The following is a 117,459-nucleotide window of genomic DNA, read 5'->3' as shown; positions in this document are numbered from 1 at the left end:
GAGTGCCACTGTTTTGTCTGTTCGTAATTTCCCTGAAGTGAGAGGTGTGTGCTTTTAAATTAAGGCACAATGAAATATACCTGGAATGATGCAGGATTAAGTCCAAATGGAGCTTAAACACATGACAAATTATGACAATAACACTTAAAAAAAACATATTCACACAGAATAAGACTACATTATCGCTCGTGCAAAATGTCCACCCCTCCATTAGCTGTCACTGCTTTATCTTTTCAGGGTCTCAGGAGCTGGAGCTGATCCCATCTGATATTCACACCTAAGCGTAGTTTAGAGTTAACCTACGCCTATGCCTTTGTGCTGTGGGAGGAAGCCGGGGGAACCCACGCTGACACAGGGAGAACAAGCCCCACAGAAGGGCCGTGCAGCCCGGTAATCAAACCCGGATCTCTTTTTTGTCGTAGTGCACTAACGACAGCGATAGATACATCTACATCTACAGCACCGTGCGGCCCTCTCGCATTTCATGTCACAATAAGAATATTCAAACTTTTTTTTCATATATAAAAATGCTCTAAATCAGTGTCTGTATCTTGAAAGAATGAGAAAGGTCATAGCACCAGAACAAAATAAGATGATTTCTCGAAAATTCTTCAAAATTGTCAGTTTCAAATATTCATTCTCCTACATTGGTAGGGTTTTATTTGTATTTATTTGTTTTATTTGCATATCAATACAACACTTCCAGACTCAAACAAATTGTTTTAGAAGCTGATTATGTGGCACGTAAGAGAAATTTAAAGCAGAATTTTAAAAGAAAAATACAAATTCAAAGTCTCCCTCTAAAGATTACTTAAGTACCTCAGTAAATGTACTTGACTACTTTCCAATACTTGCAATAACTGTTGTCTTAATGCTTCATGTACTTTTTCTCAGAAATTGTGTGAAGCAATAATGGTTAAATACACACAATCTAAATTGACTACGTAGATTCATAGTCTCCCTGTAACTCAGCAAAGTTCACTCATATCATCACTAAGGTGAGAGGATTTATGCCACTGATTTTCATGCCACTGAACAGTGTTTCTGTTATGCACACAAGTTTAATGGTTTGTACAAAAGAACACATCAATGTTTTGACAGCTAATTGATTTATTAACATGTTTTCTATGTACACAATGCACACACACACATACACGCATGACCCAACACCTTTAATGTCAGTCTCTCCGTTTACAGGTTCAGCCAGGGATCAACAGCTTGGTCTGCAGAGTTACAGTTTTATAAAGCAAATGGTGACCAAGGAGGGTCACAGCAGTGTCTGTCTGCATAACTTTAGACCTCTTGGAACAAATAAAAGCTCTATTTCCCTGTTAGCGTATATGGTTCGATAGAAAAGCCTCCGATACAGTATTCTGTGAATTAAAAACCAACAGAATTTTTTAAGAAGGTAAATGGGAACATGTTATGTTCGGGAATCAGAAGAACTTTAATATTGGCTGTACAAACAAGGCTTGAAATATACATATAAATTACATAATAAAAACAAACATCCGATGCAAACATGTTACTGCCAACGTCAAGCACCATCAATCATCAACTTCATATTCAAGGCAGAGAGGCACTTCATGGTGTACAGTAATCACATTACTATGGTACATAATCCTACTGCAAAGCTGTGACTGTCTATTTACAGATGTGACATACAGTGTTTTCTATATAACAATAACTGTTTTAGCATGTATCATGAAACAAAACTAATAGATTTCACCCTCTGCAATCAAACAACCGATTCCCAGTTTCCCAGTTACAATATATAAAACCACAGTCCACAGAATAAACAAGTGCTACAAGGAGCGTTTTCTAACATCAGTTCATCATCTACAAATTAACTTTGACTCTTTTGCCACGAAACAAACGAAACCACTGTGGCGAGGATTTTCTTTTGGTCATTGATGAAGAAAAAAACTTATTGGACGTGATTTTATCATCAGTCTGTCATGGCTTCAGCTCTCTTTGCACAAGAAGATAACAACCATTTTGTAAATGTAGAAAGAAAAGTGAATGTTATGTACTTTATACCGAGGATTACAAAGTGCAGTTTGTGCCGGAAATGCAGCAGTTTGCCTGTGAAATCTGACGCAGTGTAAAAGTCAGAAGAGGCCGCCAGTGCCATCGATGTGGCAAGTGTGTGATGGTAATTGTTTGTTGATAGCTGATGTTAAAATGAAAAACACTGCATTGTTAAAATGTAAAAAAAAAAAAAAAAAGAAGGCGGCTTTTTTCGTTCTGTATGCCATCCCTTGTTTCAAACTCAGAGACTATTAAGTTCCTGTTCACATAAGAAATATGTTCATTCAGATATGCTTTCCATAAAGTGGGATCAGTGAGACAGACAACAATAACGTCAACTTTTCTCAGGCGCAGGTCTATTTTCAGGGCAATTTTTGTGGCTTCAGTTGGCAGAGACACACAGGAACAGACCCCGCCAAAATTGTAAAGCACCTTTCATGTTTGTAGGTTTTTCCATAGGCATAGGTTTGATACACTTTTTTTCATGACGATCCTCGCAATCTCTCTAAGAACAGACCTGGGGCTTCCAGGCAAAAAAACAGTTTTACATATTTTAACCTTAAATGTCTCCATTGCAGGCGTCGTTCCTCGGGAGGAACCGGTTGGAAATTCCTGCAGTAGTCAAACATAATAGATGCCACGTGGGATTTCGGCAAAAGTACATGAGGAACTCTTATTTTCACGAGACTCAAAAGAGTTGTGCTCACTCCACTGAATCATTTACAATGTTCAAACACTTGAACAGTTAACTCTTGCCTCACAGAAAGCTGTCCTCAGTGCCAACGAAGGAGAACCCATTGAATGCGTTGTTGGCGCTGCTGCTGCTGGCGTTGAGCTCCGGGCTCCGACTCACCGAGTTAGGAACCATTTCTCTGGTGAACTCTGGATCAATATGTTGAGTGTCAGCTGGGCCTCTCTGAAAGATGAAACAATCTATGGAACTGAGAGAGCAATGACTAGGTGTCCTCATATATGCAAGTAATGGATGACACTCACCACATTGGGGTTGTAAGGAGGAGTGATTCTCTTGTTGTAAAGGTCGTCCCAGTTGATTGCAGAGAAAAAGCTGTGGTTCTTTATTTCTAACTGTAAATAAAACAGAGAAAAGTTATACACGTGCATTTTGATATACTTTATTATTATTATTATGTGCAGAAAAGGTCCAAACCCCTTTAAAGATATCTCATACTGTAAGAGGCTAATTTCCCAAAATGAGAATAAGCCTAGTCCTTGACTAAAGCAACATTTAATGGCACTGTCCTTTGATCCTCCCTTGTCGAAGACTAGCCTTATTTCTTGTCTGGGAAACCACCTGTTTTTATGTTTAGCAATGGTTGAAAAATAGACTCACAAAGTCGGCGATGGCCCCGAGGCGTCTGTGCTGGTCTTTCTGCAGAAGACCCACCAGCAGAGAGCAGACGGCGTCAGACTTCCCCGGAGGAAGTGGCAGCGGCTTGTGAAGGATCCCGTCATACATTTCACCGACGTCACGGCTGTAGAAAGGAGGCTGAAGTGGAGGGATGGGTACAAACATCTTTAGTAGAAACAATAGATTATATATTATAAGGAGAATGAGTTGTAAAAATTCCTATACAAGTACATAAATGCAAAATAGACATATTCTTTATGTGTAAACAAGAGTCCACTAATTTCATGGCAATCCATCCAATAGTTGTTGAGACATTTCAGTCTCGACCAAGGTGGTGGCCTAACCGACTAGCAGGCCTTACAAATCAGCCACACACAAACTCCCATACCAGACTGTAGATCATCTCATAGGTCACTGCTCCAAGACACCACCAGTCCACTGTCCTGTCATACGCTTCCTTACGAAGGATCTCTGGTGCCAAATACTGTAGAGAACCAGATAGAAAGAGAGTGCATGGACAAATCATCTTTCTACAACGTTTTGTAGAGGCTGAAAGGCAACAATTGTTAGTCAGTAAAAAAAAAAAAAGAACGTAATATTGATGTCAATGTTGAGTTTTCAGTTGGAATAAAAAACCTAATCATGTATGATATGCAGTTGTATAACAGATAAGACATTGCATGTCCTTTTCCTGTTTATATTCTATACTCACTTCTGGAGTCCCACAGAAAGTTGAGGTGGTGCCTTCAGGCTCTACACCTTCTTTGCACAGCCCAAAATCTGTCAGCACCACGTGACCCTGAACACAACAATAAATAATGTAACGCAATAAAGACATATAGTTGGAGTTTTAAAAAAACAAACAAATGGACTCACCTGAGAGTCTAAGAGAATATTTTCTGGCTTCAGATCTCTGCAACAGATGAGAATAAAAGGATTATTACGATTGATCATTTGTGAATTGACCGTTTTGTGTTTGGGCGTAATAGATCATGATTCGGGCCAACTCTTATACGGGTATTGTAATAAATGTTCTGACCTGTAAACAATGTTGAGAGAGTGAAGATAGCCGATGGCGCTGGCTACCTCGGCTGCGTAGAACCTTGCTCTGGGCTCGGAGAAACACCTCTCTCTTTGCAGGTGGAAGAACAGCTACAGAAGAAGAGAGAAAGGTGAGCATGGAGAGGTCAAAATGACAATAAGTTGTTTCAGGAGGACATAGAATTGAGGGATGAAGAGTCGGGCAAAGTGGCAGAATGAAACATGAGAAATCCAGGTCAGTATGGGGAGATATTATTTTACAAAACATTAGAATCTGGTGTGACACGCTCGATCATCCGCACAAAAGCACAGCAAAGTTTCTTGTTGGAAAACATTTCTGCTGGCTGCACACCAACGAGCTGCGTCTGATCGTATTTGATGTGTGCAAATAAAGGATTACTTATTTGGACATTGTTATAGTGCAGCCTGCTGGGGCCAGCTGAACAACAAGGAAAGAAAATGTACAGGAATAAGATGACATGATGCTAAACCAGGTCTCACAATGTGGACTTTTTGACACTAATTCCCATAAAAACAACCGTTGCAAGTTAAATAAACAAAATACGAGTCATAGTTGGCTCAGGAATTCATTTTAGAAGACATAAGATGTTATGTGTAGTATTTTTACATATTAAAGCAATAGTTCAATATTTTCGGAAATATTGAAATTGATACCACTCTCATGTCTGTAGATTGAATATGAAGCTACAGCTAGCGGCTTGTTAGCCTATCTTAGCATAAAGACTGGAAGCAGGGGGTAACAGCTAGCCTGGCTCTGTCCCACAGACTGTATACAGCTCTGTCCGTAAATCAGTGATACAGTCAGTGGTACAATTATACAAATTAGTCCGTAAGTGAGAATATGAGGAGCATCTTTCTGATGACAATAGTACTGCCATAATAATAATGCCTCTTAAAATAAATATCCTGTTGCCTCCTTTCTGTCAAGATGTTGATCTATGTGCAGCCAAAGCCCTTTCTGTCACAAACCATGAAATCTGACTATACGCAACACAAACACACATGCACACACAAACAAATGATAAAGTCTACAAGGTGTTGACAATGGCCTTTCTGATAGTTTTCTACCGTTTGAAAAATGAATATGGTGACTGACTGGTACTAACATTCAGCTCAGTTCAGCACACCATTTGTAACTGTATGTCATAAAATAGTCATTTAAACGCCAGGCTTCAGATAACGGCAGGGGGCATGATCGACACGGAAATATAAAGGCCTGCCATAAAACTATGGCCAGGGGAAAAATAAGTGTGGATAAACTCCTGGTGCCTGTTTACATTTCTACCGCTTTAATCCAATAAATTAAACAATATACTGGTAATCATGTTATTTTTATTCCACTTTGATGTTCTGGGTTCAGCTTCTCATCTAAAGTATTATTGCCTCCTGGCATTTCAGTCCCTGTGGGTGTGTCTGTGTGTCAGCCAACAGGAACATACGTAAGTTTTGATGAGAACCGTTACAAGAAGTGTTGAGCTTGCACTAACAGTGTAATCTTTCAAGCGGGAACAAGGTTTTGTACTAAAATAAGACCTATTATACTAAACAAAGGGACATATTCTCTGCTGTTGAGGTAAATAAAGGCCCCGATTCTTATTTGAGGAAATATGGGTATCACGTTTTTTTCACTATTTATTAAAGACACATACCTCTCCCCCATTCACATAGTCGAGGACAAAGTAGAGCTTCTCCGGAGTCTGGAAAGAGTAGTGGAGCCGAACCAGAAAGGGATGTTTCAGACTCTTCAGCAGCACATTTCTCTCTGCCATAATGTTCTTTTGCTAAAGATAGAAGACATCACAGTGAGACAGTGATGACTACATGAAATTAAAATGCCAAACAAACACCAATCATACAGAAAACACATTTTCCTAAATATTACCAGTGTACTCAAGTGTATTTGTTGTGGGGTACAGTTCAATAGGCCTTATTCACAGAAGGAAACGCACAGGTGTAAATAATGAATCTAATGATTGAGCTAATCCTGAGCTAATCCTTTATTAGTCCCTCAGTGGGGAAATTACAGGATTACAGCAGCACTGCTCACAAGTGAATAAAGAATAATAAAAATGTTATCAGTAACACCTGGACTTTTTTAACCACGACAAAGCAACATGTCTGCTGTGTAGTATTTTAGCTGTTCATTAGAATGATGCAGTAGATATAGTCAGTTGTTTGATCATCTGAAGTTGAGATATTGTATTTCTTGCTTTATTCCTTGCTTCTTCAAAGTACATTTTTCCATATCCCTTTCAGTGTAAATTAACACATTAAAATGTTCTACAGAAAATGTTTCATATAATAATTTGATCACATTTGGCAAGTCGTGTTGTTCACACAACAATGTGGAGTTTCCACACTACATGAAAGTGTTTTGCACAATTTATGTCCAATAATGTTTTTGTTTTTTATTTTTTTTAATTCAGAGTTTGGATGTGTAATAATTGTCTCGATGCTGTTTCAGATTCTCTTCCCGTCTGATGAAAACACTGAATCTTTGTTATTGACGGAAAGGTCACCATATTCATCAGCTTTCCAGGACTTGGACGGCAGATGATTCAATTTGAATTCCAGAAAGTTTACAGAGAGACGAAGGGAGAAGAAAAAAACAGACCAATCACTTCCACTTCAGCAGAAGCAAACAAATGTTTGATCAGACATCGGCGTCGTGTTGTCAGACCAGAACAAAGATGTGGCTCACTTTATTTTCTGGGAGTTGTAAAGTCTGCTCTTTGTACAGAACAAGCTGTAGATTAGATAAGATCGAGATCATGTTGCTGGGTACTGTTTACTAATGACTCTCACACTCACTCACTCACTCTCACTCACACACTCACTCACTCTCACTCTCACACACACACACACACACACACACACACACACACACACACACACACACACACACACACACACACACACTTTCCTCTTGGCTCATGGAGCTATTTTCCATCTTTATCTACTTTAGCCTGGCACATTGGAGTACTGTGTAATTCAAAATACATTTATATATTTTGACTTCCTGGTCGTAATCTCTAAAACTCATGTCTGCTTCATCACTTCAGACATAATATATGTATTTCATAGTTGGTACATTTGTATCTGTTCATATGCTTCAAGGCAACTTTGCATTATTGATTTGAATTAAAAAACGAAGTGCCTCTGAAAACATAAAACTCTCCTTTATCAGTTTTAAGTGAGGTTTGGTTCGTGTTTGTGTAGAGGCTGGGTTCATGAAGGAAAGGAAATTATAAAGCCAGCAAGGGTCAGCTGGAGCAGAGCCCACCTCTTTTTTCTTGAGGATGACTTTCTTCTGCAGAACTTTGACGGCGTAGAATTTGTTGTCGGCTTTGAGCTTGGCGAGCAGGACCTGCATGAAGGTTTGTTTGTCAGTGGTTTGTTTCGTAAACAGGGCCGCGCCATCATCTCGACGCGCCGCTGTCACCACATCACATCAAGTCCCTCTGAGAACTCAACACAGATATGTGATCTGTGGAAACAGATGATACTGAGAAATCTGAGAAGTGTGTCGATACAAGGTCTGACATTGACCCGCGGCCAACCAAAGCATTATTAACAGTACTTTTTATGTAGAAATGCAATCCTGCCGACAAAGGAGAGCGATCACAGAGTTTAGGACATAAGGAATATACCTTTTATGAAACACGTCTGACTGGATGATGTCCAGGTTAACCTTAAGAGGCCTCAGTGGACTCGGAAGTAAATGATTCATGAAGCAGGCAGTACATTTTGATCAGACAGCAGTCAGCAGGTAGACTGCAAAGCCCGCCACAGCTCACTACTTCTCTCTGTCCTCTGTCTAAAAGGGTCAGCTGCTGCTAATTGAGAGAACCACTGAGGGTGACTTTTAATCTATATGCCCATCAATTCATTCCTGCAATAGAGTCTATCATTGTTAACGTCAGCTGGTGTCACAGAGACCTAGTCTAGTTCAAACCACTTTCCCTGCTGGTGAATATGTGACCTGAATGAGTTGCAGGAAACTGCTGAAAGAAAAACACAAGATATTTATTAAATAATAAAGAGATAGATAGATAAGTAATTGTTCCAGTGTTACCTTTCCAAAGGTCCCTTTGCCAATGACGGCCAAGAAGTCAAAGTCAGTGGGCTTGGCACTGAAACAAGGCCGAGAGTAGTCTATTAAATGGTGGACAGAATTACATAATACCCTCTGAGATACTGTCTTTGTAATAGTTTACAAATGGTAGAAAAGCAACCAGCAACAAAAAGTACTTAGTTCAAATTGACTATTCTCTTAACAGTGTCCTCTCATTATATTCTGAAAATCTCTGGTTTCCTAGACCATGGAAAATACACTTTTAGCAAAGACAATGCAAGTTTATTTGCACTGGGTTAGTGGCTGTATATCTTGTGTGTGAATATAAAGACATGTTGGTTAGTGAGAGTAGAGCTACTGACTGAGGGTTTGCTGAAGGTCCCAGGTTGACATCATCATGAGGAGAGGAGGATGGGGACCGCGACTGGAGGACAAAAATCCCCCACAAAAAAGTCAACAACAATTAAACTGCATTAATTTAAAAACAGTTGCTTTCAATCACTCGCATCGTTCACCATCAGCATCCCTTAAACTATCTTCTCCTGTCCCTTGAGCATTCAGCCTTTAAATAGAAACACGAGGATCTGAGTCACATTTCTGCTTATTGAATGACCGCTGTGTAATTACAGAACATCTGATGAAAAGGTCCCACTGTTAGAAATCTTCCGTTTGATATATCTAATGCATTGAGGCATTTGTGTTGGGCGTTGGAGATTTTCTTGACATGACAAGAAATCGTGTTGTGTACACTGAAACACAAAGAACCACATTCAGCCCTAAATCTCCTGAATCTATCGCTAATACAAATTAGCATTTACTAAATTAAATGTTTACTAAAGATCCATTTCTTGAAAATAGAGTTAAAACTGCATTGACTGCAGGCAGAACCCCTGTCACACAAAATAAGGCAAAAAAGCATCATGCAAACATAATTACACTCACGTTACAGTGTGCCATGGCAATTATCTATTCCACTCCCACTGGTCCAGCATCGGTGTCTGACAGACCTGTGAGAGGAGATGTTGAGGGTCCTGAGGTCAGCAACTGTGCAGGATGCAACTGATGTGGTGGCTTTATGTCTACAGCCTTTTGTCATTTCACAGATAAGATTTGTTCTCACAAGCCTGGGCTCAGTGTGTGTGTGTGTGTGTGTGTGTGTGTGTGTGTGTGTGTGTGTGTGTGTGTGTGTGTGTGTGTGTGTGTGTGTGTGTGTGTGTGTGTGTGTGTGTGTGTGTGTGTGTGCTAATAGAACTGCTGACCTCAGTGTGACAACCTAAGGATCCAGATGAGCTGGTAGTTCTGGTTTGTAGGAACAAGATGCTAGAACAACGGAAACACAATGAAGGACATTGAGTATATATTCTCAATGTGTGTGTGTGTGTGTGTGTGTGTGTGTGTGTGTGTTTAGGTACTGTATCAGGTGACATGTTTACATGGAAAACATTGTTGTGTCATTCTCATATCTGACAAAGGTCACACACACACAAATGAAACAAATGTCCCCATCATTTCAGTTTTTTTCTCCTTCAGGAGCTTCCGGACAGTTTATCTATTTATAGCCGTTATCTATTTCAAGACGAGAGGAGCCAACATTTGACATTTAAGCTTTTCCAAAAAAAAAAGAAATAAGTTTAGATTTTATTTTCTGGCGTTATATATAAACTTGTGACGTTCAAACCTTTTGAGGCGAAACACTACTACATTAAATCTACAGTAACTCATAATTCTAATAATTCTATCACCAAATTAGCTGTCTATTTGACTGCTTGAAGCAACTACCTGGAGAACTTCATTTCAAAATAGCAGATTAAAAAACAAGCATCTTTAGTTTTAAAGAGTCCCATTTTGGACCGAACCCTTCATTGCTCAAGTCGAAAGCTGTGCTTTGACAATTTATTTCCCACATTGTAAATTCATTATTGCTAACTTCTTTCTGTTCCCTAAGAAAAGACTCCGTTACTGAAGGCATCTCAGTCTGCAGGTGCAGTTATATTATTTGACATTGGCCCTGATACCAAGCTGTACCCACGTTTATGTTAATTTAGATGAAGTAACACGTGATTGAAATACTGAATAGGAAACAGGGCAAAGCTGGACTTGATTTACGTGTAATTCAGTTAAAAGCGTGAATACAATATGCAATAAAGACATAGGCAAAGCCTGCTCAGCTTTTCTTTTGCAGTTTGAATAAGTGGCTTTTTAAAAATAATTAAAATCCACCTCTTGAATTGACTTGATTCGTCATTAATAAATACAGCACAGAGGGAAATATATCTGCAGGTTAAGATGATCATGCAAGTAAGGCGACCTGAATAACAACAGTCAAGGATTTGTTTGATTGTATTATGTGTTCATTCCTCAGCAGGTAGGAGACTTTGAACCACCAAATCAACTCCGATAACCTGCCACAGTGCATCAGATAAACCCCCACACACTCTCCCTTTGACTTTTTCAGGTATATTAAATATATATATATATATATATATATATATATATATATATATATATATTATAATAATATTAAATATAAATTCACCATTTAGTTAGCTATAGAGCCAATATTATTCATTTTCATTTAAGAAGACATAAGTAACTTATAAAAGTTGGTGATCTGAATATGCTCAGCTTCAAAGAGCAATGAAATGAAGTTGACAGCCTAAACTAGTGCTCATAAACCACCGGAGATCAATATCTTGAGGTCCTTATAAACTAAAGTATTTCAGATATCATGCATGTTATATGATTATATTAGCAGCAGTCTACTACTATTAGCAGCTCTATAAGTGTACTAGCTAGTTGATTGTCTTAACGAAAACAATACAATGCGGATTAGGAGAAAAGTAAGAAACGACACATATCCTGTCATATGTTTTATGCCCCAAAAATAGAAAATAATCGATGTACTTTACGAACAAACAGGCACTCTACCGATAATCTGGGTGATCAGCGTGGAATCTGTAACGTAACAGCTTGCTCACCTGTATGCAGAGGATGAGAAGGTCAGTGCTCTGCTCGGGAGTCTCAAAAGCTGACAGAGCTGCAGGAGGCTCGACACGGCGGAAGCTGATCTGAGGTCAGTTGTTTTTATTGTTTACGCTCATGAAGGAAAGTCGTGATTCAAGAGAGTGAATCATTGACGAAAAGTTTCAGTTTTAAAATAATGCGGGGCAAGGCTTCAAAACGTGTGTACGTGCGCGTGCGCGTGCGGGCGTGTCATAAAAAGGAGAGGGTTGTCTGTCCAGACTTCATTAAGAATTGTAGTTCCGGACTCTGATCTTCATTTTCAAAATAAGACAAGAAGAATACTTCAGCCTTTTTTTCTTCTTTTTTTTTTGCCGTTTATCTATAATTTAGTAATACAGTTTGCAGAAAGCTATTTTTGGATGAATTGCATATCTTTCGTCCACTAGGATGATTCCGAAATATGCATGCTACTGTATTATTACTGCTAATATCTATCGGACTTTACGATAGCATTAATTTGCTCAGCACTATATTACAGACATTGTCCAATATTTTGTGCAACATGACTACTATGTATGTAAGATTTAGATGAGACACATTTCTCATGAATCTTACATTTGTGCATTTAGTACGAAGTTGGAGACAGGTGACGATTAGCCTAGCTTAGGATAAAGGACTGTCAACCCGGGCGTTAACAGCTAGAAGCTAGTCTACCTCTCAAAAATAACCACTTATAAACTTTTGCACAAACTTCCAATGAAGAAACAATAAGCAAGTCCCATTTTGGAATGAAGGGAGACCTTTAAAACATTTAATCATTTTCCACTCTCACAAAGGAGCATACTTTTATTTTGAAAGCAAGAGAGCAAGAGTGTCTCTGGTCCTTAACATCCTCCCTCCAAAGAATATAGAAATGAGACACCTGCCACACTGTCTTGCGTGACACATTTACTGCCCAACCATAACTTCAGTATGTTGCTGTCTAGCTGCAGCAGCAAGTTATCAGCCTGTGTTCTGGCCTCTGCAGCAGTGTAAGAAGATAAGGCGGAAGGGCGTGAAAGAAGTTGTCACCACCACAGCCAACTGTTGACGAGAATATGGATTGTCAATAAGGGGATGTGATGTAAGCAAAGTGAGTTTATAGTCAACAGCACCACGCACACACAACACAAGCACAGGAAGTGTGTGTGTGTGTGTGTGTGTGTGTGTGTGTGTGTGTGTGTGTGTGTGTGTGTGTGAGTGAGTGAGTGAGTGAGTGAGTGAGTGAGTGAGTGAGTGAGTGATCCCTCAAAAAAGAAAAAAAAAGGCAGCGAGTTTAATCAGACAAGACAGCTTTGGATGTTTATTAATTCATATGGATTGAATGACATTTTATGACCCAAGATTATCTTGACACACACACACGTTCACGCACACACACATGTTCATGTTCACACGCACGCGCACGCACGCACACACCCCACCAGAGAGACACACAAAGAGCCCTTAAAACACTTCATCTCACAATATCAAATCCGTACAGTGTTCTTTTTTTTTTTAACCAATTCTGACATATAATGTAAACATTTTGCAGAACACACTTTGAATGTTGTTTCCATCACATTTAAACTGCGGAGAGCTCCATTGTCTTGCTACCAAATCCAAGTTTATTGAGCCAAACGTGAATTTTTGCACTCTCTAGTGACCAAGTGTGGCAACATCATTGTGTAAAATCCATTTGGGTTTCACAGTTGTGCTAAAAGTGTCCTTTTCATCTCCTAAGAATTGCAAAAAATAATCATTTCAGATCTTTGCATAAAGATATAAAAACACTGTTTCTGTTCTCAGACTCAGATTCCATATAAGAGGGAAACATTTTAAATTACAGCTCCTGCATCACATGAGTTATCACATTAATGGTAAAATGAAGAGAATTTAAACACAAATGACTGAATACTTCAGGATGAAATTGAGCAAATTGTTTCAACTTGCTCATCTGACACAAATATAAAGTTGTTCCCAACAGTCTTAACAACACAGCGTATTTATTTTATTTTCATCATGTTGTATCACAGAACAGTCTGATAACATAAAGGAGCTGTAACATTAAGTGTTACCAAATATAGTACTTCTGTCTCAACTTCTTTTATTGCACAAAACGTGAGGCTTGTAGGAGCCTCACTAACCAGCCTTGTCTACTGCATTTAATTCCTCTTTTGGCCACATTTCCCCCAAAACCTTTTGAATTATACTATTCCCACTCAGGCTTCTGATGCACACATTACAACTCAGCATTAAAAACAGGTGGTTGGAAATACTAAGCAAACCGTAGACTGGCAGATCGTAACAGATGTGAAACATTGCCAGTGAGGTTTGAACTGTAAAGACTCCTGATGTTCCACCTCACATTCATCACCCTGCTTCTGTCCACCTCCACAGCAATTTGTCCATCATCTTTAAGACATTACTCCCCCAAAAATATCTGTATTACCTTATTTCCCTTCTTCTTCCAACTCTGATCGGACCTCACTAAACCCCCCACCCCTTCCCTCCCCCTCTCTGATGGGTAAAAGACACCAAACACATGAAACAAGGAGTCAGGGCCTTTTCCCTGCAACAGAATGAATTTGGCACATGATGATCGACGGCCGGACGCCACAGGTCAGGTGAGGGTGAGATCACTTGAGTACCTCGTCTGTGCTCTTGAACATGAGAATGGCATTGGAGATCTTGAGGGCGGGGCCAAGCTTGATGCTCATGATCTTCACAATGTCGGTCTGGGTCAGCAGCAGGAAGGCCTCCCCGTCAATCATCTGGGGAGACGCAGACAAAACAGTGGTGATGCAACTGGCCGTGACGGGCAAAGAAATAAGCAGTGAAAATATTCTAAATACAACGTCCACTTAAACGTATTTACCACGTACAACCCCACTTAAAAAAAGATGTACTATCCATTCAACAGACTGTGCAGTGTGCAGTGTAACATCACAGTAAATACCGCAAAGGACTGTTCACACTTAGAAATGTGCAAAGCAAATGCGCATTAACTTAATATTTCATTGACATACACTTGGTGGACTCACCTCTTCTCTGAAGAGACGAGCCTGTTCTTCACAGCCGATTAAATTCTGGACAAACATGAAGACCTGTGGTACAGATACAACCAATTTTAAATAATCAAAGCAGACACAGAGAGAAAAAGAGAGAGAGAGAAAAAGAGAGAGAGAGAGAGAGAGAGAGAGAGAGAGAATACATTAATATGTAGGTGAGGGATACGGTTCGCTTACCTCTTCCACGCTCCATGCTGCCACCTGGCTGGCGTGAATGCCCTGAACGCCGGGCAGCAGCTTACAGTGCTGCTCCCAGCACAGAGAGAGAGTCCTGTCTGTCTGGCTGCTCAGAGCTGACATGAATAGTGACGGATACACGCCTTCTGAGGACATGTCTGAGGTTAAACATACACAGGAAGATATGTTGATTTATGATCACATGGACAAATATTTCTGATTGAAACTGCAGACACGTTGTATTTCCCGGCAGATATTTTGACACATCTTAAGTGGTGCCATCATTAAAGGAGCAGTGTATATGATTGAGTGGCATCTAGTTGTGCGGTTTATCTAACTGAATATCTCTCTGCTCACCCCTCCCTTTCCAGGCATGTGTCGGAGAACTACAGCGGCCTCCAAGTAACGTAAAAATGGGAAAGGTTCTCTCTAGAGTCTGCGTTCGGTTGGTCCATTCTGGACTACTGTAGAAACATGGCGGTGAAACATGGCGGAAATTGTGAAAAGAACCTGCACTGTGTGTGGATCTAAACGCCTCATTCGAAGGTAACGGAGACACAATGAGTCCAAGTTTCAGGTGATTATACTGTAATTAAAAACATAGTTATGAATGATATTATATTAAAATTCTGCCAATAAATCCTGCTTAATGTTCCAAACATTAACACCCCTGAAGCTATAAAATGCTCTCATCAAAGCTTTATGTATCATGCATTTAGAAAACTCACTCTGGTAGTCTCTCTGCTGGTTCTTCCTGTATTTGGGAGGACGGCCAATCCTGAAAACAGAGGAAAAGATCAATGTGAGACAAAGGCAAACATGCATGCATATGCAGGCCAACACACACACACGCACACGCACACACGCACACACACACACACACACACACACACACACACACACACACACACCTGCCACGGAAATGTGTCTTCTTGGTCCTCTGGCCAAAGAAGAGGGTCCTCTTGCACTCTGAGTCTGACAGCTCGGCCTTCAGCCGGCCTTGGTTACGCTCAGCCAATGGGCAGCCGGATATGCAGTGATGGGCAGTGAAACGGCCGGTCACATGGCCTGAACCGTCACAACCAGGAGTTGGACACTTCCTGTTTCAAAGACACAGCCCCGTGGTGCACTTTAAGAAGACGCATGACTTTAAAAGGTTTTGATGTCAGGTATTGATGTGCATCTTGACTAGTTAACCTGGTGAATGAAGAGTAGATTTCAGCTGACCTGTTGTGGAAGCTGTACTTGTTGGCTCTGGGGTGGTTGATGGGTTTACAGGGAACTGAGGATGGGTAGGGGGACTGGCCTGAGGTCGGAGGCTCCCTCACGCCTACAGCCATTACAATACAGACAGATGAACCGTCACACATAGTACTGGAAGGTTATGCCTATTGCTAACGAGTGGTGTAAATACCAAGAGGCTTTTTTAACAGCAGATAGCAAAACCCAGTGTTACTAATAACATTAATGATGGCTCTGTTCTATTCAAGCATGCACAATATGAGGACTCTGAAACTGAAGCAGTGAAATGAAATTCAGCCACTGTTAACTGTATTGTTTGGGCATTTTTTCAATTATGACAAATCAAAATGTCAACATATATAGAAAATAGCTCAGAAAAACTTAGAAAATGAATGCATGAAAAAAAATGGTGAATCAATAAAAAAAAGTAAGAACAATTATTTTTGCTAGGATTTAATGCTATGTAACAATAATAACTTTGATTTGAAATTTGAAGAAAATCAACTTCCAGTTTTGACCGAAGTGCTGGTGGCTACCATGTGGCTGCTGTGCTTTGGTGTCCCGTGGCGGAACTTTGAGTGGGTGACTGGTCGCCTCACACCAGCCTGCTGGGTGGATGTCAGGGTGATCCGAGTCCATCCACTCATCGTAGACATGACTCCAGCCGTCATAATGGACCTGAAGGCGGAATAGAAATATATGATACTGTACACATGCACACACACACTTACAATGCGCACACTCACAATGGGTTCAGGATTGGTTAGAAAGACGTACAGTACATTACAGTATTAGTACATGTAAGCTCTTATTCCAGAACCATTAGCCCAAGGCCACAGCTCACAAGTACACGTAATCAAAGCTGTAATGGACCTGAGGGGGTCTGGGAAACATTTTAAACAAAATTACACACATACATGAACCTAAGACATTTAGTACTTAAGTGTTCATGAAATATAAGCTGACAACACACAAACAGAGCATTACCTTAATGCGATGAATTTCCACTTCCTCCACTGTAGCCACTCGGATCAAACCAGGACTTCTCTTGTCCACAGCCTCCAGTTTCATCTGAGGCTGGAAACTGTGGGCCGCACGCTGGAGACAGAGCAGACAGAGGCAACTTGAATAACGCTGTAACTTGTATGTTCGGCTCGACAACCAAACATGTTGAATGTACTTTCCATAAAGTTTTGGATTTACTTGCACCAAACATCAGTTCTACTATTTAACTTGGGGCCTTTTATGCCTTTTATTTGAGATTTTACAGAAGAAAGATCAGTACATACATTATCATCTGTTATATAAACAGCTGGACTGTGCCTAATTTACTTATTACTGCAGCCCTCTTCAAAGATCCGTCAGCTGTAATGACATTCATGATATACTGTAAGTAACTGATTTGACTGTAACAATGTAACCATGCCTCTCATTATTTGTAATTACTCAGACATTTACAATCAATCAAACTTTACGTATTCATTTTCAGTCTCTTAACTCTGGCTTTGCCATCACTGTCATTGCCTTTTTCTGCCTGCCCATATCACAGCTCCACACACTAGTAATCATTTCATATCATACTGTGAATTAGATCAGAAACAGAACACAGATTCTCCCCTGAACTGTGTTTGTCAGATATCATTACCGGGAACATTATTCAATTCTTTGTTCTCACCACTTTAAAGGCGTCAGCGGCCACCGCCCTGGATCCGGTCTCCTCCAAGTAGTGGGACCAGGAGAACCGGGCCTGATCTGGGTAATCTGGTGCAGCAAAACATAAATTCAACCAAAATCAGTCAGTGAATACAAACATAAAATCTCCTGCCCTCCATATTCAATTTATTTTCTTCAGGATTATGTTAAAGGCCATGCTCTAAAAGTATATTTCAAAAAGGAAGGGAAAAATGTGGGACTAAGTGGGCAGAGATGTTTTTAAAGTTAATGACCCATGATAGGACTATGAACATGATTCAATCAATGATTAACATTGAACACACTTTTCACCTTGGGGTGGTGTTAGGGGGAGGTTCCTCTCCTGGCACCAACCAATAGGGTGAATGTACGGACTGCTGGAATCACACCTGCATTGTTTGACAAACAACAACGTCCAGCAGTTAGGTAGTTTCATTGTAAGAAAAGGAGCTGTTCTCGAGCTGTTCACCTTGATGCTGGAACAGCTTTCACTGCAGATTTATACTGATGTTTGTTTGGTGCTTAGTACGAACACTGAATCAAATAACTGCATTAATTTGATGAAAACCCCAGAGAGAGTTATCACTTAAATGTAAAGCTCTACTGTGCTTGTTAACCTCTTTTAGTTCATTGTTTGGGGTTCATGACGCCTTAACTGGTTCAGCCGCAGCACCGTTACTAACCCAGTTTCCAGCACCAGCAAGAAAGAAAGAATCCCATATTTTTCATCGGAGTTGGTTAATAAGAGCTAAAAGGAGAGTAAATATTAAACATTCATTAGGTGAGCAAAAGCACAACTTCACAATAAATGTTACTATGTCTCCAGTATTTTAGCCATATATTATCTCTATGGTGATATATGTCATGGGGCAGTTTGTTTGTGAGTGGTTCTTCCCCTTAGTGGCCGTGTTTAGATTAACATAGCCTTACTACACCTGTAGTTTGGTTCATTTGGTCGGGACTACATGGTACACTGTTTTTTTTTTTTTTTTTTACAAATGAGCCAAATCTGTAAACATGAAGTTAAACAGATTGAAAGATTGGACATTTCAATCTGCATTGCTCCTTCAGCAATGTCATAGAATATAACAGGCCTAAGTTTCTCCACAACTGTGCAGAAAAAATATTTCTGCAAGATTTTTGATTCAGTCAATTCCCAAAGCCTGTACATCCCCAATGTTTTTGAGGCTCACCAGTAGTCGTATGTGTCATCCCAGTTGTCAAAATGAACCAGGAAGCGCTCGTCCACCACGTCAGTGACAGTTGCTACACAGATGAGGGAGGGGTTCATACGGTCGACGGCCTCCAGCTTCATTCCTATCTCAAAACTGCCCTTCACATCGATCTACACAGAAAGCAGAAATATTAGAAATGACCTGGCAAGTGCACTCGAGGAAGTAGAGACATACAGAGCTGCGGGCTAGCTGATAAATGGTGTGCCAATTGTACTGTTGGACTGTTTCTAAATCAGTTTATGAATTCACCAATCAATAAAACACTAATACAGTTTGATGTATTGCCAGGGCTCTCAAGTTTTTAAGACAGGTAAGCGTGACATCTCTCTCTTTCTCCCCCCGGACGGAGGCACGGCCGGGGGGGGGGGAGGCATGGCCGAGATTACATTTCACCCAGATACAACAGATACGTTTTTCTGATTGGCTATTCGTGTCGCCCATCTCTTTTTATTGATTGGCTGGGGATTCGGGGGAGACGTGCTTGATTCCTCCATGGTGAGGGCAGCGCGACCAGGTCATGTTTGCGCGCTGCGGCACATTAAATAGCCTAGAGGGTTTTTCAGCGTGAGAAATACGATGTGTGGCGGGAGGGCGTGACTTAAGACCGAAATGCGTGACAGTCACGCTCAATGCGTGACACTTGAGAGCCCTGTATTGCCGCTTGGACATTAGCTTAAACATTAGCTTGCAGAAGCAAGTCAACATCAACCCAAACAAGCATAAAGCTTTTTGGTGTCCTTGCGTTAAATATTATTATTAATATATATATATATATATATATATATATATATATATATATATCTATATATATATAGATATATATATATATATATATATATATATATATATATATATATATATATATATATATATATATATATATATATATAACCAGACAGGACAACAGGCCTCACTTTTGGTCTTGTGAAGTGAAAATGTTTTCCGAATGAGATAGAAGCCGCACATTGTTTTTATTATAACTGCTTCTCGTTGGAGTTGGAGTTTCCCCAACACCAAACCATTCACCTCATCCATTGGTACTTGTAGATAATACAACTACCGTATATTATATAGTGGCAGTTACCCTCCCAGGACTGGCAAAGACTTCTTTGGACGCTACTTGTGCTTTCGTCATTCTCAGGTAGTTGGTCCAGGTAAACTCCTCCTCTTTACAGCCTGCAGGAAAAACAGAGATACAGAGAGAAGGTTAAACTGATTCATATTTGATAAAACATCCCGCCATTTAAAGGAATAGTGTGACGTTTTGGGAAATACGCCACTTTGCTTTCTTGCAGGGAGCTTAGCATGAAGGAAACAGGTGGAAACATCGAGCCTGGCTCTCAAGGGCAACACTATCAACTGACCAGCACATTGAACATTCACAAATCAACACTTTTTATCTTGTTTGTTTAATGCATACAAAAACTTGGCTCATTGACTTCCTGGAGTGTCGTCATCAACATGAGGTTGCCAAGCAATCAGCGGAGACTCCATAATTTTAGTGCAAGTTAATCAGTGAGTTTTAGAGGTGCCAGTAGCTGGACTCCCCTGCACATCCCTTCATACCTCATATTTAAATACATATGTCACTTTCACATTACACTTGTTTAAAGTACTGTCATCTCTTTGTCTGTGCACTTTATTTACATTTTAGATTATATTGTAAATGTAATTGTGAATGCTCCTATTTCTTGCACTGTGTTTATTGTTTAAATGTTATGCACTACCCGCCAAGACAAATTCCTTGTATGTAAAAACATACGTGGCAATAAATGGTTCTGATTCTAATTCTGATTCTGATTCTGTTAACTACAGGACAGGGTAAGTGAACATGAAAGAGTGTGTTTGATTCTATTTGCCCTTTGGTCTTTCAGCATGTCCAGAGTGCTCTGACCTCTCACCTTTGGGAGTGTGCAGTTTGTGTCCTGTGCTCTCACACCAGCCTGCAGGATGGATGTCAGGGGAGTTGGCATTCACCCAGAAGTCGTGGCAATCAGAGTAGCCGTCAAAATGAAGCCGCAGCCGGTAACCACAGACCTGGAGGATGACATGACACATTAGATAGACAAAAGCCGGCCTGAGAAGACGACACCGGGGTGAACTCCTCCTGCATGCAAAGCAGCCTGCAGGTGAATGATGATTTCAATCCTAACTAATCAGGGCCCAATTTCTCGTACCTGGCTAAACAAAGTCAAGCAAATGTCCTAATCTCCATCTTAAATTAGCGAGATGATTGACATCAGGCTATCTGGGTTTCTTCACGGCTGATCCGCGCTGAAACGTCTCGTTAATTCTAGCCAGACGTCAGTCATCTGGATAAATGCGCGCGCCCGCTCCTCTTCAGAAGGGATAATAATGGAGCACTGACACCACGATGTTCTAACAGTACAATGCCAAATAAACTCAGAGGAACCTCTTTTTATTTCTCTACTGAGAAGCAGGAGATGATCATGAAGGCATATGAGGAAGTCAATACCGTAGTCATTCACAGCAAACGCGTTGCGAATATTCCAGCGTTTTTGCAACGTTGTTTCCGTGAACGCAACTTTAACACCTGCCCCGCTGCGAGACATAAGCGTCGCAAATATATCAGACAAGTTAAATACGTCAGTGCTGGGAAAATGTATCGGCTAATTTGAAGTGCTTCATCACCCAAATCAATCAGATTATATTTACGAATAAATATATACTTATGAGGATATATGTGTTGTCTGCACGTATGAATCATGTACTATATATGTGTATATACATGTACGTGTAGATTACCATATAACTAGGAGTTTGAATATGTGTATGGGCGGATCAGTATGTATGTATTATTCATAATCAGAAATTCAATCAATTGAAGCAGTGAAAATAAATTATGTGTGATTCTCTGTATTCTCATCACGATCACCTTAATCATATTCTACAATAATGATATGCATGGTGTACTAATAGCACTGTCATATCATTATGAGTGCCTTCAACACATCCATAAGTTTCTTAAGAGCTAAATAAACTTAAGAACAGCGGCATGCAGCGGCTGATAGTCTGTGTCCGAGACGGGCGATCGGCTGCGCCTGTGGTGATCAATGTCCACGGCTCGAGAAGCTCTCGTAAATAAATTATTTCTTGCCGGCAAAATCTATATCGCCGCGTACAGGAAGTCATGATGATGTAAAGGATGGATCCTGGCGATCTGGAAGAACTCTCTCCCTATAAAACTAATATAACTAATATCGCTCCTTCATCAATGAGGAAGGGAGCTGCCTTTTTTGTCCGTGGGAGTGTCCAGCTTATCCAGTGAAGTTCAGTAAGCCTGCCCGGGAGCAGGTTTAAATTTTTGGATGTGTTGCTATGGTGATTAATCTAAGCTTGCTTCGAGAAACCGAGAAAGCCTGACCTACGTCATCTTATCCTGACAATTAGCCCGCTAACTCAGTAAGCCACGTACGAGAAACAGGGCCGAGCCTGGCCATTAAGATCCTTTGACCGTGTTAATGGACGTCTGGCTCACCTCGGCCACAGTGAGGACAAAGTACATGGACGGATGCTGCGGGTCGATGCCTTCCAGCTTCATCCCCTGCTTAAAACCGCTCTTCACTGTTGGCACTCTCTGGGTCTGGACACATTGGGTACAAAGGCAAATATTTCAGTACAGACCACAGAGATTCAAACTAAATGAAGTGAAAACATAGAATGGAGGGTAATTGGATCAAGGCAACAAACAAATAAGAAATACAGAGGACGGCAAACACAGCAAATGGACAGTTTATCATTCTCATATTACTTACAATGTTGAAGCAGAACGTATCTTCAAGACAAAGCTTGCGTTGCCACAATGTTTATATTGTTAAAGAAATAAATCACGTTTAAATGAAGCTGTAACAGAATAATAATATTAATGTGCACCCTTTGGCTGCATACATCATTTTCTTCCAGGTAAATTTACATTCCTTTTTTTGACTCGGGGCGATAGATTTGTCCCTGTGCTATAGGAAGAGCTGCAGTGGTCATAAAGAAAGTAGTAATACATCATGGGTGCCCTGGGTGATCCTGTGTGTAACAGGGCTGTAGCTGAGCCTGAAACTGCAGTCTGATTATTCCACTCAAACGTACCTCTTGGAAAAGCTTGATGGGCGCAGCAACCGATTTGGTTTCCTCCAGATACTGAGCCCACGTCCACTGTTCTGTCTTACTGTCTCCAGCTTCACCAAATATACAAATCAAATAATTAGTTGACTCATTTATACAAGGAGCAGCTAGTGTTTGAAGAGCTGTAATCTTGCAAACAAATAGGGAGGGATACATATTTAATAAAAAAAATGTAAAAAAGTACTCAAAGGTCAGTGAAGGGCAATCTAAAAGGTATTGAGAACATACAGGGCTGGATGAGATCATTACTTGACACTACAATAAAACACAATTCAATGCATGTTCAATGCTGTATGGAATTACATTATATTGTCAGGGATATGTTATTATGACTTGAAGGGAGGAAAACAGGCAAATAAGCAAAGTGCAAAAAAGGATGAAAGATGATATAACAGACAAATTAAAGATTAGTCCAACCTCCTCTGATGTGTCTGCCGTCTGCTTTAGATTCATCCATTTTCTCATCCTAAAATACATGTAATAGAAATAACGCAAGAGCTAAGAGTAGAAATAAAGTATAGTCCCTGAACTAGAGCAAACAAACACGTCACTTTAAATACTTTCAGTAAAGTAACACCATATTAATGCTCCTCTGTCTAAATTCATCAGATATGAGAACATCTACAGTGGCTTGCAAAAGTATTCATACCCCTTGAACGTTTCCACATTTTGTCACATTACACGCCACAAACATAAATATATTTTATTGGAATTTTATGTGAAAGACCAACACAAAGTGTCACACAATTGTGAAGTACAAAGAAAATTATACATGATTTAAAAATTTTCTCACAAATAAAAAACTGAAAAGTGCAGTGTGCAAACTTATTCAGCCCCCAATTATTCAGCAACCAATTGCCTTCAGAAGTTGCCTGATGACTGCTGAATGATTGAATGTTGACCGAATGACTAAATATAGTCCACCTGTGTGAAATCTAATCTCAGTACAAATACAGCTGTTCTGTGACGGCCTCAGAGGTTTGTTAAGAGAATATTGGGGAGCAAACAGGACCATGAAGTCCAAGGAACACACCAGACAGGTCAGAGATAAAGTTGTGGAGAAGTTTAAAGCAGGGTTAGGCTATAAAAAGATTTCCCAAGCTTTGAACATGTCATGGAGCACTGTTCAATCCATTATCCGGAAATGGAAAGAGTATGGCACAACTGCAAACGTACCAAGACACGGCCATCCACCTAAACTTACAGGCCGAACAAGGAGAACACTGAAGAGATGCAGCCAAGAGGCCCATGGTGACTCTGGACGAACTGCAGAGATTCACAGCTCAGGTGGGGGAATCTGTCCACAGGACAACTATTGGGCGTGCACTCCACAAATCTGGCCTTTATGGAAGAGTGGCAAGAAGAAAGCCATTGTTAAAAGAAAACCAGAAGAAGTCCCCGTTTGCAGTTTGCCAGAAGCCATATGGGGGACACAGCAAACATGTGGAAGAAGGTGCTCTGGTCAGATGAGACCAAAATTGAACTTTTTGGCCTAAATGCAAAACGTTATGTGTGGCGGAAACCTAACACTGCACATCACCCTGAACACACCATCCCCACTGTCAAACATGGTGGTGGTAGCATGATGCTCTGGGGGTGCTTCTCTTGAGCAGGGACAGGGAAGTTGGTCAGAGTTGATGGGACGATGAATGGAGCCAAACACAGGGCAATCTTGGAAGAAAACCTGTTGGAGTCTGCAAAAGACTTGAGACTGGGGCGGAGGTTCACCTTCCAGCAGGACAACGACCCTAAACATAAAGCCAGGGCTACAATGGAATGGTTTAAAACAAAACATATTCATGTGTTAGAATGGCCCAGTCAAAGTCCAGACCTAAATCCCATCGAGAATCTGTGGCAAGATCTGAAAACCGACGTTCACAAACGTTCTCCATCTAATCTGACTTTGACCTTGAGTTGTTTTGCACAGAAGAATGGGCAAAAATCTCAGTCTCTAGATGTGCAAAGCTGGTAGAGACAAACCCCAAAAGACTTGCAGCTGTAATTGCAGCAAAAGGCGGTTCCACAAAGTATTGACTCAGGGGGGCTGAATAATTTTGCACACTGCACTTTTCAGTTTTTTATTTGTGAATTTTTTTTAAAAACATGTATAATTTTCTTTGTACTTGTGTTGGTCTTTCACATAAAATTCCAATAAAATATATTTATGTTTGTGGCGTGTAATGAGACAAAATGTGGAAACGTTCAAGGGGTATGAATACTTTTGCAAGCCACTGTATATTTTTATCAGGAGGTTAAATGTAAATAACAATGCCGTCCCACCGTGCCTTCGATGTCAGAGTCTTCCTCAGAGGGACTCAGGTATTCCTTCCTCTTCCTCTTCCTCATGGGCTTCAGGTGATCTGGGTTAAGGGAGGAGACCCTCCCGCCTGCTGGCACCTTCTCCACCCCAACCATCCTCCTGAGGTGCCAAGAGGACAGATACAGTGTTCCTCAAGTCGAAACACATCACCAGACTGTCCTCTCTTTCCTTATTTTCTATTATCACGGTATTTACTTCCGCCTTGTACTCTCCACTGCAGGATTGGTTTTGTTGTACTTTACAGTTTCGCTGTAGCTTATTTGATGGCGTTTTTAAAAGAAATACTCCATCAATAAAAAAAACAAAAAAACACACTATGCTGTTATCCTCACTGCTTTTGTCACGTATTAATCAAATACTTTTTCATATTTTTACATTCAAATTACCATAATAAAAACACATTTTGTTATTTGCCTTTAAAAGTGTCCTGGATTTTCACATGTATATATTACGTAATTAACTTTGGACAACAAGATGAAATTGCAAAAGCCCGTTTTAACCCTAGAACACGAACGTCGGGTGATTTTCACCCGAACGATTGTTGTTACGTTATTTTCATTGTGTTGCTTTTGTCTGAGTTGCGTGGGTCTTTCTGTAGCTTCATGCTGCTCACAGACGTTAGTGAAGGTGGTCTTCCTGCTCCGATCACTGTTTTTTTCTACAGGCACCTGTTCGGTTGATTTTCACCCGACGTTAGTGATAGTGTGACTATTTTTTCCGGATGGGTTTTAACATTGACTTTTAACATTAATTAACTTTTCCTTCACCGAACAAAACTCACATGTCCAAGGAACATGTGGACCAAATAACAAGTTCATAGCTCCTATATTTATATTTTTACTCATGTTTTATTGACGATTCCCTAATTTTTCACCGGATTTTGAGTCTTTTTTCAGGGTCTTCCTGTGATACCTGTTTATTGTTTTATGAGAAGTTCTATAGGGTAAAATAAAAGAATACTTCAACTTGCCTTGTATTGTTGTATTTTAATATATTTAGATGAGAAGTATATTTTATCAAGTACATTATATCGGATGAAATTCAACCGACGTTAGTGATAGTTTGACTATTTTTAACGTTAGTGTTCTAGGGTTAATGATAAAAAGTATCAGTATTACTGACCCTGTATTATTAGGTACCAAATGTTGCGTTATCGCCCGCCTCTAGCATGTGCGAGCATCAACGGAGAAGCAGCTGTTACCAACATACTTGTCAGTGATGGGCTCTCTGCGCAGCTCCTCTTTGTAGGTCCTCTGAGCTCTGGCATCATAGGTTTGCTGTCCCAGTCCAACGAGGACTTCAGGTTTGACCGGCAACAACCTCTCTGGCTCCGCTACTGCAGCTCTTACGGAGCCGACAGCAGCCGACACGTCTGACATGCAGGAGACAAGAGAAGTCATGAAGAGCCTACAGGTTTAAGACTGATAACACAGGTTAACATTTCAAATCTAAAATACTAAAACAATTCAAATACTCTGCTAATCTCTTGTCTTTCTAAATTATTTTGTATTTCCTTTTCTGAATTCATGTGGGGGTTGTTACTGCACTAATACGCGTATTATCCTTTGTGAATAGTATTTCCACTACTTATTGATTACTTTTAACCCTTTTCCAGCTGGATTTTGATTGTTCTCAACATGTGAGTGATGCCTGCTTGCAGCTGCTCTCTCTTCATTTGTCAAGAGTGCTCTGCTTCAGCTGATGCAAGTATTGCTCAAGTGATCATTGAAAGGGATTTGCTGTGAAATATTTAGAGTAGAAGTGCAGCCATATATAGAAAGTAACAGTCGTTAACTAGCGTGACCTGCAACGCCAGGAAATAAAAGCTGAATTTGTATTTCTATCATGCAAAAGTCATCTAAAACCAAAGCAAATAGTTACTTCAAGGTATCTAATTTAAGTAAGTGCAGTACTTTGTGTTCAGATCCTGACATTTATACAACACCGTTATGTTACCACGACTCTACCTGGCTTGTCTGCTGGAGCGCTTTCTGCGCTTGCGGATCTCCCAGAAGTCCCGGCTGCTGGTTCAGTGATGCTGCTGGTGGTCCCTGGGGTGATCAGTGTGCTCAACGTTCCTACATCACTCACACAGAACTGCAACACACACACATGCACGCACACACACACACACACACACACACACACACACACACACACACACACACACACACACACACAAATGTATCCATCTGTTTAAATGTGTCTTGATGGGTGTGGTGGAAACTTTATCATAAATGCTTTATTCTTAAATGTGTAGCTGAACTCTGAAAGCAGAGTTCAGTTCATCTTGACCCAGTCTGAACTGTGCCATCCGGGTGGAACAATAACAGGTGGATCTCTGTAGGTGTTTAGGATTCTTTTTGTTTTCTCCTTTTCTCTCTCTCACTCTTGACTCTCAGGGCCGCAGCCAAACAACATCCTCCAGACAGGCAGCAAGGCTTGTCTGGTGGGACGGAGGACGCTGCGAGGAGGAGCAGGGGGGAAAGGGCAAACATTTCAATAATAATTGTTGATGTATAAAACTCATGTTGAACTATTTTTTGGTGTCAGACCTCCGAACCATCTGTGGTGACGAGCTCTGTCCATTCAATTGAATTATTCCAAGTTTCTGTTAATTTCCATTACAATGGGCAAAATCATTTTGTCCATTCAACCCTTTTTCCTCCACAAAACTATTTAACAGACAATTTCAAAAGAATGTTTGTTTCCATGTTGCCAACCTGTTACTGCGAACTCCTTTATGCTAAACCACTGCAGTGAGTTTCAGTGTGTTCTGGTCGTTGTCATTCACTTAATAACTTACAGCTAAATAAATATGAATATTTGTTAATGATTTAGGATTTTGGTGAGACACTATTCTTCATTGTTAATGTGGCAAAATGCTTCCCTGAACAACTGAAAATAGAATGAATGTATGATAGAATTATAACCTGCGTCTCGAGAGCATCTTGATATTCATACATTTCTGCATCTCACTACTGCATTTTATTTCTTAAACTGCACTGCAACTTTTATATATTTTTTTGCTTTTTTACTGTTTTTTTATGAATGTTCTTAATTGTTTTAAAATCTTGTTTTCTTCTGCATTATGTTTTGATGCTTTTACTGGTTTTATGTGAAGCACTTTGAATCACCTTGTTGTTGAAATGTGCTATACAAATAAACTTGCCTTGCCTTAATTGCTTTTATACAAAAAGTTAAAAGTTGTCTGACTAAAATCTGGTCAACTGTCCAGTAAGTACACTGACTGGATCGTCAAAATCCACAACAATGCTTTAATTGTTGTCATTGGAGTTGGCTCTTTTGCTTTTATATGACAGATGTAAGTTGAGATAGAAAAGAAGAAATTATCCCACATTTAAACCAGACAGGTACTGAGTATTTTCATCGTGTCTGTATTAAATTCACATCGTAGCACAGGCGGATAAACAATTAGCAGCCGTTTCAATTTACCTTGAGGTTGCTGCTGGGCAGGATGGCCAGCCCCTCCTTCCACTCGAGGACGTGGACAATGCTACAAGCCCCGCCCACCTGTGCGGTCAGGGTGGGTGTGGCTGTTTCGTTGGCCCTGCCTCCTTTACCTGGGTCTCCTATGGCAACAGCTGGAGTCACCTCCAGCTTTTGATGAGTGGCAGCAGGAGCTGAGGAGAGAGATGCGTTCAAATTCATTCAACTTCCTGCCTGAGCTCACCCACAAGCAGCTGTGGGACAATAGCAAAATGTCATGTCACGATTATCCTGGCCATATAATTGTAATTCGTGATATTACCAACAATATTATTAGCATCATATAAAGTCAATAAACAATCATTTAAAAGAGTCCTATGGTTGGCTGTGGCTCAGGAGTTTGAGCGGGTTGTCCACTAATCAGAAGATCAGCTCTTTCAGTCCTCAGTGTCACTGGGCAAGATACTGAACCTCACATTGCTCCGGGAGACAAATGCAAGTCCATTTAAATTTAGCTTTGCTCTGAAATAAAATCGTCAGACATCGTATAGTTTCAAAAAATAATCAAAATCAATGCACCAGATACTGGAAACTCAAAATACCGTCTTTTACACTCCATGCTTTCTTAAATCTGGTGCCTATATTCCCTACAATGCAACTCACTCAACTGCCAACAGTTCGGCCAAATTACGATGTGTTATGCTAGTAGCGGCTAATTTAGGCTAGAGCACGAGGAGCAGAGAGGTCTGGTAAACTCACTTGCTTCTCTCTGACATTCCCGGATTTCATTCTCTTTTATTTTCAAACTTTTAGTCTTCATCCCCAACCCGAGGCTGACTCCAGTGACATCACTTGAGACCCCAGGTCCCGCTTTAAACCTCAAAAGACTTTATACAACTTTTCTTTCACAAGGGCCGTAGCACCCAAGACCCGTGGGCCAACTTTGATGTGTAAAGCTGACGAGTCCCCCTTTAAAGGGCCAGTGGGATTAGATGGCATTTAGCAGTGAGGTTGCAGATTCTTCCTTCCACTCACTTTCCAAACCTCGAGAAGAACATTCAGGGGTCTTTAACATATAACATGAGAGGCCCTCTGTGGAGTCAGTGTTTGGTTTCTACTTCCTGGGCTACTGTAGCAACATGGTGGGGCAACTAGACAAGCTGCTTGAAGGAGGACCGACTCCCTACATGAGAACGGTCTGATGCTCTCTGTATGTCTCCCACGTCACTACACAATATACCTGATGAGACGGTAGCTTGTACGCGTATCTCTGAGTTAAAGGAAGGTCTCTGTGAATGTGACCACACTGTGTGCCCCCCTATCATACCCGTGCGCACCTGGTAGGAGGAACGCCGTGGTGGTGTGGGCTTGGGGCCGAGCCTTCTTGGCCACACCATCACTGCCACAGATGAGGACGGCCTCGCTCGGGGACGAGGAGCAAGGGTCCAAAGGGGGGCGATCAGGTTCTTTGGGGAGAGTCTCCATGTTCACTTTGGCACTCATAACGGCGTCCCTGTCCTTTACTCCGGAGCACTGGAGAGAAAAGAGTATGAGGCACAGTACAAAGCAATGCTCTCAACCGAAGAACACGGTAACAGGTTTATGGCACATGAAGGTGAACTTTTTGTGGAATTATTTCTTATTAAATTATATATAACACATATATTTATATTATAAATATATTTGTATACAGAGTGTACACACACACACAGACACAACTGACTTGGCTAAAAGGTTATCGGTCGTCTGTCCTGTCACCTGCAAAATTTGGTTGTTATTGTTTGATTCTTCACATTTTCTTGTAGTTATCATTAGTTATCCAGTTATAATTCATTACAACGGTATTAATACAATGCACATTGATAAGAACAGATTTAAAAATAAGTAAAGACCTGAGTCCACTTTGGTGCATTTCTCAACATTTAAAATGATATCAGATTTTAGATATGACTATAAAGCCTCTGCTGATAGGGACTTCCCCCTCCAAAAATGGCTCTGAGAAACATGGATTAAGATTAATCAAATGTAAACTATTTTAAGGATGCCATTTACAGAGTGATGGCAGAGGCTTCCTCCGTCAAAAGCCATGACCCCGTGTGACTTTCTAACAGCCATCCATTAAGCTACATCCAATAAAAAGGCAATAATGGTGACAGCAACATTTACGCACAAGCTGAAGTACACACACTAAAAAAAAATACATTTCAGTTAAAATGGCGGAGGCAAACACATCCAGGAGACAGAAGAGGAAAAAAAAAAGAATAAAAGCAGTGTCTGAAACCCTGTGAAAATGTAATTTAGTGAAAAATGAACCATGTCACCCATTCCAGCTGCATCTCAAATGAATGAGCAACGTTTTCTCTTCACAACACCGTTAAGCGTGTTAGATACGTTAGTAAAACTGCTTATTTAAAAGTATTTAACTCGATAGGTTAATGAGGCGCGTGATACCTCAAATATACATTTTAAAACGGAAAGCAATTGTGGTTGATTACATCCTAAACGGCAAACCGCTTTGCCTCAAAACACATATTTACACCGGTCCCTCTAAAACGTCTGTGGCTAAAAGACGTTCTGATCTGACACAATAACGGGAATAATTATGAACGTGAAATAAATGTGGTTTCAGATCAATTCGGAACTGAAATTTGGCTTACCAGCTATTATCTCCTGCGGCTCCGGGGCTCTGACTGCGCATGCGCGAGCCCCCAGTACAGTCACCGCTCGTTGACTACAATGCAACGCCAAAAAAAGACTTCGAGCGCAAGCGGAGCGGTGTCGAGATGTGAGAATAATGTAGTGGACTGCCGATTAGTCGGGAGACTGGAGCTCGGTCGCTTTTATTTCACTTTTTTTTTTTTAAAACACAGATCTGCCACATTCATCCTGTTCATTTAGCCACAAAGAGCAGCCCTGCCGTGAAAGAGCATTTATTATATAATTAGCAGGATATAGGTCATGTCGATACTGCAGACAAGGGTTCTGTGATGCCGACAGGAAACAAAAATCACACGGCGGGATCATTTTATTAAGATCTTTAATTGAACATACAATAAAAAAAAAAAGGGACAATAATCCGTTAGATCTCATTTGCACGGGAAAAAAAAAACTGTTCCACAAGATGGAGAGTGGGGGGGTGCATTCACCAAGTCTTATGTTTGAAATAAACCCACAAACACACACGCTGCAGAGATGTCAACTGTGTACCTTTAAGTACAAAAACTCCAGTACTCGCTGCACACTTCAAATAAGCAGAGGCATGACAAACCCTGTGTTCCCTGGATTCAACTTGCAGAAAAAGGGATGCAATACAGATTGAAAATTACTTTCAGGGCTGCAATCAAAACAAATATGAGAAAATGGGTCATTGCAATCGAGCCTTGGAGTTCTAAGCAAACAAGAAATAAAATCCAGAAAGGAAAAGGATCTTCCACACATTACCTGCTCAAGATTACAAAAAACCTAAGTCTGTAGCAACAAAAGGAAGAAATATTTTTTTTGATGCCAACACATGGTTTATGTACAAGAGGTTAAAAGGAGATCACAGTTCCCCTAATGAAAGTTGTTCAAATATGACATACAAACCCTTATTCTTTAGTAAATATGCAGCTCTGCAGTATAAGTACTTGCATCCCAGCTGTGCATTTTGGAGTACCACAAAGATCAGCCAATTCCATGAGAAAGCAATTATTGAGACCGCGGCTCAAAAAAGGGGGAAACTGCTCCAACGCTCCAGCCGAGCGCTACTTTTCTCCTACAACCACACAGTTGAATGAACGTGAAAACGTAACGGTTGCATCAAACTGTTTGATGGACAGAAATGGACTAGGAGCACTTGCTAGCACAATGCTAGGAAGGTTTTTTTTCTCTGATCTACAAATCAAACAATGCCGGTTACAACTGAGACTCATGTCTAAAATTATGAAAGTAAAATAAAAACTATTTTCACGAGGCTATAAATCAGTTTGACGAGAGACTAAACCTACAGTTTACCGATCAAGTTTAAGTTACTGTGACAGAGTGACTTGAACGATCGCAAATTAAAGCGCTAAAGGTTTCAAGACCAGCTTCTTTTGACTATATTTCAGTTTTTTCTATATAATTGAGAAAATGTTTTGTTTATTTCTTCTTGTTTTTTTAGAGGCAAACGATACAGAAATCTAAATTACTGTGGTGCTTCCTCTAATAAAACAGAATCTAAAACATGTTTAAGACAAGTTGAAGGAGAAAAGTAGACAAGCCAGGAAGCATAAGCCAGTACGACGACATTGCTCACTATGTACAGCAGAGGGATCGAGCTTGACACAGAGAAATGCCTCTTCTTAATTCCACTAATCCTGAGACGCCGATCTAGACCTTGAGCGAGATTTCGAGCGGGAGGCTGAACGTTTCTCCCTGGACTTGGATCGGTGGTCATCCTCGTGAGGGGATGGGGAGCGGGGGGGAGATTTGGTGAGACTCGCCTCCTTCCCGTTGGCCATCGGGGACGCTGAATGACTGCGGGACTTGTCGCCACATATCTCCTTGGAACGACTGCGAGTAATGCGCTCCGACTTCACCTTCGAATTACTCTTTGAACGGGACTTTGATTTCCGGTCAGCTGAACGAGACCGGGATTTGCGGGAGCCTGAACGGGACTTTGATTTGCGGGAGCGAGAACGGGACCTGCGGTTACGAGATTTGCTTTCTCCCGACTTGGAGCGAGACTTTCTTCCCGATCTGGAGCGGGAATGGCGACGTCTCTTGTTGCTCGGGGAACGAGACCTGTAGGGGATTAAAAACGCAAATCCTTTACACGACTGTGCCATTTAACAATATTAATTAATTTCCGGCATAAGATCCAATACATAACCTCCATTTCTGACTTATCTATGACAATATTTCAAGTTGAACTCCGATCTGTATATTCATTTTTTTAAGATTAGACGCATTCTCACCTGGAGTGGGATCCGGAGCGGCTCCTCGAGCTCCTGCGGCTCCTGCTACGGGAGCGGCGGCGACTACGAGACCTAAAGATCACAGCACAAAGTCAAAAACCTACAGCCAATTTCTGTGCAAGATATCAGTGCTACATGTTTGTTTGGAGGGGGGTCAGGGGTATCTTCGACAAAAAGTCTGAAGCGTCAAACAGCGTGTTTGGCGTTCCCACCTGGAGCGGCTGCCGGAGTAAGACCTTCGCTTGCGAGATTGCTCCGCCACAAGACGAATCTTCCGTCCGTTAATATCTGTACCATCCAGCTTGTCAATGGCCCTCTTCAGGTCCGACTCGGAACGAAACTCGATCACACCCTCATTTGTGCGTTCCTTGTGGGCATCTGCGTAAGTCACCTCTCCTGCCTGACGCATGAAGTCCTGTGGGACATTAAAAAACAACATTAAAAGAGGAAAAACAACCAAATATGCAGGCAATCTGCCTGAGCAGTCATGGTGTAAAACATCTCAACATTTCCCCACAGTTAACCGAACCAAGGTTAGTATTTGAATGTGTACCTTGAGGTCTTGCCAACTGCAGCGGCTGGACAAGTTCTCCACGATGAGACGGTACTCCGTACGGACTGGAGGTCCATACTTATCCCTGCCAGTGTGGCTCCGGCTGCTATAACCGCTACCTTTTAAAAACAACAGCAAATGAAAGTTAGAAATGGCCGAGACACGTGAACTACTGGCCCAGATGATCAAATGAACACAAGGCAGTGACCTGCCAGATAAAAGTCCAAGGGTGTATACATTTGAATTTAATAATGACAGGGGTCCCTCTGATCCCATTTTCAAACACAGAGGGTCAGATAATTGATCTATAGGCCACTACGCGGGCTCTTTGTATCGTTTGTATTGTTCAGCATTTTGATGTTGTTCTCTACTGCAAAGAACACCACTGCATCTGTTTCCGGCAATACAAAGCCTGTCTTACTCCGGTACATCAAACTGTGATGGTTTAGCCGCATAAACAAATGAACAGTGATGTTCTTTCAAGACGAACCCTGTAACACAAACAGAAAGGAGGTATCCACATAGGTTGCGGTCAAGGACACTGTTTGGTCTAATTGATAAAGAACGATATAACACATACTCCAATCTTTTGGCATTTTACCGGATGTCGGTCTGAAATTTTGTTTTCCAGTTCTCTCACTTACAACACTTCTTGTGTTTGTAAGTTCTTTACTTGAGCCGCCCACTTATGTTTGTTGTCAACATAAAAACCAATGGCAATCCTCACCATCACCCCTGGTCTATTGGCAAAAGGCTGTTGTCATCATGGCTTCCGGTTAGGTCAGCCAAGGATCAAGGGGGGGCAAAGGTCACACACACATTGTAAGGTGAAAGCCAAGGCCAAACGGGACAGGCAGTCATCTTAGCCAGTCATCTTTAGCCTCAATGGACTCTCAGCCTCAGCCCGCAACTGGACTCTTTCAAATTGAAACATCAAGGACTTTTGTTAATGTTGAATATAAAAATATATACCAAAGTTAAAAAATACACATTTCACATGAAAATGTTCTTGTTATAATGATAATGCTAGATTTAGGTTTGTAGTGATAATTTGCGATTAGCTTTCTTCTGTGGTGCAAACAACAAAATGGAATATCTAGGCCTTAAAAACATGGCAATCTAGCAATTATCATCCAAGAGATCTTTGCAATCTGTGTTAGGAAAACAAGCTATTTTGGCTAAAGCCAACTCTAAAGCCTGAGTTCTGCTATTGGAGGTTTCTGACTTGCATATTATTGCTCCGCCCCGATAATGAACTACAGACCATTCAACAGTGGCCCGTGATCACAAGGGAGGAGCAAAAACCAGCAGGTCGCCAACCCTTGATGGCAGGAAATTAGATTTGTTCAGCAGAATGCGGCCAAACACGCAAAACAAAGTTTAGCTGTGTGCTCAAGAAGAAGAATAAAGTTTGTGAGTGCAAGAAGGATATAAATCAGGAACGTCTCCATGTGGACATAAAATTAAACGAGTATAGTGCCAAATAATGTTACAGCAGCTCTCAAAAACTAGCATGCAATCTGAGCCATATTAAATATGTAGTCTTGTAACACTATCATAGGATGGTTGGGATTATAAACCGTGGCACCTGAAATAGTCAACGTGTAAATTTGTGCTGCAAGTACGAAACAACATAACGTCTCTGTGCAGTCCACATCGACACCTCGCCCCAGGGGGAAGGGGAAGAGAGGGTATCTCATAACAGACTGCACTTACTGCGCCCACCGCCCGAGTTGCGCCCACCGTCCGAGTTGCGCCCACCGTAGCCATCTCGATCTCTCCGCGGCCCGCGAGCATTTTCTACGATCACCCGCTCCCCGCACAGCTCCTTCCCGTTCAGCTCGTACACAGCGTCGTCAGCGTCCCGGTTGTCCTCGAACTCCACAAACCCGTAGCTGGAACGGAAAGACAGTTTAAGATACACACGTAAATGTAACAACAGCTGCGGCGGCTCAAATTATGTCCCCCTTTCGACACGCCATGTGTCCGTCTCCAGTGCTCAGTTTAGCTGGGCCCGCTAGCTCCGCGATGAAACCAACACAAAGACGCCATGTTGGCCACGCGAGCGAGATTAAAGTTGAGGAATTAAACAAAAGAACATAAAAACAAATTCTCGGGGTTTAAGTTTACAAGCCAACCGGCCTGCGGAGACGAACATATATTTAAGGGGTAAATTGGTTAAAAAGCACAACGTGCTTCTGAACCAGCACCGACGTCGTTCACGTTAACGGTTACGTTAACGCTCGCGAGGCAACTGTAGCTAACCCGCGATCGCATTTCCGTCAAATACTCACCCGTTCTTCAAATCTACTTCCATGAGCTTTCCATATCCACTGAAAAACCGCTGAATGTCCTTTTCGCGGACATTATAGCTTAGTCGTCCGATATAAACACGAGGCATGACTTCTCGACTGTTTCTCTGCGGCTCGTTACCGAGTTGAACAACGTCTTCAGAAAGCCGTGAGCGCTGCCTGCCTCGGCTTTTTCTTCTTCTCCTTCTTGGTCGTGGTCTGCTTCTTCTTCGTTGGTGTTTACTCGAAAGCCGGAAAACCAGTTTAGAGGCAAATTGCCGCCACCAACTGGACTGTTGTGTGCAACAAGACACGCAAGAGACAATGGGCAATGACTGCTGTTCCCCAAGAGACTTGACAATTCAAAGTAATGTGTTGGGCTTTTTATAATGGCTGAAGAGGGCGATTTATTTTGATACGATTTTTTACATTGAAGTTGTATTTGTTTGACTGTTTCTGGTTGGCTACAGTTTTTCCAGTTTGTTGCTTTCCTATTTGTTATAATCTATGGTTTACGATTTACGGTTTACGATTTATTTCAGAGGAGTGAAGTTCATAGATTATATAAAGATTTATTCAGTCAATGGTGCTACTGTTTTTTCCCTTATTTTCCAGCCAACCCTCCTCCAAGAACCATCAACATTTGTATATGTATATATCATTATAGCATCCTAATGTATGTTCTTGCTATAGCAATGCTTAATTCTGAGTGATTGTGACCAAAATATCCACCTGCTCATTTTCCTCACCAACATGCAAGACTTCTTGAATGTTGGTGCTAGAAGGTTTTAGGTGAAACATTAGTTACAATTATTTTTCTTTTTTTAATCAATTGTATTATATAGAAGTATATATTAGTAATACAATGTTGCCTATATATAATCGTTGGGATTGATATATGGTCTGAGTTGGTCTAACAAACTACTCGTCTTAGTATTTGTCTTAGGTTAATACATGAGATTGTATATTCTCAGTGCTTTGCATTTACGATCTGATCCAGCAAAGTCTCAAGAACAACCTAAAGCCTTTACACATTATGAAAGCATTTATAACCAACTTTAAATGCTGATTATTTTGTTAAAAATAAGACAACTCTCAGCTATAAATACATCGCTTGCAAGTAATACTTTTTGGCCTCGAAGTAAAAGCAGCAACGTGGCAACCATGTCAACCAAGGAGCCAACCAGCTGCTGGGTAATCAATCACTGACTATGAAGAGCAAACCATCTCTGGTCCCCATGGTTACATTTTTACAGCAACTTATTTTTGTATTGAATATTTAACTAATTAAAGGGCACACTGTACAAACCAAATTGTGGGAACATGGATGTAAACAAAGAAAGAGCGCAGTGCTGGAGAGCGAGAGAGTAGAACGTTTTATTTTTGTAAAAACCAGGTTTTAAAATGCTTCCAGCCAGTCAGACTTATCCACATCCTTCTCAAACATCAACAGAACCAATATCATGTAGGAAGCAGTATCACTGAACTGAAACACCTCACATCTTGGCTAGTTTGTGGTGTAAATTTGTTGAAACCACAGTTGAAAATAAAGACCCGTTAGAGGAGGTTAGAGGCGTCAGCTCAGAGGCTGTGTTCAGGGGGAAGCTTTTGGGCGTTTGTGACTGGCATGAGCTTGAGAAAGCTGCTCTTCTTGACAAAATTCATTTAGTTACATTTTCACAACAGATCTCAAATGGTGGATAAAACGTGTTGATCTTAACTGCTGAAGTCAAAAGGAAGCAATAATGAAGTACAAAATTGCTCATCAATGCCACTTACAAACGCACTATTATTTTATATGTCCGTCTCACAACCAACCTCTCAGTCTTCAATGAGATGTGATCTCCACCCACAGACATCAAAATGAGGTCTGTGTTGGGGCTGCCACAGAGTAGTAGTAGTGACAAATTTCCCTCCATGTACTCCAGCCCGGTGATTTTTATTTCTATCCTTGAAAAGCTGGAGCAGAAAATTCTTAACTTAAACTGCAATTTTGGCTGGTTGTACGGATAAAGCCATTCATTATCCAAATAACTTTTCATCTCTTGTGCATGTTAAGGGGGAGAGGAAAGAATGAAGAAGCAGTATCAAATCGGGAATCTGGCAGGAATCACAGCAAAACAAAAACAACCAAGGAGGTGGAGGCAGCCAGACAACAAATCAATTGCATCCAATCGTGTATATGGTACATCATCATCTGTTAACAGTGCCTGAAACCAATCGGTCAGCTTTAGATACTCTCTCACTCCCTGCCTTGTCAGGCCACGACACAACTTAACAGCAAAACCCTCCCGCAGTTCGATCCAGAGAGTCCTTTTAGCGAATCAGAGGGGCATCCGACCCCAGCCCCGGCTCCTCTGAGGGGAAAGGGGGAGCCGAGAGAGGGGGAGGGGAGCCCCGTTTCGGTGGTCTTTAGTTGGCTTTAGCTCGCAGCTGCGCCCTCTTGCCCGTCACAGCCTGGAAGCCGGTCTTGATGCTGGCGACGGAGCAGCGGGAGTGGCACGTTTCACACTGCAGGAAATAGAGGCGAGTGTCTTTCTGCAGGATGGTCTCTGGGGAGCGGCAGGTGTGACACGTCACGTATTCCTCTGTGGGATTGAGGAGAGAGTTATGAGCGGCGCAGTACTCACAGGAGTTATCTTAATGATCGTGGTGGTGAAGCACACGGTGTGGACTGGCATGATGGAAACAGAGGTGACTAAAAGACTACTGATTTAGCATTGCACGCCTAGAACACTGTAAATTGTTTTCCATTTCAAAACAAATTAAATCTTATATCTTCTTTCATATATTCTGTTTGTATCCATTTCTGTTTTGGGGACTTCCATCTCTCAGAGAACAAAGCATAGGCTACATTTACATTATAAATGGATTTTAGTATTCAATCCATAGACTAAAGCTGAATACAGACATTGAGCTGAATTTCTTTTAGTCAAATCGGATTAGTATTCATTATAATGTGCTACTTACTGATATATCTTCTCAAGACATTTTCTATTTGTTTCTGTTGAAATCTGCCTTTGATCACAAGCTGGTTATTTCCATCTATGGAACCACTGTGAACATAAAAAAACAAACACAGATTAGACTTTCATAACAACCAATGTTTCATTTCATTTGAGGAACTAAAGCTAAACCTAGAATTTACACAAAATCAATTACTGTGTATCCATGAATTGTGATGAATGTACCTTGTTCCCAGCTCGGCCAACAGGAAAGCGAGGAGATGTTTAGGCTGACGATGCAACCTGTGAGGAAGTACATGAAAGGTCAGTTTGTCGTCATCGCTTTAAAAATGTTGCATTGGTGCCAACTGGGCTTGACGGTAACGATTTGAGAGATGTACACATGTCTGCAAAGGGGGGGGGGGGGGCGGGGCTCACAGTTTGCAGATGTCTGTGAAGTTGACAAAGGAGGTTTTCTTGGTTCCCACTCGGACCACCTGAGGAGGCTTCATCACAAACTTCCTCTTCTCTCCAGCCACCATATCCGGATTCTTCTCTCTCATTATGTTGAAGACTCGGTTCAGGAGCTGAGACATGGAAGGAGCAAAAAGTTATGCTTTAAGAAGGAGAGGAGAGTGTCAGAATTCCAGAAATATAAATAAAGTATTGATCATGCAACATGGAAATAAGTCCAATGTCATGAAGTCAGGAGTTAATAGTATTATCCCTGTGATTTTTAAGAGGATTTATGGACGTTTAGTCATAACCTAAAAGACACTCTTGTACCGAGGATAGTATGTTCCAGTTCCTAGAAACATGGATGGTAAGAATTGAGAAACCTTCCTCATTTGAGGCTACACTCTTTGATGCATATAGAACAAGGAAGTGATTTTGAGTGGATGAATAGACTTTTCATCTGTATCACAGCATTTAAAACTTAGTTTTTCCAATTTCCCTGAACACAAACAAGCTGTCCTTCCTCATGTCAAATTGATTGTATAATGATATGGAAATAACATGGCTGTGGGTGTGTGTTGACAGCGGTCCTACCTCATCATAAGTGTAGTCTCTTTCAGTACCGGACCAGGTTGGTCCTGTCATGGAGCTGAATGAGATTCCATCATTGTTCTTCCCCTCATCATCCTCCAAAGCTGTAAAACAAAACTATGATGAAACGCGTGCTTTCCATTAGTTCTCCGCTTCAAACATGACTTTACATGACTTATTCTCACGGTCATCCATCTCCAGCAATTCTCCCTCATCAAAGTCCACTTTTTTTGACTTCTTCTTTTTGGTAGGAAGCATCAGGTCCAGGTTGTCGTCCTCCAGCACCTCCGGTTGCTCACCCTCAATTTTCAGCTCCTAATTCGGATCAACAAGAGGCGAGATTCAGCGAGGAGACGAGTAGTGACGATGTGGTTCAGAAGAGAAAGGAGAGGGCTGGGAAGACAACAGTTGAAGTGGAACAAGAAGTGCTCATGTCGAATGATCAGAAAGAGAGAGGATGGACACAAACAGAAATAAGCAGACTACAAGGGATTAGGAGAAATAAATGAAAACTGGTTGTGGGTTCAAAGCGACTGACCTTTAATCCCTCCTCAACATCATTTTCAAAAACTTTCTTGGGCTTCTTCTTCTTTTTCTTCTGGTTGAAGAAGTTCAAGTCGTTCAGATCATCAGACGGTTCTAGAGAAGACAAGACAAACTTACTGCAGGCTGGTGGTTCAATACGATGAGACACCCCCCATGAAGAATAAACACAGACACCGGGTCATCTCTCCCTTTTTTTGTTCTAACCTTTCTTCCTGACTTCATCCTCATCTAGATCCAGCTCCTTGTCGTCTCCAGTCTCCGGTTCCACTTCCTTCACCTCCACCTCTTTAGCCTCTTCTCCTCCCACACCCTCTCCGCCTTCCTCATCCAGCATGAAGGGCTTCTTCTTCTTCTTCTTCTTCTTGGTCATGTTGGGATCAAAAATCATCTGAAGGAGAGGAAGAGAGAGAAAAGTTTAAAACCGTTTACAAAAGCTTCTGACTTCATCCTATTGCTCAACTCATTGTATCGTTTCTCAGATTATTGATATTCATGTTTTGTCAGATGTTAAATGTATTGCAACATTAAAACCAGCTGTAACCATTGGGGTTTTTCAGTGTGACAATGTGAGACAGAAAAATACCAGATTAGGCCGAGGGGAAGGATAACTTCTCTGCAGATTCTATTATTTTCCTGCGATTTGAGATTTACAGGTTTGTCATCATGGTTATTTTTATGAATGAAAGTTATCTGTTAAAAATAAATGAGAGATAAGTGCTGTCACATATTTTGAGGCCTGATATAAAACGACCGTCCAGCTATGATTGAAGTGTGCCGTAATAGATACTAGAGGACATTAATTGAAAACTCAATTTACCTAAAAATGAATCGGTAACTTGTATTTCTGTTTATTTCCCATTTAGCACAAATGATAAAACTACCTGGTGACAGACTCAAAGGGGACTTTTTATTTTATTTTATTTGAATGATCTAATATATTTAGGTTTTGGACAGTTTGTCAGATAAAACAAGAAACCTAAAGATGTCAATTTAAAAATCTTTTCACCATTTCCTGTCATTAAACAGATTACTGGTTGTGATCGAGACGATGCCCCACGTAATATTGAGCTAATCTTCCTCCTCATCTGAACGACGATTTGTATCTCATTAAACTGATGCCATGTTCTTAAATACTGCAAAGTGAATTGTTGCAGCTGGATGACTGGGCTGGTTTACCGTCGTCATCATCGGATGAACGTGTTAATGGCCATTTATCTATTTTCTCAAAACCAACGGACGTCTCAAATTGCATTCAGAGCATTTTATTGATTAGAGCCCGTCAGAAGAAGAAAAGGGCATTTGGTGATAATTCATTTTGAGAATGTTGTCCATCTTAATTCTGACGGTTTGTGCCGGTCACGACTCTCCCTCGGAGCTCCCGTTAACGGTTGAGCCCGGTAACAGCAGCTTTTTGTTCCCGATAACTGCCCGTCAGCGCCGCAGCTTAACAGATAGCTAGCTAGTTACCGGCCGAGCTAGCGCTAGCTACCTAGCTCCAACCCTTCAGTTGGAGAACCCAGCAGCCGTGAACAGGGCGGATCGATGAAACACGGTGAGAACTAATAATGTGCGATGTGTAGTGAATCGTGGCTCAGTGGTGGGACGCTGCGGGACATTCCCGTGACGTTTTCTCCGGTCGAGCTAGCTTGGCTGCTCGACTGCAGCCATGTGAGAGCTGGTGCGGCCAGGAAGGGGAGCAGCAGTTCCGAGGCCCAAAATCATCTTCAGCACCGATCCGGCCCGGTAGTTTACGTATTTTCAACAAACAAGTCTCCACGCCAACGCGGAGTAAACAGCAGACAATCCGAGGTGACTTACCTCGTCTCCTGACATGTTTGCGGTCTGAAAAGAGACTGAAACCTGGTTTATGTGTGTCTCTCGAACAGTGCCACAATGCTGCGCCGAAAATGTCTTGCATCAGCGTCGGATCCGCAGTACGCAGGCGTGAACTCCCCAAATCCTGACGTCATTACCTCGCGACGTCGCGTTACATTCGGGTATTCAAGAAGAGCAGAATTGGAAAAACTATGTGTTGCTAAATAAAATGTCTAGCATTAATTGTGAAGCACTTTGTGACTTGGTTTTGAAAAGCACCATATAAATAAAGTCTTTAGTCATTATTATTGATGTTATGTATGTATGTATTAGCTGTATATTCATGATCATTACATTTATTCTGCTCTTCCCTCTAAATAGTCATAATATTCAGTAAACCTGAACAGCCAGTTTATTCCTGTTAGCATGCAAGTATAAATAGAACTGGCAGGAAAACATGTGAACAGTTAACATTGCATGCAACTAAAATGTCACTGTTTTTTTAATAGTTAATTGAATATTCTTGGCTGTTGAGCAGCTGGTGGGACATCACCTCCGGCTATGGAATACAGCAATGGATTATGATGTTCTGACATATTATAAATGACAATACTACTATAAAAGAATTGAAAACCTTTAATGATTTTGCAAATAATATTCTCATCTGGATAAATAAAACATAGAAATGCAAACATGCTTGTCCATACATCCTTGTGTTATGTATTTTTTCTATGTAAAAAAATGTACATAATGACTTTGAAAAACTAAAGTAATTAACTTTTTGAACTCCAAAATGTTGTAGATTGAGTATAATCTAATCTTTTACAAACCATCATCTCCATCAAGATGCAGTTAATAAGGTGTGACAATAGTTTATTATTATTTTTTTCAACATTATACAATTTGAAACAAAAACCTTTAAGAGAAGAACCTAGACAGACAGAGCAGGATGAAAATGTTTAACATCTCTCTTTCGAGCCGTGTCTTGTGATCTGTATTGGGATTTATCCATTGTTGCATGCTTCATTCAACTGCAATACAACCTCAGTGATGGCAGAAATACAGTATATAAAAAGAGACACATTTGGGATATTTACACCAAATAACAAGAACCACTGGTGAGAACGCCTTTGAGGGAGGGAGAAGTCGCTGAAATGGCGACAGGAGGCAAAGAGGTGGGAAAGGACAAAGCACGTAGCTGTAAACAAAAGAGGTTCGCACACAGCTCATAGCTTCTTCATCCAGCTCATGCTCAGCTGTTCTCCTATTTTCCACAGCATTAACAAAAAACAAAAGAGAGCAAAGGAGTGTTATTTTTGTCAAGAAAGGAAAAAAAAAAACATCCAGCCAGTTTAACGCCACAAAACACAGGTAAATATGTAAGTCAGAAACAGATAATTGAGGATCTACGTAAATTCTCCTGTCATCCAGTAATGTTAGCAACGCCATGCAGCCTGAAACACTAATCTGACAACCACTCCTTTATCGCTCCACAGAGCTCCTAAGCTTACACCTCTGTATGAACTATGTGGCCGATGACATAGCCCTGCCCAGTACAATGACCATTAAGTGCTAGTATTGTGTTAAAATCCAGGGTAAAAATATTAGGTGACTTTGCCAAAGTACAGTGATAGAGCTTCAATATAAAAGCCCCTGACTGGCTCGTTTGCTAAGCGCCCAGGGATCTCTGTATTTGTGAAAGGGGACGGGAAAATAAAGTCTACAGCATATTTGCCTGCGAGTGTTACATAAAGTCAGTTCTCCTCAGACACACAAAAATATACTCATACACAACATCCTATCGGTCCATTCATTCCCCATTGCTCCTTCCTCTCCCCTCTCTGATACAGGTATGATGTGGCAGACGCTGCGTCTACATGGCTTCCATCGCCCAGCGCTGCAGGTCCTCCATGTCGTCCTCGTCTTCTTCTTTCTTGGCTTTGGGGTGAAAGAATAGACATAGCAGTTGTAAGAGATGTTAATCAATGAATGGGTATGGTTGTGCTTCCAGGCCTCATCTTGAACCAGGATAAACCTCCACCTCAAACTTGGACTTTAACAGTGGAGCCTGAAGCAAACGTTCGACAATTTAGAAAATATGATTATTTGCCTTCTGGTTAAGAGTTAGATGAGAGGATGACGGATGTCCGCACTAGGGATGCAGGATGCCGATAACAAGGGAAATTAGATTGTCTTAATTGGTCTGATATTTAAGACCGATAATGTGGTGAATGACAAGCACTTACCTCAGTTCTGTTTTGGGATGTATGGGGGTGAGCTACACACACACACACATTCACAGACACACATTCACTTTATAGCTGTTCGGAGCTCATTAGTTGAGTGGAGAATTGTTATGAACAAGCTAAAAACTAATTGTAGGTAACAGTTGAGTCTAACTAGCTAAGTGTCCCAAAATGTGTTAGATTCTCGTAGACTTGAGGCTGAGACCAAGCAGCCCTTCGTCTCTACCAGCAGCACCCATCTGCAGAAAGTGTTTTCACATCAGCAGCAGCAGGAGGAGGAAGAGGATGAATGATGCCACAGGTGTGTCAGCCAGTTTAATGTGAAAGACCTGAAGCCGTTCTAAACGGTGGAGTGCATTACTTTTAGGTAACCATTTATTAGTCCAACCGCATGTTAAGTAAGTTATACCAATGTTTTTTTGGACTATAAATAGTCCATATATTGAAAAATCACAAAAAAAAGTTTATAATACATTCATTTATATGGTTATTCAAGGGCTGGTGAGAGCACTCTAAACATCGGTGGGTGTATTCGAAAAATAAACTCGTCAAGCTAAAAGTATAAACTGTATATCTCTACAGATATCACATATCTGTCTGGTGCTGACTCAGGTAGCTGGATCAGGTATCAGTGACAATGGGCTGATCTGGTATCAGATGTCAATGTTTTAATAAATTACAATGTGGTTATGTGTTGGACTATTTCTTGGCCTTGAAGAATAATTTAACGGAGTCTCCACTGGTTACCTGACAACTACAAAGCCGAGAAATATCGCCACGTCCCTAAAACGGCATAAGCCACAAAACGCTTAACCATATTTCCCAAAATGTCAGCTATTCCTTTGACAAAAAAGAAAGAAAAAGATGCTGCCATATATGTAGAATATTATACATATAATATAACATAATATTTCTATAGATTTTACCGACAGGCTCACAGAGTTGTTGCATCAGTTTGTCAAAAGGCTCTTACCAGGTCTGGAAGGTAATGACGAAGAAGGCACGTTGGGAAGGGGAACGTTCTCTGGTCCCCCGATCTCCAGCAGGTTTTTGTCCAGCTCCTCCTGTTCCAGCTCATCCAGCTCTGCCAGCAGCTCATCCTGGATGAAGATAGCAAACAACACTAAAGTTGAGAATAGTCACAAACCAATTCATGCAAAACCCAAAAGATATTCATCCGAGTAAATCGATGCAGTTAAAATTGAAAATATTTTTTATTTTTACAAAATTAGTCTGGTGTGGTATAATCTGGTCCTGATCTGGTGCGTCTGTTCACTTGGTGAGTTTAACGTCTCGCTGAGAGTTTAATCTAAATACTTCCAGTCATTTGACTGAGAATTTGAGAGAAAGCGTCTTCACTCTTTCTGCCATATCGTCCCCAAATTACTCAATACCATCAATTGTGGTGAAGTTGGTCTATGAATAAGACCATTCAAAAATAAGGAAGCCTTAATGCCCAAGTCATGAATCAAGAAACACAAAGAGGTCAAAAAAACTGCTTAACCTGCAGCAAACTGGGCAACATTTTGGCGATAATACTGAACTTTGTGGTTAACCCTGTGTTATCATCAGCCCATCGCTTACTACGTCAAAGACAGAGAAAATCCATCTTATATCTATCAGAAACTAATATCTGGAAAGCGCTGCACACCTCGTCAAACTCCTCTCCAAAGCCGACAGGTTTAGAGATGGCGTCTGAGATTTCCTGTGCCAGCTCCTGTTGCTCTGTAATGTCCTGCATTAGGTCGTCCACCTTGTCAATGTCCCTGAAACAACAAGCAGAGGATGAGTCACGTGTGAGTAAAACAGAATGCACTATCGCACCTTTTAGCCAAGCCTTGTAGACCTACACATACTGACAAGTTGGCAGAGTAAGAAGTATAATTTTAGCTGGGAAATGTGTATCAACGTTTTTATTTTATATATATGTATATATATATATATATATATATATATATATATATATATATATATTCAAACAGTCCGGTGCTAATGGGTTTGGATTCAATTCAATTCAGTTTATTTTATATAGCCCAACATCCCAAATACAAGTTTGTCTCGGAGGGCTTTACAATATGTACACATGACATCCCTGTCCCGGGACCTCACATCGGATCAGGAAAAACTCCCCCAATAAAGATAGTAAAAACCCTTTCACAGGGAAAAAAGGGGAAGAAACAAGGTATTACTGCATTTAGCTCAAATCCTTTTTGTTCCAAACTAAATATATTCCTCATAATCTTTCTTTTGATTTAAAACAGACTGCCTATTGTTTCTCGCCCTGTGGACGCATAGGCAATCAAGAAGCAGCATATATAAAAAGACGTCACATCTGTCCAATTCATAAATAGAATGGTCATGAACTTTATCAGTGACTGGGTGCTCGCTCTTACATGTTTTCATGGGCCGACTTCATGGCCTTGGCAGCGAAGCCCATGTTCTTTAGCACTTCAGTGTTGGTGTTGGCGTTCTCCAGAGCCTCTCTCTGGAACTCGATGGTCGACAGCGTGCCGTCGATCTGGGTGAGCTGCTTCTCATACCGCTTCTTTCTTTTCAAAGCCTGCAGGGCCGCTGAGGAGAGAAAGACGGGAGTCAGGGTGATTAGATTGTCCCAGAAATAGATTGATTGTGTTTAGTGATGGGAGGAAAACAAATCTGTGAATCACAGGGATTGTTTGGTCCTGTAACAGGAATGAGAGCTGGAAAAAGTGGTTCAACATTTGCACATCCTGTGAAATGACAGTGAGTGGAATCATGAATAAAATGCTGACTCAGTAATCTACCCTGTTAGTGACTCTTAGGTCAACAAGGAGAAATATTATATGTAGCTTGTGACTGGCACTGACGAGATGGAAAGTAGAAATGGTTCAGCCACAGTAGTCACATGACCACAGCCACAGATGAGCTGTAGTGAAGCTATAAGACAGTGTCAAGACTAAAACTGGGTTTATTTATTCTATAAACCTTTGTGGAGGAAATAATGAAGGTAAAGTCAATGTATAAAGTATTCAAGCAAGGTAAAGAACAAAGCTGTTGTATACTGAGTGCAGTGTAACACCAAGGAGTCTGCAACTTCTTTATCAACCTTCTAAAATTATGATTTTATATCCTTTTGTTGCAATAACAAAATCATATTTTTTGTCCCACTGCGCATAAATCAATAAATTAGTCTGCCCATCAGTTTTTTCTCCTCTTTCTCCAGTACTTGGTGAAAAAAAAAAACAGCATATCTCAACTTCTACTCGTCGGGTTGTCATGAGATTTGTTTTGGATACATTTTACCCATGGTTTATTCGCTTCAATGATAAGATATCAGATAGCTGGAGACTGCTGACCGAGGTACAAACACGCCCACCTCTCTGACAGCAATATCGCGTCCCTTTTAACGCGAGCAGCTCTAACGCTCAACCCTTGTCCCGACACACTGAGGTCAACATCCTCCTGTCAGTCTGTCTGCAGCCCAACCGCTGCACCGCGCGCCACACCTTTGAGATGTGTTTTTAAATGGCCACCGATCAACCAGACGGAAAGACCTGATTACCACAGAGATGTGGGTGTGTGGGGAAAGACGAGGCTGGTGTTTCCGCAGTGATCATCAGTCGTGAGACGATTAAATCTCTCACACGAGCGACCTAATGTCCACAGGACAACGATGGGGAGGGGGGGGGGGGGGGGGGCGGTGAGGCTGCCAACAGTTGTGACAGATGGGGAAACTTAGCTAACTTAGCTAACGTACTGGCTCAGGGCTGTTGACCAGGCAATGCGATGTTAAAATGAAGAAACTGTTATAAAATAAGTCCCGAGATCTCACCTCTTTTGTTTTTCGTGCCGTTTTTTTTGGCAATTTGCAGCTCCTGCTCGATCTTTTTCTCTAGAAATTCCTGTTTCTTCGTTAGCATCTCCTCCGTCTCTCGGAGTTTTTGGATAGCCTCCTGTGGGCTCGGTCCCTTTCCCCCTTTTCCTCCTCCTCCTCCGAATATCTTGGCAAACAGCGACATGTCCGGGGTGTTACAATAAGTATATATACAAAAATAAAACAAATCAGCGAAAACACCCGAGGAAATCAAGCGTAGCTACCTCGCTGCTAGGCTACACTGACACTTCGCCCGAGCCTGAACGCTGGAAGGATTGTTGACGTTTTCCTACTTCCTGGATAGGGCCCGATGACGTCATGTTGCCCGATGAGGAGAGGGCGATATTCGTTGGATTGAACAACTGAATAACTTTCTTGTTGCCGTAGACTATATACCACCATTACTGTGTCGCTTGACCTTATTATGTTTTTCGTTTTTTTTTTGTACTCACTTATTTGAACATGCGCTCTACTTTCTCTGGACTGGGCCGTTTATTTTGCTGGTATTTTCATTCTCAGGGTTGTGCTTCGTCTCATTCAATGAAAAGCTTCAATTCATTCTGCAGGTGCACTGCCCTGCTGCTGGGACACCGGCGAACCTTGGCCGCACCTAAACCGATGACGCCACGACAGGTGTATAAGGCTTGGTTTCTACAGAGATGCTTCTGTACCTGGGTTCATTTCTCGGCTGATTTCACTAAATTGGTAAAACTTCCTAAACTTCAGCCACTTTTATATGCGTGAATGACATTTTGTAAACTTACATTTTAGGTTTAGTTTGCCCAAACCGTAAAACATATGAGGCTATTTACCGCCATATAAATATAAACTATTTTACTGATCATCAGCTTCATCGTCACTGACAGTTAGGTGAGCAGATGTGCCAATTCCTTAAAGCCCCCCTCCATTAAAAAACAAAGTTATTATATACGTCACGTGGATATTTGAGCTCCACTTAGGACGTATGTGCAGCGTTTCGAACTTGAAGGTCGTCTTCATCAATTTGTCAGACGGGATTTGTGAAGTCATAACTAGTTTGAAAGCAGATCGTGGTTCAATATTCAATATGCACGTGTGTGATGTGGAAGCACTGATAATATAGTTCTACACTTCAAAACTACACTGAAGAAGAACATCGTGTGTCATTCAAACGTATCAAATGAAGTGTTTGCATAGTCACGAATACTAGATTTTTTAAGTTATGTAGGAGCAAGTGTAGGCCACTCCCACTTTGTAATGGAGCCGGCTACATTTAAGGAGTGTGTAGTCTCAAAGCCCCTGATTACGATGAGAAGACATTATATAAGTGATCTGTATGAGTAAAATCAGTGGAGTTTAATACATAAAGAGCAGTTTAAAACTGTAAATAAACTTGCTTCTACTTTTTTTTCTTAAGATATCGAATGACCCCTTAATAAGAAACAGTGCTTCGGCACTATCAGACTTGTTTTGCAGCTTCACACACACCTTACAATCTAATTATAATCTAAAGTAAATTGGGGGGGGGGGAAGGTCAACTTTTCAAAGAAGCAGACATTTGGGGGTTTATGCATTTTAATTCATTATGATGCTACATCATCCATGGTGGTTGAATAATTATTACCTTTCTTTACTACAGTATGTTAATAACTTTGCCAGTTATCTTTTTAAGTATTTGTATATACATACAAAAGAGTATCCAATTACTGAGTGAATACATTGTTGTGTGACTATCTTTGCATGTGTGGTCTGAAGCACTGATGCCTTTTCTTTCTCTTTAATGTAGTGTGTATTCACAGGTCAGTCCTCCTCCCAACCGCCCACATTCCCACTTCTCTGCTCCTCGAGTTCCCTCAGGCAACGGAAAATACAGATATTTATTCTTTTTTTCTTAAACAACCTGCTAAGATGGTCATGTGACAGCCCGAGATAATACAGCTGTGTTGTCTCAGTTATCTCACAACCACCAGAGCCCAACATAAAACAAAAGGATAATCGAAAAGAAAAGGAGAGAGAGAAACAAACAAACAAACACACACACACACACAGACACACAGACAAACCAGACTCAAGATGGTCCCTTTTGCGAAAACAGTATTTTTTGTTTTTGAATATAACTTCAACACTCAAATCATAATAATAATAAATCCAGGTAATTTCATGCAGACTGCAAAGTGTACACTTGAATATAGTGCATTTGAATATTATAAACAGAAGCATCTGACTACATGAATATATAAGGAAGAAAATAAAATGCTGTAATACACTCAAGGACGCATATACAATACTTTAAGCAAAATTAACACTGTGGCCAAAGCTGTTACATACTGTATGTTATATATTGAAAGTGACCGTTGGAAAACATTGTTTTTGCATGACAAGTGAACTGTTTGGGGGGGGAGGGGGGGTAAGGTGTTTAGGGGAGTTAAGTCATTTTGGTGCCTCTCTCAACCAGAGGACGCAATCATCTAGAACATTTAAGTTTTAACTGGGAAGCTCTGACGTCTTGAACTAAATTATAGCTTCGCTTTTTCTTTTAAACTAGATCACCATGCAGCATACATTCTTTATCTTAAAGGTTTTCAAATGGCAAAAAAAAAAGAAATATCATGTTTTAATCTGATTTTCAACAAAGACCCCCATTTTTTCTGTTATGTGCAGTAAATCTGTTCAGATGAAAGTTTAGTTTTCAAACCACCCCTCTTCCGTCATTCTAAAACAGCCTGTGATTTCACCATTTAAGATCTCCTCACATAAAAACATCCACAAACAAACAGTCACATCAGCTCTCCTGCAGGAGGCAAAATCAATACACACACACGGCTTCTACTGGCTCACTTTTACCAGATACCGTTCAGAAAACGATACATATATTTCACTTGTGTTCGCCTCTTTTTGTAGATTATCAGTAATAAATGGAAGAGATTATCAGAAAAGAAGTGTTAGGTCTTTCTTATAGACAATGTGAGTGATGAACTTGAAGAATCAACAAAAGACTTTCGACATTCAGCCAGCGTTAAGCCACTTCCACACACCACTAACTGTTACCTGTGCAAGTTGCGGAAGATCATTTAGGAAGGAGGGAGGGATGGACGGAAAGAACAGATCAGAGGTGGTGATTATTTCACACAAAAAAGGACAAAGGCAAGACCTGTGACAAAAACCCTCACACTCGTGGTTTAACTTGGGATCGCCTTGCTTCATTCTCTTTTTACACATTAAATTATTTTCCATCCAGACAAAGTGTTGCCTTGAATGTAAAAAAGAAAAGAGAACCCAACATAAACCCAGAAGACATCCCCGTTGCCGTCATTGACACGTGTCCTCCCGAGCACGCCGTCCGCCACTGTGCTCTGTCTGTCCGAGTCTCTACAGGGCCAGCTTGCCAATGATGACTCCAATGACAAAGAAGAGAATGCAGAGTGCCAGGATGCGGGTGCTTAGGCCTTCGTCCCTCATGGCCGAGGTAGCCATGGCGGAGGAGGAAGAGTGAGGAGAGCCCATCGAGGTCACCTTTCTCTTCCGCAGCCCGTCGTCCTCCTGCGTTCAAGAGTGCAGTGTCAAGAGACAGTCAAACCAGCTCAGCACACACAAGCACACTCATATATACGTTGCAAGCAGGTAGGACACTGCCGTCTTAAAGTGCTGTCAGAAATGTCCAACCACAAGCCAAATACACAAATCCCGAACATAAGTACAACGTTGTTGCCTAAATTGAATGAGGACACAAGCCTCTAGATTAAAATACAGAAAAGCTTTAATGCAAAGACATGATTGTTACAGCAAAGCATGCGACTTCTGAAGCGGATTACTTTGACAACAATATCCGGATATGCAAGTTTTCGCGTGGCATTTTTAACAGCATATAGCTACTCTCCGTGCAAAGGTACAGCAGAGAAGAGTCTTTGGACTGAAGCTCTGCCAAATGCAAGAAAAGGTTATTCGTTTTTTATTTAATAATTTAGAGACCGCTGGACTTACAAGACTGAAAGGAAATGCAAACATATTGCCTCTTTGTTTTTGTGCGTCTCACCCTGATCTGTTTGTTTTCTTCCCGTAGCCTGTGCACCTCCATCTGCAGCCGCTTGCACTCCTCCATGATCTTCTTCACCTCCCCGTCATCCAGCGAGGCACTGGCTGACTTGGGCAGTGTAGAGAGCTCAGTCTTAACAGAGGAGGGAGAGGAATACACATTTTGCTCGGCTTCACTCTCATGCTGTGGAGAGAGTGAGGGTGGGAGAGGGTGATAGGCAGGAAGAGGATGAAGAGACGTGCAGAGAGAAGTGGTAGAGAGTGAAATGAAAGGACAAATAAATCATAAATGAATAAATAAGCATGTAATGGGTGATACAGATATGTTGTTGCTGATGAGTAAGAGTGGAAGAAAACACTGTGCAAAAGGGGAAAAATTAAACTAAGGAAAAATGTAATGTGAATGTTTCAATCTGATATGATTCATGTTGATCTAAATGTGGCTATCATAAATCTGCATACATTTAAATTAGTGAAATACACGAGTTAACCTGAGAACATTGGACTTTTGTGCATCTACACATGACACTTAATGACTGAATGTTTATCAAAATTACCACTAACCCAAAAAGGTAGACTTACAGTTTTGTCATTTTCTAGAGGCATCTCAAATGCACATCTCAACTTTGAATCCATCAGCTCTTCAGGCTTTGCTTCCTTCCACTGTGGGAAAGAACATTGAGAAGAGAGATAAACAGGAAGAAAATGAAGAGATGGTTCATACTGGGATTCTTTAGCTTTAGCATCAGTTCATCTAATTATAAAGGCATTACTTCACAGGAAAAAATATATAAATATAGCAACAAGAATATAATCCCAAATCATATTTTATGCTCTGGTACTCACAACTCCTTCCATGTCAGTCATGCCGTATGGAGCAAGCATGGACTGCACCATGAATTTGTGTTTACTCTTTTCATTGGGATCGTAGTCAAACGGCTGTAGCATAACTGTGGATCAAAACAATAACAGAATGAATGGAGAGTAGAACATTAGGGAAAGAGTAACGTCCTTTATTAGCCTATAAAAACTATTACACACCCTGTAAATGAAAAGACGTCAGTCAGGTTTATGATTTAGGTTACACTGTGACCTGCCTAGATGATAATTTATTTGATCATTTAGTCATTGAAGAGTACAATGATTCTGCTCAATAAGAAGTTAGAAATTCAGTCTATCAGTTTGATTTTCATAATAGTCATACAAACGATAGAGGTATGGGACCATTTTCATCAGTTTGTGCAGAGTGTATTTACCGAGCGACTGCAAAGATGTTACAGATATGCCTCCTGATGAATTCTCAACATTTCTAACCTCAAGTAGCAGACTGATGTATCAGTACAATCACTGATAGAACTGAGGTTGGAAGATTCTTGTTGGTACTGACTGGTAGCTTGATAAAACAATAACGCTGTCTTGCTATAGCCCATATTCAAGATTTTTATACTTTGGTAAGTGTTGAGTGAACTTATCAATAAATGCCTCCTTCTGCTCCTTCTGCTCGGCCAGAGTGATCTTTTTCCTCAGACAACAAATACCTAGACATATAATCTGAAGGCAAATACAGACCTTCACAATATTAAAGCACTAAGTCCAAAATATATATATCTGATTGCATGAGTATTGTCTAAGTATCTAAAGGAGATGTGGGGGTTTTGACCGGGCTTTTTACTTGTGTTGCCAGACGATGCAAACAATTTTACAAACCAGAAACATTGATGGAGTTTCCAGCGTCAATGATGCCACTGTTTGGGCGCACACAGTATCTGCGAGGCGCGGTTGTCTTGACTTTGAAACACACATTTCTATCCGTGGGGTTGGTGAGCTTCAGAGTGGCAGTGACGACATCTGTAAAGGGGCCTAAGGAAGACACAGAGAAACAGGACAGTGACTCAAGGGTGTGTGAATTTACACTTGTATTCACTAGTATGTTTTTTGTTGTTGTCATTAAAGTTTAGTTAAGAATCAAAACTGAGTGGGGATGTAAGATAAAGTACAGACACATATTGTTTGCCTGCAGAGTTGAATGTATAAGTAGTGTTTGTGAGGGGCTCCAAATAACTGGTCGTAAACATTGTACATTAAACATTTAAACAGTGGAAAGAGTAGCAAAGTGTGCAAGCTTTTATTTCACTATTCATGCCCCGCCCTCAGCCAAAACCGGGACACTGTAGGAAAACACTGTTAATGTTGTTGCTTGTATAGCATGTAGATCACCCTCACATGTTCATGTTTAATGGAACATTCAACCTTTTTGAAAACTGAGCCTTGTTTTTTAGAAATGTGTTTTGTAAGTAACCTCACTGTGGTTACTCACCTCCCTTTCTGCTCTAAGCAGATACATAGAGCATCAGTTACTGAGTGGGCGTGTGCATATTATTCTTGGGTTATCTTTGCTTTCAAAGCTCTGCAATAGTCAACCAGTGAACAAGCCGCTCCTGACTTAACCCATCACTTTAGGCCATCATCTGACCCATTTCTACAGCAATATCACACACACACACACACACACACACACACACACACACACACACACACACACACACACACACACACCCAAAAAGGCAATAATCTCAGAATGTAGCCATTATCCCTGGCACACCAGCTAAGTCTGTATTTTCACAATCTTTCTGCTTGTATACAGAAAAGCTGGAAAGGAATGTAGGTTGCACAGTGAAAGTAAACTGGTAAATCTCCCAAGCACAGCTCGCTAGATTAGAATCCCGTGAACTAAGCATGGTAATGAGGCTAAGAAATTACATCCTGCTCGCAGAAATTGCTAGAATGGTCCCCGCTTGGTGTTCGTTACAACATCGAGAGGGAGGCGTCTGTCAAATTAATTACGTTAGATTTCGTCACGGTGTTTTACAAGCCATCCAAACATTCAAAAAAGAAAACAAGCATTTGGAGCAAACCAGTGTCTGTGAATGAGAGCGGTGGGCCTGCCCTGACGCTGCAATGACAGCGAGCAGTTTGACTCGCTAGCTAGGTTAGCTGAATGCTACCTAGCTATGTTAGCTGAATGCTACCTAGCTAGGTAGCGTCGTCGCACACAGAAACAGCGTCGCCTCACAGTCAGCTCACACACCGCGTAGACTACCGTCAGCTACGGCCGTCCCTCTAATTCAATAACAGCAACAAGAAATAACGACACGTTTGTAAAACGTTAACTGGCCGACGCAGGAATAGACACGTCGGCTGTCAGTAACGGCTCCTTGGTGAACACCCGGCCCGGCCCTCCGGTTCGGCGTGAACGTTACCTCTGAATTTGAGTTCATGTTGCGGCTCAAGCCCCAGGACCTGTTCGGGTCTGGCCATGTCCCAGAGCTTCTTCCTGTCGTGACGGCGAGGACAGCGATAATTGACCGCAGGTAACGGTGGGCCGAGGGGGTGAAGCAGCTGGCTCCCGGTCGTCCACAGTGTATCTACGGGAGGGAAGGAGGACACGGTTACTAATCACAAACGCAGCACCGCTCGGACCGACTGACCGACCGACTGAGTGCCACCGACAGCTGCTGGGCGCTAACTGCTAGTGCTAACTCTGCTAGCAGCGGAGGGTGAGACGGGAAGGAAGGAGGATGACGACGTCACGCGAGGGGCGGTGCTGGGGCGACATGTCACATGGTTGCTTGGCCGTTGCAAAAACAAACTATCACACCTTGAGATGTCGTAAATAAACGCCATTAAAAAATACAGTTTCTATGCTAACCATTTTTTATTTTGTTTATTCTAAAATGTTATTTTGTTAATTCAAACAAAATAAAAAAGATATAAAAGGACATGACCTTAATATCAGCTAACGCCTTGTTATGGACATCTACAGTACCATGACTTCCTCATACTAATCCCTTTATATACATATATATATATACACACATATACATTTATATATCCCCTTTACAGTTTGCTTGTGTTAGGATTTTATCCCTCATATTTCTAACTTCGTATTTTCATGCCATCATATAACACAATTAACTATCAACAGAGTTGAACTACAGACAGACTGTAACTATTAGGATTTAGTTTTATTCTCGTCAGACCAGGCATCAGGTCCCCAACAGTTGAGTCACAAACTTAAGTGTGATCAAACATTTAGTGTAAGAGACAGGCTAACAATCCTAAGGCCCCATATGAATCGTGAAAGAACTGAATCAATAGTCTACAAACGTGCCGTCTTAATTCAGTTTCAGCTGTTGGGAGTTGCATTTTTATTACACTCCGAGGCAGAAGTCGTGATTCATAGTTAATTCCACAATTCCCAGAATCATACTACCTTTGTCCTTTTCCCTGAACAAAATTACTTCAGTTTCTTTTCCTGGTACAACATTCCTGGGAGAACCTAAAACCAGTTATAGATTTTGCCTTACAGCCAACAATGTTTTTTTGTTATGCCTTTGGTACTATACCTCACAAGTTATTTGAATTCCATACTGGCTGCATAGCTGACCCTTAATGTATTTAATACATCAACATCATATGTCAGGTACGACTGTTTATCTTCCAGGTCACAGTTCACCGTTTCCAACTTTGAGTTTACTTTTACAAATAGTTTATTTTCTGTCTCAAACCCCATTGTACTTCTTTTGGAAAACTAATGTAAATTAGGAGTTGGTTGCTAATTTATTTGCATGTACTCCTGTATACTTAAAGCAACAATTCTCAATAAAAGTCAAATGCATCAGTCATGTTCCACTTACCTCCTCATTAAGTTGGTAGACCCATCAAACAGAGTGATCCGTACATCAAGCTCAATTACTGGTTGCATAACAATCATTTTACAGCTCAAAAACCATCAAATAGAACATCTAACAATGTTGTATTTATTAATTCACATTGTGGCTATAAAACACTTGGACTTTTGGATAAAACTGATATTGGATACTTGTGTATATCCTCCATGTATCAAGCATAGTTGGTCACAAAACATTTCCTTGGGGGTGAAGGAAGTTTTGTCTTCCATTTGCAGAATAAAATATATGAAAAGTTAAATGTAACACTTTGTGAGTGAACAAACTCGCTTTGTGTATTTGGTGGTGTGACGTTAACACAGGGATTAGTTGAATAACTGCCAAAATTTGGGGTAAAATTATTACTCTCAACAGTTTCATTTCTTACTGGCAAAAACATTTAAAAAAAGTATAATAATAAATACACAGACAGAGGGAAAAGTATTGAACACGCTGACTGAAATGTATTCAATACTTGGTACAAAAGCCTTTGTTGGTAACGACGGCTTCAAGACGGGTCCTGTATGAGAAACTAGTCTCATGCATTGCTCAGATGTGATTTTGGGAAATTCTTCCACACAAACTTTAATAAATCTTGAAGCTTCCATGGGCCTCTTGTATGAACTCTGATCTTTAGCTCTTTCCATAGATTTTCTATTGGATTTCAACCTTATTGTTGTAAACGTACTGATTTCTAAAACTTCTGAACACTTCAGTGACAACTGTTGGGGCTATAATCTGGAAGTGGAAAGAACATAATTTCCCCGTAAACCAGCAACGACCAGGTGACCCTCGCAAGATTTCTAACTGAGGAGTGAAAATAATTATCAGAAAAGTTGTCTAAGAGCCAATAACCACTTGTGGAGAGCTTCAGAAAGACCTGGAATTAGCAGGTAAAATTGTTTCAAAGAAAACAATAAGTAATGCATCAACCACTGTGGCCTGTATCCACGCTCACCACCAAGACTCCACTGCTGAAGAAAAAGCAAGTTGAAGCTGGTTTAAAGTTTGCTGCACAACATTTAGACAAGCCTGTGGAATACTGGGAGAATATAGTCTGGTCAGATGAGAGCACCATGGAACTCTTTGGATGCCATACTACACCATATTTGGAGGGCAAATGGCACTGCACATCAACCCAAAAACACCAGACCAGCAGTGAAGTTTGCAGGTGGGAGCATCATGGAGGTGGGGCTGTTGTTCAGCAGACAACCCTGGCAAGCTTGCTATCATTGAAGGAAGGATGAATGGAATAATGTACCGAGACATTCTTAATAAAAATCTGCTGCCATCTACCAGGATGCTGAAGATGAAACAAGGTTGGACATCTCAGCAAGACAATGAGCCCAAACACATGGCCAAAGGTAACTCTGAGAAGGAAAATAAAGCTACCGACTTGAATCCAAGCGAAAACCTATGGAAAGAGCTAAAGATCAGAGTTCATACAAGAGGCCCACGGACGCGTCAAGATTTGAAGATTGTGAGGAAAAATGAGCCAAAATCACATCCAAGCAATGCATGCGACTACTTTCTCCACACAGGAGTCTTGAACCAACAAAGACTTTTGTACCAAGTATTAAATAAATTTCAGTCAGCGTGTTCAATACTTCCCCCACCATGTCATTGCATTTTATTACACATAACTTAATTTCTGAACTTATATTTTGGTTTTATTTGTATACATGGATTACTTGTGTTGTAACACGCATCTGGTGAACATTTCATGTCAATAGAACCTTTAGAAATCTATTTACTGAGAAAACTGGTGACGCACTCAATACTTATTTTACCCGCCACACCTTGCAAAGATGCTCACAACTCACACTTTTATCGGGGGCAACTTCGTTATTTAATTTTCAACCTGAATTACCACATCGTTGAGCTTCAAAACCAAAAGGCCGTCCTGTCAGAAACTGGGTTTAGCAATCTTCATGGTCGTCCCAATACATATTCTGCAAATCTGAAGAGGAAATGACTGGAAAACGAACAGGAAACTTCACTTCCTCTAGCGTGGATTTACAACAACACTTCGGGCTGATAAAAATGTAGTGACAAGGTTCATGTGCGAAAGTAGAGAGTAATGTGGCCTGTTTCTGTGAGTGTGTTTACATACTTCATCAGACCTGTTGCTGTCTGCACCAAAAAAAAACAATCTTTATTTCTTAGAGCTTCGGTTCAGAAAGTAGAGACCCATATTTGTTGTACACATTAAATGAGGACCAGGGCTCTGAAAGAAGAGAGATGCTAATACTGTACAGGCCGCCTCTGCAGTGCATCAAAAATTAACTGAAATGGAATTCTTTTTTTGTCATTTTCTTCTGGCCTTTTTTTTTTTTTTTTGCAAAAGAATACAATTTGTGTAGAAACAAGCAATATTTTGCATCTGTCATCTCCTCTTTAACCCATCAGAATGTCCTTCGCAGATGTCAACTGAAAGACAACAAAAGAAACCTGAACACAACTTCAGTTGAAAGCATTTAAGTTATAGCAATACGCACACTATCAAGTGTACAATTTGTCAAGGTTCATTTGATTCTAATAAAATACTTTTTTTAAAACCCATATACATTTCATATATTTATCTTTTTGGGGTATATGGATTCAAAAATAGACATTTAAATCATAAAGAGAGAATGGGAGGGTATGGGAGAGAAAAAGAAAAAACTACAAAAGCTACGAATGGTTGTCCTCCATCACCGAGGAGAGATAGAGAGAGAGAGAGAGAGAGAGAGAGAGATAAAGAGCGAGAGGGATAAAGAAAGAGAGAAAGAGGAGAGGGAGGGTGGGAGTTAGGAGGGGATTGGCCAAGCTATACAGCGCAAGTATGACACCCACTTTAGCTCATTACACACGTACAGTCGTGATCAAGGCACAGGGATCTTCTAAAAGTCTTTTTTTTTCTCAATAAAGTTGTACAAAATAATACATTTTACAGTCTGTACAAGAATAATAGTTCAGCAGTAATGTAAAGACGGACATACAAAGGAGCAAGAGGTCAGGGAGGAAGATGGTGAGAAGAAGAAAGATGGAAGGAAGGCAGGGGGAGGGGATGGCAGGGCGGTGCGAGCAGGCTGTTTGACCACACGAGTATAAAAATAACAGAAAAACAAAAAAACATTAGTGTCTCGTTTGTTGTAGTCATATTCATTTTTTTTTTTTTTTTTTTTAATATTTCAGAATCCTTATATTTTGTTTTCTCTTCAAAAGAGCACTGCCAGGAAGGTAGAAGTGCAAATGGAAAGGTGGTGGTCAGGAAGAGGGGGAGTGAAGGAGGAAAAAAAGAAAAAGGAGAGAGAGTAAAGATAAAGAAAGAGAGCACACAGGGCACAATGGCACAAAGTCTACACAGACAAAAACAGCTGTGGACAGTAAAACAGGGTCAATCATGACAAGATGAGAGCTCTCTTTAACTTATATGGTACTGTACTGTAGAAGGATGCTTTCTGCCCTCCGTCAGTTAAGCTCCATAAAAGTTGATATTTTTTTGTGTGTTTCTTTTTGTTTTTAACTCAATGTTTCCTCCTCACATTTTGCTCCACTACCAGCAAGACAAAGTCAGGCGGCCAAACAGATGTGTGGCGAAGTCGAGGGACCGTCATTGTCATCTGTCAATTGTGTCTAGACTCCATCAGGGATTCACATCGGAGTTGGCGCTGTCCCGTTCCTGTAAACCTCCGCCCCCCGCCTCTGCGGCCCAACTGATCCCAACACACCCCAGGTCCGTTTAGTCTGTGGTAACGCTGCTCCTCGGGGCTCAGCGGCGCAGTCGCTCAGTCCGTTTAATCTCTAAGCACTGCGCCGGGAAAGAAAAAAATAATAATAATCAGCCGACGGCTCAACCAGCACTGATCAGTTCATATCCGGAACCAACCGGTTGTGCAGTCCAGTTAAAAGCAGGTGTGATACATTTCTTTGTGCGAGCAGATCCTGTGGTTGAAATTATGTGTGTAAGCGATAGGAAGGATTGGTGTTCACGATTTGAGTCAAGTTCTGAGCACAGTGCTTTAGTTTTTTTCTTCGATACATTTTTCAGCTGATCTGTTACGTTCGTTCTCTATTCGCAATAATTCAACGGTTATCCATTTTCCGAATTGCACTGAAGTAGTCGCTCGCTCAGTTTTCATTCCGACCTCAACAAGAGGGAACTCACGTTCTCAACCGTGGCTCAAACCCTCCGCACTGCAGTACAAACTGTCCGGACTGGGCCGATCTGCGTCTCTAGAAATGTGAGGGGAACGTGTGTGTGGGGACGATATATGATGTTGAGCGCTGTGGAGCTGGGAGTATGGCTGAAGGTGGAGATCAGAGTCCGTTCATGTGTTAACCCCTAAAAGCCTTCCATCAAACTAGCTCAGTCTACTGCAGATGGGGAGCTTGCATCAGGGGAAGTTCTGGGTTGAGGGTGTGTTTAAGTGTGTGTGTATGTTTTGGCCCCCCCCCCCCCCGTTCCTTCACAAGAGCTCACACACTTCTGTGGAAGAGGGGAGTTCAGAGACTCAGGTTTTTTTTTTTTCCATAGTCCAGTTCATGTGTTTTTGGCCGAATACTTTTCTTCTTCTTTTTATCTCCCATCACAACAGCTCGTACTGTCGCAGGTGCATCCGCTGAATGATGTCTCGACAGTCGTTGAAGACACGGCGGATGTTTTCTGTGTCGACGGCGCAGGTGAAGTGGGGGTAACAGTAGTGCCTCCCGTCCCCGCTCGCTGTGCTGATCCTCTGGAGACGGAGAAAGGAAAAGTGAGAAACTATTTCTATATGTACATTACAACCAATTGACAACCATTGACTGTTGAGACAATTGACAGACAGAGTTGATGCAAAGCAAACACATTCATGCCATATTCAGCCAATAAAATTATTCTATATTTGTTTGTCAACACATTTTGACAAACAGCTGGGCAATGTTGCTTTAAGCAAACGGAGCATTTGTCTGGGATTATTTTCCGCTGCGGATTGATACACATTTGGTGCTCCAGTGAGTATTTACAGCAGGAGATCCGTGTATGTGGGATACACTTAAATTTGAAAAACAATGGATGTGCATGGCAGAGAAAAATAAGCAAACAAACAATATGTGTTAGTGTGATCTGTTTATGGTTGGGATTTGTTATCAATAAGAAAAAAATCGACACAAAATCAAACCTGTGCCTATAAGATAATCTTTTATTGGTCCCGCAGTGGGGCAATTTACGGGAGCTTACCAGGAATTCATCTCTTATGAAGTACTTTGCCCTTGTAACACGTGGATCTTCTCCAGGCTCTGGGGTCGCTGGAAGAGGAGGGAGAGGCGAATTAAACCACATTTCCTATGATATGCACTCTTTTCATGTGGAGAATATGAATCATACAACAACCAGGATGGCGTTTCTGGGCTTTCATTGGTAATCAGGAATACATTATGATGTCACTAATTATGTAACAAGTTGAGGAACTAAGTTATATTCCACGTCATTGTAAAAATCCTTGACATACAGGTGCAGTTTGGTCTGGTCACCCTACTTTACAAACAACAAGATGATTTCCTAAAATGAAGAAGCAGTTTCCAAAGGAGATATTTACAAGTTGAAAAGTGCCAGCTGTATTTGCGCAGCTACTAATATAGACAGTGTTGCTGAGAGGTGGAGACAAATGCTCACCATCGTCAGGTGTGGTGTAGCGAGCAAATTCAGGAAAGTATTCCTCGATTTTGGACTTCCCTGCCAGCACCTTCTCTGCTAACAGGTCCTGTTTGTTGAGGAACAAGATGACAGAAATGGTCCGCAGCCACCTGAGGAGAGCAAAACACCATGAATCAACATCACACATTGAACAATAAAACTGGGTCCGAGCATGATCAGAGGCACAAAAATAAATAAATAAGTTAGTCAGTGTATATCTGCAGATGACATTAGATACTTCCTTGAAAATACTGGCTGGATCCCAACTACAGAACAAATTGTCGTTTCCTGTAAAGACTTAATGGTTCCGAAGATTTCCACAAGTGAAACTGCAACATAACGGACGTAATACATTTGAAACGTTTGGGCTCAGTGCTGGGAAAAAATACCTTTTAACCAGGGGCATTAAACTCAGTGATCGTGTCACGCTGCCAAAGATCTTGGTATCTTTTACAGGCTTCACATTTCCAGTGACGATCGAGCTGGAATGACCGACAGGGATCACAATGTCCTCTAATATGTTCCTTTATGTGGGAAATCTGATTTAAAAAAGATGTGTATACTATGGTTATAACTAATCTATGAAATAACCTCTTACATGCTGAGAGATTACGAGTAGCGTTTGGTTTGTATCGGCTTATTAACTGTCCCTGACCCATATCAGTTTACTACACTTTAACCCCTTTACTAGTGATATTAAATGAAGTTTTAAAGAGGCGAATCACACCCACAGTGAGCTTCCACTGCAAAAGGTAAAACACTGGTCCATTTTACCGTGACAATGCTATCACAGTATTTATTGTTAGCAGGTATTTAGCTGGTGCGTTTGGCTCCCATTCATTGTTTTGTGGCCAGTTTCCTGTTAATTATTATCAGACTCGCTCAACAATGCCTGAGACCATTTGAAACCATCGCTCTCGAGTTGAACCACAAACCTTTGAAGACAAAAAAAGCTGGCAAGTGAGTTTCCTGTAGCAGCTGAATCAAACATGCTAACCAATGTAACAGTCTAACCTGCGTGTGAACGTCAGTCAACCTGCTTATGCTACCATGTGACTTGGTGGTGCGTTCACACAACATGACTGAGAGCAGTCTAGTCCGACTCTCATCCATAAACTACCATTGGAAGGTTAATATGATCCTGAACATAGAGCGTAGCCCTTTCAGATGACAGTCTAGTTCAATCTAGGTTAAAGGACGATAGGACAATGTTGAAATAACTTTCCAGGTCAGCACAAGATTTTCCATTTTTGACATTTTTCTCTCATTTTCAATGTAGTTTTACTGACTGGAGAAATATAATTATAATATCCGTGTCTCTTCACCTGTTGTTCCAGATGTTCTTGAAGAGGTTGAGGGCCTCCTGTAAACGGTTGGTCTGATTGTCCTCTCTGATCACCATGTTGTAACTGCTACTGGCCACCACGAAGATGATGGCCGTCACATCTGAGGACAAGAGAGGGACAGAAATAAATCAGACACCGGGACAGAAAAAGACACGAGCTGAGTGAAGTGAGTGGAAGCAAAAAAATAAACACAAGTTACCGTTAAAGCACTGAATCCATTTCCTGCGTTCGTCTCTTTGACCGCCAACGTCAAACATACTGTGTAAAACAAGAGACATTGGTGCTAACGGGTCAAATACTGCCATCATGTGGAGGAACTGTAACTTAGAATTTCATCCTCATGAGTCATTTGCACATGATTATTACTAAAGCTATGTAGGACATTGTAATATATAATGTTATTTCACTGCCCTGTCCTTTAAGTGTTTTTACTCACTGGAAATTCACTTTGTCCACTTGGAATCTTGTCTCAAAGATGCCTGAAGTCAGAACTCTGCAACGCAGCAAATCCTGGTAAAAAAAACAAAAACAGAAAATGTAACAAAAAGGTTCTTAAGATCATAAAGATATTCTGCAGGATTTGTAATGATTACACAGCAAATGGGGAACAAGTTATTTTGTAAGCTGGGTGAAAACTCAGAAACTGGGACTGAAGATGTTTATATATTTCCTGCCCCTACTACTACACCTGTATAATGCAACTTGGGTTAAAAGACTACATAAGATCTATCTTTGATGGGTGAGAAAAATATGTCAAATTAAAAAGTGAAAACAACAATGTAAAGAAGCTACGCTGCTCTACTTCAGGTCAAAAATGGAACCAGAAAGCGCACCACTAGACACAACACTGTTATCAGGGATGTCAAACTGTAACAGACAGTTTATTAATGACCGATATAAGACTTTTAAACTTTCTTCCTTTTGAAATACCTCTGTGGGAAAATAATATATACACACATATTTAAGTGTAGAATATATAAACTTTGTGAGATTCACGCACCTGATCTGTTGGAGTGTAGTCACTCCGTTTCACAATGTCAATCTTGTCTAGAAAGCTGAGGAGAAAGAGGAAAAACAACTGTAAAAACACTGATATGGGGATAGTATTACTGAAGACTTGTACAGATGTACTCAGGCACCACAATCAGTATCAAACCACTAAAAGAACAGTTTAAACTCCAAACATGACGGGAGCACTTTTCTGCAGCGAGCATCATCTCTTTAACAGTCGGTTCCACCATTTAAAATTTAAAAAAATAAAGTTAAAGGTTATATAGATAGTTCACTCATAAATCTCAGCTGGCATATTATATGAAGTACAACAGTTGTTTTCAACGTGGCACAGAAAGGCCCTTCAACACAACGTTCGGACAATGTGACCGAGACTTTGCATTGAAACCAACATAAATGACATTGTGTTTGGATTGTTGGGTGACCTTCAAGAGAGGCATCCTCCCTGCTCATTCAATACAGGGAAAACACTATAACACTCATCCAGCATGTCAAAATGCATCAGCTCGTGTGCCAGAATAGAATACACAAACCTACAGGTGATCAGGAGGGAAGTAAAATCAATAAATCATGCTCATTTGAAGTTTTAAGTCTGCCATGCAAAAGACAAAATCCAAGCTCTTCTACACAAGCTAAGTCGAAAAACTTCATGTGTGTGCCACTAATATTACTTTCATGCGTTTTTTCATGTGTTTTATTGCAGCTATTAAGTGGTTGATGGTCGGCCACCTGCAGCATCTGCCATGATTTCAAATCTCATGGAAAGCACTAAATATCATGTGGACGGGCATTCCCAAGAAACCCTTCAGGATCACACAAACATCTTCACTTTCAAAAAGGACTTCTGAACTTCATATGATCCATCAATATAAAATACAACCGATCGGAAATCTACAGGGACGATGGATTATACAAAGCTGGTGAATTGCTACAATGGGCTTTGATCGGTTCAACCGACACCGTGCAGTGTTCGACAGACAAAACGTTTGTAAACAGTCCAAACTCCAGACACGACCAAAACATTGAAGCGTGATCATCCCTAATTGTGGTAACCCCTTTTCAAACCCTGTCAAAAGGATAAAATACAAATTGTCAGTGAAAGATGGACTCTCCAACTTAAGCACTATTTCCAAATGCACTGTTTAATGTCCTTAAAAACTTCACAGACTGGTCAAAATAATCTTGACTTGTGCAATGTAACGTCATCTCATCAAATACAAATATAATTCCAATAATATAGCGCCTGGGTCTTAAAGTTTAAATGGTTTCATGAAGCTATGGACTTGGGTTAAGTTTCCCAGTGCTGTTTTTTAAGCGTCACAGGTAAACTAGGGCACAGGGAAAGGAAATTAACATGCCATCTAACAAAAGGGCGAGAATCTCAGGAAATCTGTGAGATTACTGAAAAACAAAGTGAAAACTCAATGAGAGAGAGAGAAAGATGCCTCTAAAGAAGTGCACGTGAAAGGTGAGATGAGCGTGAATGTGAAAGGAGGGAAGACAGACAGAGAGGAGGAGGAGGAGGACAGAATGAAAGCGTAGTGCCGTCTGTGACATTACAGAGCAGATTTCTAAAATAGCTCCCCAGCGCCCTGGCCTCCAACACGGTTACCAAGGAGACCCAACCGCAGGCACTATTAATAGTCTATCAGCTCCCAATCTAGTGCGTCTGGACTGGATCCAGAGAGAAGACAGACAGACAGTTTGAGAAAAGGAAGACTTGGGAGAAAAAGAAAGCAAGAAAAGGATGAGCTTGAGTTTTTTCTTTTATGCCTGATGTGTGAGCGAGAGAAGGGAGGGAACAAAAGACTGGACTGTACCATCTCAACCACATGAGGGGGAGAGTTTCTCAACATGTAAACTTGAAAAAACACCAACATAAAGTGCCAAACATTTTTATTCACCGATTTACAGTTAATTTAACAGATTTACTAGTAAAAAGCTGTTCAGGCTGCAGGCTCGCAGTCCACAGCTGAGCAGCGACGGGATCCTCCACACACATCACCCCCTCTGCTCCTTTAAACATAGTCTGATCTGCAGATGACTCAGCCTCGGCCATGTTTGCTCCCAAACACTGCAAACTGCTGCTGTTCCATGAAAACTATTCCACCATCATCAAGTGTTTTTACTTGCCTTTGAAATGAGAACTAGACCGTCAACTCAAAGCTCTGAGGTGCCCTTGTGCAATGAAACACCCATTGAATCATTTAGACTTTGACAATGAGAACGGTTATGTTTTGGAGATTACACAGGGTGACAGATGCTTAAGCAGAGGTGACTGCAAGTAAGAAATCCTGAAGACAGGTGGCAGCGTTGGGCTGAGACAATCACAGCGAACAACATACCGTCAACTACACATATTTGAAACTGGATCTGACATTAATTAAGTCTGAGATGTTGAATATGTACATCAATACAGAAACAATTTAGTGGCTGCTTCACATAATAGAGCTGCTCGGCTTTGAGCATTTTCTGAGATTTCTCTACGCTTCCACTGATAAAAACGTAAAAAAAAAATATATATCGACTGATGCAAACTGGCTTGAGTAAAATAATGGTAGAACAAGCAGGGATGTTGCTAATGTTTCTCCAGTGAACAAGCTGACTTGAATTAATTTCCACTGTAAAATAACATAATAACATTTGCTCGGTACACATGGAGGCCCGAGTCCCATCTCTGATGTTACCTAATGGGCACAACGCTTGTGGTGGTGTCCTGTAGCTGCCACTAGATGTTACTGAAGAGCACTTTTGACTGTACAGGAACTGTGTACTTCTAAGAAGGTATTTTGTGAGATACACAAAACATTACTGTAAAGCTGTCTAAAGCTTACGTCAGGCAAGTTTGTGGTATCCCATCCAATCTGTATAACGACTTCTCCTTTTGATTACGTTGCATCGGGAGGAGAGAAGAAGAACACGTTTATTGCAGTAACGGCAATAACAACTAGCACAGAAACTGTCAAATGTTTTATACTGGAGGCTCACCACCGAGCCTGAAATGAAATAAATCAGTCTGATTGATAGAGCACATCGCAGTCGCTTTGTTCACAGTAATCCATGGTACTGTGTACCTAAAACTGGTACCTCAGTATAGAGATCACGTTAGCATGTAGCGGCTACTTACTATTGTGCACAGTCGATCAGCTGGTACTCATTGGATCTCTCGAAGCATGCCCTGACCCCCTCATCCTGCCACAGTGTCTTGGCATGGTCGTAAAACTCCTGAGGAGGAAACAGAAATACATGAGTGACAGGACGCGTAACATTCATTGTTGCTGCTGAACAGGATAAAGCTTTTGCAAGCTGACATCTGATGCACTGGTCAAAAACACTCGGTTTCATCTCATGGCAATGTTCAATTTCATAGTTTAGATTAAATAGGGTCAACTAACCGACATACTGCATCATTTACTGAGCATCTTACACTGAATACGACAGCTCGAAGAAAGAAAGGAGGACGGGCTTGTGTGTCTGTGGGCACCGGGCGCAAAGGCCTTTCTGTTGACACCACATATAGTGTACGTTGTGCCTAGGAGATGCCCGTGTACATGTCTGTAGAGGTAAATAGTGGTGGAGGGTGACACACACCCCACTATATTAGTGGTGTAACAGACCACTGTTGATCCGTGATCGGTACGGTTCCCCCCTCGCGGTTTTGCACGCTTGTGAACTGCCGATTAATACAGTGTGTGCCACATAATGTCATTAGCACCACAGAATTCATAGGAGACATTTTTACAATAGAAATAAAAAAGGGAGCTCTTGTACATATTTAGTGTAGTGGTGCCAAAACCTTTACTTCCTTTGTCATTTACGCAGGCGCAAGTGTTTGGTCTGAATATGAGCTTGGTCTTAAACTATAGTACAAAACTAGAAAAAAGCAAAGCCGATACAGATATAGTGCAGGCCAACTAGAAGGACTCAGCAGTGGGTGCTGCATGTGTACAGCTGATGCGCCCACAAACTCAGGTCTCAGGAATTCAGGTCAAACACAGGAAACTCTTTTTGTTTCAGCGTGGGAATACACAGACGCCCGTCTGTCTTGCTCGTATACACACATTTATGTCAATTATGTACAACTATAATGAAATAGATCAATTAGCTATGTGTGATGATTTTTTTCCTGCTATCCCATGTTTAGTAATGCAGAAAAGACAACCAGATAAATTAACAGTGTCACAGTCCCCTCCACACACACAAACAACTCAGTGTTGTGAAGTCACGCGCTGGGTCATACACTCTGGTTTGCCTTAGGTTCGATTTTCTGGTTTAACCTTGCAAAGATGCTCACATCCCCATCACAACCACCAGACCAATACACGCCAAGTCTCTCACACACACACAGTGTGTGTCGAGGGACTAAATTTAAGAAGAAAAAAAAACAAAAAAAACAACAGACAATAAATTATATTTACCTCCACATGAATCTGAGTTTCTAAAGTAGATCAAAAAGCAGGTTAGACTTTCGCCATCCGGTTTTGAAACTTTGAAACTATGGCATGTTAGTCAAACAAGTCAACCAACCAAACAAGAAAACCCAAATAACAACCGAAAACAAGTGATTGCTTCCCAACAGCTTAGTGGAATTCCTGGGGACGCAGGATGATTTCAGGGTTAAAGAGAGCGTCCCGCAGAGGAAAACTCACAGATTGTAGCAGCCGTAGTGTTGCAGAGTAGGATGTTACCCTGCGATCTGCTTACTTACTATGAATCAATTAGGATAGAAAGCCACTATGTAGGTAAATAAATCTGGTGAAGATGGTGACTTCACCGTACATGCACTGCCCTCTACCTCGTCTTTATCCCCGTGGATATACATGTGATCATTATCTTCCATAAGTAACATTTATTCACTTTTCTTGAAGACATTTCTTTCCTGCTATATTTTTCTATCGTTTATGAAGAGTGAAGTGAAAATGAACGTCAATTATAACCATCCACTGTAAAGCAAAACTGTGTAACACGTATTTATGTAAAAGGTCTAATTTCCCTCCCTTTCCCCTTTTGCTTTGTGATCATTAATAACATCTCAAATACTTGAAACTAACAATCATTTCCATTTGATTAATTTCGTATTAATTATTTTCCCCAATTCATCGCAAAGTCTATAAAATGTGTTGTTGTTATAATCCCCCACAGCCTGAGGTGACATCTTCACATTCTTTGGTTTTATTTCTCTCGGCTCCGTCATTCGCTCGCATGGCTTTTCCTACCATAGCTATGCTGATGACACCCAACTGATCCTCTCGTTTCCACAATCGGAAACACAGGTAGCAGCACGAATCTCTGCCTGTCTGACAGACATCTCTCAGTGGATGATGTCCCCATTGACATCAGGACAGCAGAAAGTCTCTACATCTTCCGTCGCAAACTAAAAACACATCTTTTTTGACTATACCTTGAAAAAGGAAGGTAGCACCGTAGTAGCACTTAAATGGCACTTACTGATAGCACTTTGTAGTTTAACTTTGTTGAAGAAATTGTACTTTCTTGATTCTTGTTATTTTGAGTTTGTACTCATGGTTGAATGCACTTATTGTAAGTCGCTTTGGATAAAAGAGTCAGCTAAATGAAATGTAATTTCAGTAACACAAAGAAAAGCATCAAGTTATCTCATTTCAGAAGCTGAAAACTTGAAAACAATAGTTAACAATTAATGTTCTGATGATTAACTAATCAGTTAATCAAATCCTTGTTTGGCTCAGTTGCTTCACACGACCACTCACTTTGTGTCTTTAATTGCAACGTTAACGACCCGTTAAGCAAGAGAAATCTTGTTCCTTGAATGTAAAAATAAAATAAAAAAAATGTAATTGTGCAGTTTTTCCATGACAGCAAACTCATCATGTGTTTATAAACAGAGTGTTCTTTTATAAATCAGTCATGCTATTCGCTCTCCCTCCTTGCTTCCTCTCCCTCTTCCACATACGAGATGAGACTCCATCAATCCCCACAAGGAGGTCAGAACACGGCATCGGTTTAAAAACAGAACCGCTGGTGCTGGAAAGCAACAAGTGTCTTGCTCAAGGACACTCTGGCAGGGCTCATTTGAGGGCTCTGGTTTGGTCAGACCGTCTGCTGAAGGTCTTCGTCGTCCGTGACGGTTTGGAAAGACACAAGAGGCGCTTTTGCTGCCCGAGATTCCTCCATACTCACAATCATACATTAAATGCAAGCATTTCCGCTAATTAGGTCATTACGCCGATGAATGCATTAATTAGCAGACTAGTCAAGAATACTCGTCTTCCCATAACTCATGGACGCTATTAACATGAACTCTGTGCCCTCGAAGCACTGAAGGACAAGGCCAGTGTTTTTATGCGTTTGAGCTCATTTACTACAAATCACAACATGACATTACTGCCGACCACAGCAAGAGAGCTTTCCAGACTTCTGAATATGCAACATTTTGGGGCAATGATTGTTTACACTCAGTTTGGATTGATTCACACTTGGTTCACACTGTTGATGTAAAATACGATGTTGATATAAAATACGGTTTATGATAAACGGGCTGAACATTTAAAAACACTGATATGGTTGTTCAACAAACTGCAGCATCATCAGGAAAACATGTTTTTATTTATCTCTAATTAATAAGCAAATATGTCTATGGACTTAAAAACATGTATTGCACAAGTTAATATAATTAAGTTAATTTTTAAGATGTCATCATTCACTGGGCGGACAGATAACGCGATGGAAACATAATGGACATGTGCAGAGTACCGTGGTGGCAAGAGGTTAAAAGTAAATGTATTCCCGTTGCTAAAAAATATATTCATACTAGACTTGAGTGAAGTGAAAAGTGAATTAAGCCTCGTCCCGCAGGTGGCTGTGGATAAACATTGAGACTCCCAGACTTCCAGGTTTAGTCTCTTAGCTCAGACAATTAGTAATGTCCCACTGAGAATATTAAACTCAAAGACTTTAACCATCAGGTGATTAGTAAACACCAGTGTTCGCTACCTGTGTCAAGGGATTATCACCTGGGACTATTTATACCAACAGATACTGAAAGACAAACTGCTGGAGATACCGGCACCTGTTGATAAGGGAGTATATCAGCCACAACTGTACTTCAGCTACTAGCCCACTTTTTTTTTGGGGGGGGGGGGGAGAGACAACAACAATGGGTGCACCTGAAATGTTCATTTAAAAACTTTGAATTTCGTATCGCAAAGCTACATGCATGAACGACTACAGTCAGCACCGTAAATACAACTATAACTACATGGTAGTTCCAATTCCAACAGTTTAACCATAGGCCACATAATAAACAATACGGTTTTATTTTTGCTGTTTGACATCCACACGTGCATGTGTGTGTGTGTGTGTGTGTGTGTACTACTCACAGAGGGAAACTCAAAGTCCTTCTGGTTGACGAGGTTGAGCACGTATTCGATCCTGTACTGACTCTGTGGGCACGCCAACTGCACCGGTGGTGCCAGGGTGCTCATAGCTGTTACTATGGTCTGTCACAAACAAAGTACATTTAATTTAGTACAGCTGAAAGAAAAACGGAAGATGGAAAGGAGCATGTAGTGCTGCTTTGGTGTTTTAGACACTTACCTCAATAGCCTCTTTAATATTATTCTTGATGTCTTGAATTTTCTGCTTCTTCTCTCTGAAACAAAGTAATTTTAGGGATTATTGATGTACAGCAGTAACACAGAGTTAGGAGTGACAGACAGACAGACAGGTACATTGCTATCCACTGCCCATCACAGCCAGACTTACAACCCACTGTGGATCATGATGCACGTTTAGTCTATGTCCCCTGATACAGAGAAACTAAAGCACTATTACAGGGGTGCCACGGTATTTTACTTAAATGGAGTTTGGGGAGCACCCTTAACATGTATTTTTATTTATTTTTTTAAACACAGCTCCTATGCAGACAGTTTCATGTAGAAAGTGTTCACACATGACAGAAAACTCCAGTTATCACAGACATTATTTGAATGAGATAAAACGTTTGTGAAAATTGCTGTTTGAATATAGAAAGAAAACGGACATAATGGGATGAAACTTTAGAAGCCCAGAATAAATTACAATACATGATATGTATGCCGTTGATTGTCAGTTGAATAGAGGGGATCCTGCAGTTGGTCAGAGCCGTTTATCACCAGCCATCATACATGGTGTGCTCTTGTTTTGGTCAAACAAGGGTTTAGTGAGCAAGTATTGTTTTAGTGAAGTCCAAAAAAAAAGGCGTTCCAAGTTACAGTAACATGTTGCACTTCAGTGAGCTGCAGTGGGATTGTTTTTGATCTGAGAAGGGTAAACAGACCTTCATTGGCATGCGTGCTGGAGAAATTATGTCTGTCTGCTGTGAAGGATCGCTGTTTGTACAAGACATTTGGACTCTCTGTGACAGACGTGTTTGTATTAAAAGGCAACCAGAGAGCAAGTGAGTCTATCTTTCACCTTGAGCCTGCCAGGACAACAGTGCATTGTGTTTACAATAGTTCTATGTCAGTGACAAAGGGCAAGATGGGCCTCTTTGGTCTGTGCCAGTTTTTGTTTTTTCACAAGGGACTCTGCTGCACTCGACCAAATTCATGCAATGTTTAACAATTTCTTTACACCAGTGCGATTCTCATTCATTAGTTTGACTCATCAATTTGGTTACTGAAAACCGAGGCTGCACGATTACTTCACAATGCCATCTAACAGGTCGACTCTATTGGGGGGGAGCAGCATTGCTCTAACAGTCCAGGTTGGAGCGGCATGTTTGCATCAGAGTGTTCAGATTTTAAGTTGTTTCTTACTCGCTCACGAACGCATCCACATATGTTTAGCAGGCTGCAGATTGTCCACACAGAGGAGATTTTCATGGCCGGACCATAGAAGGAAAGCAGTCGTAGGAGCAGTTTAGACCCGTCAATATCGCCACCTCCAGTCAAAGACGCTCAAGTAGCGCAGACTCTTCGTGAAGCTTACAACAAGCGTTGCTAACGTGGGACAGACTGGATTCGGTCACACCAACTCAAAATACACACAAAATCATGTACAAATGCATAAACAGGCACACACACACTTTCCTTGACAAAGTTACTATGTTGCTGTAATAGTACTAATTACATTTCTGTCACAATGTTTACTCTAGAGCAGATGCAACAATAACATCAACAAAAAAACAAGACATGATTATATTTATTAATTACTAGCCATTATACTTTTGACAAGAAAGGAATACCTAAAAAAAAAAAAAAAAAATCCACAATGTGTTCCAGATCAGAATTTGGTACAGAAAGGCTCGAGTCAGACTAAAGTGAGTGGTCACAGTCTCACTAAAATAATTGTACTGTACGCATTAGACTTATTCTGAAGTTGTGTAACGCTCATTGACACATGTTAACAGAAAGAGAGTGAAAAGAGGGCAAGACAGAGATTATTGGGTTAGGAGGAAAATTGAGAAGGCCTTGTTTACTTTTTCAACCTGATAGTCATTAAATATCACATGGTTGTGTGTCTGTGTGTGTGCACTCTCCAATCATGAGTATGACTGCATGCTTGTGTGTGGTGAGAGAGCCGTGACAAACTGCTTTATTGATGGTGTCTGGTGAAAGTACATGAAGGTGAATGAATGCAGATGACAGGGATTGAATTTAATATCACTGTGAATACAATTCAGTGCGTCATGAAATGGATTAGTCTGCAAAATATTATGATGAATTAAATTGTGTTCGCATAAACAATAAACACATTGATAAATGTATCAAATTATATTTTCAGTTAACCAATTGATCATTTAGTCTCTACAATGTGGAGAAAAAGTTGTGAAAATAATGCCCATCTCAGGATTAAAGATGAAAATAAATGAAAGGCAATTAATTTACAATGATATTATGTTTGTGTTATTTTATTTAACAATAATAAAATTGAAAAATTTAGAGAAGCTGGAACCAACAAATGTTAAACTAAAAGGGCAAATATGAAAACTGGCTTGAAAGGTAAAGCGATCACATAAAATCTATACTTGATAATAATACTGGACAAACCCAGAGAATTATCACCAGGTTCTTAATTTCCCCGCAGCTTTGTTGAGCGTTTAGCATCTTTCAGCTGATTGTTTTGGTTTTACGGTACATCTTGTTTATTTTTTACCGTTTTGGAGTTTATCTGAGCTTTTTCCAGCCATAAATAAAAAAGTCCCATGCACACACAGCTCCCAGCCCTTAATGTTGTCCACTTAAAAGCTCCAGTGATGAGGCTGGCAGTTACAGGCCTCGTCTCAGGGCAGCTCAGTCATAGTTGAGAAGAATAGAGAAAGGTGAGGCAGTCAGTCATTCATTCTTCAAATCGAGCCAGCACTTGGAACCAGCAGCCTCCCGGTCACAAGCCAATTGCTCTGAACTTTAGGTTACCACAACACTCAATCCATTCACCCAAACTCTTTCAGTCCGACACCAGTAAATGCATGTTCTGCCTTAGGATCCAGGTTTAACAGAACATGTTTCTATGCTCGTCTTATGGAGACTGATGTTTTGGTTTTAAGAAGATTTTTCAAAAACACACTTAAAAAAGGACAACATCTGACACATACACATGGAGCAACATACAGTATATGGAAGTTTACTACGTATGAAGAAACAAAAGCAGCCATATATGGCTTGGCAAACAAAAACAACCAGATAACCCAAACAATGTCACAGATCTAAGTGGAAGTGATGACACCGCATGTGTTTTTGTGTCTCGTTAACGAGGACTCCCTTCCACCTATGCATGTATTGACAAATTGATATATTGCTCAGTGTTGTCTAATCATGCAAAGATGCAAACACCCCATCACAAGATTGCAGGAAAAAGTAGGACAACAGAATTGTAATCTTTTGTACTTGAGTTGTGTGACAAATTAAGGAAATGTATATCCACAAAAGTAGGAGAGAGAGTCTACTTCGGGCAATAAGGGGAAGAAGCTGGGTGTCTTCAAAAAAAGAATTCCTCTGTAAACACTGTATTTTTGGTTTGTAGCACAGATTTTCCTGACAGGTACAGACATGATATTCTGTTCTACTTTAAGCTTAATATCTATTTCCTCCTTACTGAGGTTAGACAGAATTGACTTGGTCAGAAGAATTGCATGTGTATTGACCTTTTGTAGAGCTGCTAGCCCGCTAACAGCCGCTGGATTAGCTCAATAGTGACTTTCGGTCAAAACAATCAACTGTCTGTCATCTCTGCCGGCCGACATTGACACAGCATATTAAATACACAACTTCAACACTCCAGGATTGAGTTTTCCTCTTCAGGGTCAAACTTCCATTTCTGCACTGCTGTTTGACGAGGCTAACCCACCGTCTTTTACTAATTACGAGCACTGGTTATGCGTCAACACAGGTCTTTCTCTGGTGGGAAAATACTTGGTCATATTATTGAAAACTAAATTGATATCATAATGACTGACAAGTATGGTTTGATTTTTTTTTTTTAAAGCAGCCATATAAACCTTAAGACTGAATCCATTTCAAATTCCTGTGAAGTCCACACTTCATACCAGCATTTTAAAGGCTCCTCCAAAAAAGGTGGCCATCAGTATAATGCAATCTATTGCATGCTGGCCAATATGGATTAATATTGCAACCGACTTTGGATACTTCCTCATGTTCGGCTACTTTAGAATCAAGACTTGACTCATATCAAACTCACTCTGCATTGAAGCCGTTGACATGAAGGATCCTCATCTGTTTCACTATGGTGCTCTTTCCTGACTCTCCAGCTCCTGTGAGACAGAAATGAAAGAAGAAATATTAGGAATCTGTTGACATGTAAAACAAGACCACACACACACACACACAGTTAAGATATAGACCATACACATTTGTCTAAAATGTCACTTGACAATATGTGAACAGTAGTCCCATTTACCATATTTGGATGCAAGCACTTGTAGCTCACTAAAAGTTTTTTTCAGAAGCTGTTTCGGCTAAAAAAAAAAAAAAAAAAAAAAAACACTCTGCCCAAACAGGACATTTTCAATGAACAAACAGCAGATTTCACACATGTCTGACATTATTTGGCAAAACCGGGAGCAGAGGCAAGGACAGTGCCGCATGGTCACGGCTGAAATAATAACTGGAATATTTCCACTTGATACTGTGATCACAATCACAAGATTGAGACCTGATGATGACTGCCTTTAGACTTTTCCATGAAAAGTGGGTTTAAATATATATCCCTTCAAAAGCATGTGAAGAATAAAAAGAGCTCATCATAAGTCTTTATGTCCTGTGAGCAACATGTGATCACTGTAATTGTCCGTGGTATTTGCAGTCAACAAACAGTAAATTGCAAAAATTATGAATGTTGCTGAAAAGGCATTATGAAAGACAAGCTAGTTTAGCATTGCTAGCTGCCGGTCTAAGGATGGCCTGCACTTGTGTGAGAAAGAAACTTGCAGCTCTTGTTCTGTAACGCAACGCCTGCAGTATGTTCAGCTGCATGAGGACGAGCAGCTTAAAGATCAACAAGTTGCAGCTCACACGGCCCCGATGCCTTTCCCGCCTCAGACCTGAAATGTTGTTTTCCTCCAGTCAACGGTCGCCTCTTCTTTTATCTCCTTATCTTTACAATTCAAGGTTAGATTAACAATGACTCAAAACTTTCACTGAAATCAAAAACATTGAATTATTTGAGCAAGGGATCTAAATAAGTTGTACCGTTTATGTATAGTAAAAAACAAAAAGTAGTATGTGAGGTTTAAAAATGCACCCATCTGCCATTACACCAATCCGAACAAGCTATTCAAGCCAATATTTAGTCTTTTTCTTAAAATTGAAGATAGTGAGGTTTATGATTTATTTTACAAACATTATTGTTTTTCTTATTGTTCTCCATGCTTATAAACTATTCTACTGTTTAAATCTCTCATAGGTACTGTATGCATCACCAGTCCAGGGACTACAAATGGAAAATGGCCACTTGGCTCTCTGATGCATTTACAGCCATGTTTATTAAATGTACAGTGTCACTATCTGTTAAATTAAGCAATAAATAAAATACATTTCTTTCATTTCCATTTAAGACAATATTGGCCATGTTTAGCTATTAAATAAATAATTTAAACAGTTCGGCTTCAACGTGCGACTAAGGTTCCACACAGACGAGCTGGGACGAGATCTCGGTGACTTTAGTATTGGTAAATGCATGTACCAACACCTTTTTCCAACAACCCTGTGAAAACAGGATTATAGCTGAGAATATTCTTCCAATATTAAGATTTGATATGAAGACGTAGGAGTGAGATTTCAGAAAAGAGACTCCATTTTTGGTTAAATTTGACCTTTCTTGGAAAAATGGACACCAATCAGTACAACTATGCTGTTTGGTAAAAGCAAAGAGAATTTCCAAATAACAGCCATCTATTAACAATCTTATTGTCAGGCATCTTGACTGACAATAAGACAACGGTTTGCAACAGTTTATTTTTAAATGGCCGACGCTTCCCACCTACCAGACACATTTGTGGTTGTCTGGCACATTATCAGACCAGTCAGAGGAGTCTGGGACTCAGGCCTTTTGGTGGCTCAGCAAGCTACAGCACATACCATAAACTCAAAACATCATGCTCTCAAAGCTAAGTGATGACCTCATGTCAATGATGTCAGCGCTCTTCTTCTTCTCCCACCTCGCTGTCTTTTCCCGCACTACAAGATGAAGAAGTAATGCTACCGCATCTTGCAAAAATACCTATAGCACCTACATAATACCGATAGTGACACGATATAGTGAAGAACAATAGTGGAGCTTGTCCCTCTTGTTTTCGAGGAGAAACCATTTTGGGTTGCATTTTTATTCATTTTAAAAAAAATCTAAAAACACAAAACTCAATCGAGTGCGGTATTGAACCGAAATCTTTTTGAGTACCAGAAGTGTGTCGATAGAACAAAGCATTAAAAAGAGTAAACACAATAGTTGGTCTTCAATGCTTTGTCAGATTATTTGTCTCTATATTGATAGAACCTCAAAGTATTTGAAAGGCTAAATCTATGATCTGGAAGTATCTTAAAAGATACTTCCAGATTTAGCATTTCAAATACTTTTTTATATCAGTGCAAAGTTGTTGTCCAGCTGTTTGTTAAGACAGCTTTAAACATTGATGAATTTGAGAAGTTTAGCTGGATTACAGCAAACCATCGGCAGATGTAAAACTTTCAAAAAGCTGGAAGATTGGTGCATCCAACCGGCTACTGAAAGTTTAAAAACACATCAGTAAAGTTTTTTTTTAAAACTGCATAAATAACCTAAATTAAAAGTCCAAAACTGTGTGTATTTCTCTCCCATCATGATACAGACTAGGTACAGACGTCAGGGAGGATACTATTATCTACCAGTACTCTCAATATAGTTTATTTCACAAGAGAAGTTATGAAACATCATCATTAGGACACGCAGCTTGTGGATCTGGTCCGTGCTGAAGGATCTATAACCTTAATGACAAAATTCCCTGAACATATCTGATTAATTTGTCTTTTCTGAACCAGGAGACATGGAAACACATATCAAGTTACCACTGAAGCTGACACATGTAAACAGTGCAATACGTCAGATAAAAGTAATAAACTCTGATCAACTCAAATTTGCGTGAACATTTTTACATTTACAGCCAGTTAAATTACAATTTAACAACCATTTGCAGAACTTTGTGCGGACAGGATGCTTTGCTTTAGGGCGATATTGTGTTAGAATCACACTGTCAATTAAACTACTTGCAATGATTTTACAAAAACAAGGTCACTTGTATTGCTCATAAAAAGTTTCGATGAGTGTGATTGAGTAAAAAAATATATATGTTTAAAAGATGGAAACCAGTATATGGCTTTTGGGGAAAATAATTAAACCTGAAGGTCGTCATATCTTCAGTATATAGACTGTAGTATGTACAGATGTTACTTTGTCAAGATGGGCCTTACAATAACTGCTAGCTCTCAATACACCACATACTTTGTGCCATCACTCCTTTTGGAGGAGTCACTCTTTGAAGTGAAGCAAACTTTACGAACATGAGCCAGAAATGTATTAACACTTGAATTAGGTGATCTTTGTAATCCAATAACCAGTGTAGTTCTAGTTACAATTTTGATGAGCAACATAATCCAATGATCAACAAGGTGGACAGACACACTATAAGGTTTGCTCTGCAAATAGATGGCCACAATGTGTGTGTGCCAACTGCAATTAACTTGCAGATTGACGCCACAGCAACTGATCACGTTGTGGTTTTAGACAATTCCGATTGCTACGTTCTCAATGGTTAGAATATAGATTGCGCTACATATCTGTTCCCAACATGGATACTAACAAAGCATTCAGTTGTTTTCAGCTGCACCAGGTTTGAATTGAGTGACTCGTTTGTGCTTCATTTGCCATGTTAACACGTCATTCAAACAGAATCCCAAATAGCAGCCTGCAGGTCCACAGGTCTGTGATAAAGTCAACCCGGTAGATGATATAAATGAAAGACGACTAACTTTACGGCAGCCATCTTTGTTTTGGTTGTGATGTGGGTCCTGTCCTTCTGCTTACCTTTAAGTCACCACAACTTCCTCCCCAACATAAAATACAGGCGTGCCGGACAATACGCACCCTCGCTGGCATCTCGGTAATCAAATATTATGATTTTGACAAAGAACACCACGGCTTCTCAGAAGCGGTAAAGCCTGCTGCGAATGGACATATGAGGAGGGAGCAGAAAGGAGCATGGCAGACACTCTTACTTGTCTCTTAAGTAACCCAGCCCACCTGCAGTTCACTTTCTGACACACAATCACATGTTCATTCTCATACGTGTCCACTGCTACATTGGGTAGGTTTTCTCATCAGACACTGTGCTACACTCTGTAGCTGGCAGGTATTGTTAAACTAGTGTTAGTTTTACATTTTCAGACCGACATGCAAAACCAATAATGAACTGCACAGCATGCCATGTAGTCCTAGACTCATACAGCTGATGATATATGTTCTGTTTAACATGTATATATATAAATGACAATGAACTCAAGAGTGAGTATTGATGCAAGTAGTTGTTTCTCCCATGACAGCAGTTCACCCTACTTACTATAATTATATATATATATATATATATATATATATATATATATATATATATATATATATTCACACACACACACACACACACACACACACACACACACACACACACACACATTAACCTATTGACTGGGCCTCAGCATGTTTTGTTGCTGGTAATGGTAGACTGCTAATTTGACAGCAACATGCTGAAAACCCGGCACAGAGCTGCATTTTTTAGCCTTATGCAATGGCAAAGTCACACTGTTGACAATGTTTCCCAAAACAACATCCCAGAAGGTTATGCAGGGAGGCGGGAGGCCTCAAACTGTGCAGACAGAGAGCTTGCCTGTAAAGCAGCGAGCATAGAGAACAAAATGACAATCCAACTCACCTAAAAGTAGTAGTCTGTGTGTCGCTCTGTATATCTGTTTGTCTTTCTGGAGCTGCTTTTCTATCTTTTTGTTTGCTTCTCTTTGTGCCTTCTCCTCATTTCTCTGGTCTTCAGTCTTACTGTTGCCCAAACAACCCATCTTCCCGCAAGAAAAAAAAGGGGGTCCAGGGGAGGAGGAGGTGGAAGAAGAAGTGGAGGTGGAGGGGGTTTATGTAGAAAGACAACTAAATAAATAAACTAAACTAGTTCCCTCGTTTGACATGCGGATTTTGGTAGCAATGCCACCCACATGTAGCCCGTGTAGCGTCCCCGGCCTGCTCCAGACCCCGTCCGCGGTGCAGCACTGGAGAAATTATGTGTCCATAACGCGTATTCTGCTGTCAGAGAAAGAGCAGGATACCGTGGCTGACGACACCGAGGCCGCCTTCTCAGTTAGCTGAATCCTGCTCGAGCTGTTCCTCCTTCACGTGCACTGTAGTTTTTTTGGGTGTGTGTGTTTCGTTTCCCACCCCTCCCCACTCCGTCAACTGTGTCACGTTAACAATTGTAATCCACAACGTGCGTTAACACACCAAAAAATCCGGCTTTCACCTCAAACGGAGGCAGAATAAACAGCCTAATTTGCATCTCCGTAAAGCCCGGGTCTTGCGTCTCACTGCCGCCCGTGACAAGGAGCCGAACTCGGCTTGTCCGAAAACCTCTCCCGTGCTGCGGCGCGGCTCCTTTCCGCGTCTTCGTTCATGATAAACATTTCCAAAAGGCGTGCACTTATTCTCTCTTTCTATTTCTCCGTCTCCCCGGCGGCTGTCTTGGTCGGGAGGGCGGTTAGGTAGGGGGGGGCCAGTAAGACAAGGAGGAAGGAAAACAATATTAACACCCCGACGAGCTACATGTGTGATATTCTCCGCGCTTCCGTCGTCATCCTCCGGCTCCGTTTCATTCGTTGCATCAAATCAACCCCAAACTGCTCCAAACTCACTGCGGTTGTCTTTTCGGCCGGATGCCCCACCACCTCCAACTCCGAAACGATCCAATACCCCCACGATTTGTCCTCCTTATTTGCGATGGCTGTGTTTCTCCTCCAAAAGGGCCTTCTCGCTCTCCGTCTCTCTCTCCCTGCCCCTCGCTTTTGTTGCTGAAATGTGTTATCAGCCCCTCACATCACCACCGAGCCTCCAAAAACTGCGCACCGATACTTTTTCTTTTTTCTTTCTTTAAACTCCCGGCTCGGCTGCGATGAATCCCTTCAAGGGAAAATAATAATACCACCCCCCCCCAAAAAAGGAGAAGAAGAGATGAAAAGAGAAACGGAAACGTGACCAAGATGCGAAAAAAAAATCCCTCGAAATGTATCCACGTTTCTCGCAGGTGAAAAGGCAACCCCTGCTGTCAGGCTCGCTTTATAAAGCCCACAGACGGCCTATATTCGTGCGTGTACACACAGCGGCGACACACTCATGCAAACAGGTATATCAATGTCCCTCTTGAATCCGAGGTGGGTAAATAGGCTACAGGCGTGAGACTGCATGTGCATTTACATTGACAAAAAATAGGACGCGGGGTTATTGTAGCAGCGCATTCCCACCGAGAAGGCCGCTCCCCTCCCGGCCGCTGGTCGAGGAAGGTGAAAGACAGGAATAACCAATTCTTGGAGGTTATTATTTTTTCTCTCTCTCTCTCTCTCTCATTTCTCTCTCTCTCTCTCTCTCTCTCTCTCTCTCTCTCTCTCTCTCTCTCTCTCTCTGTGAGAATAGTAGCCCACTACATTGAGGAGAGAGACGGGGTGGGGCCACACGGCGCTCATTGAACCCTGGGAAGGAGGAGAGGAGAAGCCGCCTCGTCACGGGGCGCGGAGCGGCGTCACCGGCGCGCTCTGCGGAGAAAACGGCGCCCTCTTCAAAGAAAAACGACCGCACGGAGAGTGGGCGTCGCGCACAGCAGCCGGGCCGGCATTGTTTTATACACCATCTAATAATAACAGCAACAATACTACTATTAGTAATAATAGTACTAGTTTAAAAACAACAACATTTAGACATACATTTATATCCAAATAAAATAAGATATTCCTTTATTAAACCCGCAGTGGGGAAATTGCAGGATTACAGCAGCAGATGGGTCCACACAAGAGACACATAGTAAAATAAGTAATATAAATAAACAGTAAAGCAGTAATAACAACAGTAAATAATCCATAATAGCAACATTATATATACAAACAGAACACAATGTATTTATATTAATAATAAATTACTCACAGGATACATGGGTGAATATCATAGGGTCAATCCACTCGGCAGGTTTTGGGTGGGAGCCTTGAACCGTCATCAGAGGGCAACACAATCAGACATTTCCACCTTGGTGTGTGCTCGGGACGTTTACAGTTAATTTTATCTGCCAGTCTTTGGGCTGTGGGAGAGAACAGCAGCAACTGGAGGAAACGCTTTGATAGAGGACATACAAACTGCACACAGTTTACTAAAGCATACTAAATCATAGTTCTTCAAATTAATTATCCTTTCATATATAATAGTCACTGGGGCAGAACGCCAGCTCTACTGCTAGAGTTAGGTCTGTTGAACACTAGGTGGCAGCAGTCTTCTAACTCTGAGCTGCAGGTTTGGGGTTTATTTGTCAACTCTATCCAAACAGCTGCATACTTGTCATACATTCAAGTATTTTCTTAAGTTAAATCGACTGTCTGCTAAATATCCACTCTGAATAGTCGTACATGTTCTGAGTAGTTTTGGGGATGAAATCTAAACACAAATAACACATATTTAAAATTAATTGAATATTAATTAAATATTCAATTAATTCAGAATGAACTTTATATTTAATTATTGTGCTGATATGATGTCAGTTGGTTGTAGAAGCACACAATACTTCTTAAAAAGATAAAGATGCTTGTTGCTGATGAAGAGCGATGTCCTTCTCTCTGTGTGACTTATGAAAACACCCTGTATCCTGAGCTCAAACCGTCAAACTCCACCCAGATACATAAGAAGGGGGAAAAAGGAATGGATGATTTGTGTCAGTAAAGTGAAATGGATCGGCGGACTAAAAGCTGCGGCCCTGTATTCGAATCCCCCGGCTGTCCTCTGGGCTTTGCGGTGGGCTTTGAGTGTTGTGCTGACCTGCTTCCCTCTGGAGCTCGAGGCCAAATCAGTCAACATCTCAAAGGAGCCATCCTCCATCTGTTAGACTAACGTGAAAATTGCCGTGTCTCTTTTCCTTCATTTGGCTTTCACAGAATGTCATCTGTAAATGTCTGTGTACATCAACTTTGAATGATTATTAATAGATTGAGAGACTGGACATTCGCATAACATTGAAACTGGAACCAAGTCACAACTTCAAGCATTAAATCACAAGCTTGTTTTGTTTTATTAAGTTGCATACTGAGAGTGTGTAGTGTCAACAGTTTGGACAGCAATTTTGTGTTGTGGAGAAGTGCAGTGATGTTAAACGTCAGAGGAACTGGTGTGTATTGGCTCAGCACTCATCAAAACCAAGCGTTAAAAAGGATTTCCCAATCATGCATCTGCGCACCAGTCAGCCATTTTTGCTTGAACAAAACTGCTAACATTCTGGAGAAAACACGTCTGCATTTCCTCGTGCACACATGCACAAGCTGAGCATAAAAGATCAATCAAGCCATGACTCCCTCTGAATAATTCTGATCCTAAGACTAAAACTTTGACTATAATCCTGAGACAAGTGAGAACTTCCTAAACACTTTTGCTCATCTTTCTATCCTGTGTCTCATAAATAGTCACACACACACACATACACACACACACACACACACACACACACACACACACACACACACACACACACACACACACACACACGCACGCACTTTCTCAGTCCACTTGCAGCTCTTTTTAACTGCACTGTCATGAAATTTTAGCTACCTACTCAGCACTCATTCACATCCTAATCAATTTAGATCTACTGCTGAGGAGTAATTGAGTGTGTGTGTTTTTTTCCTCTCATTGAGTCTGAGGGTTTATCTGTCCACAGAGGAGCATCATCTGTGTTAATCTACAGACAAATGCACACAATTAAGTTAACTTGGTTTGGGCTTAGTTAACAAGGTTAGGATCCCCTGCATTGGTGTGGTGTTAAAATGATTAAATGGAGAGTAGTACATTAGATGTTATGGTAGTCGGAGCATTTTGTAAAACTGGGAAGAAGAAAACAACTGAAGCTCCTATTATCTAGTTTCCCTTTTTATTTCTTTGCAGCATTAACCCCAAATGTCTTCTTTTCAACTCCACTGTGCTCATAATATAGTTTGTCATAGTATACAGCAGTCACACGAAGGGCTCCGACGAACAATTACTTTCATTATTGATGAATTGTTTCTTCTATAAAATGTCAGAAAATAATGAGAAACGTCAATTACCATTTCCTAAAACCAGATTTACTTGAATCCATTTCAATTTACTATCATGTGGGGAAATGCAGCAAATCCTCCTAAATACCAAACTGGAACTTTGGCACAAGTTTGGAATTTTGCTTGAGAAATGACTTGAAGGATTAATTGATGATCAAAATAATTGAGACTATTAATTAATCAGCTAATCATTGCAGCTCAAGTCTCAAGTGTTATTTCTGCATATAAGTATTGCTGTACTTTGTAATGACCTTGTACAGTAAATATTAATACCCACAACTCAACACTTAACTGACATGTTTCAATGAGTGTGAATTCAAAAAATAAGAGAATAGAAATAAGATCAATCTTTATGTTTTCTAAAACTCAACTTTACAGCAGCAGGACGGGAAGCACATGAGAAACTGAGTCTATAAGCAGGAACTATGGAGATGTCATGGCATTACTGACTGATTATACAATTCAAGACACTATACTTATTTCATTTTATTTGAACATTGTAAGCCTATCTTTTAGTTGTTTTTGCTTGTACTGTTCCACACCGACCCTTTATGGACGTGCTTTATATGAAATGAACACTAAACACACAGAACAATCCACAGAAACTTGATAGCATCCAGTGCATAAAATCCCTTCTTGAATTGGCGATTCATTAAATTAAAGAGCTCTTTAAATGTCTGTCACTGGTCATAAAACAGCAATTTACTAATTTTACAGACTCACCCCTTTAACACTTGTGCAGACTTAATCACAGCTGCTATTTCAGCAGGTTTATGTTGTTAGTTTATTCTGTGTAGAAGAACAAAACAAAAATTTGACACAGTAATGTTTTATTAGATCTTCCTTGGAGGATGGTGCAAAGTTTTCTTTTACATTTGGAGTAAAGTTAATGTTTTTGCTGGTCTCAGTCCTCACATTGATCATTCCTCTGTAGTCACACCAGCTCTTAATGGCCTCACAACCATGAATATTAGATACACTTCCCTTCACCCAACAGCGCAGATATGATGAGCCAGCCTGACGAGGCTGCACGGAAACAAACACAGTGCTGTATGAGTATCTAGCTGGATTTCAGAAATATAGAAATCAGACATTCAACATCATGCATGAATGAGTGCAGCGATGCCTGCATCATGAGCTGAAACAACAAGACTTTTAAGTACAATCCCAATCAGAGCCATCAGAATACTGTGCGCCTGGTTTTATGTATTAGTGATTGCATGTTTTTGCAGTGATGTAGTAATAGCGGATATTCTCCTGAGTGAGATTAGCCTCAATATGAGGATAGTAACAGAGATGCTGGGTCACAACCCATTATGTCTGGGAGAGCGACAGACAGAGAGAGAGAGGGGTAGAGAGAGCGAGGGAGATAGAGAGAGATGAGGGAGGGAAAGGAGGGTGTGACAGAGACACAAGCAAAGATAATTTTCACCCAATTTTAAATCAGGATGCTCTGCTCTCTCACCGGACTGACATCGTCTCCGTCTTGTTATAGTTTGATTGTGTTCGACTCAAACTATATTTGCTGTATTTTCAGTGCTGTATTTGAGGATGCTTTGACCGAGGCTTCATAGATGTTCTTCTGAGAAATGTTTGAGCGGGTTGGAGTCCCCCCCCCACATTGCTAAGATATTTGCGGTATTAGTGCAAACATCTAGAGGGAGATAGTCTAAAGCAGCGGTGTGGGGGTCTCTGACACAAAGACGGAGACATGGCAGGGGACCTCGTGGTTGGGATGCTCTATAACTTATTACTACCACTGCTCCTGCTGACTGGTGAGTTGATGTCTGTTAATTCATTTTATTCATATGCATTTATGATGATCTAGTGAGTACCTCTCCAGAGTTCAGTTAGAGAGCAAAGAGGTCATAATACGTCTAAATATACAAATAGAATTCCAGCAGCAGTTTCAAGTCAGAGTAAGAGTTATCTTTAGGGGTAGTGGAGATGCTGAAAAAATCCTACTAAATCAAATAATCTTTCATTATTTTCCCTGGCGACTGTTATTTCTGTGTGGTATCAGCATTATATAATTAGTTCTATATATTGGTTATAATTCCTCCCTTTAGTAAAAACAAGTTCTACTGAAGGAGGCGTATTGATGAGTTTTGAATTATTGTAGGAAAGCTAGTACATGTGGCCTTTTACTGAATAGTACTGAGGACATGCACAATACTGATTCAATTTCAAGATGGCTTTCTATTAGGTTCATTCATATCTCTAGATATATGAGTTGAGTCTTGAGTGTTGCTATCAAGACAGAGTTTTGCAAGAAGCAGTGTGTGTTTAGTTCAGGTCTGAGATCAACCACGCTTACCTTAAAATATATACCTGAGCAGTACTGGGATGTTAATCTTACAGTGTCCTGGGTAACTTTGACTGTTGTCTTAGATAACATGTGGGCTCTTACGTACCCATGTGTGCCACTATGTACTGCAAAAGTTAATGCTTTACCTCATAAAAAGTGATGATAATTGGACATTTTGAAAGGTGTTAAAATATTTTACTTTTGTTTGCCGATGGGCAAAATGTTTCCAGACTATTAGACAAGTTTTGTGTTGCTTTTCCTTCCTTTCCTTTCCCTTCTTGTATTTCACAAAATTCTAAATTTAAGTTAAGATGGCACTGTTCTTCGAAATGATCAAATATAGGCTGAATTAAAGGAACTAGTTATGTTGTTGCAGAAGACTAGAATGTGATACAGTGTGGAAAAAGTGTGCCTTTTCGGGCTAATAAAGATAAATTTGCATGAAAAACAAGGATGTGTGGTTAGTAAATTTAACACATTTCCCGTGGCTCTAGTTAGACAAAGAGTCACTACAGACGAGTGACAAAATCTTTCAATTTCATTATACCAACTGAAAGTCTCTCTCTGGGCCCGGGTTTCTCTATTCCATGTTTTTCCAATTCTAAACCACAGAATTAGATGATCTGCAGTTATTTCACCTTTTAGATTGTATTCTGTATTACTTGACAAACATTCAACATTAACCAAGAGGTAGGTTACACCTACACATGTCATTTGCTTGTCAGTTTCTTTTGTTGTTAATGTGACCTGCTTGTGATATAAATAACAAATTACAAAACTAAAATGAATTCAGACCATTTTTTATCAAACAGATGAAGTAAATGTGTTCTTTCCTCTGCACCTCAGCGTCTTCGTTTCGCTACAACGGTCTGTCAGTGGTGTATTTCCTGTTTTTGCTCTCTTTGCCGCTGATGCCGAGCCCCAGTCTGGTCACCATGAAAGGTGAGAGGGGCACCAGAGACAAATCACATCATATGTATATTTGTACGGGTTTTTTGCTCTGACGTAGCTACAAAGTGTAAAAGTGTTGATAACTTGAAATTAAATTAAATTTGTCCTAATTTCTGTTTTTTTTTATGCTTATTGCTCATGAGTTATACCCCAAATGTTTTCTACTAAAATATGACTACATATTGTCCTTATAGCTTACAAGTAAACTGATATTGATCATTTTTCTGCTGCTCCCATCCACATCAGTTTATTGCTCAAATTCCGTGCTGGTACTTCTATCTGTTGTATCTCTATCTAACTGGGGTCATGCAAACAGCCATCTACTGTAGTAATCCACCGACTATGGATAAGTACCTCAAACCACCCCACGATAAAAAATATGTATGTATCCCTATAAAGCAAAAGCTTTACTCATGTTAAGTATATACAATTATCTATAGTTAATAGCTCGTGTGATATTCTATATTAAACTCAAGGTTGTGTATATTTTGTTCATCATCTGTTCTGCATCTGCGTGTGTTTTAATGCAAGACACTGATCTGAGTCCATAAAACAATTAGAACCTAAGATCAATTTGATTACCCAGCTGAACTGTAAACTCTTAAATTATGAAAATAGATAGTCAAAATTTGATGAGGAGGAAAAACAAAGAGGGAGAATAGCGGACATAACGCATGATAAATTATATTGAGACAAGTGTGTGTGTGTGTGTGTGTGTGTGTGTGTGTGTGTGTGTGTGTGTGTGTGTGTGTGTGTGCTTGCTCTGTATTGATCACTGCCTACTGATGAATTAAAGTATCTGTACCCCTCCGTCAAAGTACTTTGTAAAGGGGATGTGGTTGGAACGGTCAAATCAATTATACATAGCTTGGTAATTACAGTGAGGAATTAAAAGATGTGATGTCAGCATCCTGACAGCATTTTTTGTTCTTTCTCTCTGTCCATCCTTCCATCTAAAAACTGTTTACCTTTCAGCTTCTCTTTGAAAGCTTCATGGGGCCCACAGTTATCTTCACCCCCCTAATATGATCTCACTCTCCGTGGGCTAAGTGGTCAAGTGTGTGTACATCCTGTGTGCATTTGTTTCATGAGGTTTTTGTACATCCACCGATACCTGGGAGAGTGTATGTGTGTCTCCCTCATTGGGAAGCGGAGAGGTTTAAGTGAAACAAAGCTTTTAGTAAAAATTCTGAACATCAACAGCACATTTGCAGGCTCAGCTAATGTTGAGCCACATCAGCTATTAATGCTTTTGTATCTCCAACATTTTGATTACAAGCGTCAAACTCCAGACTGAGATTGTGATCTGATGCATTTGTTTGAAAACAAATTAATTGTAAAGCTACCCATTTCTAGCATTTGGTTTTAATTTAATGTAATCTGTAATTTGCCTCACACACTGATCTGTTTTTAGTTTGTCTGAATAGGTGCAGTCTAGACGAGGAATATTATACACTATTTCATCTAATGAAAATTTAACTTAGCTTCCAAATTATGGTTGAAACCTCAGGATTGGGTTGCATCGGCTATTCCATGACAAAGTTTGTTTGTAATGTCCTTTCTACCTTCTTAATAACTATCTGCTAGTTTGAGATATACTACATTAGTTCGAACCATTAAAACTTAAAGAATATCTTGAGGAATATGTGAATTAGTTTCTTGGAAAATAGTCCCTCATGCCATCATGTAACAGGAAGTCACTGTACACAAACAACTTTGACTTCCAATAATAAAATAACAATTGCAGGGGGCCAAACCATACATAAAGACAAGATTCATATCCGAGGCTAGGCAACAACCTCTGAGGCGAGGTGTGATACAATGAGACGTCTGAATTTCAAACAATCATGAACCAAAATGTGCTCCTTTCTACACCTCACTTTAACCAGAAAACAACTTCAATTACAGGAAGCAAAACTGTCTGTTGAGACCCGAACTTTTTTAGATTTAATCCACTTCATCGTGCTAGCATCATGTATACAATGTCAGCCTGTCAATCTGATATGGCTCTCCTTTACACTTGGTAAATGCACTAGAAGAACTGTATTACAAGACGCTTCAACATTGAGCGATTCAGAACATTCATTTGAAGGCTTGTAGTGATCGACTTTGATTGACTCCTCAAAAGATATGTTAGGCTTCTTTGTAAGAAACTGTGGCTTGAATACTCTACCTGCATGACTAGAACGTACTTGGATACCCAGATTCACAGATCTCAATTTAGCTGGCTTGTGCTCAGAAAGACAAAACCAGCTCAATTTAAAATACTGCCAACTGTCTGGGAGACAATATTCTACTGAAAAATGTCTTAAAGACAAGTACGAGGTCCATCAATTAGTGTGTGTGTGTGTGTGTGTGTGTGTGTGTGTGTGTGTGTGTGTGTGTGTGTGTGTGCCACCATCAGTGCTGTCTCTCTCTCCGTGGTTTAATTTAAGCAGGAGGATAATTATATATTTTGTATTAATATCTATATATCTATATTTATATTATTTATATATGTATATATATAAACACATAATTATACACAAGTTACAGCAACTACCTTACACAACGTTTAGAATGCTTAAAATACTTATGTTATTCAATACAACTTGTGAAATCTGAAATTGTGAAAAGGTTCATGGGCTGCTCCAATTTAGAGGTAAAATAGAGAGAGAACATTTACAGCTGATTTGACATATATTCACTATTAACTAACTCTGACGTAGTACACCGTCAAGATACATAATCTGTTCTGAATTTATAAAAAACATGATTTTGAAATGAGTTTGTTCCCTTTTGTTTCAACCTGGTTCTCTCATTTGCTGCTCTATTCAGGTAAAACAGGTAATTTCTTGCGGAGGATCATCTACACTAGTTTGACCTTTCTGACTCTGCAGTGCTTCATGCAGATCCCCTTCGCCTACATCCCTCCACATGGTAAAAACTAACTTGGGTCAATCCAAAGATATTTTCAGGAACTAAGAAAAATAGATTTGCCTCCAGCTTGTTGACCTTATTTTTTAAAATTAATTTATTTTTTCTGCAGTTAGCGGCCACTGGGAAGATGTCCTCTATCATTTGGGCATTATAAGGTATGGGATCACACTTGATGTTAAAATGTTCAGGTCACATATCAATCAATATGCAGCTTTCTATTAAAAAAAAACTTGACATGTAATGTACATGACATTTCCATTTTAGATTGCTGCTATCTTTCAGACAGTTGATTTCAGTGCAGTATGAAAATCAACCTATCAAGGCTTGAAATGTGAAATACATCACAAGTAACAGTTTTTGTTGTCATTGTTATATGGTAGAGCAGTACCAATAACGTAAAGCTGGCAAATGCAAACTACACGTTTACTAGGTCAAGAAAGTATCAACAATTTGATTATCGTACCTTTCTGGTATGAATGGAGATCAAACCTATGATAATGCTTGTGTTTCCAGATTCAGCTCGGTTGACGCTGGGAACATTGTGCGTCTCTTGGCCCCAGATGTGGGCCTCCTCTTCTCCTGCCTCTTCGTACTGAGGCTGTGCAAAAAACTACTTGCCAAAAAATCCGTTGCCAAAGTCAGTCTGCATGAGAACGGAATACCGTCGTCTGACGCCGAGGTAAGCGCGGGCGCACATCTACTGTTATAACTTGATAATGCGTTAAGAAAGCACATTGTTATCAATCTGATTGTTTCATGGGTCCGGCAGGAAGCGGAAACATCTGAGACAGACTCTGAGGGAGGAAGTGACACAGAGGGCTCGTACTTTGACAGCTCAGATGAGACTACAGTGCCGGTTCAGACGGGTCCGCCCCAGTTTGTCCAGAAGATGATCGTTTTTGCCGCCGGACTGCGGCTGCTGCTGGCAGCAATCATGAACACAGCAGGGAAAGTGGTGGTTACTTTACTGCTGGGGCTGGCAGGTACAATGCAGCAGCTAGTGTGAGCACACAGGTGTATTTTATTTTTAAAATGTAGAAAAGTTTTGTCTATTTTAGACCTTTTTGTGTGTGTGTGTGTGTGTGTGTGTGTGTGTGTGTGTGTGTGTGTGTGTGTGTGTGTGTGTGTGTGTGTGTAAGCAGGCATCACGCTGCCATCCCTCACCTCAGGTGTGTATTTCGGGGTGTTTCTCTGGCTGGTGTGGTGGTGGATGTTCAGTCGCTCCATCAGCCTGCTACTCTTCAGCTCTCTGTGTGTGATGATGGCAATCTTCAGTGGAGGACACCTGCTGGCTCTGTACCTCTACCAGCTGCCTCTGTCCCAGCAGCTTGTGCCACCAGAAGATGTCTATGCCAGGTACAGAAGCCATTCAAAAGTAGGATTAGACTGATATACTGGACTGATCTGTTTTTTTTTTTAATATCAGGAGTTATCCATTTCATGTTTGTTTCAGGACAAATATTTAAATGCAAGGTGCATCCTCATTAAGGTCATGGAGTCAATCATTTTAGACCTTTTTTAATTAGTTCTGGATTTATGTTAAATTTACTAAAATGTGGAATTATTACCACTTAAATCCACGTTGCATCAATCACTTTGCCTTTTTTATGTTTACATTTGCGTTATATAGAGTAGCATGTGGAAATATTTTTGCCCGATAAAAAACGATTGATTTCTAATGATTTTATTGAAATTGCCCTTTACACTTTTCCAGGGTGTTTTATATATTTTGCACTCTCCTTCAAGTTTGACAATATACAAGCTCACATGTATTCTTATTCCTCTCTCCAATTAACTCTATTCCCCTCAATCTCTCCATTCATTCTTCCTTTCCATCTCCATCCTGCACTCCCTCCCTTCTACCTGTCCCAGGTTGTTTGGTATGACAGGAGTGGTCAGAACCAACAGTTCAGACCCGCACATGCTTGGTCTGCACTCACATGTCAGCTGGCCGGACTTCATCAACCCTTTGGTTCTACTGCTGCTCTACTACACACTAGTGGCTCTGCTGCACAAATGGGCTCACATCACGGAGGAGGTTTGTGAGGGAGGGGGTACATGCTCTTCTATTAAATGCTGGAAGGGAGGAAATGCTCAATATTGCTTCTACTGCCACTGCCTCGGACACAACTAGAAGTTTTATTAGAAGTACTTCCAGTGCTAAACATGCAGGCACATAAACTTCACACAGTATTCATACAATATTAACTTATGTGACAGGTTTTTATTAGCAGTTGTGTTACTCAGGTTACTCTTGATGACGAAGAGTGTGAGAGTCCTGTAGAAAGTCCAGAGATTCCTCCAAGCTTCTCCAGGGTCATCTACATCTCAGGAGACAATCAGGAGGTAACATGCAAACAATTATATGTTCTCCTTAGTATTATTGTTTGATCACAGGAATAATATTAATGTATTATGTCAATTATCAGAATGCTACTGTTGGACTCATTGGTAGTTGCTCTGGGTAATAATATCAGCACATCTGTACAGCCTCATGGTATTCAAGTCAGCATTTTAAAATTGGCAACGATATTTTATGACCAACCTGAGATTCTATCTTTTTAGCTTCTGAGCAGCACAGATGATGAAATCGATTTACCGGTTTTATTGACTGGCAGTTCCTGGCAAGATGTCCATGGAAATGACCTTGGCTCTCTGTTAGGAGGGGCGGGGTATACAAACTGTTACCCTCCACATGAAGTCAAACACTCACCATCACATGGTAATTGTCACACTTACCTTATCTCTAAATATATGACCTCAGCAACAAATGTTTTCATACATTTAAATAGATCGACTGCATCTGTGGTTGTCATAAAACCTCAGCAATGCATACATGGTTTGTTTATTAAATCCTTTTCATTTCATCCTTTTCCCTCCCTTATGCTAGAGACAGAAGGTGAGGGAGAAATGGGAGAAAACTGTGAAGAGAACCTGAAGACTCTAACAGAGACCTCCCCTCCCCCCACAGGCCCTAGTGGCCTGGTAATCTTTGGACTGCTGGTGCAAAAGCACAGCTATGTCAGCGCCCTTATCATCATGATGGTAAACTATACTTTGAGTTTGTGTGGCTTTTAGCAACCCTGACTAGTGCCATCATGGAGGTCGACAGGAGAGAACAAATATCTAAAAAGGAGAATTTGTTCCGATGTTTTGTGTAGTGTAGGTCTGCTCCATAATGTAGAACAGTGTTTTTCAACCTTTTTTGAGCCACGGCATATTTTCTACAATAAATAAATCCTGCGGCACACCAACAACCCAAAAAGTTACAAAATGTCACATTGTAGCATAATGCAGGATATATGGTAGGTAATTATTGCGCTACCTACTGGCATGGAAGAGTATTTAAGTACTAGGACAGCCACTATATTGCAGGCTCAGGCGCTCAACAATGGAAACGTATTTGCGGCAACTGAATCTTTTTTTTTGGACCGATTAAGTGAAATTTGACATTTTCCCATGGCACACCTGACTATCTCTCACGGCACACAGGTGTGCACAGTGGTTGAAAATCACTGCTGTAGATAACATCTTATAAGATAAGATAAGATAAGGAAGGTTCATTTATGTTACAGCAGTGTAAGGGACCGACCAAAGACGATAACTATGAATTACTGTAAACCTATAGCGTTGTATATTATGATAAAATTCTTAAATGAAAAAAAATCTATTACAAAGAAACACTGTCAGGAAGATTTATGTAGTTATATATTAACAGTCAAAACCCATAATTGATTAAATGTACAATTATATAATTCTAAAAGAGACTGTTTAGTATTTATTTCATTGATAAATTACATAAATTATCATCATAATAGTTGGTGATTAACTTTTGGTTGAGTAGAGGTTAGCTAGCTATGCTATCTAGGTCAACTAGTCCGCATGCTACTTACAGGAGCTAGCTAAAACTTAACACACTTTGGTAGCGTTAGCATTGAGTGGATTTAAAACAATGTAATTGTTATTTTCGACAGGTTGTTTGTTAGTTTAGCGAACCAAATAGCATTATCGAAACAAATATAACATATATTACATGGAAAACAACCCAGACATCGGCATTAACCACCGAGTCTCTGGCATTAAGGCTAGCTAACATTAGCTTAGGAACATTAGCCTAAACTCCTTGGCAGAAAACTCAAGAATAGCGTATAAGTATTTTCATAATAAAGTAATAAATAGTGTAAAAGTATGACAGGAATTTCTGTTTGGCTGCAACAATGTCACAATATCAACAACTTTAGGTGTGGAGTATCACCTACAACAGCTGGCTGACCTTTGCCCTGCTGGTGTGGTCCTGTATAATTTGGATGATGCGAGACCGGCGCCGCTACGCCATGCTGTCCGCCCCGTTCCTGGCTGTCTACGGCACCGTGCTGCTGGCGCTGGGCTTCCTGAGCGGACTGCGTCTGAGTCGGGCCGAGCTGTATCCCGGTCTGCCCCCGGCGGTGATTATGGACTTTGACCTGAGCAGCTACCACCCTGCGCCCTGTGTCCACCTGGGAGCCAAGGTGAGGCGGAGAGGGGTGGAAAGGACACGGAAAGATTGCTTGTTGATGTTAATTAAAAAACGCTATGAGGTCAGCTAAAAAAAAGAAGAGCATATGCAGTGTTGCAATGTAACTACATTAAACTTGTACTTTACTTTACTAACTTATTTCCATTTTATGCAACTTTAAACATCTACTCTGCTACATGTTGTCAATCAATAATGAAGTATACTCCACTAATGTTACATTTATTGTACAGCATAGGGTTATATTAGGGTATTTACTTCAGCTGCTACATTAGTGACTCATAAATGCATCACTTTTAATGCAGTGATTAATATATTATTCTCAAACGGCCAATTCTGCATATTGAGTACCATTACTTTTGGTACTTCAAGTGATGTAAATATATACATTTTACTTGAATGTAGGAGTTTTACTTAAGTATGTTTACACTGTGGTACTGCTACTTAAGTTGAATATCTGAGTATTCCTTGCTTATCCGACTACACTTACAAATGATTTATTGTGTATATGTTACGGAGTGCTTTGTAACATCTTCCTGCAACATTAGCTCACATTCCGGTCATCAGGTTCAGATTTAAATTTTCATGTTCTTAAATTAAGATTGGTGCATGGAAATACCACTCATGTTGGACCAGTGAAAAGAACAAAGCGAAAACAGAAATGTCCCTTATGGTGTAAAAAAGGACTGTTCAAGCTATAGTGGTGTGTTCATGTGGATCCTATCGCTTATCGTAAGAAGCTGATTGAGAAAATGGGTTTCAGGGTCTTTGATGCAGATAGGACAGAAAGCGCCACAGATCAGACTCTGATAATTATTTGTTGACAGGTCATTTTTTGCAATTTATATTTTTGATAGCCAAGTTTTCTCCAATCCAGATTGTATTATGGTTGTCACATAAATATGAATTAGAACTAAACAATGTTTGCTAAAGCAGATTGTAAAACTGTGCTTGTCAACTGCCTGTTTTGTGTGCGTGCTGCAGGTCTTCTACAGCTTCAGCTTTTGGTTGATGTTTCGTCAGCAGCTAAAGGAGAGACAGGAGGAGCAGAGCCTAAAAGAGGAATCTCTAGATGAAGTCAAAGTCCTGCCACGTAATTTATTTTCAAATTTCCTTTCAAAGTTTACAGCTACTGTGTGTACTCATGAAAAACATCTTGACATGTAGCCAGGCTCCACGACCAACTTCAGTTTGATGAAAAGTTACAAATGTCTCTCTTCTCTTTTCTCATCCTATTCTCCTTCTGTCCATCAATTATTTCCTGCATCTCCATGCCCTTCTCGCCCTTCTCTTATTGGTTTCCTCCATATCAGCGGAGGAAAGTCCACCATCCCCTTTGGCAGCAATGCTGATCTCAGGAGTGAAAGGGATGCTGGTGAAATACTGGATCCTCTTCTGCTGCTCCATGTTCTTTGTGATCAGCTTCTCTGGAAAGGTATCTATTGACAAACTAAGAATGGGTGCAGTCCCGTTCATGAATTTTGTTTAATCAAACTTTGCCAAACACCAATGTGAATGTCACTGTAATAGGAATGGCATCATAAGCTGCATGTCAGAATTATTCTGCTGAGAGCTTAAGGGCACATGTGTAGTCATTTATCTTGCTAGTCTTTCCCTATTCTTCATTTTATCCTCTGCTGTGGTGACAAGGGTTTTCCACAGTGTTGATTGATGCAATTGTTCCTGTATTGCAATCTGTCACCATCCCACTTCATACGTGTGCATTTGCGCCGTCAAAAACCAAGAAAGAACTACACTCTATAATCGTCCATAAGTAGATTAGGTCATTTATCACAGTACTATTTCAGGTACAGTACTTGGGAAAGTTTACATGATTGTATAGTTGGCATAATATCTGAGGTGAAGAATGAATTATTAAAGAAAATGTTTTTTTTTTCTTTCTATTTTTTGTTCTTTATTTCAGATACTGTAAAGAATGTATATGCACATTATATATATATATATATATATATATATATATATATATATATATATATATATATATATATATATATATATATATATTTGAGAGCCACAAACAAATGAAATCACAAAAAGGAGTACATTTACAACAAAATATGAATATTATCTGCATGCAGTCCCAGGACTTTTTGGGTCCAGATGTCCACGCAATATTTGATAGATTTCCTGTATATAAAGCAAATTGTTAGCTGCCCATCATATTTTATGTTATTTAAATATACGTCATATGTTTTACCTGCTCAGGTGGTCGTCTACAAGATCCTCTACATTGTCCTCTTCCTCTTCTGTGTTGTCCTCTATCAGGTTAGTGATCTGACTGCTAATATAGACATCCAGCATTCAGTCTTTTCAAATAAAGTAAAGTTACTTTAGTTGTCCATCTTCTCCATTGAAGATGTAACTTACAGAATTTGCTGCGTCTCGTACAGTAATGACATGTAACTCCTCGGTGTGAAAATCCGCTGTGTTTATATCATGTTTATTACATTTGTTCTCTGAGAAGATCATGGGCGGAAATTTGATATTGAGATGGCAGGGCTCAATAAGTGGAGAGGAAATTTGCTTTTATAGTTGAGCCGTTGTTGCACAACACAAAGCCGCTATGCTTTCAGGTTCATTTTACACTGTAATGCGTTGACTCCTAAATAATCATCAGTGAATCATTCAGCTGTTGTTTGTGCATGAAAATGCTCAGCTTTTATATAAACTGGGAACGCACACACAAAACAGACTATGTACCACTCATCAATACTATTTTACAGTTAAAGTATTGATTGTGACTCATAAACACGTACACAGTCATTTTGTGTTGCTGTTTTCCTATTTTTTCTTTCTACTGCGTCTTATGTTTCTGCTGACATTTTAGAAACACAGTAGGCACTTAAACAGGAAGGCCTAATGGCTGTGGAGTTGACGTAAGACAAGACAACACCACTTGTCTGTTCGGACAACATCAGCAACACTGTGGTGTTTTACAAACGTGAGTGTGGGATGTGAAGAATAAATGCATCACTGTTTCCTGGCGTTTAGACGTAACTTGTTTGGAAGATGCCAAACATTCGAGACTAACTGCTCTACAGTGTTGTGTCTCATTACTGAAGGTCAAACTCATGATTTATAAAGATCTGTAGCTTCAGAGATCACTCTGTCGGTTCCCTCTCCTCTCAGATCCGGTATGACGTGTGGCGGCGGGTCCTGAAGACGTTCTGGGTGGTGGTGGTCGGTTACTCCATGGTGGTGTTGATAGCTATCTACATGTACCAGTTCAGAAGTGTGTCTGGGCTCTTCAGACAGATTATGGGCATGTCGGAGGAAGGGTGAGTTTTTTTTAAGCGTCCCCTTTCTTGGGAATGAAGCAAGAAGATTATTTTAAATATAGAATATTTTGGCATGATATCATGGTTATGACATCATTCCACCTGACTGACTCTGCAGTCTTCGTGACCTGGGTTTGGAACGGTACGACACAGTGGAGCTGTTTGCACGCATCCTGCTTCCTGCTGTGTTTCTATTGGCGTGTATCCTCCAGCTGCACTACTTCAACTCAGACTTTCTGACTCTCACTGACCTCGACAACGTACCTGTTAGACAGGCCTCCAGGTGAGACGGCAAGGAAAGAGCATTCTGCTCAATGAACAATACTGTCAAGTGACCATGTCACTAAACGTATTAAAAATAAGATCAGTTGTATTCAAATTGAAAAAGCACAAAACTGCAACAAAAGTAAATCTGGTCATTATCTAAGACAACGTTTCTTTGTAAATGAAAGCGTTTTTACGAATCCTATATTGTATTCAAAACAGTACAAGTGAAGATATGAATGATGCTTTATGTAAACCAGTGCAAGTGCCGTTCTTTCATGGATGTTAAAACAAGCACATATACTGTTTCTGTACTTTATATAAGTTCTGGTTGACTTTTAAACATATTGTACATCTCTGTTTGTCTCGTTTATTTTCTCTCAACTCAGAGAAGAAGAGCTCAGGAGTTCAGTCAATGTGATTTCTGAGACGTAAGAGCTGCATTTATTCCTCCAACTATTTAGTTGTGCTCCCTTTTCAGATGACATGTCACAACAATATCTGTATATGATCAGTGTTTAATCAGTGAGCTGGACACACCTAAGTGTGAATGTATTGCCTGAAAATCTTATAGGTAGAACAACAAGTCTGGCTTTGGTTGCGTATAAATATTTCAACATTGAGTTATTGACTTCATTCATTGTTCATCACAGTAACAGGAATATCAGTAATACTCACTGTAGTGTTCACACGACTCTCTTCAATTTAATTCCCAGCATTAAAGAAAACATTGAAAAAATTCAGAAAAGGTAAGGCTGTTGTTTGATTCTTATTCATTAAATGGATCAGTACATACTGTTTTATATGTATTTGGTATATAACTCATATCTATACATACTTTCTGTGTTTTGAGGTGAGGTAAAAACAAATCAAATAATTTGTGGATACAGGTGTGCAGATGTTTTTCCAATCATTTTGTAATATATTTAAGATATTTCTTGTTGTCCTCCAGACTTGTGAAGGAGCAAATGGGAAATGGGAAAAGTCAGGAGACTCTGGACAGCGTTGAACTACAGACCTGCTCAGAGAAAGGAGCTGGAGAGCTGGAGGAGACGACAGAGGCGGGTAACTATAGCTCAAGACCAAAAAATGGCTCATTAGCCTCCCTTTGTGAGGTCAATTAGGAGTGGGACAAATAAGAAATCTATTCCGTACACCGTTATGTTTTCCTCCTCAGTTACACAGATACCGCAGTGTATCGCACAAGCCGTGTCAGATGTGTTCCCTCCCTTTGATACCTTCTTTTCCTCCCAGAAACTCTCGCCAGCAGTCGTGAGGATAAGTGGGTGGTGATTGTGGACCGGGCGAGCCTGCTGCTCATTCAGGCTCTGTCAGGACTCCGCAGGCTCCAGGAGCAGAGCTGGAGGATGCTGGAGCTCCACAGCCTCAAAATCGTGTCCTCCGGCATCATCTGGGTGTCACTGCAAGAGGTGGGACGTTTGATCTGTGCACATGTGTGTGAAAATGTGTAGGTATGTGTGTGTATACAATCCCCTGATATTAATTCACTCAGTACTGGTTTGATATTTATACAAATTGATTATTAATTTTCATCTACACCTTTTGTTCATGCCAGAAATGAATGGAAAGTTAACCAATAAAAGGCAAGATCTTTAGCCTTTAATAACTTTTCACAGGTTTCTCTGATGAACTTTCTCTTCCTGGTTCTGTGGGTGTTTGCGCTTCCATTCCCACGGTTACGACCTACGGCGTCCAGCGTCTCTGCTGTGTGGGCCTGCGTCATGGTGGTGTGCAAGATGTTTTACCAACTCAAAGTCATCAAACCCCTTGATTACTCCTCCAACTGCACCGCTGTGAGTAGCCATTACTGTGTGTGTTTGTAACAGCGACCTAAAACACATCTAATGCTTTTGTTGGCGGCTTGCCAGCAGCACATCTGGATCACCTGTCAGAGGGCTTTAACATTGTTTGTATGTCAGGGTCTGGTGCCGTCCAACAGCACGGGCCTGGATGATGGAGCGGAACTGAGGGGGAACATGGTGGAGCTGCTCAGGAGGTCTATTCTCTACACCGAGCCCATAGACCCCGTCTACTGGTGTGGAGCGCTGCGTAAATGTGAGGGCAGGATCCTCCCTTGTCTCAGGGTACGTACGCGCCCGCCAAAGTCTAGACACTTTTTAATCGTTGACACTTCTTTTAAATCACAACCATCACACAAAGCGGTTTTGCATTCCAATATATAATATAAAATACGCTAAACAAGATCCAGGCTCTTAGGCGTTGGACTATGTGTTTACTGAAGGTAAAACTACAAAACCTTTTAATAGATGTTTGTAACCCCAAAAAATAAACTCCTTGCTATGAAACTTACTAAGATGCCGACCAGGACCAAACAGTTAGGACCTCAGAGACATACAATGAACTCCAGAGACACATTGGTTGGTTTCTGAAGTCGTTGTCAGTCGCCCCACCTTTAGATTCAGCAGTTCTGTGTTCTGTGTTGTAGAACCATCTGATGGTGCTCGGGCTGCTGGTGTTTGAGGCGACCGTATATCGGCACCAGCTCTACTTCCGTCTCCATAACGACCTAAAGTCCCCACCCTTCAGCATCATCTTCCAGGGCATCACGAGGCAGCACCTGGATCACGGCGTCCTGCCCTGCATCAAGTACTTCATCAACTTCTGCTTCTACAAATTTGGACTGGAGGTACTTTTAAGGGCCTGAAGTGTGCGTCTGTGTATCTGATTTGTTTAGCGTTTCTTTCACTGACTTCTTAACGCACACACACACACTTCTTCTTAGATCAGTTTAATCGTGGCAGTCAACGTGATCGGTCAGAGGATGGATTTCTATGCCCTGCTCCATTCCTGCGCCTTATTGGCTGTTCTGTCACGGCGACGCAGGAAGGCCATCGGGGAGGTGTGGCCTAAATACTGCTGCTTTACTGCAGGGCTCATGGTGCTGCAGTACCTGCTCTGCATTGGCATCCCTCCTGCTCTTTGTGTTGGTATGCACTTTTTTAATAATTCTGTGATCCCGTGAAACAAACAATTAATATGACGATATATATTTATTTGTTATATGACAAAGAAAAGCTTCAAACTCTCACATTTGAGAAGCTGGAACCAGCAAATGTTTGATGATTTTGCTTGGAAAAATTACTGAAACTAAAAATATTTGCTGATTCATTTTCTGTCACTTTTCTGTCACTTGACCTATTATATAATTCATGTCTGTCTACATATATTGAATGTCAATTATTTTTCCTCATCAGATTACCCCTGGAGATCTGCAGTTCAACCTTTGACCTCTAATATTATTAAGTGGTTTTACCTGCCGGACTTCGCCATGACACCCAATCCTTCGTTCATATTCTGTGAGTTTATCTTTGCAATCTTTACTCTCCTCCCTTCTGAACCCAGTCCTCCGTTGTATCTTAGATGTTGACCTCCTCCTCCTCCTCTCTCTCCTTCTCTCTGCAGATGACCACCTCCTGTTGCTCTGCTCGTCTCTGCAGTGGCTGGTGTTTGAGGAGGAGAACCGAGCAGTAGTGCGGCTGATTGCTGGAGACAACGTTGAGATCAGTCGCAGTCTGGATCCTTGTTCCTTCAATCAGTTTATACCCGTGGATAACTTCCTTCACTGCAGGTCACAAACAGAATGCTTTCTCAAGTATTTTTCTTTCCATTATATCTCAGACTCGTCTTCGCCTGAATATAGATTTGAATCTTTCACGTCTATCTGTACAACCTGAGATAAAAAAAACTGGAAATAGCCTGAACTCCATAATCCAGCACTTAGTTGATCTATTCCAACAGCTTCCTGCTCTGTAGGTTAAACCGCAGGTGGAGATATTTTGAGTCCATCACGCTGCTTTTGTGGTTGATCAAAGAGTATTAAGGGGTGGAGTTAGATCATTACTGTATGTGTGTTTTCAAACTCATGAAAGCTGTTCTGGTAAATCGAAACTGCTGCCTAAGCAGTCCTGGACATCCCCCATTTAGTTTATGGGCTTCTTTTCACTTTCCACTCCAAGTCTCTGGTCCTCATATATTTTTTACAGTTATGCGATAAATTACTCTTTGTCTGTTTTATCTGTTTATCAGGATTATTCTTTTTTTAATGTTCCCTCTCTTTCTGGTCCTCAGGTGCTACCTCGACATGGTGAAGGTGTTTGTGTTCAGCTACTTCTTCTGGCTGGTGCTGTGCCTCATCTTCATCACCGGCACCACTCGGATCAACATCTTCTGTCTGGGCTACCTGGTGGCCTGTTTCTACTTCATGTTGTTTGGAGGCAGCGTGTTGATGCAGCCTGTCAGATACATCCTGCGACTGTGGGACTGGCTCATCGGATACACCTGCTTTGTGATTGCCATGAAGAACCTGCTGTCTGTGAGTGTCAACACACTAAACCAGTGCGAGCACCCATCACTTAACTTGTGAGCCTTTTGCGCAGGTTCTACGCTGTCAATCATAGCCTCTTTCTGCCATTGTTTGTGTATTTTGTGATCAGCTCGGTTCTTGTGCCTACCTGGACAGCCTGTTGAAGAACGGCTGCTGGTTAATTCAGGCCTTCAGCATGTTCTGCACCATCAAAGGCTACGACGTCCGTAAGTGTCTGCAACAGATGATGATAAAGGGCAACTTAAATGTCAGTGCATTATTGGTTTGGGCAAGTTTTAGCAAGTTTGGTTGATATTAATATACAAAATAAACATGGTGTTAGAGTTCATGTTCGACCAAAAATCTGAATTGTTGTCTGTAGGATGGAGAAATGAGGGAACTGAGACTTTATTGATGAGCACTTTTTTATGTACTTTCATAGTTTTGTCAGATTATTCAAGCTGTATAACTATTGCTTACATTTCGTCAGCTGCTCCTGACGACGAGTGCGAGCTGCCGGAGGGTGAGGCCGGTATCGTCTGGGATGCGATCTGTTTCACTGTCCTCCTGGCACAGAGGAGGGTCTTCCTCAGCTACTACTTCCTGTACGTGGTGTCTGACCTCAAGTCGTCTAAGATATTGGCCTCCAGGTCTGTACTCCACACGAACCTCCTGCTTAGGTCCCGAACATGCAGCAGCAAGATTTACAGTTAGAATGAGGGGTAACAAGGGGAAAACATTTGATACATTAACATTTTGTTTGATGTATTAAACCCAACCTAGCTTGTCTGTTTTCAGTTTCTAAAAGAAAACCAAAGCGACGTGATAGGCAAAAGAGTCCAACTTGCTTTGGATGAAGCAGCTCACTGTTCAGGGGACGTTTTTGTAGCTTTTTATGGGTAATCCTTATTAATTTAATAATTATTTCAGAGAAGTTTCCTGGTAAGAAGAATTTGGCTCTAGTTGTAAGAAAAACAGTAATTTCCGAGACAGCGTAAATATTAATTCATTATTAATTTATTATTTAAATAAATAATAATGAATTATCTGTAACAATATTTTATTGTTGCAGATTTTGACATGTTAATCTGACCTGCTGTGTGAACTCGCTAAAAGACTCAAGGTTATGCTTGCAATTAGTTGGAAATTATCCATTGGAGATGTAGCATTCACACACACACACACACACACACACACACACACACACACACACTTGACCTCCATGGGAAAATGAAAAAGGGACTCTGCTGAGTGCAATGATTCCTCTTACAATTATCTATGACAAGCGGTTCTTCAGCTTGGCCATGGTACATGAATCCGTTCAGAGTAATGTGCCAGTTGGCATGAACGCAAACTCACACACCTTCACACTCACACATTTGACCTCCATGCCAAATTTCAGCCTCCCAGGGCAAAAACTGTTGCCGCTAAAGGGTGGGGAAACTTTTGTGGACCAACCGACTGACAGACAAAGTGAACTATGGAGCTGCTGGCTGCAGCTAAAAACACATGCAGCGATGAAACGAACAGATGGTGACCTCAACAATTTAAGTCATGCTCGGTTCCTCTCCCTCTCTCTACCTCCAAGGGGCGCTGAGCTATTTGAGGCCAGAGTGAAGAAGCAGGTAGCAGCCAGACTGGAGGATGAGAAGAAATCTGTGGAGACACTGAAGAAACAGTAAGACACATTAAACAGTGTAGAGTCAGGACAAAGTACATTTACAGTTCAACATTCACTGTTCCGACTGTGAATAAATGAATAAGCCGACTTTTATTGTCTCAGGGAAAAAGTAAATAGTCAACGGCTAACTTGCCCTTCCTCTCTCTTCCTCTAGGATGGAGAAGATCAAATCTAAAGAGAAGGGTGGGCCTAAAGCAGCAGCCAAACCAGCTCTTCCTGCTGATCAGGAGCAGGAGGCTCTGCGTAACATAAGTGAATCTATTTTCTGTTTCTACTGTTAACAAACCAACAGAGCGTCAGCATGCATTCACACTTGTATCTCCAAAATAGGTGCAAAGTCTGTAAATACAAGTCAGATAAATAAATAGACCATTAATACCACATTTCTAATCAGTTTTTCTTTTGTGACAGAAAATATTTTATGAGGAAATTGTATCTATTAATAAAGCTCCAATCATCTATTTTCATTTTTAGCTAAATTCAGACACATGGTTGAAGTTTATTTTTAGGTTAATAGATCATACAATATATATATATATATATATATATATATATATATATATATATATATATATATATATATATATATATATATATATATACACACTTTTCCCTGAGAGCTATATACTTGTATGCAAGTGTTTACTTTATGGGACTATTCAGTCTTCATCCTTGAAAGGGAGAAAATCATGAAACCGACTGATTTGCGTTTCAGGTGATGATGAGAAGGCAAAGAAAGATGCCGGAAAATGGTGGAAGCCTTGGGTGTCTCAGCCTGGAGGTGAGCAGCAACAAAACACTGCTCAGAGGGAATTAAGAATGATGTGCTATTTCCTATCACCTATCATCTCCTCAGGTTGTGTCATAAAACAGTAGCTACAGCCACTGAGCTGCTGTATTGGGGCAGCTTTGGATCAGACCCCTTACTCAAGAGCTTAACAGTATGCATAGTGATGCGGCTTTGACACTGTTCTGTTTCATGCAGTGGAAAACAACTGTGGCTACCACCTGTTTGAAAGTGACAGTGAGGAGGAAGAGGAGGAAGTTACAGAGAAGAAGGACGAGGTCCCCCCACCAAAGAAGAAATCTGCTTTCCAGGTGAGAGCCAGAAAACAACCCTTAAACATGAAACTAAGGACAAAAGAAAAGGATGCATTTATTTGTTTCTATATGCTTCAGGATCATCCTTTAAAACAAAGTGAACACTGAGAGAGTTGTTGTTGTGTTGATGTTGTAACATCATCAGTTGTTTCTGTGTCTTTGATATCCCAGTTGGCCTACGACGCCTGGGTCAACAGCTCTAAGTCGACTCTGAAGAACCTGAAAAGGGAGAAGAAACAAATACAGAAAGAGGAGAAGAAGAGAGCAAAGAAAGAGCTGCAGAGACAGCAGGGTGAGCGAGCGTCATGTGGTGTTTATCAAACAGCTCCGGGTTAGGCCAGGTTTTTTGTTTGGTACTTTAGGCTTCAACAAAACTTTAAAGGGGAATTCTGTCGTGATAATGGAGATAAAGAAGAGGTCAGGAGGTCACCAGAATCCTGAGGAAGGAACCATGGATTTGAGAACAGTCTGGCCAGCAGTTGTGAAGACATCCTGCTGCTGCTGTTGCACTGATGTACCAACTGCTAAAATGCTGCAACAGTAAATCTTGTTTCTTCCAGGCATTGAAAGAACAGACTCCAGTGAGGATGAACTGGATGAAAGCACTGTGGAGGAGGAGGAAGAGGAGGAAAAAGGTAAACCACTGCAAAGTCACTGCATTACACTCACAACACACCTCAGGATTCCTCCACTGTTCTACCACAAGTTAATTTCTGAGTGAAAGGAATACTTAATTATTAAATTGCTTTTTATTTGTTATCGCCGTAATATGAAGAAGCGTACAAGAGCAGGGAAACCTTAAATATGCCAACTCATTCATTCATGCTTCCCTATTTCCTCTCCTTACAGAAAACATTCTGCAGCGCGTCTTCAACATCTTGAAGTTCATCTTGGTCTTCATTAAGTCCCTGCTTGACGACCTTACAGGGGGTCTAAACTCATTCTGTAAAGAAACCCTGGAAATTTCCAAGGTGCTGCGCTTCGAGCGCGCGCTACTCAGCCAACAGCAAAAGAAGGTGAGAGGAAAGGATTTAAAGCTGATGACTGTAAATTGAAGGCAGAACATAATATTATTTTAACATTTGGACTTGTCAGAGCAGGAAAAGCTCAGGTGTAACATTAATGATGCATCCCATTTAGGTTATGCATGCTCACTAACTCACATAGCACAAACAGTACAGTTCTGGGTCAGCGACACCCTTTCGCTCCCTCGCTCTACAGGGGAAAGAGGTGAGCCAGGAGAGCGTGAAGCAGTTTTATGAAAGCTGGATATCCCGTCAGAACACACTTTCATCTCAAGACGACATAGAGGACTGCCTGCCGCCTTCCTCCCCGACTGATGTCCCATCCTCGCACCATGCCTATGCCAAGCTCAAGAACCAAGCCTCCAAAATGTCCTGGGGCAGCAGCGTTTCCAGGTCGGTTACTGGACACTGCGTCGGTCACATATTTACATCTCATGTTTTCATTCTCTTTCCTGCTTCTACTATCTTTCAGTAAACGTGTGCATACATGTACTGCATGTTTAAACTTTGACCTGCTGACAAATGAAATACATGAATAGCAGTATTAATGTACATTTGTGTATGTATATATATATATATATATATATATATATATATATATATATATATATATATATATATATATATATACAGTCTACTCACCTGCTCTCTCCTCCTCACCTTCAGCTGTATGACAGATGAGACGATGCTCGGCTCCCGGCAGCCGACCCAGGAAGAGCTGGACGAGCCTCCCGTTGTGTCGCCTGCAGCTGACAAGCTCAGACGGAGGCTCCTGAAAACAGGCAACATTGACATGACGTCCTTTGAGACTGTCGAACTTTCCCCAAGGTGAAGGAGAAATCAAGAGAATCCTGTATATATGTGTACATATGCTAAATAGATGCACAGGGTTTTTCTATGGCATATCTAGACTTCCCTCAATGCTTTCAAATACTGCAAAACCATCTCCCCATCTGATTCTTGAAGTTGAAATGTCCCTGTCTCTATCCTTGTCTCAAAAGCTGTGAAGCTGATGTCCCACAAAAGAAGGACCACGAACAAGAAGAGGAGGATGAGGAGGACATGGAGGGTGAGACGAAACGTGAGCAAGAAGAGACAGAGGAAGAGGAACAACGAGGGGAGGAGTGTGAGGTGGGAAGAGAAGACCTGAATGACGAAGCGCAGCAGAGAGAAGAAGATGAATGCGCTGATTACCCAGAATGCACATCGTTGGACATCAGGGAGAGTGATGGCGAGAAAAGCCTGGACCTCATAGAATCTCTCAAACCCCTGAGTCAGGAAACGAGGAACCTCACTGCCAGTGAGCTGCTGCTTAACAAGTCAGTACTCACAGAAACGTATTCGTTGAAAGCATTTTGTATCTTTAGCAAGAGAGAGACAAGCTGCTGCGTGACACTATTCTCATAATTTATGTATTTTCCTCCCTTCCCTCCATCCTTTCTGTAGTATGTTTGAAAATGAAGAGATCTCAGAGTCCGATAAGTTTTTTTTGAAGTTGCCGAGGCCCCTGAAGCTGCTGATTGCCCTCTATAACACCATGGTGTCCAAGTCAGAGATGCTGTGCTACTTTGTCATCATCCTCAACCACATCGTCACGGCCTCGCTGCTCTCCCTCATCCTGCCCATTCTCATCTTCCTCTGGGCCATGCTGTCTGTGCCCCGGCCTTCCAAGCGCTTCTGGATGACCGCCATCATCTACACAGAGGTAGGCTATTACAACATGGATTGGTGAGTTTGACATGATCTTCAAACTTGAGGGGTTTCATTGCAGAATGAATATTAATTTTAGAACAAATAGACACCGGGGCTGCAATCGGTTTAATGTTTGATGGATAAATTCATTCCACTTTGGAGGAATACTCAAAATGATAAACTAATGCTTGTATTACATTAGAATGGATGTTCGCAATTCTGCATATATTCTGCATTGTACTTTTATTTGGCAGCTAATATCTCTTGTCTTTGATCATATTATTCTGGAGCGACTTTATTTGGCTTGATGACCTCTTAAACTCCGGTCGTGGGTGCAACTCAAGTTTATGTAATAGTCTTGGATGGTCCATAGAGATTCAGTATGGCTAATGTAGTCCTATCCCACTGGTTTTACAGTCTGTTTACTGGTCTTTTGGAGTACCACCGCATACTGTAAGTGTATTATAATGCCTTTCGTGGCTCCAGAGAGAGCTGAATGAAGTCTGATAAATTGCCTCAATGGATTTTATTTAAGTCAGCATCGGTTGAAAATAAAAAATAAAGTGTGTTAGACTACAAGCACACACACACACACACACACACACACACACACACACACACACACACACACACACACACACACACACACACACACACACACACTGCCTTAAGCAGAGTTCAGAGTAAAGTCATATATATATATATGACCTTACTGCCCCTGTATCATGTCCACTTAGGGTTAAATAGAAGTGAGCTCAACAGACCTCATCTCATCTCAAAAAAATAATTGACTTTTTTCTCAGACTTTGCATTTCTTTGGTGTACTAGTTCCTTACCAAGGACAGAAAAAAGATACCATAAATGAGCTTATGGAGAAAATATTACCTGACTTAAAATGAATTTGGTGATGATTCTATTGTTTCAGCTGATGCATGATCCAGACCTCTCTTCTCTGTTTCTCTCAGCTGACTGTTGTGGTGAAGTACTTTTCCCAGTTTGGTTTCTTCCCCTGGACCACCTCTGCCTACAGAGGCATCAACGCTGAGCGGCCCTTTGCCCTGCCCAACATCATCGGGGTTGAGAAGAAAGACGGCTACGTCCTTTTCGATCTCATTCAGCTGCTTGCTCTGTTTTTCCACCGCTCTATTCTCAAGGTGACTCATTCAATCATTCCCATTTGCTGCTTCATGTATTGTAAGGGGCCACCTGCATGGCTGCCACGCATCTAGTTTTGCATGTTAAAATTCAGTTTGTTGTCCATGTAGTGCCACGGGCTGTGGGACAACAAAGAGGTTGAGATGCCAGATTTTTTCAAGAAGATGAAGAAGAAAGTCGACAAGAAGAAGATGGACAGTAAAGACAAAACTCAACGCCGGCTGAAGTTCCCTTTCAAGGCCTCCACCAACTCCATATTCTGTCGAGGAAAGAGAGGTGACTCCCCAGAATCTGATGGTAAATATATAATTTGACCCAACAGTTTGGCTGAATCTACTGTGAGACTTCCTCTTCTCCCTTATTTTCTGTTGTCTTTATTTATTTATTTTCTGTCACAGGTAGTTGACATTAATCTCCATATATGACTAAAATGTCTCCATTTCACGTTTATCTTTTTTAATGGAGAGGTGAAGCCCAAGAAGCAGCACAGCAAGGACAAGAGACGGCAAAGAAACAAGGCACCGCTGACCAGGAAGCAGAGGATCAGACAGCTGTTCAAAGAGAGGATGCTACAGGCCAAAGCTGCCACCATAGAAGTGTGCGTTGCAGACAGACATCATGACATTTTTAACATTTCAACTGATTTTTTTCGAAAATATAGAGCAGCTTGGAGAAAGTGTGTTTTGACGCTGTATATTAATTTTTTTCAACAGTGCCCTCCACATTTACTTACCCATCAGACAGTTCTTCTATGACATCATCCACCCAGACTACAGTCCTGTGTGTGACGTCTATGCCCTCATGTTTCTCATCGACGTAGTCAACTTCATCGTCACTATCTATGGGTACTCGGCTTTTGGGGTAAGAGTCTGAACTGCTTGTCATCAAACCAACAATATACACTCTTTCAATGCATGCTATGTACAGTACGACACAATCAATCACGCTGATCTTTGTCTGTCTGTAGAAATATTCTGCCGTAGCAGACATCACAGAGTCTCTCTCGGAGGACCAGGTTCCAGAGGCCTTCCTGGTCATGCTGCTCATGCAGTTTGGCACAATGATAGTGGACCGGGCCATATACCTGAAGAAGTCCCTGCTGGGAAAGTGTGTTTTCCAGGTGTCACTGGTGTTCGGCATACACTTCTGGATGTTCTTCATCCTCCCCGGGGTCACGGAGAGGTCATCAACTTAGTTTTTCATTCTCTTCATTTGTTAATTCAGTTGTAATTATCTTATACATGTTTTATGAAAAGCCTGTGGTTTGTAAAAAAGGTAGTAAATCGAACAATTAATCTAGACTGGACAAAAATAACCCACACTTACATATCTCATATAACTTCCATCCCTAATTCCAGTTGTTCAAGACTGAAAAGAAAGAAGAAAGATGCAAACAAAAAATTTAAAGAAATTGTATCTCCGTCCTTTTCATTTCTTTTCATGTCTTTTTTGCTCCACAGGAGGTTCAACAGAAACTCTATTGCTCAGCTCTGGTACTTTGTAAAGTGTATCTACTTCGGCCTGTCTGCCTATCAGATTAAATGTGGATACCCAAACCGCATCCTGGGAAACTTCCTCACCAAGAACTACAACTACCTGAACCTCTTCCTCTTCCAAGGGTAAGAGAACAGTTACTGGCTTTAATAAATACAAACATCTCCTTAAACAGCATGACGTTATTGTAACGTAATTTAATCGGATGCATTTTAAACACTTGTGATAAAGTGTTGAGAGTGTTTGGGATTTGTTTTCTGTGTGGTATTTACATTCTCCTCTCGTCTCCTCATCCAGGTTTCGTTTGGTTCCCTTCTTGACAGAGCTGAGGGCCGTGATGGATTGGGTCTGGACTGACACCACTCTGTCTCTCTCCAGTTGGATTTGTGTAGAAGACATCTATGCAAACATATTCATCCTCAAGTGCTGGAGGGAGTCCGAGAAAGTAATTGAGAGCGTGCACATACTGCTCGTTGTACTATTACTACAGCACTCAAAGTTGATATATTTAAATCATATTTATAAAGCATTAGGTACATCATAATCTGCTTTAAAATGTTGATAACACTTGTAGTTGCAAGGCTGTTGCTTAATTATTATTTTCTTTCTGGCATCCAGGTTCTCCTTCCTTATTGGCAGATAATAATTAATTCATAACAATTTATAATGTATTCATATTTATTTACTATATATTGAACTATTCAGTAAATTATTTAGTAGTTTATTAAGTAAAAATACTAACCGTATTCTGGTTAGAGCTTCTAAAATAAGAGGAAGTATCGAATAAATACAATTAAATTAATAAAATGTATATAGCTGCTGATCAGACAAATTATTCAATTTTTATAGGCCTCAATATGATAAGTTGTGATATTTGTCTTTTTAAACTTTTCTCTTTATAAGGTGAGAGCTGTAATTGTATTGTAATTCCTTCCAGAAATACCCCCACACTCAAGGGCAGAAGAAGAAGAAGGTGGTGAAATATGGGTTGGGAGGATTCATCATCTTCGCTCTCATCAGCATCATCTGGTTCCCGCTGCTCTTCATGTCGCTGGTCCAGTCGGCTGCCGGAGTGACCAATCAGCCGGTGGAAGTCTCCATCCAGCTCAGCATCGCAGGATATGAGGTCAGGATGGAAACAAGTTTATTTAACTGTGTGCTTGCTTTCAACTTTTAGCGATTGCTTGCTTTTATTCTAAAACACTAAAGCGTATTGTCATCGAGGAATTCTTACTTGTAAAAGGTGGAACAGCAAAGACGTGTTTCGCTTGAAATGCTACAGGGGATACAAATGCAGGTGTTGGGTCTTGTGGATACAGTTCGGCAGTATTATCGTCATCATCTAACACAATAAGCACTTTTTCTTTTGCAAAAAAACCCTTTTGAAACATTTCACTCTAAACCAATGGTGACGCTACAGGATAAGCCAGTGGATCGCCAAAGTCAGTAGGATGCATCCTCTGGGGACCATGAATCTGTGCACAAAATTGCTTTCTGTGACGACCTTTGCCATTTCCCCTCAATTTGTTGTTGCTGGTTTTCCAGATACTTGGTGGCAGAAGCTATGGCGAAGTGTGTAGTTGTTAAGATATTTCAGTGTGGTCCAAAGGAGCAGACTGACAGCCATCTCGAGAGCCAAAGACAACAACCCCTCCCCTGCAGGACCATCGTGGTTTATAACAAGATAATGTTTCTGCTTGCCCTCTAACTGTGTCTGTGCTGTTCGGGCGCTAGTCATTGTCCATGTCTAGTGTGTGTGTGTATGTCTTAACTGTTAAGTGTGTCTAATTGTGTCTCCACAGCCTCTGTTCACCATGAGCGCTCAGGAGCAGAACTTGGTTCCATATACAGCAGCTGAATTCAACAGACTCACCAAAGTCTACGCGACCCATCCAGTAAGATTTAACCCTAAACACCAAACTGAGAACACCACAAATGGGACAAGGAACTAATACAACAGTATGGTGTTTCTACTGTATTTGTAGAATATGCAATAATGATCTTTATCATAATAACTGCCTGTGGCCATGAGAGGGAGCCCCTCTATGTTTGTAGCTCCATGTAGATGTAAACTTCTGACTGAGACTTTTTTTTTTTATCAACTTGTGGGTTTTAATGATTTTGTGAGAATTAAATGTAGGGTATCCTAGCTGTTTATGTGAAAGGGAGTATTTTAAGGGAGTGATTTAATGTCAATGTCATGAAAAGGGTTTGCAGTATGTTGATATACACAGAAGTGATTGTTTTGGTGTCTCCCGTTGGACAAATGGTTAAGATGCATAGGCAAGGGAAGTCTATTTGTGAGGCACCTGTAGGCAACGGGCAATACAAACAAAAGGCCATTTGAAATGCTTTATATAAGAAATAAAAGGCATTGAGAAAAGAATCACAGGGTAATATACAATACATATGATTAAAGAGATGAAGATTAAATTAATTTCAGAACACTATGGTGACATGTATTTAAATAACTATGTTAATATAATTATCCCCTCTCTCTCTCTCTCTTTCTCTCTCTCTCTCTCTCTCTACCAGTCCGCTATGCAGTTCATAATGAAATATGTGGTGGACGATATTGTTATTGCTAAGATCAAGAGTGATGCCAGTCTGCTGTGGAGCATCAGCCCGGCTAGTCGAGCGGCCATGATCCAGGAGCTCAGCAACTCCTCTTATACATACATGACCTTACGATGGACGCTGCTCCGGTCAGTGTGTGTATGTGTGTGTGTGTCTGCTTGTATTGTGATCTGTGTGTGTGTGTGTGTGTTGTTGTTGTTACATAATGCAGATCCAGTAGGCTTGTTCATGGTACAATGGTAAATGACTGTCCGTTTATATAATGGCCTATTCATTTCTTGGGGATCCAGAAATGTGTCAAGTTTAAGTTTCCTATAAATGTTAAATTCTTTATCCAGATTTCTTCATTCAACTGTTCGGTAACTTCATTTTTAAATCATTTCGCTGGCTTTTGCAAAGATGCACATAGGGCTGAACAAACTTTGGTACCCGTGCTACCTAACGCTCCTCTCCGTCCCTTCTCAGGAATGCGTCCATATCAATGAATCCAGAGACGGTGGGAGAACACACAGTGAAGTTTGAGGACAAGGCCTTGAGGGAAGGGATAATCCACATGCTGAAAGGCAACAGCAGCAAACCTTTGTGAGTCGCATTGAACACACACACACACGCACGCACGCACGCACACTCACAACCAGTCGGTTTGTACTTGGTTGTGCTGTTACTGCTTCCCTTCTTCTGGGGTTGAAATTTAGTTTGCTCACTGACTAGAGATTAAACATGCTAGTAATGGCTGTAATTAAATAATCTCAAAAAAATACATAAATAAATAAGCATGACAGTATAAGAGCTGAAATATTGTATGTTATCAACTATTTCTCATTTTGCAACCCAATTATTTTCTTCATCTTATTCTGTCCTGCAGGATCATTAATTCTCTGCTACCAAAGTTTCTCAGGGGTCCCAAAGGCCCAGAGTCCAAAATGGCAACCAGGATGACAGTAGGTTAGTTACTACAGACTTTTTCTTCTGTGAATAATAGCTGCATTGTCCTGATACTATTCAAAGGGATCCATCTTGGATAAAGATCAGGTGATGATCCATTGATCTCTCGTTTGAAACATGAGGTTAGTTTTAACCCTGGCACGTCTTCCCTCAGCGCCCTCGGACCGGCCGGACCTCCAGGCACTGTCTTTCTTCAGGCCCATGTCAGTCCAACTTCAACAGGTCAACAGAGGGTCAGAGAAGGGGGCAGACCAGTGGTGGGTGGTGGAGGAGTGCTCCCCTGTTCTCGCCTTTTCCAACCACAAGTGTCACAGTATCGAGATAGTGGTGTTCAGTGACAAAGTCAGCCCATCCAGTCTGGGCTTTCTGGCTGGTCACGGGTAGGTATCAAGACCTCTCTCCAGCCGTTATGCGCTCGTATCTCTCTCACATAGACTTATTCAAACATGCCCACTCTCTCTGCTCCTCTCCTCTACACCACAGCATCGTAGGCCTGTACATGTCGGTGGTGCTGGTCATCGGA

At 40.8% G+C, this 117,459-nt stretch overlaps 8 protein-coding genes across 10 annotated transcripts in view; 1 reads left to right on the top strand and 7 right to left on the bottom strand.

The window, feature by feature from the left end:
* Positions 1-2,788: 2,788 nt before the first annotated feature.
* sgk2a (serum/glucocorticoid regulated kinase 2a) lies at positions 2,789-9,494 on the bottom strand (the record flags this gene model as incomplete). The annotated part of the gene is made up of 12 exons (XM_079226875.1): positions 2,789-2,947; positions 3,028-3,117; positions 3,383-3,538; positions 3,789-3,884; positions 4,113-4,199; positions 4,277-4,313; positions 4,440-4,552; positions 6,112-6,243; positions 7,746-7,829; positions 8,538-8,595; positions 8,900-8,961; positions 9,480-9,494. 12 exons carry the CDS (start codon positions 9,492-9,494, stop codon positions 2,789-2,791), a joined length of 1,089 nt encoding a protein of 362 aa, XP_079083001.1.
* A 4,664-nt stretch (positions 9,495-14,158) lies between these two features.
* On the bottom strand, positions 14,159-30,346 carry l3mbtl1 (L3MBTL histone methyl-lysine binding protein 1; the record flags this gene model as incomplete). Its single annotated transcript, XM_079225694.1, has 21 exons — positions 14,159-14,293; positions 14,564-14,626; positions 14,768-14,925; positions 15,496-15,545; positions 15,679-15,867; positions 15,995-16,097; positions 16,546-16,687; positions 16,997-17,107; positions 17,685-17,770; positions 18,014-18,090; positions 18,895-19,046; positions 20,021-20,112; positions 20,838-20,973; positions 22,436-22,540; positions 23,038-23,126; positions 23,491-23,539; positions 25,354-25,492; positions 26,603-26,765; positions 27,361-27,490; positions 28,850-29,037; positions 30,181-30,346. 21 exons carry the CDS (start codon positions 30,344-30,346, stop codon positions 14,159-14,161), a joined length of 2,523 nt encoding a protein of 840 aa, XP_079081820.1.
* Positions 30,347-31,870: 1,524 nt separating this feature from the next.
* On the bottom strand, positions 31,871-36,775 carry LOC306743145 (serine/arginine-rich splicing factor 6-like). 2 transcript variants are annotated; one of them, XM_079225632.1, is made up of 6 exons: positions 36,628-36,775; positions 36,050-36,228; positions 34,334-34,452; positions 33,993-34,195; positions 33,781-33,852; positions 31,871-33,607 (listed from the first exon to the last, which is right to left on the bottom strand). In XM_079225632.1, the coding sequence occupies exons 1-6, from the start codon at positions 36,732-36,734 to the stop codon at positions 33,175-33,177; spliced, it is 1,113 nt and encodes a 370-aa protein (XP_079081758.1). In that variant the 5' UTR covers positions 36,735-36,775; the 3' UTR covers positions 31,871-33,174. The 2 variants fall into 2 exon arrangements, with proteins under 2 accessions (XP_079081758.1, XP_079081759.1); XM_079225633.1 differs by having other exon boundaries at positions 36,077-36,228.
* A 1,202-nt stretch (positions 36,776-37,977) lies between these two features.
* eif2s2 (eukaryotic translation initiation factor 2, subunit 2 beta) lies at positions 37,978-43,088 on the bottom strand. The gene is made up of 9 exons (XM_079225942.1): positions 42,981-43,088; positions 41,367-41,550; positions 41,155-41,255; positions 40,802-40,931; positions 40,620-40,720; positions 40,008-40,156; positions 39,816-39,872; positions 39,595-39,680; positions 37,978-39,212 (listed from the first exon to the last, which is right to left on the bottom strand). The coding sequence occupies exons 1-9, from the start codon at positions 42,993-42,995 to the stop codon at positions 39,037-39,039; spliced, it is 999 nt and encodes a 332-aa protein (XP_079082068.1). The 5' UTR covers positions 42,996-43,088; the 3' UTR covers positions 37,978-39,036.
* A 509-nt stretch (positions 43,089-43,597) lies between these two features.
* LOC306743291 (charged multivesicular body protein 4c-like) lies at positions 43,598-49,221 on the bottom strand (the record flags this gene model as incomplete). The annotated part of the gene is made up of 5 exons (XM_079225796.1): positions 43,598-44,915; positions 46,197-46,323; positions 46,875-46,989; positions 47,617-47,794; positions 49,035-49,221. 5 exons carry the CDS (start codon positions 49,219-49,221, stop codon positions 44,851-44,853), a joined length of 672 nt encoding a protein of 223 aa, XP_079081922.1. The 3' UTR covers positions 43,598-44,850.
* Positions 49,222-51,131: 1,910 nt separating this feature from the next.
* On the bottom strand, positions 51,132-56,677 carry LOC306743769 (vesicle-associated membrane protein-associated protein B-like). The gene is made up of 6 exons (XM_079226327.1): positions 56,348-56,677; positions 54,795-54,947; positions 53,934-54,037; positions 53,670-53,750; positions 53,089-53,271; positions 51,132-52,595 (listed from the first exon to the last, which is right to left on the bottom strand). Exons 1-6 carry the CDS (start codon positions 56,403-56,405, stop codon positions 52,425-52,427), a joined length of 750 nt encoding a protein of 249 aa, XP_079082453.1. The 5' UTR covers positions 56,406-56,677; the 3' UTR covers positions 51,132-52,424.
* A 5,602-nt stretch (positions 56,678-62,279) lies between these two features.
* On the bottom strand, positions 62,280-82,568 carry gnas (GNAS complex locus). 2 transcript variants are annotated; one of them, XM_079226789.1, is made up of 12 exons: positions 82,263-82,568; positions 77,489-77,561; positions 73,406-73,460; positions 73,150-73,308; positions 68,958-69,055; positions 65,820-65,874; positions 65,256-65,329; positions 65,019-65,077; positions 64,799-64,919; positions 63,453-63,583; positions 63,018-63,085; positions 62,280-62,532 (listed from the first exon to the last, which is right to left on the bottom strand). In XM_079226789.1, exons 1-12 carry the CDS (start codon positions 82,399-82,401, stop codon positions 62,386-62,388), a joined length of 1,179 nt encoding a protein of 392 aa, XP_079082915.1. In that variant the 5' UTR covers positions 82,402-82,568; the 3' UTR covers positions 62,280-62,385. The 2 variants fall into 2 exon arrangements, with proteins under 2 accessions (XP_079082915.1, XP_079082916.1); XM_079226790.1 differs by having other exon boundaries at positions 73,189-73,308.
* Positions 82,569-88,378: 5,810 nt separating this feature from the next.
* The window catches only part of LOC306743340 (piezo-type mechanosensitive ion channel component 2), a gene marked incomplete at both ends in the record, with an annotated part of 29,297 nt that continues 216 nt past the window's right edge, over positions 88,379-117,459 (top strand). Inside the window, 54 exons of the mRNA XM_079225844.1 lie at positions 88,379-88,442; positions 89,822-89,917; positions 92,744-92,845; positions 92,955-93,000; positions 93,359-93,524; positions 93,615-93,828; positions 93,988-94,201; positions 94,718-94,883; positions 95,093-95,191; positions 95,738-95,890; positions 97,087-97,353; positions 98,343-98,451; positions 98,672-98,793; positions 99,585-99,644; positions 100,509-100,657; positions 100,776-100,940; positions 101,311-101,352; positions 101,638-101,670; positions 101,874-101,986; positions 102,176-102,351; positions 102,559-102,735; positions 102,862-103,026; positions 103,389-103,589; positions 103,686-103,890; positions 104,158-104,259; positions 104,366-104,531; positions 105,032-105,275; positions 105,397-105,493; positions 105,757-105,916; positions 106,855-106,944; positions 107,102-107,190; positions 107,663-107,728; positions 107,933-108,045; positions 108,220-108,340; positions 108,609-108,683; positions 108,898-109,064; positions 109,270-109,466; positions 109,740-109,901; positions 110,075-110,392; positions 110,520-110,778; positions 111,731-111,919; positions 112,031-112,217; positions 112,386-112,518; positions 112,634-112,781; positions 112,888-113,102; positions 113,381-113,539; positions 113,712-113,859; positions 114,352-114,540; positions 115,217-115,309; positions 115,950-116,119; positions 116,457-116,573; positions 116,857-116,936; positions 117,091-117,316; positions 117,420-117,459. The exon at positions 117,420-117,459 is cut by the window's right edge and continues 216 nt beyond it. Of these exons, the coding sequence (XP_079081970.1) occupies positions 88,379-88,442; positions 89,822-89,917; positions 92,744-92,845; positions 92,955-93,000; positions 93,359-93,524; positions 93,615-93,828; positions 93,988-94,201; positions 94,718-94,883; positions 95,093-95,191; positions 95,738-95,890; positions 97,087-97,353; positions 98,343-98,451; positions 98,672-98,793; positions 99,585-99,644; positions 100,509-100,657; positions 100,776-100,940; positions 101,311-101,352; positions 101,638-101,670; positions 101,874-101,986; positions 102,176-102,351; positions 102,559-102,735; positions 102,862-103,026; positions 103,389-103,589; positions 103,686-103,890; positions 104,158-104,259; positions 104,366-104,531; positions 105,032-105,275; positions 105,397-105,493; positions 105,757-105,916; positions 106,855-106,944; positions 107,102-107,190; positions 107,663-107,728; positions 107,933-108,045; positions 108,220-108,340; positions 108,609-108,683; positions 108,898-109,064; positions 109,270-109,466; positions 109,740-109,901; positions 110,075-110,392; positions 110,520-110,778; positions 111,731-111,919; positions 112,031-112,217; positions 112,386-112,518; positions 112,634-112,781; positions 112,888-113,102; positions 113,381-113,539; positions 113,712-113,859; positions 114,352-114,540; positions 115,217-115,309; positions 115,950-116,119; positions 116,457-116,573; positions 116,857-116,936; positions 117,091-117,316; positions 117,420-117,459 (7,824 nt within the window). The remainder of the gene's footprint in view (positions 88,443-89,821; positions 89,918-92,743; positions 92,846-92,954; positions 93,001-93,358; positions 93,525-93,614; positions 93,829-93,987; positions 94,202-94,717; positions 94,884-95,092; positions 95,192-95,737; positions 95,891-97,086; positions 97,354-98,342; positions 98,452-98,671; positions 98,794-99,584; positions 99,645-100,508; positions 100,658-100,775; positions 100,941-101,310; positions 101,353-101,637; positions 101,671-101,873; positions 101,987-102,175; positions 102,352-102,558; positions 102,736-102,861; positions 103,027-103,388; positions 103,590-103,685; positions 103,891-104,157; positions 104,260-104,365; positions 104,532-105,031; positions 105,276-105,396; positions 105,494-105,756; positions 105,917-106,854; positions 106,945-107,101; positions 107,191-107,662; positions 107,729-107,932; positions 108,046-108,219; positions 108,341-108,608; positions 108,684-108,897; positions 109,065-109,269; positions 109,467-109,739; positions 109,902-110,074; positions 110,393-110,519; positions 110,779-111,730; positions 111,920-112,030; positions 112,218-112,385; positions 112,519-112,633; positions 112,782-112,887; positions 113,103-113,380; positions 113,540-113,711; positions 113,860-114,351; positions 114,541-115,216; positions 115,310-115,949; positions 116,120-116,456; positions 116,574-116,856; positions 116,937-117,090; positions 117,317-117,419) is intronic.

This window comes from Taurulus bubalis, assembly GCF_910589615.1.
Source record: "Taurulus bubalis genome assembly, chromosome: 11".
NCBI lineage: Eukaryota > Metazoa > Chordata > Actinopteri > Perciformes > Cottidae > Taurulus > Taurulus bubalis.
The sequence above is the reverse complement of the archived record's forward strand: the minus strand, read 5'-3'. Positions and strand labels throughout refer to the sequence as shown.

Excerpts from the sequence above, each read along its gene's own strand:
- LOC306743769 (XM_079226327.1), bottom strand. The coding sequence starts at position 56,405 with ATGGCCAGACCCGAACAGGTCCTGGGGCTTGAGCCGCAACATGAACTC. Across the intron at positions 53,751-53,933 it reads TGACTGACATGGAAGGAGTT|TGGAAGGAAGCAAAGCCTGA; the intron begins GTGAGTACCAGA and ends TCTTTCCCACAG. Across the intron at positions 53,272-53,669 it reads CTCTAGAAAATGACAAAACT|CATGAGAGTGAAGCCGAGCA; the intron begins GTAAGTCTACCT and ends CTCTCTCCACAG.
- gnas (XM_079226789.1), bottom strand. The coding sequence starts at position 82,401 with ATGGGTTGTTTGGGCAACAGTAAGACTGAAGACCAGAGAAATGAGGAG. Across the intron at positions 77,562-82,262 it reads ACACAGACTACTACTTTTAG|GAGCTGGAGAGTCAGGAAAG; the intron begins GTGAGTTGGATT and ends TCTGTCTCACAG. Across the intron at positions 63,584-64,798 it reads AAGAACATCTGGAACAACAG|GTGGCTGCGGACCATTTCTG; the intron begins GTGAAGAGACAC and ends TGCTCTCCTCAG.
- eif2s2 (XM_079225942.1), bottom strand. Across the intron at positions 41,256-41,366 it reads GGATGAAGTCAGGAAGAAAG|AACCGTCTGATGATCTGAAC; the intron begins GTTAGAACAAAA and ends TGTCTTCTCTAG. Across the intron at positions 40,157-40,619 it reads GAGACTACACTTATGATGAG|CTCCTGAACCGAGTCTTCAA; the intron begins GTAGGACCGCTG and ends TCCATGTCTCAG.
- LOC306743145 (XM_079225632.1), bottom strand. The coding sequence starts at position 36,734 with ATGCCTCGTGTTTATATCGGACGACTAAGCTATAATGTCCGCGAAAAG. Across the intron at positions 33,853-33,992 it reads TACTCCGGCAGCCGCTCCAG|GTCTCGTAGTCGCCGCCGCT; the intron begins GTGGGAACGCCA and ends TGTGATCTTTAG. Across the intron at positions 33,608-33,780 it reads CGCTCCGGATCCCACTCCAG|GTCTCGTTCCCCGAGCAACA; the intron begins GTGAGAATGCGT and ends AATCCCCTACAG.